We start from the raw sequence: 122,395 nt of genomic DNA, 5'->3' as shown, positions 1-122,395 counted from the left end.
GGTCCACCGTATTGTATATACGTCATCCAACCCATTGATCAGTTGTACCACGTCAGGATGAAGTGAGACACTGAAAATCAAGTCATTAGAATATTTAGGTGGGCCACAAAAGGCGAGTATAGATGTTTCAGACGTGAATGTACATTGCTCCATGTTGTATCCTGCCTGTGTCTTTTTATCCGTATAGTATTTTTGGTGCACTGTTCTATGATTAGGTGCACCAGATGCACCGTTTGGATTCTACTTACACATCAGGGGTGGGGCCCAAACAGCTCGAACGTTTGGTAGTAACCACACGATTTCGACGCTTATGATCATTCCTCACGCCCATGGGCCTCCGTGTGTGAATTAACGGGTCCTAGCAAACGTGCAATCTGATGAGGAGTGATTTTCGGGTCGCGGATTTCCTGCGAAAGGCTTTTGCAGAAAGTTCATGCGCTGGGATGCAAGGTGGGGTCCACCGTGATGTTTATGAGAAATCCGACCCGTCCATTCAGTTTTCGAGCTCATTTTAGGACATTGTACTAAAAACGAGGAGTATCTAAAACTCAAGTGGGACATTCAAGATGAAAAAGTGGGGAAAGGAATTCCTAACGTTGAAACCTTCCTGCGCTCCACCTTGATGTTTATATGCCACCAAACCGTTAATAAGTTCATTCCCACTGGGATGAAATGAAAACATGAAAAATATAGCCTGATACGGAACTTTTGTGGCCATACAAATGTTTCAATGGTGGTCACTGAATCGCCACTGTTTCCTATCGTGCGGCCCACTTGAGTTTTGAATTCACCTCATTTTCGGTGACATGTCCTAAAATGATCTCGCAAAACGTATGGACGGGGTGGATTTCTCACAAACATCGCAATGGGCCCCACTGGCGGCCTTTAGAAGGAAATCCGCTTCCCATTTCACACATGTAGAACCTATGTTTCAGTGATCCTGGCCGTTGATCCGTTGGGACCCACTGAGGACGTACGGGTGTCCAAAAAATTCCACATTGGAAAACCCCATCTATTCAAATCACAGCCGTCTATCAACCAATCCAGGAGATTTTGTGGCAACTTCCAATCCATACTAGGCCCCGGTTTGGATCATCAAACGCCAGGCCCCACACGTATAGGAAAGTGTGATCGTCACCAGTCTATCCAATTTTGCTGATGATCAAGACCCTATGATTCTGCATCTTAAAGTGGTGGCACTAATATCATCTGTTGCTACTTTACAATCCAACGGTTCATATTTTTCCTTCTCGTGGGACCCACATCATGAGAAATTTGTCTACAAGTGATCATGGATTGAGGTCAGATTCCACTTCTCGAAATCCGAATTCTCGGTGGACGACTTAATCTGATGCATGGAGGATCGTGTCTTGTCAAGGGCTGTATAGAGTCTATGATGGTATGTGTTTTATCTACGCTATCTATCCATTTTGAAAGACTATTTTAGGGCACAAGCCAAAAAGGAGGCAAATCAAAGGCTCGAGTGGACCACACCACTAGAAGCAATGGGGACAATGACCCTACCATTGAAACTTTTCTACAGCTGTGATGCTTATTTGCCATCAAACCAGTTCATAAGATCACATAAACATAGATGAAGGGAAAACAGAAATATTAGCTTAACCCAAAACTTCTGCAACCCTTAATAGTATTTTAGTGGTAGACATTCAATCCCCACCGTTTCCCTTAATTTGGTAAACTCGAGAATTAGATCTACCTTTTTTTGAGCTCATTACCTAAAATAATTTTTCAAAATGGATGGACGAAACACATACATCACACCGTGGGCCCCACAGAACACTTGACAGGACAATCCATCTCTAGCTAGGTCAGATGGGGGTAGTGCCCAATCACCGTTCATGACAATGGTGTTCTGGAAATTAGGACTTATGACAATGCATTAGAATTTGCAAGCATGGGACCGCATGAAGCGTACGAGGAATACGAATACGATTCCTTAAGCAATCTTTAAAAAATAAAAACAAATTGACATCTACAATCGATTTGTTGATGGATGCACCCTTTATTGCTACTTTTGGGTATTGAATGCAGTACAACTTTGTATTATTGTATTACCCAAAGCCATTAGGACGGCTTAAATAGGGACCATGGTGATTAAAGCTTATCTTTTTTACTTTGACTATCAGAAATTCATGTGGTCCTCTTGAAGAACAATTCCATGCATGCTAGCCCCACATGCACGTACCTTTGCATGCACCATGCACCAACTTGGCAAGTGTACGGAGCATGGAATGTTTTATATTGTGTCCCCACCTTGGAGATGATCATATGTGAAAATCAGGCTCAACCGTTCATCAGGTGGGCCACCACTTTATAAAAAAGAACGAGAGGTTCATAAATAAAAATACCATTATCCACGTTCAACGTACATGTGTGGCCTGCTCGATGAGTGGATGATCCTGATTTTCGCATATGTTCTCCCAAACTGTAGGGCCCACTCTATGGACGGCTCAGATGTCCCACCCACTTGCCAAGTTGGCGTGTTTATTGAGAGTGACAGTGCATGGTAGAGGAGTTATTTGATACTCTGGCAGCATATGATGGACGATAAGCTGGCACTAGCATTTGTACACTTAACACATACGTAACTCAAATTAAAAATGTATGCCTTTGAAATCAAGGAATCTATCGTGGATAAATACTTTATAAACCTAAAATAATATTAATCAAATGACTTCGATATCCGAATAATGAAATTGTGCCGTTGATTTCAACCCTTGGTCATTTTTTAGGTACCACACCATATTTTCTGCCTACGTGTCGTTCGCACAGGGGATCAGTACTGTGAAATTGGTGGGCCATACTATGAAGATCAGGCAGACGCAGATTGCATACTGACACTGCCAATAGCCATGTCCTGAATGGACAGTGCTATGTGGGACCCACAATGATGTATGTGTTTTATCCACGCCATTCATCCATTTTAGATCATTAATTTAGAGTATGAGCCCAAAAATTAAGTACTTAAATAAATTTCAGATGGACCACACTAGATGAAAACAATTTTGATTGAACGGTCACCATTAAAACTTCCCAGGGCTCTCAAGAAGTTTGTAATGGTGGGTATTCAATCACCACTGTTTCCTGTGGTGTGGTTCACCTGAGCTTTTGATCTTACTCATTTTTTCTCACATGATATAAAATAAGCCGTAAAAATGAATGGACGGTGTGGATGAAACATATACACTATAATAAGGCCCACGGAGTATCATCAAGTAGCCACCTCAGCAGGCAATCCCTGCCCAGATAAGGGAGAATAAAAATTAAGGTGATCCTTGCATCAGGTGGGTCAGACCATTGGAATCGACGAACAGGATTTGATTCCACGTAAGTGACCATTCTGATTTTTGAGGAGCGTCATTTTAGTGATGGGCTTATCACTTCAGGTACTAACTACTGACACAAGCGGTCCATTGGGTGAGGAATCTGGTGCGATACTGCATGTTGTAGTACAGTTGCCCATAATCAGAACAGTTCTCTTTTGGTTATAGAGAACGGGTCGCAAACCGGCACGACAAAGCTATGTGGGCCCACTGTGATATTTGTTTTATCCAAACCGTCCATTCATTTTCATACACCATTTTACGGCATGATTCTGAAAAGGAGGATCCAGGGATCGAATAGACCATACCACATGAAGCAGCAGTGACAATGACCCAACCTACAAAATTTTCTTACGGCCTCCCATGATGTTTATTGACCTGTTACAGGTGCCATATATATATATATATATAGACACACACACACTTTGGTGTGTTTCACTTGAGCATTTAATTGGTCTCTTCTTTTTTTTTTGAGACATTGCTTGAAAAGAATTTTCAAAATCAGATAATCGCATGGATAAAAAATATAAGTTAGGATTAGAGCCGTACAAGAGTTGAATTGAGTCGAGCTTGGCACGACTCGACTTGGCTCAGCTCGGTCCTCAAGCTTGATTGGACGGCTTGGCTCGGTTCGTTCAGCAGCTCAAGTGAGTTCGAGCTAGTGCAGCATTTTCTCAAACACATGGAGTGCATTTTTAATTTCTCACAGCACGCGAAACTGCAACAACAGTTTATAGGTATTTCATCAAATACTCAGTAGGTAGCATGAAAATCAAGATACAAAGATAGTTTTATCAAGTGATGTTTTTCTTTTGGTAGTGATTTGTGTCATATCCATACTTTCTTCGTCAGCATCCAATCCCACAAAGAATGTATGCACCCATAACAACACTTTCTAGAGTCATTTCATTGAACACTTGGAGAGCAACATTAATATCAAAATAACCAAGTCGCCAAACTGGTTCGATCCAAGTTCGATTCGAGTTGAGGTTCGATCCCAGCTCGGCCAAGATCAAACTTGGCTCGAAATTTTTTTGAGCTCCAAAAATCAGCGCGACTCGGCTCGAACTCAGTTTTGAACCGAGTTAAACTGAGCTTTTTCAAGTCGAGTCGAGCAAGTTACGGAGCTAACACTGTTCGTATGCACCTCTAATTAGGATGGCCCAAAATTCCACTAAAAGGACCGTCCGTCTCTAGCTGAGTCTGGTGGGGGTGGTACCCAATTTGTGTACGATTGCTAGCTGATATAGCCTAGTTATAACATACTGAGTAAACTTTGCCGGCCCAATGTAGATCTAATAGTTTATCCACTCCATCCATCTATTTTCCAACTTATTTTAGAACAATAGCCTAAAATTGAAGCATATCCAAAGCTCGAGTAGATTACACGGCAAGAAACAGCTGGGATATGGACATCCATTGTTGAAACCTTCATATAACACGCAGTGATTTTTATTTGTCATCCAAACTGTTCATAAGGTCACAGAAGAAGTTTTCAGCTATTTGTCATCCAAAATGTTGATAAGGTCATAGAAGAAGTTTTCAGCTATATATGTTGAATTCATTTTATTTCCTATGGTGGGGTCCACTTGATCTTTAGATATGTTTCAATTTTAGACTCATACTCTAAAATGATTTTTGTAAAATGGATGGACAGTGCTGATAAGAAATATACATCACGGTAGGCCCCACAGAGTTTACTCGGCACACTACCCAATCTCAATATGTGGTACCTTCCATCTTTCCCGCCAACATACAATTCTTTGTTGGTAACAGAAGGTGGCAATCCCGAGGAGTACCCTTCTCATAAATCACAACGATAATCTCATCAGGTGGGCCACACTTGAATGGCGAGTCATACCATTCACACTAAATGGGTCCATGATGATCTGGATATCTGGATTGGCATTCTCGAATGCAGATCCTAGCCATCAAAACATATGGACGGTCTTAATAAAAACGAAGAGAAACCAATAGGTAGGATCATCCGTTCACGTGGTGAGTTTTAATAAGGACCATCCATCGATAGGACTAATGAGACTAAGGGATCAGATCCGCCACCCAACATTTCATGTGCTCGATACTCAAAAATGAGGGTTCCTCCAACCATTGAGCGGAGAATCCAAACCGTCCATTCACACTACTTTAGGAGCAGTGAGTTAGGTTTTATTTGAGAAAAACAAGATCATGGAATCTCTTTACTACATTTAAAGCATAGAACTAATCTCTTTCCAAAAAGCTAATTTCTCATTTTTATTTATTTATTATTATTATTATTTTTTCTTTTTAGGAATCGATGCCAAGCATAGCTGATTCCTAAAAATTACTTCATTAAATGTGGATATCGAAAGTGGGCCATGGTTCAAAGATTTTGGATGGATAGGATGGTGTATTACCTTTTCTCGTATTATCTCATATGTGGATTTTGGATGGATGGAATCAGCTACCCATTTGTGGGTCCCACGCACTGGACATCCAGTCTCCTCATTGGATTGGCCCCACCATGTAAGATGTCCTCTGTGAGAAATAGCATGGAATGGTTTATATGGTGTCCCCATCATGGAGATGATCATATGTGAGAATCATGCTCAACCGTTCATCAGGTGGGCTGCCACTTTAAAAAAAGAACGAAAGGTTCATAAATAAAAATATCATTATCCACATTCAACGTACATGTGTGGCCTGCTCGATGAGTGGATGATCCTGACTAATTTCGCATATGTTTTCCCACAATGTAGGACCCACTTTATGGACCGCTCAGATGTCCCACCCACTTGCCAAGTTGGCATTTTATTGAGCATGAAAATGCATGGCAAAGGAGTTATTTGATACTCGCAGCATATGATGGAGGATAAGCTGGCACTTGCATGTGTACACTGGACACACGTACGTAACTCAAAAGCAAGTAAGCGTTGAAATTAATGAATCAACATAAAATAATATTAATCAAATGAGTTTGGTATCCGAATAATAAAATTTTATTCGTTGAATTCAACCTTCGGCCATTTATTATTATTATTTTTTTTTGTGTTGACGGTCCACTTGAAAACAACTTCGGATACCATACCATATATGTTATAAAAACTTTTTTTGGATACACCAAAAAATAAATAATAAAATAAATAAATTATCATTAGGCTGAATCACGTATAAAATACGCTGTCCTTAAAGCATGATCCGCCCCCTTATCAACTGCTGATGGGTTACCGGCGAATTGCTTCCAGGATAAGACAAGCCTTATCTGGATCCAGCGTGCAGCAATCACGATAGGTCCACTATAGAACAATTTTAATGCAGTAGATTTATTCTGGCAGACTTAGACTATAGAGATGATAACAATATTCTAGTATGAAGCTATGGATTGTATCTGATTTAATGGGGAGATGGTGTTTTGAGATGATGAAATCGGACTGGAATGGTCCAGTTTATATAGGCCTCAAGTTTAGACCCGTTGCTGTGTGATATTCAATGGTCCAGAACATTTGAAAAATGTTTCTGGCCGTTGTCCATTAATCTCAGACGTTTCTGGTCATTAGATTTGTAGATCTGACCGTTGGATCATCCTGGCCCGTCCGTTTTCGGACCATTGTAGTGGACGTTTCAAATTTAAGATCCGACCGTTCTCAGTCACCTATAAAACCCAGGCTCATTTCCAACATTTCAGATCCACACCGCCCTAAGGCTCTGACCAGACCCATCGCACCGAGGTCGCGCCGGTTCGCGTAAGGTCGAGAGGGAGCGACCACTCTGCGACACGATGCGCACGTGCGAAGTGCAAAGTGCGCCATCTAGCGCCACTACAGCCACACTGCCTCACTGCCCATGCCCTCGCCCACGCCCACGCCCGTGCCTGAGCACGAGCCCTCACTGCCCATGCCCTCGCCCACGCCCACGCCTGTGCCTGAGCACGAGCCCTCACTGCCCATGCCCTCGCACTGGAACACGCAACCCGTGTTTCATTTCTTCCAAAAAGCTCCAAGTAAGAATACCCTTCTCAACATCTCATATAAATCACAAAACTTTTCTTTGCATTTCCGATGTGGGACAAAGCACACACACCGCACTTTTAATTTAAAAAATTCAAAAAGGTATTTTGGCGGGAAAATCCTGAAATTTTGAAAATTTTGAATTTTTATTTTTTAATTATTTTTAAACCACTGATTTTCAACAATCCCCCATTGGTTTTTAAAATAATGAAAACTCTGCCAGAATAATAATAGTTATTATGCATAAAGAAAGATATCTTGCGATTTGAATCTTTCCTTAATGTAAGCATTTTAAAGTTATTTCAAAATTTCTGGTTGCCGCAGTATTGAGCCAGTTACTGCTTTATGATATAACCAAAAATACTACACACATAATAGCTTATGCGTTAGGTGTTCCTTTATAATCTCGCTTAGCACTTTTAATGGCCATATGCTTATCCTGTTTCATGAACGATTCCGAGATAATTCTAAGTCTCATGAGAAGCGGCACCACTTCTACGTTCACATAGGTGAAATCCTTTCAGTGTTTCCGTTTAAAACACTTGTCTTGTTTGACTGGATTTCATTAAGAGTTCAATACTCATCCTTCTTTATAACGGCCAGCACTATCATCCTGGATGAGGTTATCAATTTATTTAGTGCCGAAACTTTTCACTTATCAGTGAATTGTTGTTACCCATTAAACCCAATATTTAAAGATTTTCTAATTTAGGGTAGGGTTTCTTTCACTGGTGAAACTTTAAGTAAAGAGTTTCAACCCCATCCCTCTAGATGTTGTCCTTACTACCTCTCTCGTTAGAGGTTTAGTAAAAGGATCAGCCAAGTTATTACTTGATTTTACATATGAGATCGTAATGATTCCATCTTGAATCAATTGTCTTACATAGTCATGTCGCAAACTTATGTGACTGGAGTTCCCATTATAGGTACCACTATAGGCTCTTGCTAGAGTAGCTTCACTATCACAACGAAGTGAAACAGTCGGTATAGGCTTCGCATAAAATGAGATTTCTAAAAGAAGATCCCTTAACTACTCAGCCTCTTTGCCTGTAGCAGCTAAAGCTATGAACTCAGATTCCATAGTTGAGTGCGTTACGCAAGTTTGTTTCTTGGATCCCTAAGATACAGCTGCACCTCCTAGGGTGAATATCTACCTTGTAGTGGACTTGTTGTCCCCTGCACTCGATATCCAACTTGCATCGGTATATCCTTTCAACACTGCTGAAAATTCTGAGTAAAATAGCACTGGTTCTTTGGTTTCTTTAAAATAACCTAGAACTCTACTAATTGCTTTCCAGTGTTCAACACTTGGATTACTTGTAAACCTACTTAGTTTACTCACAACGTATGCTATATCCGGTCTTGTGCATTGCATTGCATACATAAGACTACCTATAGCACTAGCATACTCTAGTTGTGCAACTACTCTTCCATTGTTTTCTTTTAACTTGATACTTGGATCAAACGGGGTCTTTGCCTCTTTAATTTTCAAGTGATTAAACTTGTTTATTATTTTCTTAATATAATGAGACTGACATAATGCAAAACCCCCACTATGTTTTTTAACTTTGATACTTAATATGGTATCAACTTCTTCAAGATCTTTCATTTTGAAAACTGAAGAGAGAAACTTTTTGATTTCAGTTACACCTTTCATTTTATTACTGATTATTAACATATCATCTACATACAAGCATATGATTACAACATAATCATTACATACTTTTGAATATATACATTTATCAGCAATATTATGTTCAAAACCATAAGATAGAACTTTAGAATCAAATTTATCATGCCACTATTTTGGTACTTGTTTTAATCCATACAAAGACTTAACAAGTCTACATACTTTTCTTTCATTTCCTGGTAGAACAAACCCTTCTGATTGCTCCATGTAAACTTTCTCATCGAGATCACCATTCAGGAATACTGTCTTCATGTCCATTTGATGGATATGAAGATGATGTATGGAAGCAAGAGCGAATAAGATCCTAATCGATGTTATTCGAGTTACTGGTGAATAAGTGTCAAAATAATCAATTCCTTCTTTCTGTCGAAAATCCTTAGCAACTAATCTTGCTTTAAAAGTTTGAATTGTACCATGTGTGTGATATTTTTTCTTAAATACCCACTTACAACCTATTGGTTTAGAACCTGGAGGTAGATCTACCAATTCCCATGTTTGGTTAGATATTATAGAATCCATTTCATCATTAATGACTTCTTTCCAAAAAGCGGAGTCTCTTGAAGACATAGCTTCACTAAAGGTTTTAGGTTCATCTTCTATAGTAAAAACCATATGTATTTTCCTAATCACCTTCTCTCTATCACCCTCAACTAGATGAAAAGAAAGTCATTGAGAGTCTATTTGATCAGGATCAAGACTCTTTCTACTCTTGCTCTTTGACTCCTACGAGGTTCACTAGGAGTTTTCTCTTCTATTTGTGTTTCTTTTATATTTTCATTAGGAAATTGAATCTCAGCATTCTTTTCCTCCATGAATACAGAATTCTCAAAGAACTCTACATCTCTAGACTTTATGATTACATTGGAGTCTAAGTCTAGAAGTTTATAGGCCTTACTATGTTGTGCATATCCTACAAGGATGCACTTGATAGCTCTTGGTCCTAATTTAGTTCTTTTAGGTTCTGGAGTTTTGCAATATGCAAGACACCCCCACACTCTAAGATACCCTATGTTTGGTTTTCGTCCTTTCCATATTTCGTATGGAGATGCCTTGGTTTTCTTAGATGGAATTCGGTTTAAAACATGACATGCAGCTAACAGCGCTTCTCCCCATAGGTTTAATGACAACTGTACTTGTATTAGCATTGAGTTGACCATTTCTACTAACGTCCTATTTTTTCTCTCTGCTACACCATTTTGTTGTGATGTATAAGGTGCTATGCACTGATGTATTATGCCGTGTTCTTCACAATAGTTAGAAAATTCATTAGAGAAATATTATTCTCCTCGGTCACTACGAAGAATTTTAATATTTTTATCTAATTGATTTTCTACTTCAACTTTATAGATTTTGAATGCATTAAATGCTTCATCTTTCGATTTTAACAGATATATATACATATCTCGAACAATCATCTATAGATGTTATAAAGTACCTTTTACCTCCACGGGTAAGAATGTCATTTAGTTCACATATGTCAGTATGCACTAGGTTTAATATTTGAGACGATCTCTCAATGTTAGGGAATGGTTTCTTTATTATTTTAGACTGTATGCATACTTCACATTTATCTTTGTCACTATCATTGTATGATATTAGGCCGTTCTTAGCCATGAATTTTATGGTACTGTAGCCAATATGAGCTAGTCTACCATGCCATAGTGTTACAGACTCAATCATGTAAGCAGAAGAATTCTTTTTATTTAAAGAGAGTTTGATCATCCCATTACAAGCGTATCCCTTACCCACAAAGTTCTCATTCTTAGATAAGATCAGCTTGCCTGATTCAAACACAACCCTAATCCCAGGCTTGCTTAAGAGATCCCCTGAGACAATATTCCTTCTTATGTCTGGGACATGCAGTACGTTGGTCAGGATTACCTTCTTTCCAGAGGTAAAGAGTAATTCCACGATTCCTTTGCCTACAACTTTCGATCGTTCTTCATTTCCCATTTGAACCTCTTGACCATTGGTCTCATTTTCATAGGTTTTGAAAGCAGATCGATCATTGCATACATGGACTGTGGCACCTGTATCATACCACCAACAAGGAATTTTCTCTTGAACTAGGTTCACTTCTGTGACCATAGTTACGATTTCATCGTCTACTGCATTAGCCTCTTTCTTAGGCTTTTTCGGTCCCCACGGACTCGGGCGAAATGCCCGGTCTTGCCGCAGACATAGCAAGCTCCCTTAGGTTTGCCGTTTTTCTTCTTTTGGGTTTTCTTGAATTTCCCTTGATCTTTGTTAGGTTTAAGGGAATCAGATTTCTCATAGGTATTATTTTGAGATGTCTTTTTTACTGCGTTCACCTTGGATGAGGATGCACCATTAATGTCATCCTTTTTGTCTCAGTTACGAGATTCTTCTTCAATACGAAGATGCTTCTGGATTTGTTCTAGGGTGAACTCTTTGGATTTATGCAGTAGTTTCTTCCTGTAGTCTTTCCAGCTCGGAGGCAACTTTGCGATTATAGCTCCGACTTGAAAGGATTCAGGAAGATCGATTTTTATGGCTTTTATTTTATTTATAATAAGCTGCAGTTCTTGGATTTGGGCAAGCAGCGGTAGATTGTCTACCATCGTGAAGTCGAAATACCTGGCAATTAGAAATTTCTGTGTACCTTCCTCTTCAGCCTTGTATCTGTATTCCAGTGCGCTCCAAATTTCTTTTGCTGATGTGGTCCCCGTGTATAAATCGTACAATCGATCAGAGAGAGCATTGAAGATGTGCCCACGACACAGCAATTCATCTTCTTGTCGCTTGATCTTAGCAGCGATCTATTCTGGAGTGTCAGTGTTCTTTTCTTCAGGCAGAGGCTGGAGAGTCGGGTCCAAGATGTAGAAGATCTTCAGCGCAGTTAGCAGGAATTTCAGCTTGTCCTGCCATCTAGTGAAATTTGAACCATCGAATCGGTCCAATTGGATCAGATCCTGGTTCATCAGTTTGATTGATGCAACACTTTCGGTGTCCATAATCACCCTTTAAGATTGTTATAAAAACTTCTTTTGGATACACCGAAGAATAAATAATAAAATAAATAAAATTATCACTAGGCTGAATCACGTATAAAATACGCTGTCCTTAAGGGCCCGTTTGGCCGGTCGGATTGGAAGGGATTGGAAGGGATTGGAAGTCAAATCCCGGGATTGGCCTGGCGTGCCAAACAGAGTCGGTGATCTGATCCCAATCCCATGTATCTCAAGACAATCCGCTGAAAACACCATCATTACATTTAAATCCCATCAAATCCACCCTAATCCTTCAAATTTACCTGGAACGTGTTTGGTTTGAGGGATTAGAAAGGATGAGAAAGTTTAATACCGGGATTGGCCATGCGCGCCAAACAGACTAGATATAGCAATCCAGGGATATATCAATCCCATGGATCTCCAGACAATCCACCGACAACACCATTATTACCTAGAAATTCATGCCATCCACCCTAATACCATTCAATCCCTTCCAATCCACCCGGCCAAACGGGCCCTAGTCACTTATTTTATACTGAACTCTCACTGGAGTTCAGGATAAGACAAGCCTTATCTGGATCCAGTGATAACAGTATTCTAGTATGAAGCTATGGACTGTATCTGATTTGATGCGCACGTGCGAAGTGCAAAGTGCGCCATCTAGTGCCACCATAGCCACACTGCCTACGCCCTCGCCCACGCCCACACCCACGCCCGAGCCCGAGCGCGCGTGTGTTCCAGTGCGAAGCACTGGAACACGCAACCCGTATTTCATCTCTTCCAAAAAGCTCCAAGTAAGAATACCCTTCTCAACATCTCATATAAACTACAAAACTTTTCTTTGCATTTCCGATGTGGGACAAAACACACACACCGTACTTTTAATTTAAAAAATTCAAAAGGGTATTTTGGCGGGAAAATCCTGAAATTTTGAAAATTTTGAATTTTTATTTTTTAATTATTTTTTAAACCACTGATTTTCAACAATATAGAGCATATGGAGGTGCACACAGAATTGGTGGAACTGTTAAACAGGATTGGATTCGAATCAACAAGACTGCATAGTTTGGTCCAATTCTGAAGCGCACTGGTGTTAGTTCTGGTTTTGAAAATCAAAGAACCGGTTAGTTCGGTTCAATTTTTGGTTAGGAGTTCCCTGAGCTAAATTGGACCGTAGAATCGAATCTTGGATCCGAATTTGGAACCCGCCCTTACTCAATAAATTTTTAATTTTTCTTAAAATATAAAAAATAAAAAAGCCTAATATTTTTTATTACTTTTCTTCCGTGACTTCCCTTTATCTCTCAAGAACTATACAATTGAACTGGATTATAAAAAAAAAACTATGCAATTGAGCTGGATTATAAAAATAAACCATGCAATTGGACTAGTTTATAAAAAGGCTGGAATCGTAGAATTAAACCAGAACTGAACCGGTTTTTTATAATCGGTTCTGATTCGGTTCTAGGGAGCAAAAAATAAAAATGTTAGGTCGTACCATGAAAATCAGATGAGATAAAACTTAAGGTGATCTTCTCATCAGGTGGGTCACACCTTAATTTTATCGATGAACATGATTTGATTCCACTTATGGGTGTGACCCCTCTAGCACGTAGCTCGGTGCTGGTTGGTACTGAAAAGCTCTGTGGGCCTATCATATATATATATATATATATATATATATGGGAAAAGGTACCATGCGCTCGACCTCACAAGGCTGTCCCATGAGGTCGAGCTGTGTGGGCCCCACCGTGATGCGTTTCAAACATCTACCCCATCAGTCAGATGCACCATTCCATCGTGAGCCTAGGTCTCAAAAATCAAGTCAATCCGTGACTTTTGTGGGCCACACCACATACAAAAGTGGGGAGGGGCTGTGCACCATTAAAACATTCATAATCATTTTTTGGGACCACCAAGATGTGGTTTGAAAATCCAGCTCATCCATTATCTGTGTCCCACTTGGATGAGGGTTCAGACCAAGTTTCAGCAGCATTCAAAACTCAGGTGGGCCCCACCAAGTGCTTTTATATGTTTTAACGGTGTCTTCACATGATTTTAAATGGTATGGCCCACCTAAGTTCCGTATACAGTTGATTTTTGGGATATCCCATAATTTAGAGGGGACCCATCAAATGCACCGTGTTGATGGTCGAAACGCATCACGGTGGGGCCCACACAGCTCGACCTCACGGGAGCTTATCGTGAGGTCAAGCGCACAGTACCTTTTCCATATATATATATATATATATATATATATAATTTAATTGATGCTAGATCTAAAGCCCAAGTGGACCACACCATGTGAAGCGATTGGATAATGATGTCCACCGTTAAAATCTTCTAAGGCTACCGTGGTGTTTATTTGCCATCCAACCTGTCCATAAAGTCACGTAAACATAGATGACGGTACAACACAAAAATTGGCTTGATTCAAAACTTCTGTGGCCCACAAAAAGTTTTCAACGATGGGCGTTGAATCCTCAATTTCCTGTGGTGTGGTCCACTTGAGTTTTGGATCTGCCTATTTTTGGGATCATGCCCTGAATGATTTGGCAAAATGGATGGACAGGACGGACAAAACACATTCATTATGGTGGGGTCCACCGAGCTTTGACCAGTACTGACTAGCACCCAGGTTACTACGCAATCCGAATCCGGTGGGCTTATCATTTTCATGGTGCTAATTTCCGACCCAAGTGGTCCATTGGGCCAGAAATCTAGTACTACACCGCAAGTTGTAGTACACTTGTCCACAGCAGTCCTCTTTTTATTGTGGGGCCACCTTGATGATGTGTTTTTTTATCTGTGCTGTCCATCCCTTTCTATAATTAACCCATTTTAAGACGTATTTCTAAACATAAATCAGATCCAAATCTCAGGTGGACCACATCACATGAAACAGTGTTGATTGAATGCCCACCATAAAAAATTTCCCAACATCCACCATAAGAAGATCCATGGTGTTTATTTGCCATCCAACCTGTTGATAGGGTCAATGAGACTTGGACTTGGGAAAAATACAAATAACAACTTAATTCAAAACTTTCGTGGCCTACAAAAAGCTTTTAATAGTCATTCTCTACTTTTTCCAATGTTGTGGTCCATTGTAAATTTCGATCTACTTAAGCCTTGGGATAACATCCTAAATGTGCTGAAAAAATGCCACAATGATAATCTCACAAGGTGGGCCACATGGTAAGGGTAGCATCTAATCCGCTCCCCAGTTTGTGGTACCCTACCAATTTCAGGCCAACATGCAACTTAGAATGGGTCATTGGTAAAAGAAGTGGCAATCTCCAACATGAAAATCACAATGATAATCTCACAAGGTGGGCCACACTTTTATGGTGAGTCAGACCATCGAATTGTCCACCGATTCCAATTGTATGGGCCATGTGATGAGATGAATGGCCTAATTTTTGTGTCCCAAGTGATCTTCATCTTCATGGTGGGGCCTACTTCTTTTATTTACACACACACACACACACCTCCCTGTTATCAATTATCTTCATTCAAAGAACAACTCAAGGTATTGTTTTAGATAATCTTTTAAGCTTTCTTTTAAAAAGGATCAATGTACAATGGATGGTTGTACTGTATGACCCACCTAATAATTATATAGGTCTGAGTTTTGGGTGTTCCATTATCATAGTGGGCCAACTTAATCCATAGTCGGAAGACATAAACATGACGTGGAGGGCCCCACAATAAAAATAAAAAATAAAAATGGACAACCATCACCATACCTCCAAATTTATATAGTGGCGCAGATGATGGTTGAATCCACCTGATTTTTTTAAGAGACCAACTTTCACAGCCGTCGGACAGATTGGATGCATCCCATCACATTTGTGGGTTCAAATTTACACTGTGCCACACATGATGGTTGAATTGACCTAATTTTCAAAAGAGAGCAATTTTTCCTCACCGCCAGATGGCTGTACGCCATGCACATATTCCAATAAACCTCACATGCAGCTCTTTAGCAAGTTGTAGTTTCTAGAATAAGCTGATTCTACGAGGACTTGTATAGGAACCAGCCTCTTAATCCACAGTAGTATTGCATAGCCATATACGAATTGAGATCTACCAAATTCTCAGCTCAAATAATGGATCGGGCATCCAATGCATGTGGCTCATTCCTCACCATTAAAATCATAGAGACTAGATCGTCCAATCAGCATAAATCTAAGCTGATGGTCCATTGCAAAGCCTGGCCATTAAAGCAGATGGACGGTCTTGATAAAAATGACGAGAAAACAATGGGCAGGATCATCCGTTCCTCTGGTGACTTTTAATAAGGGCCATCTATCGACGGGACCAATGAGACTAAGGGATCGGATCTGCCACCCAACATTTCATGTGCTAGATACTTGGAAATGAGGGTTCCTCCAACCATTGTGTGGAGAATCCAGACCGTCCATTCACACTACTTTAAGAACAGTGAGTTAGGTTTTATTGGAGAAAAACAAGATCATGGAATCTCTTTACTATGTTTAAAGCGTAGTACTAATCTCTTTAAAAAAGCTAATTGCTCATTTGTCCATTTTATGAATCTAATCAGAGCTGATTCCCAAAATAAAAAAGTTCATTAGATGTAGATTTCGAAAGTGGGCCATGGTTCAATGATTTTGGATGGATGGGATCACTTACCCGTGTGTACGGTTGCATGCACAAGACATCCAGTCTGCTCATTGGACTGTGCCCCACTATGATGTATGTGTTTCATCCATTCCGTTCATCTATTTTTACAGATCATTTTAGGGCTGTACACCAAAAAATGAGATGGATATAATTATCAGGTGGACCACACCACAGGAAAACAATAGTGATTGGATATCCACCATTAAAATCCTCCTAAGGCCCACTGTACCGTTTATTTGACATCCAATCTGTTGATTAGGTCATACAGACCCAGATGAAGGGAAAAACAAAAATCAGCTTGAACCAAAACTTTTATGACCCCAAAAAGTTTTTAATGGTCGACATTTATTCAACACTGTTTCATGTAATGTGGTCCACTTGAGATTGGGATACATATACACCTCATTTTTGGTCTCTTACAATAAAATGATCTAAAAAAATAAATGAACCACATGGATGAAACACATACATAGTGGTGGGGCCCACAGAGCACCGACCATTAGTCATTGGCTAATGGCAGGGGGAGTAGCCAATCCGCTCCCCTGTGAGAAATAGCTTGCAATGGTCCCATTGTCTTCTTTAGGAACAATTCCATATCATGGTTGCGAGCCCCACGCATACATCTATATGCACCATCTGCCAACTTGGCAAATGAACAGAGCATGGAACGGTTTATGTAGTGTCCCCACCTTGAAGATGATCATATGTGAAAATCAGGCTCAACCGCTCATTAGGTGGGCCACCACTTTACAAAAAAGAATGAAAGGTTCATAAATAAAGATACCATTATCCACGTTCAACGTACATGTGTGGTCTGCCTGATGAGTGGATGGTCCTGATTTTCACATATTTTCCCCTACACTGTAGGGGCCACACAATAGACCGCTCAGATGTCCCACCCAATTGCCAATTTGGCATGTTTATTCATCCTGAATGTGCATGCTTATTCCACGCCGTTCGTTCGTTTTTCACCTCTTTTTCAGGCCTAAATGAAAAATGAGATGGATCCAGAGCTCAACTGAACCACGCCACAGGAAGCAATGAGGAAAATGATGCCTACCGTTGAAACCTTTTCAAGGCCCACCATGATGTTTACTTGCCATTCAACTTTCATGGATAAAAAATCAGCTTGATCCAAAACTCCTATAGCCCACAAAATTTTTCAACGGTGGGTGTTCAATCTCCACCATCTCCTGTCATGTGACACACTCGGGCTTTGGATCTACCTCATGAACAGCGGGGACAAAGCATACATCATGGTGGGGCCCACTGAGCTTTGACCATAATGACTAGTACATAGCTCAGTACTGGATGTGTTACTATCGAATCTGAGTCCCATTTCAACGGTGGGTTATCATTTTCAGGGTATTAGTTTCCAACACAAGTGGTCCATTAGCAGGGGTGCTATTGGGCCCGGTCGGGCCTGAAAATCAGAATTTTCTATAAGCTTAGCTTGAAACTGTTCAAAATTCAGGTCAACCCCAACCGGAGGCCCGGCCCGTTGACAGCCCTACCCATTTGGTGAGAAATCTAGTACCATATGGTAATCCGTCCGGGCAGGGCTCTGTGGGGCGCACCGTGATGTAAGTGTTTAATCCACACTGTTTAACGCTTTTTTCAGATAATTTTAATATGTGAACCAAAAAAATGAGGCAGTCCAAGACTTAAGTGGACCACACCAAAGGAACCAACACTGATAATGGCACCCAATGTTCAAACCTTTCTACAGGCTAACGTGATTTTTTTACCGTACAACCTATTTATAAGGTCATGTAGACGTGGATGAAGTGAAAACACAAATATCAGCTTCATCTAAAACTTTTCCCGCCCCTTAAGAAGTTTTTAATGGTGGACGTCCACCTCATTTTTTGATTCATAAATTAAAATTATCTGAAAAAAGTGTTGAACGGCGTGGATAAAACACTTACATCACGATAGGCCCCACAGAGCCCTGCCCGGGCGGATTACCGTCCGGGCGGGGGTAGGACGCAATCCGCATCCGTACCATATGGCAAGTTGTAGTACAATCGTCCACATGCTATCAGTTCTCTAAAAGCATACCGCATCTTGGGAGGTGGCCAGGTGGGCGTCACTTTTATTATGGAAACAGATGGGCTACTCCCTGCAACTAGCCCGGAGACTGGTGGTCGGTGCTCTGTGGGCCTCACCATGGTGTATGTGCTTCATCCATGCCGTTCATTCATTTTTATGCTTGACCCCGAAAATGAGAGGGATATAAAACTAAGGTGTACCGCACCACAGGAAAACAATAGTGATTGGATTTCCACCATTAAAATCCTCCCAAGGCCCACTGTACTGTTTATTTGACATCCAATCTGTTGATTAGGTCATATAGACCTAGATGAAGGGAAAAAATAAAGATCAGCTTGATCCAAAATTTTTATGGCCCTCCAAAAGTTTTTAACAGTCAACGTTCATTCAACACTGTTTCCTGTAATGTGGTCCACTTGAAATTGGGATATATCTCATTTTTTGTTTCATACCCAAAATAATCTATAAAAATAGATGGACAGCATGGATGAAACATATATATCATGGTGGGGCCCACATAGTACCAACCACCACCCATTGGCAGGGCCCTTTTCCTTATCATGGGGCCGACCTTTATGATGTGTTATATATCCATACTGTCCATCTGTTTTTAGGATGTGGTTCCAAACATTAATCAGATTTAAATATATGGTGGACCACACCACAAGAAAAAAGATTGATTGAACACTCACCATTAAAAACTTACCAGAGCCATAGTCAATTACATAATGTTTATTAGCCATCCAACATGTCTCAATAGTACTATTTCGAGTTTCAACACGAGGTCATGGGTGTGCATGTGTGGGGGTATGAATGCATGAGTAGTGATGAAGGGGTGAGCACGTGTGGAATGAATAAAACGTTAATGAAAGAAAGAAAAAATATATATATAAATCAGCTTCATTCAAAACTCTTTTAGCCTATAAATGACTACTTATTTGGATCTACTTAAATGAATCGAGCTATAAAAACGGATGGATAGCATAGATATACAACACATTCATTAAGGTGGCCCCACACGGTAAGTGTAACAACCATGTAATCCGATTCCCACCAGCATGTTGTACGTTACCATCTTTTTCGCCCGCAAGCAACTTGTGTGGGTCATTGGTAAAAGAAAGTGACAATCCCCAGCATGAAGATCCTCCTAAAAACAAATCACAATGATAATCTCATAAAGTGGGTCACACTTATATGGTGAGTCAGACCGTCGGTTGTCCACCAATTCCAATGGTGCGGCCCATATGATGAGATGAGCGGCCTGATTTTTGTCCCAGGTGATCTCCATGGTAGGGCATGATTTGTCTCTTTGTAACACCTTTGTATTGAAGATAATCTCTTTAATTTCCTTGTAACAAGGATCAATGCACATTTGGTAGTTGTTCGTCATTTTTTAATGGTCCACTTAATGATTGTATAGTATGAGTTTTGGAGTGTTTCATCATCGTGGTGGGGCCCATGTAATACATTGTTTGGTGGTATATTCATGGCATGTAAGACTCCGCTCATTAATAAAAATGGGCACAATCCCTGGATCTCTGAATTTACATAATGGCTAAATTCAACTAATTTTTAAAAGAAACTAACTATCGATGCAAATAGAAAATTCGAAAATGTGGTGCCATAAAATAATGGACAACCATCCATAAACCTTCTAATTCACTTGGTGGCCTACATGATAGTTGGATTGACATGATTTCCTTAAGAGACTAAACTGTTAAACCTATATTGTCCAATTGACAGATTGTCTATACATCAATAATGCAAATATTCTCAATATTATATGGGTGAGTGACTAAGACATGAATTTATAGAAAAGTAAGCTTATCCATCACACTTCTTCCCTACAAGGTCTCCACTCTGTAGGTTTTTCTGTTCAGCTTAGTAACCGTGTATAGAATCATGGTTTAAGTGTTTCGCTCCAAATCTATTTACAATGATCACAACTGTAGTAGGGTCCACTAAGTCGCTCATTCTGAATAATCCAACGGTCTAATGTAAATTAATGATCATGTGCAGCCCACCTGATGAAGTCTTACACAATTTTCTTTGCCGTGGCTGCTAGAGGATTGGATGCCACGCATATATTCTATTGGGCCCCACATGCAGAACTTAGCACCATGTAGTTCGTAGAATAAGCTGATTCTACGAGGACTTGTATAGATGCACAGTTATATTGCATAGGCGTATAGGAATCGAGATCTTCCAAATTCTCTGCTCAAATAATGGATGGAGCATCTCCAATGCATGTGGTCCATGCCCCACCATCGAAATCGCAGAGACTAGATCGTCCAATCAGCTTTAATCTACGGAGGGGATCACCCGTTCTCAAATGAAAAGACTACATTCTCAAATGCAGAGCCTGATCATCAAAGCAGATGGACGGCCTAGATAAAAATGAAGAGAAACCAATGGGTAGGATAATCCGTTCACGTGTTGATTTTTAATAAGGGACATCTACCGACGGGATCAACAAGACCAAGGGATCGGATCCGCCACCCAACATCTCATGTGCTAGATAATTGCCGGTGAGGATTCCTCCAACCTTTGTTTGGCGAATCTAGACCGTCCATTCACACCACTTTGGGATTTGGTTATCTTGAGATCGTGGAATCTCTTTATTATATTAAAGCATGGTACTAATCTTTTTCCAAAAAGCTAATTTCCATTGTTTTCGTTTTAACGAATCTATGCCAGATAGAGCTCGTGTCCAAATAATCGTTCATTGAATGTGGACATTGAAAGTGGGCTACTTGAGAATCACTAGCCATCATCATGGATCGATGGATTTGGATGGATGGGATGGTGGATTACCTTTTCTTGTACTATCTCATGTATGGATTTTGAACGGATGGGATGGTAGATCACCTACCCATGTGTACGGTCACACGCATAGGACATCTACACCGCTAGTTGGATTGGACCCACCATTTAGATGTCCTGGCCTAGAAATAGCTTGTGTGGACGGCTGTTTTTTTTTTTTTTTTCCTTCTTATTTTTGTGTTGTATTGTACACATGAGGCCCACTTGATAATTGGACCAGCCTGATTGTGGGCTATGCTGATTACCCGGTGAGACCCACTTGATGAGCAGCTTGGATGATGCCACGTCGGCGCGTGCAGTCGCATGCGGGTGTAGTATTGGACGCGGTTTGGCTAGTGACGCTGCCACTAGCCAGGTGGGTAGTGGTAGTGCTCTGTAGGCCCTACTGTGATGTATGTGTTTTATCCACACCGTCCATTCATTTTTAAAGATTATTTTATGGCTTGATCCAAAAAACGATGCAGATCTAAATCTCATTTGGACCACACCACGGTTAAACAGTATCGATTGAATGTCCACCGTTTAAAACCTCCCAGGGCCGATTGTAGTGTTTATTTGACATCCAACCTGTTAATTAGGTCATACAGAGCTGGATGAAGGGAAAAAAAATAAATATCAACTTGATCCAAAACTTTTGTAGCGTCTAAGTTTTTAATGGTGGGAGTTCAATCAACACTGTGTGGTCCACTTGAGATTTTGATATACTTCATTTTTAGGTTCATACCATAAAATGATCTGAAAAAACGGGTGGACAGGATGGATGAAATGCATACATCATGATGGGGTCCACATATCACCGACCATTAGCCATTGGCTAGTGGATGGGTCACTAGCCAAACCAATTCGGTATTACAGGGAGATGTGTGGGACCACAAACATGAGACTTTTGCATGGTGGCCATAAAGAGGGGTTCGACGATGGACAGCCACCTTAGATGATGACTGCCCACTTGTTAAAATTCATCTACCCGCAATAAGCTCTGTCCATAGCATTTGCTTTTTCACGGAGAGATTATGTATTGCTATTGTTTGTAAACCTTAAGGTACACCAATAAATGTCTTATGTTATGAACAATTGGTCCAAACTTTCACATACATAAACAAGTGTCATATGTATTGAACAGTTGGTCCATGTAGAAGGTGGGACACACCATAATGATCTGGTCCATGTAGAAGGTGGGCTACACCATAATGATCACGTGGTATGAAAAATTAGGTTGATTTGCCCAACATCAGAATCAATGGACAGCCTATGGTATGACTTAGTTTACTAGTATGTTAAGCTAATGATTTGAGCGGCCTGATTTTCATATCAAGTGATCGTCATGGTGGGGCTCACTTTTGCACGGGTATAACGTTCTACGAAGAATGGATAGTGTACTGAGTCAACTCTGTGGAGCCCACTGTAATGTATGTATCTTATTCATTTTGTCCTTATGATTTTATTAGCTCATTTTAGGGCTTGAGTCTAGAATTGAGCCATATCCAATGCTCAAGTGGACCACACCACAAGTAATAGTAGGAATTGAATGCTTGTCGTTGAAAATTTCTTAAGGGTACAAAAGTTTTAGATCAAGCTTATTGTCGTGGGATTTTGGCGAATAGATGCTAGGTGTATAGAATTAGCCCCTCCAATAGACATGCAAAACATAGGAAAGATGTGGATAGTTGGGGGCCTCCGATGCCTAAGTCAAGCTTGTTGATGATCTCAACGATCAAGATTAGGATTTAGATCTCACCTCTTTTTTCCCCCTTTTTAGTTTAGAGTAGTGGTATATGTAGAGTTTGGACGAAGGTTCTGAATTGTCGTCTCTTAACATGATACGCTGGAGAGTCCCAATTCTGATGGGGATTCTTATCCCGAATATGTCGGATTGATTTTCAGTTGATATCAAGCTAGATCATTCTCTTCTGAATCTGAGACGATATTTCCTCCGAATTTCTCGTACCGGCTCTCTGGTAGTGGTCATCCTAGTCACCTTGGGATGCTGGAGAGCTCGGGGCTCGAGCTCCTTCCCCACGAGTTCCTTAACCATGTTATAGACATTCCTAGAGGGGTCAGTCCTCTCCTATCGAGCTTCGTCCTCTGATGGCTCAGCTCGGTAGCTCACCTCTGAGCAAGAGGAACGACTCATCTAGTGTCGATGAACCTTCTGCTTGTCCCTCCAGCTCAGGGGCATATCACCTATAAATAATGGTCGCTCTTCCCATGTGAGGTACCAGTTCAATTTTTCCTGCAACAAAGCTGATATTTGTGTTTTCCCTTCATCCATGTCTATGTAACCCTATGAATAGGTTAGATAACAAATAAAGATCACTATGGGCCTTAGGAAGGTTTCATCATTGGACATCGTTAACTCTACTATTCCTATGGTGTAGTCCAGTTAAGCTTTGGACAAGCTTTAAGTTTGGGCTCATGCCATAAAATGATATAGAAAAAGGGATGGATGGCATGGATAAGCAGAGCTTATTGCATTTTAAGTCACTCAATACCCAATGTGCTTCCATTTTAGGCATGTAATACATTAGCAAGAAAGAATTAACTATTTGCAAAAGTTCACATCCAACCATTGTATGTGATCATTTTTTCAGTTGACAATTTTATTTAATAATGAAAATTAACAAGCCCAAAAAAGAGATCTCTCACAAATCAATTCACCCTTTCTTTTCCTACTTATATTTCAGGCAGAAACTCTATCAACATACCTATAATAGAAGAAAATAATAATAATAATAATAATAATTTATCTACAACATGATTCCTCAATATTCTTCCCCATCAGATTGAATGGATTTCTTTCACTCATTTCACATGTATTATTTGCTGATGATATCATTTTCCTTGCTAATGACTCCCATCACATCAGGCCTTTATTAAGAAATATCCTTGAATTGCATGCCCAAGAGGTGTGAAAAAATAGGTTATTTCACAAGTTCTTGACCTAATTTTCTAATAACACCTATCATTAAACACATCATATCGAATAATCATGAATACTATGAGTTCATTATTAAGCAATTTGAATTTTAACTTGCCAGTTGGAAAGCCAATTCCTTATCCTCTAGCAAGAAAACTCACTCTAATCAAAGTTGTCATATCAACCTCCCTTACCAATTCATGTCTACTTTCCAATTATCATCCTTGTTGTTGATGGTGATCTACTAACTTAGAGGTAATTTTTCTAAAAATTGAGCTCAACAACTATCGATGTGAAATGCACTATTTATTAGAACAAGATATAATTGAAATGCAACTCATTCAATCCAATGAATTATTTTATGCTTAATGAATAAAGTATGACTAGTTTGATGTGAAATACTTACATTGATCTACACAATAGAGAGATGTGTGGGTCCCACAAACATGAGATGTTTGCATGGTGGCCATAAAGAGGCGTTCGACGATAGACAGCCACCTTCGATGATGACTGCTCCCTCGTTCAAATGCATCTACACACAAGAAGCTCTTTGTCTATAGCATTTGCTTTTTCATAAAGAGATTGTGTACGACTACTCTTTGTGAACTTTAATGTACACCAATAAATGTCTTATGTACCGAACAGTTTGGTTCGAACTTTCACGTGCATAAACAAGTGTCATATGTATTGAACAGTTGATCCATGTACAAGGTGGGCCACACCATAATGATCACTTGGTATGAAAATTAGGTTCATAATTTGCCCAGCATCAAAATTAATGGACAACCTATTGTATGACTTAGTTTACTAGTGTGGTCAACTAATGACTTTAGCAACTTGATTTTCATATCAAGTGCTCATCATGGTGGGGCCAACTTTTGCACAGGTATAATGTTTCATGGAGAATGGATAGTGTACTGAGTCAACTTTGTGGAGCCCACTGTGATGTATGTGTCTTATTCATGTTGTCTGTGTGATAATTTTATTAGCTCATTTTAGAGTATAAGCCTAGAATTGAGCCATATCCAACGCTCAAGTGGACCACACTACAAGTAATAGTAGGAATTGGATGCTTGTTGTTAAAAACTTCTTAAGGGCACAAAAGTTTTAGATCAAGCTTGTTGTCATGGGGATTTTGGTGAATAGATGTTGGGTGTATAGAATTAGGCCCCCAAATGGGAATGGGCCTGCAGAAGATAGGAAAGATGTGGATAGTTGGGGGCTCCAATGCCTAAGTCAAGCTTGTTAATGATCTCAGCGATCAAGATTAGGGTTTAGATCTCACCTCTTTTTTCCCTTCTCCAGTTTCGAGTAGTAGTATATGTAGATTCTAGGCGGAGGTTCTAAATTGTCGTCTCTTAACATGATACACTGGAGAGTCCCAATTCTGATGGGGATTCTCATCCCAAATATGTCGAATTGATTTTTGGTCGAGATTAGGCCAAATCTTTCTCTTCCGAATCTGAGATGATATTTCCTTCAAATTTCTCGTATTGGCTCTCTAGCAGTGGTCATCCTGGTCACCTCGGGATGTTGGGGAGCTCGAGGCTCGAGCTCCTTCCCCACGAGTTCCTTACTTGTACTATAGGCATTCCTGGAGGGGTGAGTCCTCTCCTACTGAGCTTTGTACTCTGATGGCTTAGCTCGGTAGCTCACCTCTGAGCAAGAAGAATTACTCATCCCGTATCGATGACCCTTCTACTTGGACCTCGGTCTCCCCAGCTCAGGGGCATATCACCATAGATAATGGTTGCTCTTCCCATGTGAGGGGCCAGTTCGATTTTCCCCGTAACAAAGCTGATATTTGTGTTTTTCCTTCATCCATGTCTATGTAACCTTATGAACAAGTTAAATGATAAATAAAGATCACTATGGGCCTTAGGAAGGTTTCATTAGTGAACATAATTAACTCTATTTTTCCTATGGTGTGGTCCACTTGAGCTTTGGACAAGCTTCGAGTTTGGGCTCATGCCATAAAATGACCTAGAAAAAGGGATGGATGGCATGGATAAGCATAACTTAGTGCATATTAAGTCACTCAGTACCCAATCTGCTTCCACTTTAGGCATGTAATACATTAGCAAGAAAGAAATAACTATTGGCAAAAGTTCACATCCAACCATTGTATGCGGTCATTTTTTTAGTTAACAATTATATTCAATAATGAAAATTAACAAGCCCAAAAAAGAGATCTCTCGCAAAGCAGTTCGCCCTTTCTTTTCCTACTTATATTTCAAGCAGAAGCTTTATTGACATACCTAAATAATTACCTACAACATGATTCCTCAATATTCTTCCCCATTAGATTGAATGGATTTCTTTTACCCATTTCACATGTATTGTTTGCTGATGATATCATTTTCCTTGCTAATGACTCCCTTCACATAAGGCCTTTATTAAGAAATATCTTTGAATTGCATGCCTAGGAGGTGTGAAAAAATAGGTTATTTCACAAGTTGTTGACCTAATTTTCTAATAACATCTATCATTAAATACATCATATCAAATAATCATGAATATTATGAGCTCATTATTAAGCAATTGAATTTTAACAAGCCATTTGGAAAGTCGATTCCTTATCCTCTATCAAGAAAACTCACTCGAATCAAAGCTCTCATATCAACCTCCCTTACCAATTCATGTCTACTTTCCAATTATCATCCTTGTTATTGATACTGATCCACTAGCATAGATAAAAATTTTCAAAAAATTGAGCTCAACAACCATTGATGTAAAATGCACTATTTATTAGAACAAGATATAATTGAAATGTAACTCTTTCAATCCAATGAATTATTTTATGCTTAATGAATAAAAATGACGAGTTTAATGTAAAATACTTAAATTGATCCATAACTCAAGTGGTAGATTGAGTGAAGATAACTCGATTTCAACACTAAGGTCTTGGTATCAATTCCCAAGTGGGTGTGGCTAACAGTGAGATTTGTGTACTAACGTGTTTATCACTAATGGATGATTTAGGATAGCTTATTCCATATATCATTATACATTGACTTACTAATATGCGAGCCTTTTAGGTGGATTATAGTGTATTGGGTGGTTGATCAAGTTTCATAAAAAAGATTAGAATTTTTGACAAATGATCTACATTCTTAAGTGCATACTATTTAGTCATAAATCAAAATAATTAATCAATATAATTATATCCAAATTTACTCTTTATAAATTATTTTGAAATCATCATATGTATTATTTTATAAAATTAATATTTTTAATTTGTTAACATATCCTATGCCCAATTCTTTTCTTCATTGTTGTAACTTCCCATGGAAGACTAGATTTAGAAGCCCATGTGGGGCCACTGTGATGAATTTGCAACATCTACACCGTACATCCATTATATTGGGGTAGATCTAAAAATCAAGCGGGATAGATAAAAAAAAATTAGGCCTTTCACACAACATCAAAATTAATAGACAACCTATGGCATGACTTAGTGCACTGGTGTGGCCCAACTAGTTACTAGAGTAGCTTGATCTTCATAACAAGTGAATATCATGGTGTGGCCCACTTTTGCATAGATATGATGTTCTATGTATGTGATACATTTGGTAAGAAAGAAATGATGATTAGCAAAAGTTCAGATCCAACTATTATATGTGATATTTTTTCAGTTGACAATTTTTTTCCCAATGATAAAAAAAAAAAAAAAAAAACTAAATAAGATTGCTTTAACAAGGCAATTCACTCTCACTTTTCCTATTTATATTTCAAGCAAAAGCTCTCTCTCTCTCTCTCTCTCTCTCTCTCTCTCTCTCTCTCTCTCTCTCTATATATATATATATATATATATATATATATATATATATATATATATATATATATATAACCTACAACATAATTGACCTATTCTATCCCATCTGTTTGAATAGATTTAGTCCACCCATTTCATATATACTATTTATTGATGATATCATCATTCTATTCGCTAATGACTTCATCCACAACTGATGGTCCTAAAAAGATATTCTTGATTTGCATTGCCAGCAGGTGCCAGAAAAGATTAATATTCACAAGATCTCAATTACTTTTCTCATAACACACACTCTTAATTAAACACATCATATCATGTAAGCGTAAATAAGAAACAGTCCTAATTATTAGGATTGTGAGTCTATTATTAAGCAATTGAACTTTAATTTGCCAAATGGAAAGTCAATACCTTATACTTGGTATCATTTGAAACCATGTGAAATTGTGCCTAAAACATCTAAAACCACTTGGTGGGGCCCACTTGAGCTTTTGATATGGCTAAAACTTCATGTGACCCCTCTCATAAGTGGGATACATACAATGGACGGGTTGGATATCCCAACCACATCCTCATGGACCTATAAACGAACTTGAAGGTTTCGATGCGTGGTTGTCAACTTTCATTTTAGTGTAGCCCCCCTGGCTTGATTTTAGGCTCATGGCCTACCATGAAAGGGTAGATTTGATCATGGACTGGATATCCAACATAGATCATGGTGGGACTCACAGAGCTCAACCTCATAGGAAGCACCCATAAGATCAGCATCCATGGTCATCTCGAATTCTTTTAATCCAAAGAAGTCTTTGGGTGTGTGTTGGTTAGGATTGATGCTTTATTATTATTATTATTATTATGGACATGACTTAAGCAGATTTAGTTAGGAACTTTTTAAAAAAAAATTCTATTATTAATTAAAAAAGTTAAATAAGTTTGATGCGAAATATACTATCAAGTCTAACTTAATTATTTTTCATAAAAGTAAAATATTATTATAGCTAATGGATAAGTTGGGAAAGCTTATTCCATAGGTCATTATATATCGTGTGATCATTCTCGAGCATGTGATATTATCCCCACATGTGTGGAGTGTGTGTATGTGCATGCATACATAGGCCATATCTAGAACATCAAGCTTAGATCTTAGTGTCTGGTATTAGCTTGTACTTCCTAAACTTGCTATAGTTATACATTGACTTGAGAAGACCTGGTCTTAATAGGGATTTAACTTGTATTTTATATATATATATATATATATATATATATATATATATATATATATATATATATATATATATATATATATATATATATATATATAAAGTAGATCATGGTGTATTGGGTGGTTGATTAAATTTGCCCCAAAGATTACGATTTTTAACAATTGATTTGCAGTCCTTGCATGCTCAGAATTTTATCAGAAATCAAAATGATTGAGTTGGCCAAATTTGCTTTTATAAATTATTTTAATTGAATAATTAATTTTTGAAATGATCAGTTATAATTTATTGATGTAGCATACATCCACTTCTTCTTTTCTTTGTTATACTTCCCCATGAAAGAAGTAGACATAGGGAGCCCTTGTAACAAAGGCTCTACAGAGCCAAGTTCAAGTTGATAGGCCTACCAATGGATTTGAACTTTACCAAGTATAAAAAGGTGAGACCCAAATCCAACTTCTTAAAAGGTCCAAAGAGTTAGACCTTACTCATTTATGTTGAGCCCTAATTATCCTCTAGCAAGAAAACTCACTCTAATCAAAGCTCTCGTATCAACCTCCCTTACCAATTCATGTCTACTTTCCAATTATCATCCTTGTTATTGATGGTGATCCACTAACCTAGATAAAAATTTTCAAGAAATTGAGCTCAACAACCATTGATGTAAAATGCATTATTTATTAGAACAAGATATAATTGGAATGCAACTCTTTCAATCCAATGAATTATTTTATGCTTAATGAATAAAATATGACGAGTTTAATGTAAAATACTTAAATTGATCTATAACTCAAGTGGTAGACTGAGTGAAGATAACTTGATTTCAACACTAAGGTCTTGATATCAATTCCCAAGTGGGTGCGGCAAATAGTGAGATTTGTATACTAATGCGTTTATGACTAATGGATAATTTAGGATAGCTTATTCCATATATCATTATACATTGATTTACTAATATATGAGCCTTTTAGGTGGATTATAGTGTATTGGGTGGTTGATCAAGTTTCATGAAAAGATTAAAATTTTTGACAAATGATCTACATTCTTAAGTATATACTATTTAGTCAAAAATCAAAATAATTAATCAATATAATTATATCCAAATTTACTCTTTATAAATTATTTTGAAATCATCATATGTATTATTTTATAAAATTAATATTTTGTTGACATATCCTATGCCCAATTCTTTTCTCCATTGTTGTAACTTCCCATGGAAGACTAGATTTAGAAGCCCATGTGGGGCCACTGTGATGAATTTGCAACATCTACACTGTACATCCAGTATGTCGGGGTAGATCTAAAAATCAAGTGGGATAGATAAACAAAATTAGGCCTTTCACACAACATCAAAATTAATAGACAACCTATGGCATGACTTAGTGTACTGGTGTAGCCCAACTAGTTACTAGAGAGCTTGATCTTCATAACAAGTGAATATCATGGTGTGGCCCACTTTTACACAGATATGATGTTCTATGTATGTGATACATTGGTAAGAAAGAAATGATTATTAGCAAAAGTTCATATCCAACTAATATATGTGATATTTTTTCAGTTGACAATTTTTTTCCCAATGATGAAAAAAAAAAAAACAAAAAACTAAATAAGATTGCTCTAACAAGGCAATCCACTCTCACTTTTCCTATTTATATTTCAAGCAAAAGCTCTCTCTCTCTCTCTCTCTCTCTCTCTCTCTCTCTCTCTCTCTCTCTCTCTATATATATATATATATATATATATATATATAACCTACAACATAATTAATACTTCAATTAACCTATTCTTTCCCATCTATTTGAATGGATTTAGTCCACCCATTTCATATATACTATTTACTGATGATATCATCATTCTATTCGCTAATGACTTCATCCACATCTGATGGTCCTAAAAAGATATTCTTGATTTGCATTGCCAGCAGGTGCCAGAAAAGATTAATATTCACAAGATCTCAATTACTTTTCTCATAACACCCACTCTTCATTAATACATCATATCATGTAAGCGTAAATAAGAAACAGTCCTAATTATTAGGATTGTGAATCTATTATTAAGCAATTGAACTTTAATTTGCCAAATGGAAAGTCAACACCTTATACTTGGCCACACTACCATTTGAAACCATGTGAAATTGTGCCTAAAACATCTAAAACCACTTGGTGGGGCCCACCTGAGCTTTTGATGTGGCTGAAACTTCATGTGACCCCTCTCATAAGTGGGACACATACAATGGATGGGTTGGATATCCCAACCACATCCTCATGGACCTATAAACAAACTTGAAGGTTTCGATGTGTGGTTGTCAACTTTCATTTTAGTGTAGCCCCCTTGGCCTGATTTTAGGCTCATGGCCTACCATGGAAGGGTAGATTTGATCATGGACTGGATATCCAACATAGATAATGGTGGGACTCACAGAGCTCAACCTCATAGGAAGCACCCATAAGATCAGCATCCATGGTCATCTCGAATTCTTTTAATCTAAAGAAGTCTTTGGGTATGTGTTGGTTAGGATTGATGCCTTATTATTATTATTATGGACAAGACTTGACAAATTTAGTTAGGAGCTTTTTAAAAAGTTTTTATATTATTAATTAAAAAAGTTAAATAAGTTTGATGCGAAATATACTATCAAGTCTAACTTAGTTATTTTTCATAAAAGTAAAATATTGTTATAGCTAATGGATAAGTTGGGAAAGCTTAACTTATATATATATATAAGCCTTTTAAGTAGATCATGGTGTATTGGGTGGTTGATTAAATTTCCGTCGAAGATTATAATTTTTAACAATTGATTTGCAGTCCTTGTATGCTCAAAATTTTATCAGAAATCAAAATGATTGAGTTGACCAAATTTGCTTTTATAAATTATTTTAATTGAATAATTAATTTTTGAAATGATCATATGCCAATCTTAAGAAATCAACAGTTATGATTTATTGATGTAGCGTACATCCACTTCTTCTCTTCTTTGTTATACTTCCCCATGAAAGAAGTAGACATAGGGAGCCCTTGTAACAAAGGCTCTATAAAGCCAAGTTCAAGTCTATAAGCCTGCTAATGGATTTGAACTTTACCAAGTATAAAAAGGTGAGACCCATATCCAACTTCTTAACAGGTCCAAAGAGTTAGACCTTACTCATTTATGCCGAGCCCTAATTACAATAATAGTGCACTAATTCCATACATTTGGGAGGGAAAATGGTGGTCGTCCGCATGGTTCTATTAGCTCAAAAAGAGTGATACACGTGGGGCCATGGTTTGGTGATCCAAACCTTTAATGTGATGGGATGAGATACACATCTAATAGTCTCAATTCAAGTTAGGGCATGTTTAGATTATCAATTATCATGATCATGTATAGGAAAAGCACAGTCATTATCATTTTCGCATTGCCAAACCGAATGTGAAATTTGTTAATCAAATGCAAATGTTTTCAAAAATACGTTAAAAGAATTTATAATTATTACACTTTTTCTAATATATTTTTGAATATTTTAAATCCTAACAAGTAATATTATGTATAAATGTGATGATTTAACATTAAAATATGAAAAAAATACAATCATTATAATTTTATTGTTAATAAAGCAATTATGTAATCATACAATGTTGTTAGGATAATCGCTGCACTTTATCACCATGATGTATGTGTTTCATCCATGCCGTTCATCCATTTTTACAGATCATTTTATGACTTGATCCCAAAAACGAGAGGAATATAACTCTAAGGTGGACCACACCACAGGAAAAAACTAGTGATTGAATATCCACCATTAAATCCTCCTAAGGCCCACTGTACTGTTTATTTGACATCCAATATGTTGATTAGGTCATTCTCACCAAAAAATGAAGCTGATCCAAGCATGATAGAAACAGGTGGACGGTTAGAAAACTCAGCCGTACATTATTTTGTAAACAGTGGCCCACCTGACCAGTGGACCTACCTGTTTCCTGGGCCAGGGCAACTACACAGCAGTACACCTCGGATGGATGGATTGGATCTATGTGCCATGATGGCGCGTTTGCAACTGGCAAGATGCATCGATTCAATCGATATTTTGAATCCTAACCGTCTGCCTAGCCCCTTGAAAATGGATGGTTAGAAACACAAATGATCAACGGCCCACCAAACTTCCTCATTCGCTAGGCAGAAAATTATCTGCTGGTTGGTTAAGATCATCTAATCCGTGTGGTTGAGCATCTGATGGATGGCTGGGATCATCACCAGGTGAAATCTACGGTAGATCTTGGTGTGCAAGACCGATCACTTAAACTCTTCATACTGAAATTTGCACATATATTCGTGTCCCAGATCCAACATCTGGGCCATCCAAAGATCTGGGCCATCCATAAGGTGGGATCCTTCCATGGAAAGATTGGACCGTGAAATAGGATCGATTGATGATAATGCATCCTACGAAACATGTGATGGCCAAATCGCCCTGATTTTTTCAGGCCACAGCTACATACGGTGGGACCCACCTCTGAATGACTCGGATCTAATGAGTAGCCGCTCTTTCCCAACACACGTTGGTAGGACCACACACGATGCAGTCCTATCAAGATCTTTCACAATGCCCACCGGGCTGGCTGTTTGGATGAGCTGGATGGTGGGCCTGCCACGTGTGAACGTATTGCCTGGCCCATCATAAAAAATTCAGTTTTTAGGATACATTTGTGGCAAGGATGATTGTTATTTATTTTGAACTTTATCTTCACTTTTTCCTGTACCGTGGCCCATTATAGTTTTAGATTTGCATGGTTTTTGGGTTAATGTAATAAAATGAATAGGGGTCAACGGATATAACGTGAGTGAATTTCACATAATCACATGTTTTTAGATTTTTGGTAGTATATGCACATTCCAACACTGAAACTGAGACCATTGCAGGCCATTAGCCTTTGGGTTTATGAGTAATCTTCCAATGATTCAAATCATTTGTATGATTGGTAATACATTGTATAGGGAATACATAACTCTAATGTTGTAACGTTACAAAACCAAGATGATAAAAGGTATACAATACTCATTCTTAGTCTCTTTTATAAAAAAAAGATTTAAAATAATAATAATAATAAATCAATTAATATCACTTCTCTCCCTGTGTTATACACAAGCCACGCCCACTCATAAATTGAGAGTTTTGCCAAAAAAATATACCAATAGATATAATGACTTTATCAAATAGATTTGTCCTTACTCACCTTAAACGATTTTTCAAATATTAAAAAGAGTATAGTATATATTTTAAGAATTTGTATTTGGAACTACTCCCCATGAACAGATTGATCATTAAAAGCTAAGAACATATTCAAATCTAAAAACCCTATCAATCAAATAGAATCATCCTTCCAAGCCTATGGAGTCGTTGGAAAGAGTATTATTTGATATGCATTACCAATCACCATAAAATATATGTGAATTGGAACCACCAATTGTCTTTGACAATCACTAGTTGTCTTTGAAAGCCCACCGGATGTAATAGAAATCCACCAGCTTACTGTTTTGGAATGCATTGGTGGAGAGGAAGTAAGAGACATGACCTTTACGTGTGAATTGGTGGTGATCATAATACATGTGAATTGGATTCACATGCTTTTTATGTGATTTCAAAACACAATACATGTTAAATGGATTCACATGCTTTTTATGTGATTTCAAAACACCCCTTTTTGGGGTCTCTGATGTGAATTGAATTCCAATTCACATCAATTACACTATATCCCAAATGCACCAATTCACACCGCTTGCATGCTCTCAAACGACTGCTAAATCTACTCATGCACTGAATACTTGTTGGGCTGGAGATTATGTTATCCTTCGTGTGTTTTAAGGATGAAAAACAATCAGATACAATGGCTGTATCATATGTCAGAGAGTTTATCACCTACATGCAAGGTACCAAAACTAGTGTCACTGTACCATATTTCACCACCAACATGCCACTTCTTTGGATGTTAATACCATTAAAACGGTATAACACAGCATCAAGATCACTTGGCCAAAAAAAAAAAAAAAGGCCAATCCAATCATAAGGTGGGCCACACTGTTGGAAGCAATGGAAAACCGATGGTCTGACTCAACATACAGGAGAAATCCACCTAATAAGAGGATCATGGTGAAGCCAGTTACTTTCTTGTAACTGATTTCCGAAAAAGGGGGCATGGTACAATACCATAAGTTACGATACAGTTTCCTGTAGGTGATCAGATCTCCATATCTTATGTTAAGACAAGTTGTTTTCCACTGAGTTACATATGTAGAATCATAGTGTCTTGTAACAGCTGTAAAAGCCGTTGTGTAAAGGTAACAATAGCAACCGTTACACGTTATGGGGTCGTAATGGCAAACCAGAGAGAGAGAGAGAGAGAGAGACCGTAATGGCCGTTATGGGGGGCCATAATGGCCATTACAACCTGTATCGTAACATAACGGTGGTGGCCATTATGGCCACCGTTACCATTACAGAATACCTTGTGTAGAATATACTATCGGTACAAACAGGAGGCAACACCATGATGGCATCTTTGGCCTGATGAGATGAGTTCCACTCATGTGAACGGATTGTCCAAACGGATTGCAAGCTGTCTAGCAGAACTCTATCCTGTAGCCGACTCCTCCAAAGTGGCTCTTCCCCAAGAAGGTGGTGAGGGTGGTGGTTCCATAGATCTAAGGGGGGATTATTTGATACTCTGGCTGTGTATGACACTTGATACCCAGGTACAAAGAAATGGTAGATGTAACATATATTAACTCAAAGTAAACAGACTAGATTGTGAAACCCACTGTCATCTAGTTACAATCTAAAACCAGAATTTTAACTATCCTAACCTCTGATCTGTGGACACTTTTTTTTTTTGTGGAAATAAGACCATTGGATATTTTTTTTTGTTTTTAACTGTCCAATAAATGTCCACCAATCTAATAATTCGATGACCAGATAAGAGTAATATTTTGTTCATGATATATCTAAACTGGTACCCATAATTTCAACAAATTAGCTTGAATTGCTTGCATGCTACATATGCAATTTCTAAATAATTTATAACTGCCCGCATATCATCCATCACACCATGCCAGAGTGTCAAAGTATTTCTCTAGATCTAATGGGTCTTCCCACAGATGGTGGACACTCAAAACATCTAGTAGATTAGAGGATCATGACCCAAAATCTGAAAAATGATGATGATGATTGATGGTTATGAAGGCTCCCTGGATGTGAATGCCCAATCTTCAAGAACAGAGGATTCCCATCCCAAAATATGAAAATAATACTTTATTTTACAATGAAAATAATAAAAAATAACCCACCAATCAAAAGAAGAAGAAGAAATAGTGACATGCCTGATCAACCCAAACCGGTGACTGAACTGAGTCCCGAGCCGAGTCTTGGTTTTTGAAATTATGCTTCCGCAGGTCTCTCCCACACATTGGGTAAATAGTTTCCCCTCCGGAGTTAAGATCCAGCCATTGATCATCCCTTGGGATGATGGGAGATTCCTCCGCAATGGCTGTAAAAGGATGTTGCATCCGTTGCCAGAGTAGTCTCTTCCTGATCAAAAGAACCATCTCCGGTTCCTCTTTACACCATACGCAAGGGATGGCTGCATGAAAAAGATGCAACGGGCGTCTTCATAATAGAGTTAATTGCTGAACTCTTTATGGGTACAGTTCTGCTGAGGCGTAACTCAGATGGGTTGGGTCAGGTTGAGGCTCAACCCGAGCCCAATCCAACCTCAAGAGGACCCAACCCATAATTCAACCTGATCTGAATTCCAACTAGAGCTGCACGACCCTAACCCAACCTGAAATCCTCTACACTCAACCCTAAACTGACCGGACCCTGACCCAAATACGTGTTATTATTCCCAAACCGACCTAACCCAACCCGAATTTGCTCATCCCAATTTCAAACTGGCATGGAGTTTTCCAACCCAAGTCAGATGCACCATATCTCAGACCCATAACCTCGGTCTCCCCAGTAAAATATGGCATGTATCCATGCGGACCTTATCACACCATACCTCAACCTTGTACTCCACCCAATATAAAAAGAAAACTGTGCACCTAAAGTTAACCCAAACTTCTCCGCCTTTCCTTGAACCAACAAATCTGGTATAGAAGTAGATGCTTGTGCTCTTTAAATTTTAATTTCTATCTCCATTTCTTGCGAGACAATGTTCTCACCACTCCCTAGGGGTGTACATCAAGTCGAACTGAGTCGAGCTGGCCTCAGCTCGACTCGGCTCGGCCACTAGCTGATCTCAGCTCGAACTCGGCTCGGCTCGGCTCGGTCCTCGAGCCTGACTGGCCAGCTCAGCTCGGGCCAGTTCGAGCTGAGTTCGCCATTGCAGCATTTTCACAAACACTTTGACTGCACCTTCAAAATCTCACTGTAATTGAGACAGCAGCAATGGTTTTATAGGTATTTTATCAAACACTTTCTAAGCAACATAAAAATCAAGAAAAAAAGGGTGTTGGTTTCATACACATACCTTCCTTGCCACCAGTCACACTTCTTTGAGTCATTTCATCAAACACTTGGTGAGCAACATCAATATCAAAGCAACCGAGTCACCAAAATGGTTCGATCCGAGTTCAATTCAAGCTGGGTTCGATCCGAGTCGAGTCGTGCTAGGGCCAGCTTGAACTCATTTTCGAGCTCAAAAAATCAGCTCAACTCGGCTCAAACTCAACTTCAAACCAAGTCGAATCGAGCTTTTTGAGTCGAGTCGAGCAAGCTAACCGAGCTAGCTCGGTTCGTGTACACCCCTACTACTCCCCTGTCTATCAAAATCGTGCATATATTTCCACTAGAAGTGCAAGTGGTACGGAAGACATTGTGTCACAAAGATTGCCCTTCATTCATCACCCGAGGCGTCAAAAGCATAATCAATTGGATAACCAACGACTCGCCCCAATCACTATACACATATATTACTTCTTCTCCAATATATGCCCCATCATCATATGCACATTCTACATATTCTTTATCATCCTCGATTTTCAAAGGGTCGAGAGTGGCGTCAACATATTCTCCTTCCTTAACCAAATTCACTTTAACTATGGATTGATGTTCAAGATAGAGAAAAGAGCGATGTCCCAGCTACCCACACTTAAAAGTATCCAAAAAGAGTGTTGTTTTGCCCTGCCTTAGGTCTCTAGCGCCTTGTCCATAACCACCTTCCCCATGTTGGGGTTTGGTTTCATTGTTAAGCATTGGCCATCATCCCTTGACCTATGGAAGGCTCTATGGTTGTCTAATTTGGAAAGTTAGCATGCTGCCACATTGTTGAGGACGATCCCTTAGGACACCAAATCGCCTCCCAAGTCCCTAATTAATGATCTCCTCAACTTCTAATAAAGTGTATATGCATTGGACATCTCAAATACATCTTGGAAAGCCAATTCCATACCTCGACATCATGGACAGGGTTTCGTGAGTATGAAAACCATTGAGATATCTAGAAATATTTTGGTCTTCATAATCATGAAACCCTGCCCATGATGTCAAGGTATGGAATTCCTCAGTTCATGGATTTATTTTCTTGATGTATATTGTGACATCTTTTGATAGAAATCACGGATTCACAGGTGTAAACTTCCTCTTTAGTTTCTCTTTCATCTTTTACTAAGAATTCACTTTATTCTTACCTTGGCAAATTTGTTTGGCTTGGAGATCATCCTACCATGCTAACTCATGACCAGATAACTTCCTAGCTACTAACTTAACCTTCTGATTGTCCGCAATTTCCTCATACACGAACACCTTTTTCCACCTTCCTTAGACAATTGATGCAATCGTCAACATGCAAATGACCATGGAATTTCATAATTTCTACCTTAATTCCGAGCTCTCTGCAATTGAAGGATTCAATCATTAGTGTCTTCACAAGTTACGGCCACCCGTTATTGGTTGGGACCGTTGTGGGGACCTTCCCCTACATGTCCATGTATTCCAACTTCGGTTTTTAGATTCCCTCCACAACGGACCACACCCACTTGATTAGTGAGATTCCCTACCATATGCATGAGTTGATCTACTCATTTTATGAGTGTGTGGATCAATTGGGTTACTTGCGCAACTCTTCATTTGTCACCCCCTTCCATCAAGAGATGATGCAGAGACAAAAATATCCAAATATAACCCACTTTAATACCAAGATAGTGCAACTCAGTTATTGAGTTAACGGAATCTCGATACATGAATTGTGCAAAGAATTGGACAAGAGCACACCCGCAAGAATATGTGTGTGTGTGTGTGTGTGTGTGTGTGTGAGAGAGAGAGAGAGAGAGAGAGGTAGGTTAATTCGATATCAAACTTCTTCTCTTACAAATACCCAAGAAAACTCACAAACTGAGAAAATGTGGAGTGGCTACTTCATACACCACCATCCATTTTATAGACCCCCAAGACAATCTACCATATGCGTGAGTTGATCTACTCATTTTATGAGTGTGTGGATCAATTGGGTTACTTGCGCAACTCTTCATTTGTCACCCCCTTCCATCAGGAGATGATGGAGAGACGAAAATATCCAAATATAACCCACTTTAATACCAAGATGGTGCAACTCAGTTATTGAGTTAACAGAATCTCGATACATGAATTGTGCAAAGAATTGGACAAGAGCACACCCGCAAGAATATTTGTGTGTGTGTGTGTGTGTGTGTGTGTGTGTGTGTGTGTGTGAGAGAGAGAGAGAGAGAGAGAGAGATAGAGGTTTATTCGATATCAAACTTCTTCTCTTACAAATACTCAAGAAAAAAAAAATTTCCACAAATGCTTGATTTCACGTTTGGAGTGCAACATTGCAAGCAATTTGGAGAAATTTCAAATTTTCCCCAAATTGGACCACCTACACTCAAATTTTGAAATTAAAGTGTTTGCGATGATCATTTCATCAAATACTCCTAAATACTTCAAAATAGTCTTAATTAACAGTTGGTTGAAAGAACATTTCAAAAAAAAAACATGCAGAACCAATGGATATTGAAATAAAAGCTCCAACTCCATGATTTTCATGCAAAACATGAAAAACCAATGGATTTATAATCATTTGACATTGATTTAACAAAATTTCAACAAAAAAGAGATCGGAAATTGAAAATGCTCTCCCGACAGAACATGTGGGATATATCGGCACTACCTGTACGTTTTGTATCGCACGGGTGGGATACAAGATATATCGTGGAATATATCGGCCAATTTCGTCGATATTTAAAACATTGGTGACAACATAACCTGAAGAACCAAATTTCAAATCCTAATCCCAATTTTTAAATCAACACAATCCTAAGTCGACCACTAAGTTATATATCAAGCATTTGAAGAACTGATCATTATCAAGTTTTCAAAAATGCACTTGGATGCTCAAATGAAATCAAACTAACTCATTTCAGTTAAAACGAACAAACCAATGTGAGGCTAGCCTAACTCCACTTAAAATGAGAGACTATCACCACAGGGGGCAGACTCCTCCTTTGTTAGTTTTGTTTTGGCCGGTTTAAAAAATGGTGTTGACTCTTCAAACATACACGTGCCATAGGGAATTCAGACTGTACAAATCCTTGATATAACTATGGGCAGAGCATAACTCAAAAATTGCATTGATAAGATAGCATTATGATTAACCATCTGATTTTTCCCTTCAAATTTCGACTGCTCACCATTTTACTATTAACCATCCATTTGATAGACATTAAATTCAGCGGTTAGGATTGCTTGATCAGAGTGATTTTAGAGATACGTTCCACAATTTGGATGGTCTGGATAGCTGCGCATCAATGCCACATGTCAGAAGAATAAGTCACCAACATCTTTTAAATGGTGCAGTGCTAACATAGGAATCTAAGGCCACTTCAACTTTGCACACTAACTCTTTATTGAATTTGATTTATTGCAATTCAAATCAATTGAGCATCCAAATGCACCAAAAAGAAAAAAAAAATGCTGTAATCCAGTGAATACTAAAAGCAATCATCTACGCACCAGCCAAACAAAAGAAGATATCATGAGAAATTCATTAAAATCTAATATTGATCTCAATGGTACATTAAAAACATCGATGCCACCACAACAAAAACATGACAAATAGAATCGTCTAGAATGCTTCATGCAATAAAGAAAGACTCACCATAATTTCAATTGCGAATGGTAAAGAAATAAAGATAAATAAACCACAAGAAAAACACAGCATCGGAAACCCAGATAAGGGGAAAAAATATATCACCCGGCACTACTGTTTCAGATACTCCAAATACCACTTGTATGTGTCAACGAGCCCATCCCGCAGCGAGATCTTCGGGACCCACCCCAACCCTGCCAGCTTTGAGCTATCCATGAGCTTTCTCGGTGTCCCATCCGGCTTTGTCGAGTCCCACACAAGCTCCCCCTCGAAACCCACCACCTCCTTTGTGATCTCCGCCAGTTCCTTGATAGTCACCTCCTTCCCACTCCCAACATTCACGTGCTCCAATCCGCTATACTCCTCCATCAAGAACACCACCGCATCCGCCAAATCATCCACATGCAGGAATTCCCGGAGTGGCGATCCCGTCCCCCAGACTGTCACCTCCTTTGCCCCTGTGACCTTCGCTTCGTGGAACCGCCGGATCAGAGCAGGCAGCACATGTGAATTCTGGGGGTGAAAGTTGTCGTTCGGGCCATACAGGTTCGTGGGCATCAAGGAGATAGCATCCCATCCATACTGCAGCCGGTATGCCTGGCACATCTTGATCCCGGCGATCTTGGCGACAGCGTACCATTCATTGGTGGGCTCGAGCGGGCCGGTGAGGAGCGCCGACTCAGGGATCGGCTGCGGCGCGAATTTGGGGTAGATGCAGGACGATCCAAGGAAGAGGAGCTTCCTCGTGCCATGGTGGTGGGCCGCATCGATCACATTGGTCTGGATCTGGAGGTTGATGGAGATGAAGTCAGCGGGATAGGTGGAATTGGCATGAATGCCGCCGACCTTGGCGGCAGCAAGGATAACGTAGTGAGGCCGGTGGCGGGAGAAGAAATCTTCAACGTCGGATTGGCGGGTGAGGTCGAGCTCGGAATGTGATGGGAGGAGGAGATTGGAGAAGCCGAGGGAGCGGAGGCGGCGGACGATAGCGGACCCCACAAGGCCGCGACCACCAGCAACGAAGATCGTGGCGGTTTTGTCGGTTAGGAAAGAAGAGGGAGAGATAGTAGCTGGAATTGGAAGGTAAAATTAGTGTTAGGGTTTTTCAAGATCAGATCTTGCCCTTTACCTATCTAATTAAAGAAGAAGAGCTACTGTTTAGAGTATTTACACCCAGCTTGATTGATTTTCCATACACCCATTTTCAGTTTGGGAATTAGAATAGTACAAAGTTTAGTGTGGTGTAGTGTAGTGTTTGAATTTAAAAGATGTAGAATAGGTGTACGAAAAAATCAAATTGAATGGGTGTAAATATCATTTTCGTGAGAGAGAGAGAGAGAGAGAGAGAGATTCGTACCTTTTTCAGGGCCTTCTCCCATTCTGGCGAGAGAGAGAGAGAGAGAGAGAGAGAGAGATTCTGCTACTAGCAAAGGAGGAAAGGGCAGGGAAGTAGATCTCGGAGGTCTGTTGACTCCACACGCGTGTGGGTGCCGTACACATCCACACGTAGAGGGGTGTCCCGCAATGTGACACGTGAGTGAGATCTGAGCTTTCCATCAGTTGATCATACAGATGTTGTGGGCGGAAGCGGATTGGCTGGTGTACCACACACCAGCCACCTGGCTCGCCCAGGTACGTGTCGTGCGAAGACGAGCGCGGACGCTCCTCGATCTCCGAGTTGTACGAACGGTTCAAAGTTGATCAAAGTTACACCGGCCCACAAAGTTACATTGGCCCACTATAATGTATTTTTTATATCCACACCGTTTACCTTTTTGGATGGATCATTTTATATGATAAGCTCAAAAATAAGTCATATCCAAAGCTCAAGTGAACCACACTACAAATAGCAGTGGAGTCGATGATTCTCACCATTAAAATATTTGTCGGGCCATCATAACGTTTATTTTCCATCTAATCTGTTCGTGATGTTACAAAGACCCGATGAAGAGGAAAAAAACATTACAATGATCTGATACTTTTATAACTCCGAAGGAATTTCAATGGTAGATGTTTAATCTCCCATTGTTTTATATGGTGCGGTACACTTGCTATATGGCTTTGATATAATACATACCTCATGATGGGACCCATAGAAATTAATGACATTATGATACGTACCTCATCATGAGAACCATGGGACTTAGTGACACCATCACACCAGCCAAGTCTGCAGTGTGCGGTATACAATAGCAGTTTTTCCTTTTTTTTATTGGCTATTAGTACATCCCCACTGTCAGTTCACACTTCACTGCTCGGCTCCTCAACTAAAATAATCCTCGAAAATAGATTATCCGTATGGATATAATAAATATATAATTGTAGGGCCATGTTACTTCCATACCAAAAGTTCAGCGTTGAAACAGGGGTATCTTGGCTCATTCTGCCACTTGATCTATAGAACACGGTAGCAGGTGAATTACACTAGAAATAACAGGCAATGATCCTCACCATTAAAACATTTGTAGGGCAGCATCGTCAAATATCATGGTGAACGGGTTTCAATAATAAACATACAATCCTTCACAAATTTTTTATAATTTGGTCAGCATAATCTTTAAAAATACATTATTACTTTTTTGTTCACTTTAAGAGATAGCCAAATAAAATGACAACTAAGGATATAACATATACCCCGTGGTGGGACTCACAGAACTTAGAACTTAGGGGTCATTTGGCACTATTGGAGGGGGCTTCCAATCCCCTGCTTGTTTGGCAGCATAAAGTAAACGGGGTTGCAAATCCAGGAGGTTTTCAATCCTCTCTTCGAGGGGGTTTGTAATCCATAGTGGGAGCTTGGATTACGCTTATAAAATCATTTCAATAGTCACTATACACTATCATTCTATTGGGCACATGGCCCACTAATGATGATCAGCATTGTTCAAACATTGTCCATATAAATCAGCTCCATCCAAACATTGTTCAACACCGTCCAAACATTGTTCATGTCAATCAACGATTAAAAATTGTTGGTTAGTTACTCATACATGATCTTGTGCTTGTGGCCCATTGGAGACTTGAAATTTCATCATTTTCAGACAAAGCATATATTTCAGCGGGCTTATCACAACCATTGTATTAAAAATTACATATCCCACTAATTAGAGATATTAAAATTGAATTAGTAATTAAATTCAAATCCCTAAAAAATATCACGGATATGAACTTTTGGATTAAAGTTGATTCACACTTTAGGGTATCAAATATAAGGGAAGGATTGCTAATTTAGGGGCCTCCGAATACAAGGGGTTACAAATCCACACTTGCTGGCAGGCCGTTAGTGACGTTAACACACCATCTAAATGGATGTGCTGGTATACCACACACTACCACTGAAAGTCAAGCGGGTTGGGCCGAGTTGGTGCTCAACCCTAACCCAATGCAAGATTCCTATACCTCAACCCCCCAACCCAATCTCGGGTTGGGAATTCTTAACCCAAGCGGGCTTGGTCGAGTTGATCGAGTTGGTCGGGTATATACGTGCTAATATTTTCGTTATTACATTAGTTTATTATATTTTAATATAGGACTTATTTTTTGTATCTATAATTTTATTAATTAAATATGTGATTATTCATTATAAAAATACTTCATTTTTTTCTTTAAAAAAATAAACTAAAATATAAGACAACTACTCCTTTAAAAGTCATATAGCATAGCACAAAGTCTATTTGGGAGAGAGAAATCTGGCATATCTTGTTACCTTGAGTCCTTGGAAATGAAGTAGACAAATGAGACTTGACATCATTAGTGTGCCTTCGACACAAACGATCCACACTCAATTATAAGTTATAAGTAACTTATATATTGATCAGGTTCGGGTTGGGTTGGGCAACCTGATACCTCAACCCAATCCCAACCCAAGATTTATCGGGTTGGTGTTTGTATATTTCAACCTTAAGATCAGACTCGAAATATCTTGCTCGAGCCCAACCCAATGTCGGGTCAGTCACGGGTCGGTCGGGTTCAACCTGCCCAACTTTTAGCCCTACCACACACCAATGTGGTGGGTATGATGATGTCACCAAGCTTAATAGGCCCATCACGAGGTATGAGTTATATCCAAACCGTTCATCCACTTGGTGAGCTCGTGTAATATTAAGACAAAAAAAGGTAAATCCAAAAATCAAGTGAACCACACTCTAAAAGATAGTGAAGGATTGAATGCCTGCCATTGAAACCCTTTCGGGGTCATATAAATTTTGGATCAATATAATATTTGTTTTTCTCTCCATTCATATATATGGGACCTTATAAACAGATTTGATGGAAAGTAAACATTTCGGTGGGCCCATAAATCCTTTAAGGGTGAGAATTATTGTCACCGCTGCTATTTGCGGTGTGGTCCATTTAAGTTGGAAATTATTTATTTTTGGGATCAATATCTAAAATGACCTCACCAAATAGACAAACGGTATAGATATGATAAATACATCATTGTTGGGCCATGTAACTTTGATCTCCTTTACACCGTTGGTACAACTCGGGAGCTGGAGTAGCATCAGCGCTCCTCGTCGCACGACACGAACCCACACCAGCTACGTTGCTAGTGTGGTACACCAGCCAATCCGGGGCGCGGATTTCCTGGCAAAGGCTTTCGGGGGAAGTTCCCGCCGTGGTGGGATGCAAGATGGGGCCAGCTGTGATGTTTATTAGAAATCCAACCCGTTCATCCATTTTTCGAGCTGATTTTAAGACATGATACTAAAAATTAGGAAGATCCAAAACTCAACTGTGGCATACAAGATGAAACAGTGGGGAAAGGAATTACTACGGTTAAAACCTTCTTAGGCTTTGTCTTTATGTTTATATGCCATCCAAATCCGTTTATAAGGTTTTTTTTAGTGGTATGAAGTGAAAACACTGAAAATTTAGATCATACAAAACTTTTGTAGCCATATAAATATTTCAACGGTGGTCACTAAATTCACAATGTTTCTTCTCATGTGGGCCATTTGAGTTTTGGATCTACCTTATTTTTTGTTATGCATCTAAAATGAAATCTAAAAATGGATGGACGGGTTGGATTTCTCACAAACAGTGTAGTTGGCCCACCAGGATCCTTGCGCAGGTACTTCCTGTGAAAGGCTTCCTTAGGAAATCCGCGTACGCGAATCCGCTTCCCTTGTTCAGTAGTGGGTCAAACCTTATGGAAAGGGGGAAAGGATCGGCTACTCCCCCGCCACCAGCCCCCTAGCTAGTGGTCAGTGCTATGTGGGCCCCACCATGATGATGTATGTGTTTCATTCATTCCACTCATCCATTTTTAAAGATCATTTTAGGGCCTGCAACAAAAATTTAGGGGAAATAAATCTCAGGTGGACCACACCACAGGAAAACAATAGCGATTGGATATCCACCATTAAAATCATCCTAAGGCCCATTGTACTATTTATTTGACATCCAATCTGTTAATTAGGTCATATAGGCACAGATGAAGGGAAAAAACAAATATCAGCTTGATCCAAAACTTTTATGGCCCCCAAAAGGTTTTTAATGGTCGACACTCATTCGACACTGTTTCCTTAATGTGGTCCAATTGAGATTGATATATAACTCAGTTTTGGTCTCATACCATAAAATGGTATGGAAAAATAGATTGACGGCAAGGATGAAATACATAAGTCATATTGGGGCTCACAGAGCACCAACCACTAGCCAGTGGGGAGTAGCCAATCCGCGTCCACATGTCTGTCTGAACGGGCAGTTCTGTGGCCGGGCCCACCGTGATGTATCTGTGCATCCGAGTCGTTTATCCCTTTCTCAAATTATTTTAAGGCATCAAAACAAAAATGAAGTAGATGCAACGGTCAAATGGACCACCCCACATATGATGTGGTCCAGTTGAGAATTGGATCTAACTAATTTTTAAGCTCATGCCTTAAAATAATATAAGAAAAGGGATTGATGGCTTGGATGTATAGATACATAACGAAGGGCCTGCCCACAGAATTGCTGTTCGTACTTAGATAGGGCTATACATCAAGTCGAGTCGAGTCGAGGTGGGCTAAACTTGGCTTGACTTGTCCATGTTATACTCGAGTTCGAACTCGAGCTTGCCCTCGAGCTCAACATTGAAGCTTTGCTTGTTTGCCAAAGCTTTCAAGCCGAGCTAGTGGTTCGAGTCGAGTCGAGTTTATCTCGAGTTGAGTCAAGTTTACCGCAGAAGGGTAAGGACAAGAAAAAGAGGGAATGAAGATGGGTAGGGTTGGTAGAATTTTTTAGTAAAATTTTTTAAATTTTAACTCTTTTTTTTTTAACTTATATATATATATAATTATTAAAATATATTACTCGAGTCAAGTCGAGCTTGAGCACGAGCTTTGAGTAGAGTTGAGTCAAGTCGAGTTGAAATATACCATGGTGGGACTTGGCTTGAATTCAACTTGAACTTTAGTAAACAAGCTTAGCTTGCCCGAGTTGGCCTTTCAAGCTGAGTCAATCCAAACTGAGTTGAGCCGAGTCGAGTGAGCTTTTCCAGCTGGCTTGACTCGTGTACAGGCCTAGAGCTAGGGACGGACAGGGGCAGTACGCAATCCGCGTCCTCGCGTGTGAATGTGGATGCACTAGACGCGTGTAGAATTAGCAAAACCCGGTATATCTTCGATGGGTAGCTAAGCCACACGTGTGCTGGACACACACCTGAGAGATCACAGCTTTTCATAACGTGGGTCACACTTTTTTAGATCTTGTGGGTTCCGGCCTAAGATCAGGTTCTCTATCACTCCTTGGGTGGGCAGCAATGTGACCCACCTCGTGGAAAGCTGGGATCTCAAGCACGTGGACCTTATTGGCACGTGTGTGTGTTCACGTGTAGTGTGCCCCGCTGTCCAAAGGGCTTGGCCGACATCGTGGAATGAGTTGTGTAAGAACCCTGCCAGCGACACGCCATGATAACTGGGCCATTCATCAGGTGGGCCATCTCAAAGTCAGGCTGGTGGACTATCAGTCACTTGGATCACATTTGTTTATGACAAGGGCACGCACAATGCCTTCGGTGGGGCCCACCGTGATGTTTGTGAAAAATACACTCCGTCCATCCGTTTTGACCGCTCATATTAAGATATGAGACTCAAAATGAGGCTGATCCAAAACTCAAGTGGGGCCACACGACGAGACCGTGTAGATTGAACGTCCACCGTTGAAACATTCGTGAAGCCTATGAAGTTTTGCACGAGGCTAATATTTTTGTGTTTTCGGCTCATCCCAGTGGGAATAACCTTACGAACTGTTCAGATGGCATATAAACACCAACGTGGACATCAGAAAGGTTTCAACAGTCGGCATTTCCTTTTCCACTTTTTCATGTTGGTAAACGGCTCACATATCTTGTATAAATAGGATATCTTGTATAGTTTATTTCTATAGATAAAAATTTCTGAGTTTATTATTTTTCTTGTATTATTGGTGGTTGTAATTTCTATATATTCAACCCGTTTTGAGTTGTCTCAAATACAGAAAACCTTTAGCTTCTCTCAACTTTCATGGTATCAAAGCTTTGTGTGACCTATTTGAATTTTAGATCAACCTCATTTTTGGGCTCATCTTCTAAAATGAGCTGGCAAAACAGACGGACGCGGTGGATTTCTCACAATCATCACGGAGGGTCCCACCTAGCTTCTGACTGCAGGAAGCTCATGCAGTAGGGGGTCGCATGCGATCTGGGCAGTCAGAAAAAGAAAAAGAAAAAGATCAACGTTGCATATCCAACGCATGCACGTGACCACTTTATTAGTGGGCCACCCTGATCTTTTGGCCAAGGCATGGTTCAAAGAGGGCCCCACCTAAGGGCTGTCTCTGCATGTACTCCCCTTCTCCACGGTCACCAGAGTCGCATCCGCTTTCCTCTCGAAGAGATAGATTGTTTGGACGATCCTGACCTTTAATCAAAGGACATTTGTAAGTTGAATTTGGGCCATTGTCTACTTTTATCTAGACCGTCCTTTTGGTGGGCACCAATAAGAAAGATAAGATCCAACGGTGTCAACTTTGGGGAATGAGCACGTACAGACGTATGTTAGTTCTACGAGCCGTGTGAGGCCACTAATGTGTCCGTGCCATCCAAACCGACCATCAGATAGATGACCCCATGTTTGTCCCAGATACCAAAATTCAGCCTAACAAAAAACCCAGGTGGGCCACACAACAGAGAACAACACGGAACAGTGGGCAGGGAAAGGCTCACCACATAAATTTCCAGATTTTGTATGGGGCCATCCTGCTGTGTATATACCATCCAATCCAGTCATCACACGCGCTCTACTGGTATGACGGGACATTCCAAATATCATTTTATTCCATAACTAAGTGGGCCATACTCATAGCAATTGTACATAGATCCATGTGGTGTGGCCCACCTGCATTTTGGATTGGCCTGATTTTTGAGATTTCCAGTAAACATTAGGCATTGCACCTGATGGACAGTTTGGATCCTAGACCAACATCACAGTGGATCCCACAGAAGCCCTACGTTCAAATGTAGATCTTTTCTTTACCAGAATGCTGCTAGTTCCTCCAAAATGTTATGTGCAAGCTGTGGCCATCTTCATCAAGAGATCCTATTACTCATGTGAAGGAACAGGTGGGATCCACCTCTGGGTAATCCTATCCGTTCAGTTTCAGCTACTTTACAGGCCCAGTACATTCTCTATCAGATGATCATATCCATCTAATCTGTGGCTTGCAAATGGACAATTCAGCCAATCCTCATTCTCCAAACCTCTCCACTCAGCCATGGTCCATGGCCATCTTGCAAGCGATCAAAGCAGCTGTCCAGGGTCGACAGGCTCTCTAGACTTCTCAATCTCAATCGCAGCCGTTTGTTGTTATAGGGCCCACATTCTCACAATACAGAGCTCGATATCTCCTTCTACAGCACCAACATGATCATGATTTTAAGACTAGGCCTGGTCTTATATGATCGTCTGAGTCAACTCAGATTCCATCAGACCCGATCCAGTTCAATACCATGAGTCAGCCCCCCAATCAGACGAGTTGGGCCGACTCAGCCCCAACTCGTGTGAGTCCAGACTCGACTCAGGAATAGACAAGTCGGTCAGAGTCGGGCGTGTCTTTTAACCACCAACATGATCTAGTATCTAAAAGAGTCGCAACGACAGTGACAGCCTCTGTAACAGATATAGCTATTTTAAGTATTTTTTTTTTAAATAATCCTAATATTTTTAATTTATAACTAATAAATATTTAGTTGAGCAGGATTGAGTCTTTGAGTCGACCTAACCCTAACCCGGATGGACATCCAATATGAGTTGGGTTTGCAGTTTTTTGAATTATGACGTATATAGAGTTGTACATGAACCTAGTTAGCTCAATTAACTCACCAGACTCGACTCGGAAAAGCATGACTTGACTTGGCTCGAAATTGGGTTCGAGCGAAGTTGAGCTGATTTTTTGAGGTTGAAAAAATTTCAAGCCAAGTTCGAGCTAGACTGAACTCAACTCGGTTCGGAACTTGACTTGGTTCAAATTGATTCGATTCGGGATCGGGTTCCCTTAGTATAAATATTTTGTGTGTGTGTGTGTGAAACCTAATAAATCATTAGGGGAGTTTCTCAGTACAGTCCAAATCAAGACATGTTTGGATGCACAAATCAAGATGAATTGGGAACTAAGGGTTTAATAAAAAGAGGAGATGACAAAAGCTTTAATAATGTTTCCTAGCATTCATATAGAACTGATCATCTACAGGCAAGGTACACAGCTTGTGGTACTGTACATCTTTTCGGCCAACATGCCACTTTTGTAGTAGGACATCAGTGCCATGAAAAAGGTAGGCCCCACCGTGAAGATCACCTGGCATGAAAATTAGGAAGGTCCACTCAATAGGTGTGCCACACCGTCGGAATCAATGTAAGATCAACAGTTCGCCTCAACATAGAGATGCGACCCACTTAGTGAGTTGAACATGGTAGGACCTATTGTTTTCACGTACTGATTTTACACACGAGTGGAATATTCACAGGAATGATGAGACGGTGCCACAAGTTCCGGTACAGTTGCTTGTAGGTATCAGATCTCTAAACAATAAGTACTCAAAGCACAGCAATTTCTATTGCACTCCCAGCTTACAGAAATGTAATTGCAATTTGGAGCTCATAATCTCAACAAGAAATGCCAATGGATCACGATTTGGTTAGTTCCACTTCATTGGACTAATAATTGCAATTCGATTCAATAGTGCATCCAAACACACCCAAAGTAATTCAAAACTCAATAAGATTAGAGAATTCCATAGCACTCAGAGACAATGAGTCACAGAGAGCAACATGACTATCTTAACAAATGTATTTATATTAATGGTAATGATGCTATTAGCAATGGGCATAAACCGAGGTAGTTCGCAGCCTTTCTTTGATCAGACGGGCCCAAACTCATGATTGAGATACTCTGGATTCTATTACACTTTGTTGAATCTGATCCCTTGATTAGAAACAAAGCATAAAAGCAATTACCTGTTTCTTGTTTTAACAAATTTGGGTCTTGAAGCCTTCTTCTCCATCTTTTCCCTTTTCTTGCGTGTCTTTTCATCTTCGACTTCTCCCTACAGACAACAATCACAATGCCGAACAATTCAATGTCCAAACACAGGACAAAAAGCTGCATATACAAGAGATCTGATCGCATACAAGCAAAGGTACCACTGCTTGTCGTACCGCACAGCCTCTCCTGCCGACATGCCACTTGTGTAGGACATCAGTACCATGAAAACGGTGGGCCCTACCAGGAAGATCACACCTCAAAAATAGGCTCATCCAGTCAATAGGTGGGCCACGCCTCTATGTTGAATCAGATGGCCAGTTGTCCAATGATTCCAAAGGTGTCGCCCACCTCATGAGTGGAATGGCCTGATTTGTGTCCCTAGTAAACACTGGTGGGGCCTGCCTTTTTCATGGTACTGATCCCCCTGCGTAAGTCGCAAGCGGGAAAGATGGTTCATACCAAGTTGCAGTACCTTGCCTATCTGTGATCAGTTTTCAGTGTAAAAATAGAGAAATTACAGATATGCTGATGCATCATGATGCAAATAGTGCCCTTGATGCATCCAGTCCACATAATTGGCCCCGATGGTTCACAGATACAGAGCACTGACATCATGGCACCGCCATTCTTCCTAATTGGAAGATCCTAACCATCCAATCTTTGGCCTTTTCTCCAGGCTGTTGCATTTTTTTTTCCCTTAGCCGTCTATTTGTTGGACCTTCAGCCTGGGAAAATTTCAGGGTGGACCCCATCCAGAATGGATCTCCTCAAGACCAACAGTCTGGATCACCAAAAAGTCAGCCCCAGTTGCATGGGCTCGTGCACAAGGACATTATCGCACACTCGTGCATCAGAAATTTATAAAATCTCATAAGAATATGAAGAATAGAGTATGGTGTACCTCCGAACCCTGAGGGAGAAATCCTCGTAAAAAAGGCAAAAGTTTGTATAAACCAAATCCGGGTATCTGAGAAAAAGACAGCAGGATATTCAGATATGTTAGACGGCAGCCTCCCAATATTCACTGCTTTGGAGAATGCACTTAAATAATTTCTCGATTGTGTATGCACGGGCACAAGCATTACACTACCCTTTCTTTTCTTTCTAACTTTCTTCATCCTTTCCTTCTTCTTCTTCTTCTTCTTCTTTTTTTTTTTTTTTTTGAGAGAGAGAGAGAGGCAAAGAGAATGATGGGACCATGTGCATACACATGCATGCATGCCAAGTTTATTTTACAATTCATGAGGGAAGGGACCTAGGCTCAACAATAATCGGCCTCCTTGAACATACCTTGGACTATTTTGACAAAAACCGACCCCCTTGTGTGGGCATGGGTGTGCATGTGCAGGTGCACGTTCATGTGTGTGGGCATGTGCACGTGCATGCATGTGCACATGTATGCATGGGTCGGTGCGTGCATGCTCATAAGTGTGCATGTCTGTACGCCATGTGTGATCCCATGGCATCGACACTATGGGAAGCTTCCTGCAGTATTGGCCTCTGTGGGCCCCACCATGATGTTTGTAAAATGAATACGAAGCTATCTCTAGCATGTCATGTGCGTGGGACATCCGACATGTCTAATAGGTTGGCCCCACCATTAGGATCAACTTGGGCAAAAATCAGCCCCATCCATTCATCAGGTGGACCACACTTGTATTTTGTTATTTATCAGTAGCTATACATTATTTTCTATGGTGTGGCTCACCTGATGAGTGGATGGGGCTGAATTTTGCACAGGATCATCCTCATAGTGGGGCCAACCTATCAAACAGGGTAGATGTCACACACACATGGCAATTTATTGTCCAACGGGTTGGATGTGAGAATTTCTCAATATTAAATATACATTTCTATAGAAGTATAGATTTTCTTATAACTTTTGCAAACATGTGATTGATTTGAAAATTCTTAAAATAAAGATTATATAAATGATTATCTTTTTTGAGGTGACCAAATGATGACCCACATTTATATAGGAGATAAAAAGCAATATATCACATCCAATGAAGCTAAATATTGAAAATATGGTTCCAAAGAGTTGGAACTTGGAAGCACGAATCTTTGGAAGGACAATTGCTTTTCCTGCAAGAATTACAATCGAAAACACAAATCAGCAGACTGAAGTGGGAACATCACATGAAATGTGTGAAAGCTACAACTACGCCCTTGTTGTAATTTTCTCTACACCCTCCACTTTCAGGCCGTAAATTGAAATGTTAGGATAGTCCTACCAAGGCAAGTCTCAAGGCATGGTCCATTTGCAGTGAGCCCAAAAGAAAAATGGTCTTGATCAATGACCCATGGGCCTACAAACTGTCAACCCGTATATACCGTCCATACCGACGAATCGAGGATCATATGATTCCTCAGCCAGCAGAGGTTTGGAATGGTCTAAACTATCACTCAAACCTAAGAAAACCATATCTAGAATTTTAAACTTTGATACCGCCAACTAGAGGTTTGAAAATTAAGTAGCTACGGATTTGCTGAGTTATTAAAATTAAAACTGAGTAAACATTTCAATACGCGAAGATGCAGCAGGAAGTAAATTCTATTAACTACATAACCATGAGAAAGGATCCTGGGACTTCGGATCTTACCACCAGATACGTGTACCAAAATTTGCCAGAAATGATGGACATGAGTTGTACGAAGCTTGTTATGTAGATCACATCATGGAGGTAACTGCAACACAAATAATCATATTAAATGGAACAGTTGATTAGGAGGTAAATGCAACACATCATGGAGGAAAATGCAACACAATAGCAGTCCATGTTTTGAAAAATCTTCCAATATGATTCTGTATCGTCCGAGTTGTATCAGTTTCAGTGTGATAAGAGATGAAACAAGCCACCACACTGGTATGGGACAAAACGGGACTCAGTCAGAACGAGTTGGACTGGGTCAGGGCCAAGTTACGTCAAGCCATACCAGTTTCAGTCCCCAGGCAAGTTGCACTCCAAAACCGCTAATTAAAACCAGTGTCCATATTGGCCGAAAGTAGTAGGTAATGAACAACCTTCAATGAAAATTATGATATGCGTAGACAACTAAATGCTAATAGATGGTAAATTTGAATCAGTTGTATTTTCAAAACAAACCATAAATTCATTGGACCAAAGTGTCACTCAGTCCTTGGGTCTGCATGAGTGGCCACCATGCTTCAGTAATAGATACCATTCTGATGGGCTCCATTGTGGATGGAGGGTCCAAGCTACACATTGTTCCGAGTATCGGCGATATAATCAATAATATCAGTGACATTATCAGAAACACCAGTAGTATCAGAAATTCCAGGTATTGATGATATATTGCAAAGTATCACTAATGTATCAATATCACCAACGTATTGTGATATTTTTTACTATTTGACTTCCAGGTGTTGCTTGTATTGCCAATGTATAGGTGATATTATCGATGATATCGCCAATATATCAATATCGCCAAAAATCTATTTATTATAAAAAAAATCATTTAATTTCTTTTTTATGAGTGCATGCTTGTATGATGAAATGCCAGCATGTATGTGTGTATGTATATGTATGCATATATGGACGGATGGATGTATGCATGAACGTGTGCATGCAAAGAAGGATGGATCATGCATGTGTGTATATATGTATGTGTCGTCGTATGTGTGTATGTATGCATGCATGGATGGATGGATAGATCATGCATGTGTGTTTGTATGTATGTATGCACATGCGCGCATGGATGGATGGATGGATCCACCATATTCCCCATGTTTCTCTAATATTTTCCTTAGTCAGTAATACATGCTTTTAGGCCTCCATTAAAGGGAAACTTATTATGTATGTGCGTACGTGCATGGATGGATGGATGGATCCACCATTTTTCCCATGTTTTCCTGAGTAAGTGATACAAGCTTTTAGGCCCCCGTTATAGGGAAACTTACAATGCATGCATCTTTTTTGCTATTATTTGATTCCTAAATACACAAATATGTGTATTTTAGCATTTGCTGAAGTATCATTGAGAAATTCCACCATTTTTCTCATCTTTCCCCAATGTTTTCCTGAGCCAGCAATACATACTTTTAGACCCCCATTTAAAATAATAATAATAATTAAAATTATTATGTATGGGTCTTTTGCAATAATTTGATTCATAAATATGCAAATATGTGTATTTCAGCATCTCCTGAAGTTTTGTTGAGAAATTCCACCATTTTCCCATGTTTCCCCCACTCAGCGATACATTTCCAGGTATCAACAATAATATCAGCAATATCGATATGTGTTCCTATATCCCTAACCAGTGATACATGTAACAAAACCAATACCGCGAACACAGCTACCAGAACAAAAGATCCCATACATTCAGTTGTTGGTCCTTTTCTGTTGAATGTGGATCGTTCCTATAGGTCTCTTTCAACCATACATTTGCAGGCCACTGATTGAAAGGTTAGGATGGTCCCATCATGGATATGTTTGGGGCATGCACCATCCAAGGTCAGTCAGATCAACGGTCTGGCTTCTTAGCACATAAAGAGTTAGGACCCAAGGACAATACACATCGTAGGGATTAGGATCATATAATTCATCATATTTACAAACTTAAGCCCCCATAATTCCATCTCACCAATTTTGTTCATCACAACATTTTTTTTTTTCTTTGAGAGAGAGAGAACAGCAATTTTATTAGAAGCTCACAAAAGCGAGAAAAGAATGCAAGGCAATCAAAGAGAAAAATCAGTAGCCAAGGCTGCACTAACATAGATAGCCCATCCTGAAACTAGAGACTTAAACCTTTCTAAAAACGTCCATCACCCCAGGATTCTCATTACGGAAGCAAAGATCATTCCAGGTTTCCCAGATAGCCATTAAAATCAGCCTCCACTTAATCTTGTTCCTCACAACATTAGTACAGCATTTTTATTTTTATTTTTAAAGGAAGAATTTCAGAAGCCCAATCCAACCAACTGTTACAGAAACTGCTCCAAAAGAAAGAGAACTCAAGATTAATATATGGAACTAAAAGTGCGAAAGCAACTAAACAGTATGAACTAGCCAAAGTTCCATAGTTGCCAAAAACAAAAAATAGTGCAAAAAATAGGTCATTTAAAATCATGCCGCTTTTGTGAAGTGAACTCTTGCAAATAAATATTACAAAAAAAATAATAAATAAATAAATAATAAAAAATCCTTATAAGGCTATGTTTGGTTGCACCAAATGTCATGATATTTCATGATTAATCAGTCTAATTTGGTGCAAAATATCATGAAATTTCATGGTATTTGGTGCAACCAAAGGCAGCCAAAATGAAAAGCTTTATTCAAATATTTCTCTGAAAAAGCACTTCAAATACTCCCAAAAAAAAAAAGAAAAAGAGTCAATGGAAACCTCTTTTTTTTTTTGAAGGATGACAATTATTGATTAAGCGGCAAAGCCGAAAAGAATACAAAGAGCAAAAAGACAAAAATTACAACAGAGACCAATCCGGAGCAAACAAGCTACAGTCGCACAAATTCACTATGACCGAAGCCCATTTTGCTACCATGGATTTCGCTTCAAGGAAAACTCCCCTAGGATTCTCATATACATCCTTGAAACATCTGTTGTTTCTTTCACACCAAGGACATTCTCCACACTGCTCGACCCAAGTCTCTAAAGCCTCCTCCAGGCCACTGCCTAAAGAACCCTTCGATAGGCCTAGGTATAACCCATGTTATCCCAAAAATCCCAAAGAAACTTACCCATAATTCCGTAGAAAACGAGCAGTGCATAAAAAGGTGATCAGCTGATTCCACACTATGCAAACATAAGGGGCACATATTCACAATATATAAACCCCTGTTTCTTAGATTGTCGATCGTTAATACCCTATTCCAACCCCTCGACCATGCAAAAGCTGCCACCTTTGATGAAGCCCCATAGGACCACAAAAAGAAAGAATGTACTTTCTAGCCCCCGACTTGGCCACCTTTGATGAAGCCCCATAGGACCACAAAAAGAAAGAATGTACTTTCTAGCCCCCATAGGACCATCAGAAAGCATATGGAAAAAGGATTTCACCAAGAACTTCCCCGACTTGGCCACTTTCCACTGTACTGAATCGATCTCAACTGAGAGGGCAACCCCTACTAGTTGATTCAACAAGCCACCAATACCTCAAATTCATTGTCCTGAAGGTTCTTACGAAACAAAGGAAGCCATATCCCTTGACACCCTTGGAACGAGAAGCATCTATCAACTATGATGTCAGAATCCGCAGCTACAAGGGTCAGATTGGGATATAGATTTTGCAACTTCCAATCTCCCAACCACACATCCTTCCAAAACCGATCCCTTGAACCAACCCCCACCCACTAAACCCCTCGTTAACCACTTCCTTCATACTCATAATGGCCCTCCACACCCCTAACACTTTGTACAAGGAGAAGTTATGGGGCCACCATCCCTCCTCCACCCCATACTTCCTAACTACAACCTCATTCCATAGGCTACCCTCTTCTGAAGTAAATCTCCAATTCCATTTTCCCAAAAGCACCACATCCACAGAATCCAAGCTTCTAACTGATACCTCCTACCTCTTTTGAAAAACAGTTGAGAAACATGACAGCAAATACTGCAAAACATACGACATGCAGTCGAGAAATGAAACAGTAAATGCCCAGGAAATGAATTGGAAACACCGCAGAAAAACATGGGAAAAATTGGGCAAAAGTCGAGTTAAGAAACATTCGGGAAACGACCATTTTTTAGTCAAGAAAAAACACAAGTGCGTATATGTTCACATGCATATATGCGTTCTGATTTATAACCATTTTTACCCCATTGTTTGAAAGCATGCTGAATTAAACCCGATCTCTACATTCGTTGACTTATTATTACACCAATTTGTTTACCATTTTTCATCTCCATTTTGTTGGACCTAAACTGTATTAATCCCACCGTTTTATACTGATTTATTCAAAATAAAGCCTTTACTAACTATGGTTACAACAACAACAACATCCATTCAACAATTGCAACCATGATCAGGACTCAAAATTGGAAAATATCAGATAAAAACGATGATGGTTCTATTGAATGATGATGCAAACACAATAGTAACAAGCATATTAATGTAGAGAAAGCGAGGAAAACTCCTACAAAAAATAAATAGATAACCGTGATACTATCAATTGAGACCTTGTAAATTTTGAGAATGCTCTTCCAGAATAGGAGATTCAAATGTGTTATTGATTTATAGAAGAGGAAATCTAAGGTCTTCAAGGCAAGGGTATGCACAATTTGCTTGGGTTTTCAGTTTCCAGAAAATGGGACCCATTGTTCAGCTATCCAGAGCGCTGGTCTTGCTGGTGCTACTGTGGATGGACCATGCCCCAAAAACCTCCTGGTTGCAAGACCTGGCCACCGATCATGAGCCTTTATCAGTTGAATGTGCACTGTTGGTGAAATGGTGTATTTCATGTCTTTACCATCAATTAGCAATCCAGGAATTGAACATTCCCCTGATGAGGAGACTTGGGAGAGTTTTGGGATATGGTCTACCAATGGTGTGGGGCCCAACAGACTAATGGTCTGGATCATTGAGCCATGGCCCATGGGTTCACTTCTACAAACTGAAAAACCTGAGTACACAGCGGGTTTCCGCGGGTCAATGATCTTATAATTCCTCTTTAAAAAAATGAAGTCATTTATGAAATGACAAATGTACCTGCAAGACAAAAGGTTTAAAGGATAACAATAAATACAAATGACACAAGGAAAAAAGAAAGACAAACAATTGTTCAGCACTTGCATATTAAAGTACACAAGTTGGGCAGTGAAGCTTGGCAAACAACAACGATGTTGCTGATTTTATATATCCTAATAAATTTGTTGTTATTTCTCCAATATATATATATATATATATTGGAGAAATAACAACAAATTTATTAGGAAACCCACACAAAGTGAGAAAAGAATACAAAACGCACAACACAATCAAACGGAAACTGAAAGATTAGCAGCCAAAGCTGCATTTACATAAACGGCCCAGCCCAAAACAAGAAAATTGATTTTCCTAATGACCTCCTCCACATTGATACTCTCATTTAAAAAGCACCACCCATTCCTAGCTCCCCATATAGACCCAAAAACTGCCATGATAATCAGCATCTACTTAGCTTTTTCAACTTTTCCCACTCCTCCCTGTACCACGGCCGAAGGAGGCTTTCCACTGACTCGGCATCACCCAATCAGTCATAAGCAAACCTAGAAAATGCTCCCACACTCTATGCAAAAGTGCAATGAACAAAAAGGTGATCAATCGATTCTGCATCATCCAAACACATGAGGCATATATTAGGAAGGACTAAGAATCTCCTTTGAAGATTACTGATAGTAAGAACCCCCTTTCGGCCCAACAACCAAACAAACACCACCACACGAGGGGGAGATCCATAGAAGCAATGGTGGAACGGATGAGGTGTACCGGAGAGGTGAGGCGGGACACTAATCAAGCTAAAGAGAGAACGAACAGAGAACCTTCCCGAGTATGCGTCATCCAAACTATCAAATCCCCTTCTTGAGGAGATGGGCATGCCCTTTTAAAGAAATCCAACAAACCAGCGAACTCAACAATCTCTTCGTCCATCATATTTCTTCAGCAATGACGGCTTCAAATAACGATGCCTCCGCAGAAAGAGAAACAACCCACCACAGAAACAAACCAATCAGGAGTGAGACAAGACACTCTAGGAAAAAGATCTTGGAATGCCCTATCACCACACCAAGTGTCCACCCAAAACCGAAGGTGATTCCCTTCCCAAGCACAAAAGCAGTCTCCCTACGCACCAAATGATCTATCGCCGCAATCAGCTTCCACATGTTAGAAGCTCTATATAGGGAAGACCTCTTTAAAACCACTCACCCTCCTGCGTGCCATACTTGTCGGCTATAATCCCCTCCAAAGCCTTCCCTCTTCAGTACCGAATCTCCAAATCCACTTACCAAGAAGAGCTAAGTTCATTTCAGCCAAATCTTGAAGCCCGGCACCACCCTTCTCAATTGGCTTTCAAATCTCCTCCCATTTGTGAAGATGAAACTTTCCAACATCCTTGGAGCCTTTCCAAAAAAAAATCTCTTCTCAACTTCTCAAGCAGCGCCAACACCGATTTGGGGCATTTGAACAATGACATGGAGTAAACAGGCATATTAGAGAAAGCCGCCTTAATAAGAGTTAGATTGCCACCCAAAGATAAATACCTACATTTCCAATTTGCCAATTTTTTTGTCAATTCTTTAGATCACCTTGTCTCAAAGATGCTTGACCAACTTCCTAATACAAAGAGGCAACCCTAAATCTGTCAAGGGAAAAGACCCCGGCTTACATCCAAAGATCCCCACAAGGCTACACAAATCATTGCCACTAACATGGACTCGCAACATTAATTTTCAAACCCAACACGGCTTCAAAGCACACAATAACTTTGCGAAGATTGTCTACCTAAGCCGCATGCACATCGCAAAACAGGAGCGTAGTCTATCACAAGAAACCTACCACTAGCCAAGTCAAATGAAACAGTAAATTGAAATGATAAGGTCTTGATACATGCATCCTGGGGCTGCAACGTTTAGGTCAACATGAACCCAACTAACCCAACCAGAGTTCAAATGAGGTTGTCAACGTCCTGCATTATTAGGAAAAAGCAGTGCAATAATAACCAAAATGACTTCATTATTTCATATATCCATCAATCCATCCATCCACTCACACATACATACATGCACCATCCATCCATGAATACATACACACATATAGCATCCATACATACATCCTTCCATGCATACATATATACATACATCATCCATCCATTCATCCATGCATATATATATATATATAGATACACACACACACACACACACACACACACACACACACACACACATATATACACACACACACACATATATATACACACACATATGTCATATATGATATATTAATGAAACAACAACTAAATAATTTTTTTTCAAAACAAACAGATTTTTTCTTCCATTGTCTTCATCTAAAATAAGAAAAAATGTATATTTTTAAGGTAATCTACATTTATTTTGGAAAAATGAAAATTTGTAGCCAATCAATAGATCATACAACACTCATGAATATATAAAATCTCCAAGATAATTAATAGTGAAAAACATAAATTTTTAATTCATTATATTTTTAATGATTAAAAAAAATCTGAAAAAGAAACATTTGAGGCCAATTGATAGTTCGACCGTCACTGATGAACATATCAAATGCACACATCGATTCTCAAATTGAGGGGTTAAAATGAAGGAAATTAGAATTTCTCCCATTCACCTACTCAAATGTTGATTTATTCACCACAAATCCATGTCAATGCATAGATGCATGCATAGACATGGATTTTTTGTCACTTTTGAGTTCCAGCTCGTCTCTGCTTTGAGTTAAGATTTATCCCCAAATCCAAGCTTTGATTATAAAATTTAAAATTTAAATTTAAAAAAAAAAAAAAAGAAAAAAAAAAAGTGGTTGAAATCTCCAAGGAACAATTTATTTTTTTTTTTAATGATTATTTTTTTCAATTTTGGGGATTTTTTCTGATTTATTGTGAATTTCTGACATTTTACAGAAGCATCCCTGGCATTGGTGATATTATCGCTTGTATCACCGATGCCAGGGAACTTTTATATTGTTCAGAGACCAGAATATCGTTGAGTCACTACTTTATCAGCCATTCGGCCCATGCCTATACTGCATGTCCTTATTTCAATACCCCCTACACGTGGCAAGTTCAAGTGAGACATGGAAATACCATCTTATGGAATGGAATGGAATGAGGTTCCCCAACCCATTAAATGGAACAAGGGAGGGTAAAATCATTCAAGATTATGAATCAAGAACTTCTAGGGAAATGGGTATGGCACTTTGCGGAAGAAGAAACTCTCTTTCGAGAAAGGTGGCCATTTTGAAATATGGATTGAAAAATAATGGCTGGAAAATTTTCTCCTCCAGGTACAGGTGCTCTAGGCTTTGGAATGGAATTTTGAACATGGAATCAACGTTTTTACAAGGTATATGATTTGAAATTGGTGATGAACAGATTGTTGGATTGTGGAAAGACGAATGGAGCGTTGACAATTCATCTATGCAAGATTTGCATCGATATATAAATTGGCTACTCAACCCCAGGTAAAAGTAGTGGAATGCTATGCCATGATTGGTGGTCAAATAGCTTGATCCCCTTCCCATAGGAGAAGTCATACAGATGAAAAAACTATTGATTTGATCAATCTCCTAATGCACCTTGAAGACACCAAGATTGATCAAGAGAAGCGAGATAAAAAGAGCTGGAAATGGGCCGAGACCCAAGAACGAATGTTATAGACCTTATACTGTTAAATCATTTTACATATATTTGTGGGGCTTAGGGAGAGGAGCTACTTTGGATCCCTCAGCTTGGCTCTGGAAAGTTAAAGCTCTTCATAGAGCGGTCGCCTTTTCTTGGTTAGTGGATCAGGACAAGGTCCTAACCATCGACCATCATCAAAGTAGAAAGAATATTATTGTCAGTGGATGTTGTATGTTCTTAAAGGAAGGTGATTATTGGACCACTTCTTCATTCATTGTTCATTCGCATTGGCGGTTTGCGCTTGGTGCACTTTGAAGTTTGTTGTCACTTGGACTATGCCAGCATCCATGTCTTCTCTCTTCTTGGCCCGGACATCCTCAGAGGAAAGGCTAGGAAATTGCAGAATCTCAGCTTCTTGGCTATTTCTGGGTGATTTGAAAGGAAGGAATAGTCAATCCTTCTCTAATTGTTCAAAGTTAGTTTCTGCTGTACTGGATAACATCAATTTTCTTTTAATCCTCTGGGGCTAGGTCTCTCTTCTCTAATTGCTTAATAAAATCTATCTTACAAATCCACAGAGAGAGAGAGAGAGAGAGAGAGATCGAGATCATCCTACCCGATCCTTGCCTTACTCGATATGCATGCCAATATTCAAGTAACAGAGGACGTGACATTGCTCTCTTATAGGACATGTCCCTTTGCCCCATCCAATGAAACTTGGGAACAATTGCATTGGCTAAATCTACTTGCAAGGCTTTTTACAGAGACATTTTACTGTAGATGATAATGTTGATTGATGAAAGGGTGTAAATGAAACTCTACTTGAAACATAGAAAGAATATGCAAGCAAGTTTCAGAATTCAAGACATACCCACAGACTCCACCGGTGCTCATATCAAACCCGCCATCTAAAAGTTCTCCATCATCAGCATATGTTGGATTTGCCATTTTTGCAAGTTGTTGATAAGGAATTGCATAGGCCACTGATGTCACAATGAGGCCCACCCAATGCTTCCAAGTAAAAGTAGAATGGAAGAAAAGCATCCTCACCACAACATATATAACCTGCATAATGATAAGTTAGAGTACTATTGAACCTCAGAAATAGACTTAAGGACAAATAATAATTATACTAGTAACTCAATTTAACAAGGGCATCAAGAACTTCAAAATAATTCAAATGATAATGGCAGGTTGGTATTCCTTTAAAGAATGGCTAAACAATAGAACAACACACTCACTTAGCTGAAAAACACAACCATTGGAAACATTCAATATACCAAATACCAATACAGTTATTGCATGTGCTTTACAATGCAAAGTAGTGTTTCTTGAACAATCAAATAAATGTAACCACCCCTGAACATAGAATTCAGACAAATCTATTGTTCCACGAAGCATGAAGCAAAGCAGTAACAGATTCGGGTGCGGGAGAGAGGAAGCGTCTATTTCATAATGTAAACAAGTATAAATGAGTAGGACGCGGGAGCGGGAGCAGAATTATGAATCACGAATCGAAGCAGGAGCAAGAGCGAGAGTCTGAATCGCAATTCGAAGCAGCACCTTAGAAGAATCCTACAACTAAGGACAAACCACACCCATACTTCAAAATATCGTCTGATATGAAGGTTTCAGTCGGATCTGGTCCTAGTTGGACCACCTATACTAACACCGGGAAAATGGGTCCCGAATGGTCAAAAGTTGGGACAAACAACACTGACAACGGACGAATCGTAACCACTCAAACAGAGTTGTTACAACTCTGCAATCCCCAATTTCTCATAGGAAAACCAAATAAGTCCCCCTACACGTACCAAGGAAGGTTCCACTTTCTATTTTCCCCATTTAATTCTTCCCAGAAGTCCGCCCTCCTCCTCGAGCATTTGACCCATACACCACGATAAAGACCCACGGAAACTACTCCCAACAAATAGTATCTTCAACCACCATGTATCATTATTCCACATCAAAATGACACATCAGAAAACAGTATTTGCAGCTCCTCAATTTCCAAGATCACCTTGTCATTAATGGATTACATCTTTGATTCCACAAAATCCACCTTTCTTCTTTCTAGAAGTTGCTTCACTGCCGTCATTTATCAAGGTCCCCTAGGCCCCTAACATTCCAAGACACAATATTCATAGTTTACCTAAACTATTCCCCATGCCGCTTCCTTGCCTGATCCCTTTGTCTCGTGAAACTTCAAATTCCTTTCACAATTTACTGTCAACTCCAAATTCACCAGTTCCGTCTTTCCTTTCGGCATGCTGCCTTGGGCACTTTAATCAGTTGTCCTATCCTTGGCCTCCAGAATCTGGAACAAGACCTTTAATTTCTCTTGAATCCATTGATAAACCAGGCTTCCTCATGTCCACCAAATCCTCTGACGGGTCACCTCTCTCATGATCAATATTTTCCGATGGTTATATATCAATTTCTTCCTCTGACATTGCCTCTCTATCCACTTGGGTAACTTCTAACACTTCTCTTCTTGTTAGTAAATCTTCACTTTAAGTTTGAATCCTAAAGTCAGATTATTGTTGTTGGAATCAAGAATATTTCATTCTGTTTGTTATGATCTTGGTCAAAAACGTGATAAATTGGATGTTAAATTTATAAAATGGATGTCTATGGGCTACCCAAGCTCTCAAAAGGGGGGCAAGTGTGTTATTTCTGAGACTGTAAAACATTTTACATTCTTGGATGTCACCTCTTTAAATCTGTTCCTTTTTTTTCCGGGAAGTTCAATATCTTTTAATGATTTGCTCCATAGGGAGCATGAGATGTTGTAAGGATTTGTGATTTCCTTTGACTAATACTAAAGATGAAGTTGTCCTTGTCAATTCTCCTCATCTTGTTAGTGATAATTGATAATGTTGTCCATGTTAGCAGTTCTCTTTCTTGAGAGGATTCTCTTTGCAAATCGAACTACCATTGCCTAATTGTCAAAGGACTCGTACTGGCCAAATGACTGAATGAGGAAGATTTGGTTACTAAACCATCAAACGGACGCCAACAAATTATCCCCTCTGTACAAGGTGCTCTTCTATGTCCTATTGTTCCAGATGTTTCTGAGTAACTTGATCTAGATTTTCCTATTGCCTCACAAAAGGATGCATTTCTCTGCATCACATCCCATTGGTAATTTCATTTCTTTAAAGGTTCATTTAACTTTAGATAGAGCATTTCTTTCCACCACATCCTCGGCCATTGTTCCTTCCATAGAAGCAAGTATCATTGATGATCTAAAGTGGGAGAGGCCATGATTGAGCAAATAAAAGCATTAGAAAAGAATTTGAGATTTGGGAATTAGTTTTGTTGCTTGAACAAAAACGTGTTGTAGGGTACAAGTGAGTATATACTATGAAGTACACACTAAATGGTATTGATGAACATTAAAAGGGGATTTTTTTTTTTTTACTTGAACAAAGCAATTCGGTTTTTTTTCCCCCTGAAAATTGAACAAAAGGAATAGATTATAAGGGGATTTTTTCACTCATGTCGCCAAATTAATTTATATGGGGCCATTCTTTCCGTTGTGTTAACAAATCATGGGTGTTACAGCAGCTTGACATAAAGAATGCTTTTCTTCAGGGAAATTTATAAGGATTGAGTACATAGGGAAACACCTCCAGGCTTCTTTTTTTTTCCCAAAACTAGAAGCAGAAAAAAGTATGCATGTCAAGAAAAATGTCACTTGTGGTCTTAAGCAGTCTCCACATGCATCGTTTGATAGGTTAACAAAGTCATTTTAAAATATAGTTTAAAGAGGAGTGATGTTGATCATGTAGTGTTTATTAAAAGGGGTGGAGCAATTATCATCTCATTGTGTATTGGTGATATTCTAGTGACAAATGATAATCCAAGACCAGAAAATGAGCTTAAAAATTATCTTTAGGAAGATATTTGGTATTATAGATTTCATCCTATTATGATATTTTTTGGGAGTTATTAAATCCAGTGTTCGAAATATCGGTATCGCACAATGTATCGCACCCTTGGGATACAGATACGTATCGGTTATCGCACGGGATATATCGTTTGCATCGCATAGTTTATCGCACTTTTTGGGAAACATGGGGAAACATTGGGAAAATCGTTGACTTTTTTAATGAAACTTTGAGGATTGTTAAAAAGGCCCTTAATACACACTTTTAAATCATAATATCTCAAAAAAAAGATGCACATAATAAATTTCCTTTGTATAGGTTCCTAAGTTATGCGATGTTTAACTGAACTAATACAACTATTTTTAAATTGAATGCTATGCCATGATTGGTGGTCGAATAGCTTGATCCCCTTCCCATAGGAGAAGTTATACAGATGAAGAAACTATTGATTTGATCAATCTCCTAATGCACCTTGAAGACACCAAGATTGATCAAGAGAAGCGAGAAAAAAAGAGCTGGAAATGGGCCGAGACCTAAGAACAAATGTTATAGACCTTATACTGTTAAATCATTTTACATATATTTGTGGGGCTTAGGGAGAGGAGCTACTTTGGCTCCCTCAGCTTGGCTCTGGAAAGTTAAAGCTCTTCATAGAGCGGTTGCCTTTTCTTGGTTAGTGGATCAGGACAAGGTCCTAACCATCGACCATCATCAAAGTAGAAAGAATATTATTGTCAATGGATGTTGTATGTTCTTAAAGGAAGGTGATTATTGGACCACTTCTTCATTCATTGTTCATTCGCATTGGCGGTTTGCGCTTGGTGCACTTTGAAGTTTGTTGTCACTTGGACTATGCCAGCATCCATGTCTTCTCTCTTCTTGGCCCGGACATCCTCAGAGGAAAGGCTAGGAAGTTACAGAATCTCAGCTTCTTGGCTATTTCTGGGTGATTTGAAAGGAAGGAATAGTCAATCCTTCTCTAATTGTTCAAAGTTAGTTTCTGATGTACTGGATAACATCAATTTTCTTTTAATCCTCTGGGGCTAGGTCTCTCTTCTCTAATTGCTTAATAAAATATATCTTACAAATCCACAGAGAGAGAGAGAGAGAGAGAGATCATCCTACCCGATCCTTGCCTTACTCGATACGCATGCCAATATTCAAGTAACAGAGGATGTGACATTGCTCTCTTATAGGACATGTCCCTTTGCCCCATCCAATGAAACTTGGGAACAATTGCATTGGCTAAATCTACTTGCAAGGCTTTTTACAGAGACATTTTACTGTAGATGATAATGTTGATCGATGAAAGGGTGTAAATGAAACTCTACTTGAAACATAGAAAGAATATGCAAGCAAGTTTCAGAACTCAAGACATACCCACAGACTCCACCGGTGCTCATATCAAACCCGCCATCTAAAAGTTCTCCATCATCAGCATATGTTGGATTTGCCATTTTTGCAAGTTGTTGATAAGGAATTGCATAGGCCACTGATGTCACAATGAGGCCCACCCAATGCTTCCAAGTAAAAGTAGAATGGAAGAAAAGCATCCTCACCACAACATATATAACCTGCATAATGATAAGTTAGAGTACTATTTAACCTCAGAAATAGACTTAAGGACAAATAATAATTATACTAGTAACTCAATTTAATAAGGGCATCAAGAACTTCAAAATAATTCAAATGATAGTGGCAGGTTGGTATTCCTTTAAAGAATGGCCAAACAATAGAACAACACACTCACTTAGCTGAAAAACACAACCATTGGAAACATTCAATATACCAAATACCAATACAGTTATTGCATGTGCTTTACAATGCAAAGTAGCGTTTCTTGAACAATCAAATAAATGTAACCACCCCTGAACATGGAATTCAGACAAATCTATAGTTCCACGAAGCATGAAGCAAAGCAGTAACAGATTCGGGTGTGGGAGAGAGGAAGCGTCTATTTCATAATGTAAACAAGTATAAATGAGTAGGAAGTGGGAGCGGGAGCAGGATTATGAATCATGAATCGAAGCAGGAGCAAGAGTGAGAGTCTGAATCGCAATTCGAAGCAGCACCTTAGAAGAATCCTACAACTAAGGACAAACCACACCCATACTTCAAAATATCGTCTGATATGAAGGTTTCAGTCGGATCTGGTCCTAGTTGGACCACCTATACTAACACCGGGAAAATGGGTCCCGAATGGTCAAAAGTTGGGACAAACAACACTGACAAGGGGCGAATCGTAACCACTCAAACAGAGTTGTTACAACTCTGCATTCCCCAATTTCTCATAGGAAAACCAAATAAATCCCCCTACACCTACCAAGGAAGGTTCCACTTTCTATTTTCCCCATTTAATTCTTCCCAGAAGTCCGCCCTCCTCCTCGAGGCATTTGACCCATACACCATGATAAAGACCCACGGAAACTACTCCCAATAAATAGTATCTTCAACCACCATGTATCATTATTCCACATCAAAATGACACATCAGAAAACAGTATTTGCGGCTCAATTTCCAAGATTACCTTGTCATTAATGGATTCCATCTTTGATTCCACAAAATCCACCTTTCTTCTTTCTAGAAGTTGCTTCACTGCCTTCATTTATCAAGGTCCCCTAGGCCCCTAACATTCCAAGACACAATATTCATAGTTTAACTAAATTATTCCCCATGCCGCTTCCTTTCCTGATCCCTTTGTCTCGTGAAACTTCAAATTCCTTTCCCAATTTACGGTCAACTCCAAATTCACCAGTTCCCTCTTTCTTTTCGGCATGCTGCCTTGGGCACTTTAATCAGTTGTCCTATCCTTTGCCTCCAGAATCTAGAACAAGACCTTTAATTTCTCTTGAATCCATTGATAAACCGGGCTTCCTCATGTCCACCAAATCCTTTGACGGGTCACCTCTCTCATGATCAATATTTTCCGATGGTTATATATCAATTTCTTCCTCTGACATTGCCTCTCCATCCACTTGGGTAACTTCTAACACTTCTCTTCTTGTTAGTAAATCTTCACTTTAAGTTTGAATCCTAAAGTCAGATTATTGTTGTTGGAATCAAGAATATTTCATTCTGTTTGTTATAATTTTGGTCAAAAACGTGATAAATTGGATGTTAAATTTATAAAATGGATGTCTATGGGTTACCCAAGCTCTCAAAAGGGGTGCAAGTGTGTTATTCCTGAGACTGTAAAACATTTTATACTCTTGGATGTCACCTCTTTAAATCTGTTCCTTTTTTTTTTTCTGGGAAGTTCAATATCTTTTAATGATTTGCTCCATAGGGAGCATGAGATGTTGTAAGGATTTGTGATTCCTTTGACTAATACTAAAGATGAAGTTGTCCTTGTCAATTCTCCTCATCTTGTTAGTGATAATTGATAATGTTGTCCATGATAGCAGTTCTCTTTCTTGAGAGGATTCTCTTTGCAAATCGAACTACCATTGCCTAATTGTCAAAGGACTCATACCGGCCAAATGACTGAATGAGGAAGATTTGGTTACTAAACCATCAAACGGATGCCAACCAATTATCCCCTCTGTGCAAGGTGCTCTTCTTTGTCCTATTGTTCCAGATGTTTCTGAGTAACTTGATCTAGATTTTCCTATTGCCTCACAAAAGGATGCATTTCTCTGCATCACATCCCATTGGTAATTTCATTTCTTTAAAGGTTCATTTAACTTTAGATAGAGCATTTCTTTCCACCACATCCACGGCCATTGTTCCTTCCATAGAAGCAAGTATCATTGATGATCTAAAGTGGGAGAGGCCATAATTGAGCAAATAAAAGCATTAGAAAAGAATTTGAGATTTGGGAGTTAGTTTTGTTGCTTGAACAAAAACGTGTTGTAGGGTACAAGTGAGTATATACTCTGAAATACACACTAAATGGTATTGATGAACATTATAAGGCAAGGCTGTTGGTGAAAGGATTTACTTGAACAAAGCAATTCGTTTTTTTTTCCCCCCTGAAAATTGAACAAAAGGAATAGATTATCAGGGGATTTTTTCACTCATGTCGCCAAATTAATTTATATGGGGCCATTCTTTCCATTGTGTTAACAAATCATGGGTGTTACAGCAGCTTGACATAAAGAATGCTTTTCTTCAGGGAAATCTATAAGGATTGAGTACATAGGGAAACATCTCCAGGCTTCTTTTTTTTCCCAAAACTAGAAGCAGAAAAAAGTATGCATGTCAAGAAAAATGTCACTTGTGGTCTTAAGCAGTCTCCACATGCATCGTTTGATAGGTTAACAAAGTCATTTTAAAATATAGTTTAAAGAGGAGTGATGTTGATCATGTAGTGTTTATTAAAAGGGGTGGAGCAATTATCATCTCATTGTGTATTGGTGATATTCTAGTGACAAATGATAATCCAAGACCAGAAAATGAGCTTAAAAATTATCTTTAGGAAGGTATTTGGTATTATAGATTTCATCCTATTTTGATATTTTTTGGGAGTTGTTAAATCGAGATACCTTTCCAAAAGATGGGAAAAGGGGGACAATATGTTGCTAAATGAAGTAGGGCATTAGCTATTAGTTTGATGGTTTTTTTAAAAACAAGAGAGAGAGAGAGAGAGGAAGTTTGAGAAAATTTGCTTTGAACCTCCTTGGTTTTTGCTTGTGGAAATAATCCCAAATTGGAGAAAAATGAGAACTATTTTTCCTTTATATATAGGTGCATGGGGTAAGCTTATGTTGAGTACTTGAGTATGTTATGTCATAAACCACACGCGCGCCCGCCCACCCGCCAGGCCACGTCTTGACGTGACGTGCGGGTGGGCTAGGCCGGGCTTGGACTTGATAATATGATTCCTTTTTCTTTTCCGTTATTTTTTATTTTCCTTTGACCAAGCCCATTGCAACTATTCTTGGCTTTTTATCGCAACGTCATTGTGACCATTGTAAAATTGATATTTATGTTGGCTGACGCCTCAGTACCAGGTGTCCGCCACGTTAGCCCTTCGATTACTATAAATAATAATTTCGGGAAAAACCTAAAGTGCAAGCAGCTGCAGCGGCACAATAATTTTTTTCAAAAAGGATTTTCTTCCTTCCTTCCAAAAAAGAAAAACCCCATTGTTTTTTGTTTTTTACAAATTGTTTTTTTCATGCTTTATAGCCGGAGCGCACATGCCATCTTGAAAAGTATACAATTAATTATTCCTTTTACCAGTAGTTTTGTCAAGGAGATCAACTAGATGATTGTTGGGCTTAATTCATCCATACCATCTCACATATACTATGTTTTAGCACGATATGCATTGGTTTTCAAAGTCATAAAATTACCACTTACAAGGATCATCGTCGTCGTCATCATCACCATCACCATCATTATCATCTAAGCCCTATCCCAATTAATAGGGGTTGGCTACGTGAATCTTGTCCCACCATTCCACTCTATCAAGGGCAAGACCTTTAGCTATGGAGAACTCCCTAGAATGAGTTTGGATGTCATATTGTTCAAATTAATGATGAGAATTACATGGCATAAGTTTGATGTCCAAGAGACAACTTCCTAGTACTTGATGATCCAACAGACATTGTCAAGATGAGTAGTCTAAGGATCATGAATAAATTGTCTTACTAGACCCAAATAGTAAGTTTTATGTTGGGACATGTAATTAAGATATAAGTTTTTCAGCTAATCTCTTACACAATTTGATGTCACTAACAAGCTCGACTTTTACATTGTTTTTTTCAACTTCTACTTATAAATAAAAATTAAAAATTAAAAATAAAAATAAAAATAAAAAATGATTTCACTAACAATCTCACCACTTTGTTCTTAAAGGCAATGATTTAGTTCCTTTAGAGCGCTAACAGGTTTCACGAACAATCTGTAGCGTAGCATTCTTCTATTGTTGGATTGAAATTTTAGTTTGGTGGTTTTTTAAAAAACAAAAGATAAGGGAAGTTTGAGAAATTTTGCTTTGAACCTCTTTGGTTTTTGCTTCTTGGAATAGTCTCGCATTGGAGAGAAATGAGAACTATTTCTCCTTTATATATAGGTGCATGGGGTAAACTTATGTTGACTACTTGAGTATGCTATGCCATAAAACCTGCGCGCACCCGCCCGCCATGTTGCGACGTGACATGCGGGCTAGGCCCGACTCGGAATCAGGCTTGTCAATATGATTCCTTTTTCTTTTCCTTTGACCAAGTCCATTGCAGCTATTATTGGCTTTTCATCACAACGTCATTGTGACCATTATAAAACTGATATTTAAGTTGGCTGACAGATTAGCACCAGGTGTCCCCCAGGTCAGCCATTCAATTACTATAAGTAGTAATTTCAGGAAAAACCTAAAGTGCAAGCAGCTGCAGCTGCACAATGATTTTTTCCAAAAAGGATTTTCTTCCTTCCAAAAACAACCACATTGTTTTTATATTTTACAAATTGGTGGAGGTGTTGTGAGCATCAATCACTTGGTATTTGTGTCGGTCATTCCAGACCGTTAGTGGTTGTATCCCAAAAACTTTTCATTGCAAGAGATTTGAATCGGTCATCGAAAGGGTGCAAATAATCTTAAGAAAAGCAACATAGATCCGCGCCTCCACTGAGTTTGTTGATACTATTATCTAAGCATTTACTTCATCCATTGATCCAAGTGCTTTCCTTCAGTTACGTTCTGTGAATTTTAGATCTAATAATCTGTCATGAAATTCATGCATCTTTCATAATTGCTATTAATTTATGTGCATTGGAATAACAATTTGAAGACTATTACGTTGCAAAAATATTAATTCGTGTTCATATCTGTGATCCGAATCAGTGTAAATCTATTTCCATTTGCTCCAGATCTTTAGATATTCCTGTTTATATTACAGATCTGTTCCATTATTAATATATGCATATCCATTTCATTATTTATTTAGATATACATTATAATTCAAATCTCTAGCATAATATGGCATAGATTTAATTATTATATTTTCAGTTGCTTCGATTTTATAATTACTTTGTATCAGTTTATCAAATTCTGATGTTATATAAATATGCATCTATTACATTAGTCTGTTATTTCAGATTAATCTGTTTATCAGATTCATCTGATTTTCTGATCTAACTGGATTGTCGGAATTGTTTTTCAATATATTATCAATCTAGACTTATAAAAAAAAAAATTAAAAAAATTAGTAATTAATATCCTCCTCGAAGAGTCACTCCCTCTCCTCTATGACAATGGACTTTTTTTATGGGTCGAATTTTAAGAGGTGCGAGAAGAAAATTGAATTTCTCTTGAAAAAAAAGTAACTTTTGTACATCTTAAAGGATGAACCAGATACTAACTTGATGGAACCTTATCGGTCCTAGAGACTTAAGAAATGAGAAGAAGATGATGATCTCTGTAAAGATCATATTTTAAATTGTATGACAAATCTTATGTTTGATCTTTATTGTTATATCGTAAATCATCTAAGGATCTCTAGAATGCCCTCACAAAAAAACATTACAATGAAGAGGTTGGATTAAAAAATATGCGGTAAGTCGTTTTAACCGTTACATGATGATAGACGGTAAATTTGTTATGGCTCAAATAAAAGAAATCCAACTTCTCTTCAATGAGGTATTGCCTCTTATAATGTCATCTTCAATGGCAAATCTATTGTTCATCGACTTTAAAGTTGGATTTCTTCTGTTTGAGCCACAACAGATTTGTCGTCTATCATCATGTAATGGTTAAAACGGCTTACCGCATATTTTTAAATCCAACCTCTTCAATGCGATATTTTTTCGTAAGAGCATTACAAAGATCCTTAGATTATTTATGGTCACAATAAAAATTAAACATAGGATTTGTCATACAATTTAGAATATAATATTTACAGAGATCATCATCTTTTTCCCATTTCTTAAGTCTCCAGGACCGATAAGGTTCCATCAAGTTAGTATTTGTTTCCTCTAAGATGTACGGAAGTTTCTCTTTTCTCAAGAGAAATTCAATTTTCTTCTCCCACCTCTTAAAATTCAACCCATCAAACAATTCTATTGTCACAGATGAGAGAGAGAGAGACTCTTAGAGGAGGACATCAGTTACTTTAAAAAATAATAATTTATAAGTCCAGATTAATAATATATCGAAAAGCAATTTTGACAATCCATTTAAATCAGAAAATCAGATGAATCTGGTAAACAGATTAGTCTGAAATCTGAAATAACAGATCTAATGTAACAGGTGCAAATTTATATAACAGTAAGATTCGATAAACTGATGTAGAGTAATTATAAAATCTAAACAACTACAAATTTTAATAATTAAATTTATGACATATTATGCCAGATTTTTGAATTATAAGGTAGATCTAAATAAATAATGAAATGGATCTGCAGATATTAATAATGGAACATATTTGGAATATAAACAGAATATCTAAAGATCTGGAGCAAAGGGAAATAGATATACACCGATTCGAATCGCAGAATAATAGATCTGGAATATTAACAGAAATATATACATATCTAAACGCGAATTAATTTTTGTGCAACGTAGTAGTCTTCAGATTGTTATTCCAATGCACAAAAATTAATAGCAATTATGAAAGATGTATGAATTTCATGACAGATTATTAGATCTAAAATTCACATAACGTAACTAAAGAAAAGCATCTGAATCAATGAATGAAGGAAATGCTTAGAGAATAGTATTAACAAATTCAGTAGAGGCGCGGATCCATGTCACTTTCCTGAAGACTATTCGCAACCTTTTGATGACCGATATAGATCTCCTACAACGAAAAGTCTTTGGGATACAACCATTAATAAGTCTAGAATGATCGACACAAACAGTAAGTGATTGATGGTCACAACACCTCCACCAATTCGTAAAAAATGAAAACAATGGGTTTTTTTTTAAGGAAGAAAATCCTTTTTGAAAAAATTCACACTGCGGCTGCAGCTGCTTGCACTTGAGGTTTTTCCCGAAATTATTATGTATGGTAAAAGAAGGGCTGACGTGGGGGACACTCGACACTGAGGTGTCAGCCAATGTAAATATCAATTTTACAACGGTCACAATGACGTTGCAATGAAAAGCCAAGAATAGCTGCAATGAACTCGGTCAAAGGAAAATAAAAACAACGGAAAAGAAAAATGAATAATATTGACAAGCCCAAGCTCGGGCCTAGCCCACGCGTCACGTTGCGACGCGGCGGGCGTGCGCGTGTTTTATGGCATAGCATACTCAAGTACTCAACATACACTTACCCCATGCACCTATATATAAAGGAAAAATAGTTCTCCTTTCTCTCCAATGTGGGACTGTTCCCATAAGCAAAAACCAAGTAGTTCAAAGCAAATTTTCTCAAACTTCCTCTCTCTCTCTTTTGTTTTTTAAAAAACCACCAAACTAACATTTCCATCCCACAATAGAAGAATGCTACAAATCTTCTCAAGGAGACAATGAAGTTCGGGTTGAAACCTGTTGGCACTCAAAAGGAACCGAATCATTGCCTTTAAGAACAAAGTGGTGAGATTGTTGCTGAAATCAATTTTTATTTTTTTAAGCAGAAGTTGAAAAAAGCAATACAAAAGTTGAGCTTGTTAGTGACATCAAATTGTGCCAGAGATTAGTTGAAAAACTTATATCTTAATTACACATCCTGACATGAAACTTACATTGTGGGTCTAGTAAGCCAATTTATTCATGACCCCCAGACTACTCATCTTAACAATGTTTGTTGGATCATCAAGTACTAGGAAGTTGTCTCTTGAGCATCAAACTTATGCCATATAATTCTCATCATGAATTTGAACAATATGACATCTCAAACTCATTCTAGGGAGTTTCCCACAGCTAAAGGTCTAGCCCTTGATAGATTGGAATGGTGGAACAGGATTCACGTAGCCAACCCCCATTAATTGGGATAGTGCTTAGATGATGGTGATGGTGATCCTGAAGGTGATAATCTTATGACTTTGAAAACCAATGCATATTGTGCTACAAAACATAGTACATTTGAGATGGTATGGATGAATTAAGCCCAACAGTCATCTAGCTAATCTCCTTCACAAAACTACTGGCAAAGGGAGAATTACTTGTATAATTTTCAAGCTGGCATGATGGGTACTCGTGCTCCAGCTATAGAGTGGAGTTTGAAGGGCCATTTTGTTGTAATTTCATTATGAGGCCCCATTTGTTTTGGGGGAATCCGAGATGAGGACATGGAAAATTGCAATAATGATTTCCATACCACAATAAATGCAATGGAAATAGTGTTGAGGATTCCTCATTATCTCTTGCAATCCAAACATTGAAAAATGATGATTTTGTAGAAAAGGTAATCATGATTTTTCTTTAAAGAAAAAGCCAAATCCACACCATTTCTTGCAATCCAAACAGTGGAAAGCAATGATTTCATGGGGAAAAAAAAAAGTAATCAGAAGTTCCAAACCACAACAATTGCAACGGAAATAGCATTGGCAGTTCCTCACCGCTCCTTGCAATCAATAACAGAGTGGTTTTCTTTCACCCATTTTCCTTCTCCAACTTCTCTCCCCTTTTCTTCATTCAACCCTCCCGAAATCTCTCTACTACAACTATAAATCTCCCAGAACGAAAGATATCAGGGACATTTTCTCAGTTTCGTGTATTTCTCTTCCTAACCGTCTACTCGTGTACAGCAATTCGAAAGGCTGAGATTGTCCTACTGACAATATTTTTCCGGGGGCCTAGTCCATCCATTACAGGACGCGGTAAACCAACGTTCTGGATTATTGAATCATGGCCCCAATTGTGAGAATTGAAAACACGTGCATACCGTTCAAAAAGCGTTCGAATATCATGTAATTCAAAACCTTGATTTCTTTCTACAGATGTTGGAGAGAGAGAGAGAGAGAGAGAGAGAGTACGTTGGAAGCGATGACAAGGCGAAGAAGGTTCTTCATGTGGCGAAGGTTCTGCTCCCTTCTCTTCTTCGCGCCCTGGTTCGCCATTCCTTCTCTGATTCAGCTCATTCAGTCCTACACGCATGAGTCAAATAGCTGCACTTCAAGATGCTACAAGGAAAGTAGCCATGCCTGCTCGCCTACTCGCGCGAGTAGGTGAGAGATCTGCACTGTCCCCCACGTGGCATACGTGTTTGGGAGTTGGAACACTAACCAAGGTGAGCCCTAAGCTCTTTGGGGCCCACAATCCCGATGGATCTGTTATATCCGATCCGTCTATCCGTTTCTCCTGATAATTTTAGCACATGACCCCAGAAACACAGGAGATTTAAATCTCAAGTGGACCACACCACTAGAAACAGTTGTGATATATATATATATAAGCCGTCGTTGAAACGGGAGCGGATTAGGTGAGTCCCCGGATCCACCGAGGTGGGTCGGGCCCATGAATGTGGGCTTCCTGTGATGTACGTGACTCCATCTACACCCCCGTAAGTAGTTCTAAATAATTGACCATTAAAGCCTTCTTGTAGGCTACAAAAGCTTTGGATCAAGATTATATTTGTGTGTCTTTTTATCTTGGTTTTTGTTATCTTATCAACATGATCGATGTAAAATAAACGTTCTAATGGAATTCATGAATTTTTTTAATAGTGAGATTCAGTCGGGACTCTCCTGTGGTATAGTACACCAAGATCCGAGTCAGCTTCATTTTTGGAATCATGCCTTAAAATGAGCTTTCAAAATGATTAGACGCCGTCGATCTAAGGAACATACATCACAGTGTGCCCCACAGTTAAGGGTCCCACCCACTTAGGGGGATACCAGGTCTTACCTAATCCGCTTCCTGTTGAAACATTGTTGGTGCTCGTCGTGAATTTTTTGTGCGTGAATGTAGGGAAAACACAATTACCAGCTTGGTACAAAAACTTTTGTCCCCTCTATGAGGATCCCGTTCAATCCTCCCAGAGGAATCCGTTTTTTCCATATCATGTTACAACATGGGCTAACAAATGAGTAAGATTCAAAACTCAAGTGATCCACATACCAGAAACAATGAGAATTGAACTGTCCACCAGTGAAACATTCATAAGGCCACGGAGGTTTTGATCAGGCTAATATTTTTATTTATTTTTCAACTCATCTCACTAAGAATGACCTTATGAAGAGTATGGGTGGCATATAAACATCATGGTGGACCTCATGGAGGTCAAAAGGGTAGGCATTTCCTTGCCTAGTTTTCATATGTCCCGCTGCTCACCCGAGCTTTGGATATGCCTAGTTTTTTTCCTAGTATCCCAGCATGATCTGGAAAAATCGGAAGGACAGTGCAGATTTCTCACAAACATCACAGTGGGCCTGAGCTAGCTTCCCATCACACGACCACAGCCTAGTTCTTCCCAAAGGGGAAGCTAACTGGGGCCCACCATTATGATTGTAAGAAGTTTATCCCATCTATTCATTTTCTGAGATTATGTTGGGACAAGGGCCCATAAATGAGGTAGATCCAAACTTAAGTGGGCCACATGATAGGAAATTGTGTGGATTGAACTTCCACTGTCGAACATCAGTGGGGCTGCAAAAGTTTTGGATCAGTTAATATTTTTTTGTAAATTATCAGTTCATCCTATGGGAATGAACTTGTGAATGGTATAGATATGACGACGCATGGATGAACGTGATGAGGTCAATCACCGTCTTGGAATGATGGAAACTAGAAATAGTTCTAGAAATAAATTTGTTGATAATTGATAGACGAAATAAACGACTATAAGACCCTTTAAATTGGAATACCAAGACTTGGAAGAAGTTTAAGAATTAAACTATAACTAAAACTCCTTAAAATTCGTAATTTACTATAAGTAGTAAAATTTTCTATTTATAATAAGTGTAGTATGTGGTTTAACCACGCTCTTCTCCTAATTTTTATAAACACTTTCCATGTTGGACACGACTCCTAAAGCCCAACGGATGAAGTGTTACAATCAAACAAAAACTTATTAAAAATAGTAAAAATGGAAATAAACATGGAATTTGACCATCTATCTGATGGAATTTTACAAATTCGGCGTGGGCTGGGTTGGTTGTCTAAAGTAGCTCGTCCTACCCCAAAATCATATGGTATGTCGAGAAACTCATTCTGGTTTGCGAGATATGCCTATTTTAATGTTCTGATGGTCTTGATGACTTCCGCCTCCGATCGGGCTTTCTCTGGTCCATACTGGACATGAAAGTGTCCGTGACCCGCTCTACATCAGGATAGCATATAAATATCATGGTGGACTTGAGGAAAGTTTCAACAGCAGGAATTTCCCTAAATATTTTTTCCTTTAATGTGGCTTGCTCGAGATTTGGGTCTGCCTTATTTTTTTGCCCATGTCCTAACATGACCTAGCAAAATAGATAGGCTAGGCAAATTTCTCACAAACATCATGTGGCCCACCTAATTTCCTATTGCAAGAATGTCCTATCAAAGGCTTTGGTAGGCAATCCACATCCCCAATTTCAGCACTAAGGTGGGCCACAAAAGGTGAATACATAGGTTTCAATCTCAACTGTGCATTCCTTTTTGTGGTTTACCACATGAGTTTTAGACAAGATGATTCTTGTTGGATCTTTACTCTTGCTCCAGTGGTAGACTCTGTGGAGTTTCAACACCTGGTCAAGGGTTCAAGTATCCATAGGTAGTGAAATCCCACTACGGCGTGAGTGTGTGGAGGTGTGTTGCATGTGTAATATATATATATATATATAAAGACAGGATGATTCTCAAGCATCCTTGAATGTGAGGAGGCGCATGAGATGTACGTTTTGGATTATAAATAAACATCATGGTTGGACCACACATGGATGGAACCTTTACCATGGGTTCAAAAATCAAACATGCATTATCATTCCCCTCCTTACGTGGACCACCATAGATGGGGCAGGTACTCATATAGATGTGCATGGGATGACTCGACTCGTTTGACTCATTCAGACCCCAACTTGTGACGTCTTAGATTTTTGCTATTTTGGATTTCCAAAAATCATGAAAAATAAAAAATAAAATTGTTATATTCAGCTTACGTTGTCACTTACTAACCATTAACGTTCGAGGTGAACCTATATGCGGGTAGTACCAGTAAAGAGCCACATAAATCCGCTTAATCAACCGCGGGAAGCCAACGAAACTGCCCAATCACTTAAACCCCAAATATAGCCTAGTGATTTATTCATCTAAGTCCCAAAATCTAGTCAACCTATCACTAACTGATCAAGACAAACACAACTAAATAAAGACCTACCTAAAGTCAAGATAACTGGGGGTCGTATCTTAATTAACAAACCAAACGGACCCAGTTACTCCTTTAGTCCAATAATCAACGATTTGGGGTGATTAGGGTCAGATCCTCATTTCTGTTAATTACGAATAAGACACACTATGAACTTAGCTAATATAAACCATAATCATTTCGCAAGATAAATCTTGATATCCAATTCATTACAGAAATGCCATAATTTTTCAAACAAGCTCTATACCGCTCATTAGTGAGACACTAAACTGGATACCATAGAAAGATATTCGCATTAGCAGGCTCGACGTCCATCGCGGGATATCGAGCCAAAACCATGTCTTGAGTCGATCAACTTGGACTCACAAGGCTAGTGCATGAGATGCGTGGATATTTTTATAATTAATCAATAACTTAAGTTAGTATATGACATTTGTTGAAGTTATGGCTTTTGGACCGTTAGATCGTGACCAAATTTAGTGCACCGATCTAATTTAATACCCTACATATAATCATATAGTCACGGCCACAATTGACCATCAATGACTGTCGAACTGACTTCTAATCATACCCATCAATCGGCACATCCAAATGGCCGGCCAATGATATCCATACGTAAATCATCACTATGACCAACAATCGTGCACTATATATCAACCCCTATACCCCATAGTGGGCCCCAAAGGTTAAAAACACCCTCACATAGAGCTAGTATAATGAAAATCTAGCCCTTATGGTCATTTGCACCACTTCCGACACTATATAAGGCCCCCATTTCGGCATCCCCTCTCCCCATATGAATTTGTGCCCTAATATTGTGAAAGAATGAGAAATATAAAAGGAAAATAAGAGTGAAAAAGAAGAGAGTGAGTATGAGAGAGGGAAAGATCTTAGTGACTAGGGGTTAGTATCTCATTGATCAAACTATTTGGGTCCTTGCTCTTGCTCCGGTGGTAGACTCTCAGGAGTTTCAACACCTGGTCAATGGTTTAAGTACCCATAGGTGGTGAAATCCCACTGTAGCGTGAGTGTGTGGCGGTGTGTGTGTGTGTTTTAAAAAAAAAATCATTGGACTTACCGAATCCACCACCACTTGCGACCGGAGTTAAGACTTGCATTTAACCCTTTGATTTCACAACCTACACCTAGTTTACTTGCTATTAATAATATTTTCTTACTTTACATCAAGAATCGGTAATTTCCCCCCAAAACCCTAACCCTAAGCGCGATTAGGTGGCGTGAAACCCCCTGAGGTGCGGATTATTCTTATAGGTTTTATTTTATCAACCCTTGACCGTGCTAAATAATGATTTTGAATTGATTATAATATGTCATATCTATTTTTGTGTTTGAATTGGTTTATTATTGAAATCATAATGTTACTTGTTGATGGTAGCCAACATGTTTAATGAAATACTTTAACGAGATGAAACATTTACTGTTAGAACTCTTGTATGTAAATTGATAATTGATGTTGGTATACATTGGATTGTATTGATATATATTGAATTGTATTGATTCATATATATGTTTGGCTGATGTACCCTATTGTGGTATTAAGTTGTTTCATAATTATGTTTATATGTTTGATAATATGATTTGTAGTCATGTGGATCGAGTTATGCAAAATGTTAAGTGGATGACCCACTTTGGGTTGACTATCCCGAACTTATATAGTCGACCGAAGTTGAACACGGACGACTGACAATAATTAGAGCTACACGGGACGCTTCACACCTAATGTCGGTTTTGTCCGGGGTCCCCTGTTCTCGATCGAATCAGTCAAATGCATGGCCAATGATTCTTATGTTTGGTAGTTGTACAACATTCAAAGGAATCTAAGATACTACCATTACCATTGAATTAAGTTCATTCACAACCGTTAGTGTGTTACGATCCTACAAAGACTCATGGGCTGGGTATAGTAGTATGGGACACCATGTTCGAGCTGTTGGCCTACGCTGAAGTGAAATGCCTACCATATAGGCAAAACATTGGGTGATGAGCCAGCCATGTCATTAAAACATAGGGTGATGAGCTTCCCCACAGTGACCATCGGGCACTGATGAATGTCGCGATCCTACCATGTTATTAATGATTTGGGTGGTGTGCTTTCTTCACATTTAGGATTTGGGTGACAACTTTCACCTCAGTTGTGATTGTCTTTGGGCGACAAGCCCTAATATTAATTCAATTGAGTTGTATTGTATTATTGGGTGATGAACCGAAATTTGGATCAAGGTACACTGGTGAGGGGCCGCTGCATGCTGCCATGAGCTACGTATTGTTACGAGATACATTGATCCATTTAAACACTATTGATAGATTTGGGGTATCCTAACTTCGCGAACCTGCCGATTCAACCAGAAATAATAATTACTTGGTTAATCATGAATATCATTACATTGTTGAGTTATATCACGGGTCAGCCATTGTGCATATGTTGACATCCTCGCTAGCAATAACGTTGATGTGAAAAGCTTGCAACTGTTGTGTTTCCGGGCATTCATCATACTAAACATTGTTAGGTTGTGCTACAGGCCAACCATTGCGCGTGTCATCATGTCATCCGTGCATTTAAATACTCAACTTAAGATTTTTTTTGTTTTGTGATGCTATAATTGCCTATACTTGACTCTGTTGATAACATGTGTAACTTAGAAAATGAAACTACTGAGTTAGTTATCACTCCCACATGGGACGGTGTTTTAAAATACCAACCAGATAATACTATTGATGTAGCCAGCATCGAGACCAACACATTACATGAGACATAATTAACCCCGTTGATGGCACCCCATACTTCCAGTTGACGGATGAGCAGGCTTGAGCAGGGTGCCTCCCTTCTCTCATTTTTGTACATTTTGAGAATATGTATATTTGGAGTCCCCATTTAGGTGGACTCCGTTAGTTGTTTTGTATAATGCTTATTGTGGCTTGTATAGTCCTCATTTGGGTGGAGACCACTATTGGAATTGTACTTCGACTGTTAGACATATATTTTCGCTAAGTTGAATTATAGTACTCTGATTTTTCGTGTGTGGAATGAATGTGAATTTAAACGAGGTCACACGTGTGTTTTCATTTGGTTTATACCTAGCAACTCGAGACCGGGTTCTCTACACTTAGGTGCCAATTTCAAGGGCGTGACATGATGTAAGACCCGTGTCCTAATCCGTACCATTCCATTGGCTTCCGCGGTTCTTCCGGTCAAATTTCGGCAACCTTCGCACCATAACCGATGTTTGCGCGCAATCTTAAGCCAGGTCCCGCACACCGACGTCGGCTTGATCCGAAACTTATGTCTTGGCGATCGCGTCGTCGCCGCGGTTCCAACGCCGTGACTTGCGCACCGAACCGATACCCAGGCAAGAAGATGCCGATCAGCATTTATTCCGAAGAAACACCACGCGTTGCGGATTTCGAGGGAATCTCTACACAATTAGTCCCATCAATCAACCATAAATGCAACCATACCTCAAGTACATCAACCCATTCCCTCTTTTTTCAAAAGTCCACCCTCTTTCCACCTCACCACTCCTCTTTTTCTCATTTTCAACAACCATACCCCTTTTCAAAAATTTCAACCCAACCCATCACTCATCACTCCATCACCTTACCTCACCCATCCATATCTTCTTTCTCTCCCTCATTTCTCAAAATCTCCAAGCAACCCCAAGCCTCAAACGTCCAAGCTTCCTCTCCCTCTCAAGTGTGGCCCACCTTCCATCCTCCATCTACACCCTCTCATCTCTTATCCCCACCATCAAAAGTCCATCAACCTCCATCAAAGTTGAAGCTAAGGAGCATTGGAGTCTAAGGGACCAAGAAGAAGGAAGATAAGGTGGGTGATTTGTCATTATTTTAAATTTTAGGGCCCACTTGTTGGTGGGATCCATTTTGATGTATGTGATTTAATCAAGAGGGCCCATAGTGGCGGGGTTCCTCTATCTCACCGTATATCTCTCTTTATCTCTCTCTTTCTCTCTTTCTTTGTAGTGGTGTGGATCCCACCAATATGTGCTACATCTACCCCGTCCATCTACATCAGACGGTGTGGCCACTCTATTGCAGGTGATGATCCACACCATCCATTATTTGGATGGACCCAATGTATTTATATATATATAAATATATGTATATATGTTATATTTTATATAATATATATAATATAATATGTATTATATATATAATATAATATATATATTATATGCATATATGTTGGTGGGCCACATCTACGTGGGACCCACCACAGCAATGTGTTTATGCATGCCGTCCAGCGTCCCTGGACGCTGGACGTTGGCAAACAGTTAAGTGTAAACTGGCATGGGCTGCACTAACGAGTTAGCCTAGAGGAGGGAGTGGTGGGCCACTCATGCAGGCCCCACCTTGATGTATATATGAAATCCAAGCCGTCCATTTTGTTCCCCATCTCATTTTAGGCGTTGAGCCGAAAAATGAAGTTGATCCCCTTCCTTGGCGGGCCATACCATAGGAAACAAGTTTCCTACCTTTGATTTACTCCCTGATACTCCTGTATATTTGAAACAGCCCAATATTGGACTCTATGGGTTTGTATCGAGCCACAGGGACTCATGGCTGGTGTGGATCTTACTGAAGCGGGCCCCACCTGGGAAAAACCGCAGAAAAACAATTTTCAAAAAAAAAAAAAACAACAAACATCAGCAGCAGCAACTGCTGCCACTGACGATAGGCGCAGGCAGCGCCTGCGCTGGGCGCTGGGCGTCCTGACGGACGGGCGGGCTGGCTGGGCTCACGGCCCCAGTTGTGGGCCCACCTTGATGCATTTCTCCCATCCAAACCGTGCATTTGATGGGTCCCCACAGTTCAGCCGTCCACCCCAAAATTCAGCTGTATATGGAACTCCGGTGGGCCACATCATTTAAAATCATGTGAAGACATGCCAAAACATATAAAATCATTTGGCGGGGCCTACCTGAGTTTTGGATGTTGCTGAAACTTGAGCTGGACCGTTAGCCAGATGGGACCCACATAATGGATGGGCTGGATTCGTGAACCACACTTCGGTGGGCCCCACATCCACCGTCCACATGACCTTTTAAAAAGGTTGGACGTAAATAAACATCACCGTGGACTCCCTGGCCGTGTAAACAGCTTGGGTGGAGAGTAAACATTGCAGTGGGCCCCAGTCCAGTGGGCCCTAGCCCAAGTCCACGTGACCCTTTAAACGGTTGGGTAGCAAATAAATATTACAGTGGGCCCTACCTTGGTCCACGTGGTTTTATGAACAATTGGGTGGAAAATAAACATTATGTTGGGTGGAAAATAAACATTTGTTGGGCCCTAAGTTGGGTGGAAAATAAACATTATATTGGGCCCTAGGCTGGGTGGAGAATAAGCATTCTGGTGAGTCAAATAAACATTATATTGGGCCCTAGGCTGGGTGGAGAATAAGCATTATGGTGAGTCTTACTTAGAACCCACCTATGTATGTGTTGTAAACCACGCCCTCTATTAGTGTGGGCTCCATCATGATGTATGTGTTTCATCCAACTGTCCAACTGTTTTGGAGATAATTTAAGGCCCATTGTGGAGGCCCATCTTCATGTATTGGTGGTCTTTGTTGAGGCCCACCTTGATTTATATTAGGCCCATATTATGAGGCCTATTTGATGTATTGGAGACCCACGGGTCAAGGCCTAATAGGGCATACATAAGGCCCAATGTAGTGTAATTCCACCATGGTATATGTATTGATTTCGTAACGGGCCACGCCTTGAGAGCAATGCTGGTTTGACGTCCACATTGAATGGATAATGTTGGTTAAATGTCCGCATTATAACTCTCCTTAAGGCCCATTAATAGGCCCATACCTGTAATGTGTAGGCCGTCTAGGCCCATCTTCGTTTGATCTGAGCTCATCTCTTTATACATGTTTAGTATAGTACAGGTCCATGATTCATGATCATTCGCATCATACGCATGCCTGATGTGAGGAGTGACCGATCATAGCATACGCCTTCGGGCGGACTGTTTATGGGCTTCCTAATAGGCGGAGTTGCCTCATATAAGTGCATGGTACACGCAGGACTGCTTGCATGATTGATAGTGTGATTCATGCACTTGCATTTGTGTGATTGTAGTTACTGTATGCCCTAGCCACATCAGGGTCATAGCCTCCACAGACACATCGTGGATGGCGAGATTGGATACCGAAAATATTTGGTTCTAGCATACGGGCACCATAAATGTCCCTGGGTGAAAATTCCTAAACCCGATGGTACCAGAGGATGACTCCAACGTCGAGACCGAGTGGATATATGAGCGCACGAGGGCCGAATACCAGGAGGCTGCGTCTCCCACTGTGTCGTGGTCGGTTAGAAAGGAGTGTGGCCTTACTCGCCCGAGGGTAGGGGGCAATACTAGGCTGAGTTTGACCAGCTCGCGAATGGGTCCGCTATCGACGTGCCGGATAGGTATTGGCAGACTATTGGTCAGGCGGATAGTGAGATTTTTACGCTCACTTGGACTGTGCGGCTAGGAGAGTGGCAGTGCCATTTGGAGTGTATTGAACCCCGGTGATTATCCAGAATGAGAACTGTACTGATACATGATGAGGATTGGCATGCTTGAGTTGCATCTCGCATTGCATGGCTGTGTTATGGCCGATAGCATTCATATCTTGCACCGCATAGCCTTGGTACGGCTGATTGCATTCATGTGCTCATCACCATGATTTCGCATTACTCTGACCTTGCATTTTGAGCACGCTTATATTGCGCATATACTTACACCACCCTCTAAGCTTTCTATGTACGATAGATGTGTGTAGGTGGCGCCAGACGCAGCGCCATAGTCTCGCTGTAGTTGGAGCGTGCAACCGAGCTTCTGGAGTTTTGTTTCTTTTATTACATTGTATTTTTCCTTTTAGTTGCATTGTACTCAAAAGTTTTTGATCATAGTGGATTTTGTGGTGGTGTTCTTGTGGTTATTATTTGTGAGTTATGCTTTTGTTATGCTCATTATAAATCAGACTGATGATTTGAAATCCTCCTTATAGTATCCCAGGATCGGAATCTGGTGAATGGGTGCCGGGATCCGAAAATGAGGTTCTACGGAGGCTGTCGGCGCCGGATTCGGCGATCGAGAATTTTGTGAGCCCGGTTTCCGAGTTCGGGGCGTGACACATGACTCGATCCGAACTGAGTGGATGAGTCGATTTGAACCGAGTTGACTTTGTCCAATCTAAACTCAAACTGAGTTGAGTTCAAGCAACTCAGTAACTCGACTCGACTTGACCCGAAATCCAACTCGATGTTGACTTGACTTGATCCAAAATTCGACTCGTACATATGTATTAAAAAACTTAGATATGAGGTTTCAAATATGAGACGACGTGTAATTGATGGAGAGGCTGCAATTATGGCAAGTGCACCTAGGTTTTGAGTTGTGATTCCAGCCTGTGGATACCCGTTGCACCCGACTTAACTTGGTACTTGTGATTGGTTCGGACTTAGTTCGGATTAGTCCAGGACTCGGATTGGGTTAGGCATGTTGGACTCAGTACCAAGTCGGGTCAAGTTCAGGTCAGGCCAATTTCAAAACTAGCTCAAGTCGGGTCAGCCCTAACTTAGTCCGACTCGACTCAATGCCCAGCTCTAGGTACTCGATCAGATTCAGTAGACACATTCCTGTTCTTAGGCCTGGATCCCAAAATTCAGCTGAACCATTAACTCGAGTGGGTCACACCTAAGGGAACAACAAGGGACAATGGTAGGGGGAAGCGCACCATAGAAACTTCCAGTTCCATATGCATGTGGGGCCCACCGTATTGTGTACATGTGGTCCAATCCCTTCATCACGTGGACCCCAATATGTTTAAGGGACAGCAAAACTCAAGCCATTTGAAAACTTAGGTGGGCCACAACAAGTGAATGTGTACCGTTTTAGGGTGATTGTACATTGCTCTCTGCCATGTGTCCTACTTAAGTTTTGGAACTGAACAATTCTTGGGGTGTACGGAATATGAGTATGTGCACAAATGCACGGTTTGGATTTGACATAACATCACGAGTGAGCCCCACCCAATGAATGGGCTGACATAAACATCACGGTTTGTAAAATCAGTGTGAAGATTAGGGTGGACCACTAATCAGGAAAGTTACACCATAAAAATCAATGGGCTAACCTATGGTTTGAATATTATACGCTTGTGGCCCACCCAGTGAATGGGATGATCTGATGTTGCCTTGGTTGATCTTATAGCGACGGCCCATGGCTGTCGCAATCCAATAGCAATGGGCCAACATCCGGTGGGCTTTATCCCAACTTGGCCCATTTGAGGTTTCCAAGGCATTTTCACCATGCATGCATGGTGGGGCCCACTTAACAAACATACCAGATCTTGCCCAAAAGTGGGTGACCAAACTCATGCTTCGTCATATGTGATTATTACAGGGTTTATTAACGGTTCGTTGATGCACAAGGATACTCGGATGGGGTTTGGATGAGGAGAGGCGGCTTTGGTGGATCCCCAATTGCGGGGCCCACCGTGGTGTATGTGTCTTATATCCACGCCATTCATCTGCTTAGCCAGATCATCTTAGTGTAGCAGATTCAAATTTCATGCGGGGAAACAATAGTGATTGATCATTTAAAACTTCTCGGAGCCACAAAAGTTTTGTATGAGGCTGATATTTGTGCGATCCTTTCATCAGGTATTTGTGACTTTATCAACAGGCTGGATGGAAAATAAACATTTCAGTGGGCCCCTAGAAGTTTTTAAATGGTGGGTGTTCAGTCACCACTGCTTCCTGTGGTATGGTCCACTAAAAGATTTGAATCTGCTTCATTTTTGCGCTCATATGTTAAATTGATATGGTGAAACGGATAGACGACATTCATATAGGACACATACATCATGGTGGGCCCCACAGTCAGGGATCCACAAAACCACATCTGAAATGATGGTTAACAGTAGCTGTGAACCAGGTTCGGGTCGGGCTGGGATTGGGCTAGGTCGATCCTGGCGCTAAACAGAAAGAAAAGGCCCTGGACCTACCTAGCCAATTGATCAATGAGATCCATCGACAAATAGGGTTGTCAATGGTCTGGGTGGCCCGTTAGGCTTTTGGGTGTGGCCTGGCTCGGGCTAGGCTTAGGCTGGGTTATTAGGCTTGAGGGCTTTAAAAACTAAAGCTCGTTTCTCAATGAGATTGAGCTTAGACCGTGCACAAAGACCATCGGCCCCGGGCCTGCCTGTTAAGATTTGCAAAAGGTAAATTTGTAATATTTCGAATGGGAACGCATCTCCTTTGTTATGGGTAAAATTGGACTGACCAGACAACTGGAATGAGCGAAGACAGTGTAAGGAAGGGAGGTCAGATAACTACTCGATCTCAGACATCGACCTCGGCCTAGGCAGGTCGACCTCGGACATCGACCTCGGTCTTGGAGGTCGGTCTAAAACATCAACCTTGGCCTTGGCCATCTCCCTCGACTTTCTTGGGGTTCGACCACTTGATCTTATCTTTACCAGAGATCACGCGAAACAGTTGAAAGACATTTGCTGAATGCACTCCTTTAATTTAGGAAACGTCTCCACCCGTGTATTCAACTCCTACACTATAAACATGAGACCTATCTACGGTAAAAGGTACGCAAAATCTCTTATCCAAAACCCATCGATACCACCAGACCCAAATTTCTAGCCTGACTTTGGCATCACAGGGTCTTCTGCTATAGTCAGGGTCTCCTTTATCTTCTTCCTGTGCAGGTACTCGAATGTCGAAAAAGGGTGGACCAGATTTTTGCATCAACATCCTCCATAGCGCGCATTGCAAACTTCGCCCTCTCTCTCTCTCTCTCTCTCTCTCTCTCTCTCTCTCTCTCTCTCCATTCAGATGCCTTCAGCTCTATCTCACCTTCAACCTACTCCTTTCATCTCTCTCTATTTCTCTTAAATGGGCTCCAGTTCAAGCATGGACCTGGGCCTGAGTCAGGCTCAAACTCTATATGCCTTTTGAATAGTACTTCGTTAAGCCTATTTTGGCCTTGGACAGAGCTTAGCCCGGCCTTAACCCAGCCCGTTGACACCCCTATCAACAACAAGTGTGTGTTTAAACCATTATAATTGTGGCTAGGAATGTCGGCACTGACAGCTAAGGAGTACAATCGATAAGCCCAACTTCCAACTACCCAAATCCCCCTCCTGTTTTGAGGACAAAGCGTAGGAATAAAAACCACAAAAATTCTCCTTTCACCTCAGCCCAGGCCCAATAGGGCGGCGCCTCCCGGCCCATTTCCAGTGCCAGAGGTGACTGATTTCACAGGTCTGACACCTGCCGACGATGATGTTTTTCATCCTCTCAATGGAGAGTGCAGTCTGTCCAAATGAGTTTATATTGCTGACGTGGTGGCTTGTGATTTACAGTCTATGCGAGATTCAGACCATTCATCAGGTGGGCCCATTACGGACATGTTTGGCCCATAATATCCACTCAAAGTGGGGCCAAGGTTACGTGGATTGTGGGTCGCTTTGGCATGCAGTGCAGAAATGCATGCTACTTCCTCCAATAAGATGGGAGTAGGATCATGTTGTAATTTATAGATGAAATGATAAATGATATTTTTATGGACCCCACATGATTAGTATTATATTATAACTAAATAAATAAAGAGGCTGAAGTGGTTAACGGAGTAATGAGGTTCCTAAGTGGGTGTGGCTAATAGCGGGGTGTGCACTACCATGCTAATGCTAATAGATTTAAAAAAAAAATTAAAAATAAAAAGTAATGCTCACACGCAATTAAGTTGGCATGTGGGGCCACCATGGTGTTTGTACGACATCTCGCTGGTCTAGCATGGTTGTCTCCGCATGAAAACAAGATGCCCTAAAAATTAGGTCGATATTTTTTTCTTTTTTTCTTTTTTTATTTTTTAACATACACTCACTCCTCCCCACACACTCACGTCCCCACACACGTACAACCACCCCCCGTATTCTCAGGCACTTGCACCACAAGGGGTGCTCGAACTGTGACCTTGTGTTGAAACTTTAAAGAGTCTACTATATATATATATATGGGAAAAGGTACTATGCGCTCGACCTCACGATAAGCTCCTGTGAGGTCGAGCTGTGTGGGCCCCACCGTGATGCGTGTCGACCATCAACACCGTGCATTTGATGGGTCCCCTCTAAATTATGAGATATCCCAAAAATTAGCCATATGCGGAACTCAGGTGGGCCATACCATCTAAAATTATGTGAAGACACCGTTAAAACATATAAAAGCACTTGGTGGGGCCCACCTGAGTTTTGAATGCTGCTAAAACTTGGTCTGAACCCTCATACAAGTGGAACACACATGATGGATGGGCTGGATTTGCAAACCACGTCTCGATGGGCCCAAAAAATGATTATGAATGTTTTAATGGTGCACGGCCCCTCCCCACTTCTGTATGTGGTGGGCCCCACAAAAGTCACGGATGGACTTGATTTTTGAGACCTAGGCCCAAGATGGAATGGTGCATTTGACTGATGGGGTAGATGTTCGAGACGCATCACGGTGGGGCCCACACAGCTTGACCTCATGGGACGGACTCGTGAGGTGGAGCGTGTAGTAGCTTTTCCATATTTATATATATATATGTAAAAGGTTCTGTATGGTCAAGCTCATGGGAACTCCCCATGAGGTTGAGCTGTGTGCGCCCCACCATGATGTATGTCGACATCTACCCCATCAGTCAGATGCATCATTCCAAAGTGGGCCTACGGCTTTAAAATCAAGTCAATCTGTGGCTTGTGTGGGCCACACCACATACAAAAGTTGAGAGGGGTTACCCTCTATTAAAACATTTATAATTATTTTTTGGGCCCATCGAGATGTGGTTCACAAATCCAGCCCATCCATTATGTGTGTCCCACTTGGATGAGGGATCAGACCAAGTTTCAGACGCATCCAAATTTTAGGTGGGCCCCACCAAGTGCTTTTATATGTCTTAGGCATGTCTTCGCATGAGTTTAGATGGTATAGCCCACCTGAGTTCCGTATATGGCTGATTTTTGGGATATCCCATAATTTAAAGGGGACCCATCAAATGTACGGTGTTGATGTTCGACATACATCATGGTGGGGCCCACACAGCTTGACCTCATGGGGAGTTCCCATGAGCTCAACCGTATAGAACCTTTTCCTATATATATATATATGTATATATAAAATTGTAATTATAAATGAGAAGGCTAGAGTGGTTGTTCACTCAACTTATTGGTGTGTGGAGCACACCATGGTGTTCATATGACACCCCATCTGTCCAACATGGTTGTCCCATCATCAAAATGGACACCGCAAAAGTTATGTGGATCTAACCATTGGTTGGGACACAACAAAAAAAATAATACAAACAACCACCTAAATAACTCTCCATTAACATGGGGTGCATTTAATGGTTGGATTAACTTGATTTTTGGAGCATTTTATTTTGAAATAATTTCTTAAAATAATCTGAAAAATGGATGGACAACGTGAATATAAAATTCATACATCAAGGCGGTAAGGGCTGCACCATCTTGGGTGAGGAAGTAGATTACATACTGAGTAAACTTTGTGGGGCCAACCATCATTCATGCATTGTATCAACTCCGTCCATCCATTTTATCATATAATTTTATAGCCTTAAACCAAAACATCCGGTGGGCTTTATCCCATCTTGGCCCATTTGAGGTTTCCAAGGCATTTTCACCATGCACGCATGGTGGGGCCCACTTCACAAACGTACCAGATCTCGCACAAAAGTGGGTGACCAAACTCATGCTTCGTCATATGTGATTATTACAGGGTTTATTAACGGTTCGTTGATGCACAAGGATTCTCGATGGGGTTTGGACGAGGAGAGGCGGCTTTGGTGGATCCCCAGTTGTGGGGCCCACCGTGATGTATGTCTTATATCCACGCCGTCCATCTGCTTAGCCAAATCATCTTAGTGTAGCAGATTCAAATTTCTTGCGGGGAAACAGTAGTGATTGATCATTAAAAACTTCTCAACGCTACAAAAGTTTTGTACGAGGCTAATATTTGTGTCGTCCTTTCATCAGGTATTTGTGACTTTATCAACAGGCTGGATGGAAAATAAACATTTCAGTGGGCCCTAGAAGTTTTTAAATGGTGGGTGTTTAGTTGCCACTGCTTCATGTGGTGTGGTGCACTTAAAGATTTGAGAACGCTTCATTTTTGGGCTCATATGTTAAACTGATATGGCGAAACGGATAAACGACATTCATATAAGACACATACATCATAGTGGGCCCTACAGTCAGGGATCCACAAATCCGCATATGAAATGATGGTTAACAATGGCTGTGAACCAGGTTCGGCCCGGGCTGGGATTGGGCTAGGTCGATCCTGGCCCTAAACGGACAGAAAAGGCCCTGGAAGTACCTAGCCAACTGATCAGTGAGATCCATCGACAAATAGGGTTGCCAATGGTCTGGGTGGCCCGTTGGGCTTTTGGGTGTGGCCTGGCTCGGGCTGGGTTATTAGGCTCGAGGGCTTTAAAAATTGAAGCCCGTTTCTCAATGAGATTGAGCTTAGACCGTGCACAAAGACCATCAGCCCGGCCCGGGCCTGCCTGTTAAGGTTTGCAAAAGGTGAATTTGTAATATTTCGAATCGGAAGCACATCTCCTTTGTTATGGGTAAAATTGGACTGACCAGACAATTGAAATGAGCGATGACAATGTAAGGAAGGGAGGTCAGATAACTGCTCGATCTCGGACATCGACCTCAGCCTCGACAAGTCGGCCTCAACCATAGAGCTCGGTCTTGGAGGTTGGTCGAACATCGACCTTGGTCTTGGAGGTCGGTCTCAAACATTAACCTTGGCCTCGGCCATCTGCCTCAACTTTTTCGGGGTTCGACCACTTGAGCTTATCTTCACCAGAGATCACGCAAAATAGTTGAAAGATGTCCGCTGAACGCACGCCTTTAATTCAGAAAACGTTTTCACCCACATAATCAACTCCTGCACTATAAGCATGGGACCTATTCACGGTAAAAGGTACACAAAATCTCTTACCCAAAACCCCTCGATGTTATCATACTCATATTCCTAGCCTGACTTTGGCATCGGAGGGCCCCTTGTTATAGCTAGAGTCTCCTTTGTCTTCTTCCTATGTAGGTACTTGAATGTCTAAAAAGGGTGGACCAAATTTTTTGCATCAACATCCTCCAAAAAGCGCATTGCAAACTTCGCCCTCTCTCTCTCTCTCTCTCTCTCTCTCTCTCTCCATTTAGATGCCTTCAGCTCAGTCTCACCTTCAACCTACTCCTTTCATCTCTCTCTATTTCTCTTAAATGGGCTCCAGTTCAAGCATGGACTTGGGCCTGAGTCAGGCTCAAACTCTATATGCCTTTTGAATAGTATTTCGTTAAGCCTATTTCGGCCTTGGACAGAGCTTAGCCTGGCCTTAACCCAGGCCGTTGACACCCTTGTCAACAACAAGTGTGTGTTTAAACCATTAGGAATGTCGGCACTGACAGCTAAGGAGTACAATCGATTAGCCCAACTTCCAACTACCCAAATCCCCCACCTGTTTTGAGGAGAAAGCGTAGGAATAAAAACCACAAAAAATCTCCTTTCACCTCAGCCCAGGCCCATTAGGGCCGGGCCACCCGACCCATTTCCAGTCCCAGAGGTGACTGATTTCACATGTCTGAGTCAGCCACCTGCCGACGATGATGTTTTTCATCCTCTCAATGGAGAGTGCAGTCTGTCCAAAAGAGTTGATATTGCTGACGTGGTGGCTTGTGATTTACAGTCTATGTGAGATTCAGACCATTCATCAGGTGGGCCCATTACGGACATGTTTGGCCCATGATATCCACTCAAAGTGGGGCCAAGGTTACGTGGATTGTGGGTCGCTTTGGCATGCAGTGCAGAAATGCATGCTACTTCCTCCAATAAGATGGGAGTAGGATCATGTTGTAATTTACAGATGAAATGATAAATGATATTTTTATGGACCCCACATGATTAGTATTATATTATAACTAAATAAATAAAGAGGCTGAAGTGGTAGACGGAGTAATGAGGTTCCTAAGTGGGTGTGGCTAATAGCTGGGTGTGTGTACTACCATGCTAATGCTAATAGATTTTTTAAAAAATATTAAAAATAAAAAGTAATGCTCACACGCAATTCAGTTGGCATGTGGGGCCACCATGGTGTTTGTATGACATCTTGCTGGTCTAGCATGGTTGTCCCCGCGTGACAACAAGATGCCCTAAAAATTAGGTCGATATTTTTTCTTGTTTTATTTATTTATTTATTTCTTAACATACACTTACTCCTCCCCACACACTCACGTCCCCACACACGTACAACCACCCCCCGTATTCTCGGGCACTTGCACCACAAGGGGTGCTCAAACTGTGACCTTGTGTTGAAACTCTAAAGAGTCTTTTATATATATATATATATATATATATATATATATATATATATATATATGGAAAAGGTTCCATACGGTCGAGCTCATGGGAACTCCCCATGAGGTTGAGCTGTGTGGGCCCCACCATGATATAATTTTATAGCCTTAAACCAAAACTTAATAATATAAAAAGCTCAAGTGGACCTCACTACTTGAAACAGTGTGAATTGAAGTGTACTGTTGAAAAGTTCTTGAGGGTCACAGAAGTTTTATATCAAGATGATATTTGTGTTTTCCCTTCATCCTATTTGCGTGATCTTATGAACAGTTTGGACGATAAATAAATATCACCGGGGCCTTAGAAAGGTTTCAACGGTAGAAATCAATACTTCCACTATTTCCTTTGATATTGTCTACTTGAGATTTTGATATACTTTAAATTTGGGCTCTAACTCCTAAAATGATATGGAAAAATGGATGGACAGCATGAATAAACCACATGATTTCACAGTGGGCTCAACAGAGTTTACTCACGATGAGAGCTTACCGAACACAATCCAATTTCCTTGGGTGAGGTCGATTCAGACTAGACTCTGGCGAGTCCTGAGTTGACTCTGAACCCAACGATAACGAGTCTTGTGACCATGTTCCGCTAAAAAAAAAAACCACCCAACGAATTTTACAAAATGCACCTAAAATGAATGGTCAAGATTTTGTATAGTTTCTCATAACTACCACTTTTTCTTTTTCTTTTTTAATTTAAAAAATTGGGTAGTTGGGAAAATATCTAGACCATACATTCCTGGCGGTCCCAAAGTAGTCTAAGGTTATGGGTATAAAGTCGTCCAAATGCTTAGGCGATTTGTAGCTTTAAGGGATATTCCCATCCCAGTCATAGTTTTCAACCCTTTCATGCGTAGAGACGTGGGCCACTGGGGTAAAGATGATAAGACGAAAATGGGATTGTGAGCCGGATAAACCATTAAGCGAGAGCGTACGGAGTAAACTCTGTGGGGCCCATCATAAGTTATGGGTCTTATCCATCCCGTCCATCATTTTTAAAAGCTTATTTCAGGAAATAAGCCCAAGATCGAAACATATACAAAGCTCAAGTTGACCACACCAAAGGAGGCAGTGTGGATTGAACAGCCACCGTTGAAATATTAAAGTGGGCCATTAAGGCTTTCGATCAAGCTGAAATTTTGGGAAACGGATTGGCTACTCCCCCTGCCACCATCCAGTGGCTGGTGATATGTGGGTCCCACCATATTGTATGTGTTTCAGCCATGCCTGTGTAGGAATAGGTTTGATGACAGATAAACATTCATATGGACCCTAGAAAGGTTTTGACGGTGGACGTCGTTATTTCCACGGTGTCTATCGTCCAGACTGCCCTCTGTCAGATTGTGAACCGTACACGTGAAGCATTTCCATCAATATCTGAACCGTCCATTTTCAAGATCCTCCGATGAGTGGGCTCGAGACAAAAATATTTCGTGATTGATCATCCCTCACCGTGAAATAGTTTCTTAGTGAATCCGAGCTGTTTCTGAGTTTTGTCTTTTAGTTTTCATTCGTACGCTACTGATCACGAATTAGAAAGGTCTGGTCTCTTCAATTTTATTCATATGCTTTATTTCCTATTCTTCATGATTAATGAACGGTTCAGATTTGTTCCATGTGGACCACGTGAGAGGCAGGAAGATGGAAGCACGAGACTTCCCATGCCTCCCGTGCAACAGCTCCTACCAGATCGGATAAGAATTCGTTTCGCCGCTGTCAATTGTCATGACCCAGAATCCCTCGAATCTCCATCGCGACTAAGAATCCAGCGTGTATCTGCAGCGATCGGGGATGACATGGTGAGATAGTCGGATGATTTGAACCGTCCATTTTTGTTTAATACTAAAAATAATTACATTTTTTTGTTTATTATCACAAAATTTGAGTCTTAGTTTACATAAGTCATTAAAATTTTCTTTTTCGTCATCTACATATAGTGATGGTAATAGTCATTATTTTACTGTATTTTTCCTCTTGTGGTCCTTATTGCATGAATTTAAAAATGTGGACAGTTCAGATCATCATTCTACTCATCATGTGTACTCACTGTGTGCGACGACAGATGCTAAATTCTGAGTGGCGGCGGAGGCAAAGCGAACTCATCGGAATATCGGATGGATAGGGAGAAGGATAGAATGATAGTGACGTTTCCTTCAAAGTTGGTAATAGGAAGTGGTCGGTGCGATGGTTTGTACAATGTATTCGGGCTTTTAATTCTGTACAATTGAGACCGGTAGATAACTGATCCAAACCGTCTATTTGATAGGAACCACTCTAGATAGATTATAAAAAAAATATCCAAGACTAGAAAATCTAACAAATATAATACTTGGACTTTGTGGATTGAATAACCACTTCTTTGCTTGTTTCCTATCCAAACCTATGGGTCTTTCATCTGGTATATTTTTATCATATAGAACTCTTAAGTAGTGGAGAAAGATATCAACGGTTTAGATCATTGAAAAAGGTGCCCACTATTGCTAAATAGAAACCTAAATCGTACAATATAATCGCTGGGCCCTAGTGTATTGTGTAATCTCTCGTTTGCCAATGGAGTGTTATTTATTCTTTCTGTGGGAAGCGGATTGGCTGGTGTACCTCACACCAGCTAGCTGTATTGACGTCATAAAGTTCCGTGGGTCTGATCATTAGTATTTGTTATATCCAAACCGTTCATCCATTTGAGAGTTCGTCTTAAGGGTTAAGACAAAAAATCAGACATATATAACTATCAAGTGGACCACACTGCAAAAAGCAGCGGAGGATTGAACTTCTACCATTGAAAACCTTTTTGGGTCACAGAAGTTTTGTATCAATATGAAATTTATTTTTTCTCTTCATTCATATCTTTTTGACCTTATGAACAGATTGGATGGAAAGTAAATATTATGGTGGGCCCTATAAATTTTTTAACAGAGAAAATCATTGTCTGCTACTATTGGTGACGTGGTACAAATGATCCATTTTTTTTAGATAATGCTCTAAAATAATTTCTAAAACTATACTAACAATGTAGATATAATAAATACATCAATTTGGGGTTCGTGTAACTTTGATCTCCTTTGAATTGTTCGTACAACTTGGATCTCGAGGAGTGTTAGTGCTCGTCTTCCCACGACATGTACCTACAGAAGCTATATAATGTGTGGTACACTAGCCAATCTGCTCTCCTTTCAATGGGGGTGCGGATTAGATACTTACAAGGTCAATAGCCAAATCGCTAGTGAACTTACGTCACTAAGCTCTGTGGACCCTATCATGATGCGTGTGTTGTATCCATACCGTCCAACAATTTGTAGATATGGTTTTATGGCATGATAAAGATAATGAGATAGATCTAAAGTTCAAGTGGACCCCACCATAGAAAACAGTGGGGATAGTAACATCCACCATTTAAAACTTCTTAGGGGTTGTAGAAGTTTCCGATGAAGCTTATATATATATATATATATATATATATATATATAGGAAAAGGTACTATGCGCTCGACCTCACAATAAGCTCCCGTGAGGTCGAGCTGTGTGGGCCCCACCATGATGCGTGTCGACCATCAACACCGTGCATTTGATGGGTCCCCTCTAAATTATGAGATATCTCAAAAATCAGCCGTATACGAAACTCAGGTGGGCCATACCATCTAAAATCATGTGAAGACACCGTTAAAACATATAAAAGTACTTAGTGGGGCCCACCTGAGTTTTGAATGCTGTTGAAACTTGGTCTAAACCTTCATCCAAGTGGGACACACATAATGGATGGGCTAGATTTGCAAACCACATCTCGGTGGGCCCAAAAAATGATTATGAATGTTTTAATGGTGCACGGCCCCACCCCACTTCTGTATGTGGTGTGGCCCACACAAGTCACGGATTGACTTGATTTTTGAGACCTAGGCCCACGATGGAATGGTGCATTTGACTGATGGGGTAGATGTTCGAACACATTAAAGTGGGGCCCACACAGCTCGACCTCATGGGACAGACTCGTGAGGTCAAGCGCATACTACCTTTTCCTCTATATATATATATATATATATATATATATATATATATATATTTCACTTCATCTATCTCTGTATTAACTTATGAATAGGTTGGATCTAAAAAATACATCATGGTGGGCCCTATAAATGTTTCAACAGTGGGTGTCACTGATCCCGCGGTTTTATGTGGTGGGTCCACTTGAACTTTAGATTTATTCCATTCTTTTTCTTATGCCATACAACGATCTCTACAGATGGTTAGACAGTATGTATACAACACACACATCATGGGGGTTCCACTTGAGATTAGGATATACGTCGTTTTTTGTCTCGTGCATAAAATGCTATGGAAAAACAGATGGACGGCATGGATGAAACACATACATTATGGTGGGGCCCACAGAGTACCGCAACCATTAGCTGGTGGTAGGGGGAGTGGCCAATCCGTTTCCTCTTCTCTTTGGGTGCAGATTAGGTGCGGCCCAGGACTCATCCAAGACGGTAGGTCCTTACTGTTGGGCCCACCTTGATGCATGATTTATATGTCCACTCCGTCCATCCGGTTTTCCAGATAAATTTATTACATAAGACCTAAAAATAAAGAAGATCCAAGTCTCAAGTGGATCTTCTTTATTTTTAAAAGGAGTAGTAGACCCCACCAATCTTTCATGCTTGAACCATGACATGAGGTGAGGCCATAAAGCATAAATAAGATTCCTAGGAGACTCAAAAGGTAGGTGCTCGATATGTGGATCATCCGAAGCAAGATCTTATTATGCATAGTACCTCTTTGGACAACCACTATGTCTATGTCGCCTCCAGTATATAGTGGATATCGTATCTACGTGATAGCAGAACGACTCCCTCTTTGAACAGTACAGTAAAGAGGGAAACAAAGAAAATAGGGGTTGCTCCTCATTGGTTTATCCATCATTTTGGTAAGAATTGATTTATCGAAATGGAATATTTAGGAAGAATTCGGTTGGAAAAAAAAATTTCCTATCATGTGTATCCCTTTGAGTTTCGAAATACGAGCACGGGAATAATTGAAAGATTTGTTTGATCCAAAGGTGATTATAAAATTTTACTGGATTACTGTGGAATTTTGAAATGGAGATTTTTTGATTGATTATTGGTTCTAGAGTGAGAGACGCGTCCACGCCCTCCGAAGCGATTGTTTTGAGCAAGGAAGGCAGTGGAATGAACCTGCGTCTGTGACTGCTGGTTCGCTTGCTCGAGGCGTGATTCAAACTGAAGCAAGAGATAGTACAACTAAGAGAATGTGGCCGGTTCAAGACGTACGGTGAGGGCGGTTGTCACTTCGAAACCCGAAAAGAAAGAAAGGCTCTTTTTATTTACTTTGCTTTAATTAGATAAGTACTTCGAAGTACTAATGCTGATAGGGAGAAGGATAGAATGATAGTGACGTTTCCTTCAAAGTTGGGAATAGGAAATGGTCGGTGCGAAGGTTTGTACAATGTATTCGGGCTTTTAATTCTGTACAATTGAGACCCGTAGATAACTGATCCAAACCGTCTATTTGATAGGAACCACTCTAGATAGATTAGAAAAAAAATATCCAAACTAGAAAATCTAACAAATTTAATACTTGGACTTTGTGGGTTGAATAACCACTTCTTTGCTTGTTTCCTATCCAAAACTATGGGTCTTTCATCTGGTATATTTTTATCATATAGAACTCTTAAGTAGTGGAGAAAGATATCAACGGTTTAGATCACTGTAAAAGGAGCCCACTATTGCTAAATAGAAACCTGAATCGTGGTATTGTGTAATCTCTCGTTTTCTAATGGAGTGATTATTTATTCTTTCCGCGGGAAGCGGATTGGCTGGTGTACCTCACACCAGCTATATAGCTGCTGTATTGACGTCATAAAGTTCCGTGGTTCTAATCATTATATCGAAACCGTTCATCCATTTGGACAGCACGTCTTAAGGCTTAAGAAGAAAAATAGGATAAATATAACTATCAAGTCGATCACACTGCAAAAGGTAGCAGAGGATTAGACTTCTACCATTGAAAACCTTTTTGAGGTGACAGAAGTTTTATATGAAATTTGTTTTTTCTCTTCATTAAGATCTTTGTGGCCTTATGAATAGATTGGATGTAAAGTAAACTTTATGGTAGGCTCTATGAATTTTTTAATAATAAAAATCATTATCTCTGCTATTATTTATGATGCGGTCCAAATGATCTTTGGATATGATTCGTTTTTTGCATAATGCTCTAAAATGATCTCTAAAAATAGATGAACGGTGTAGATATAATAAATACATCACTGTGGGGTCCGTGTAACTTTGATCTCCTTTGAACCGTTCGTACAACTTGGAGCTCGAGGAGCATCAGTGCTCATCTTCTCACGACACGTACCTACAGAGGATACATAGCTAGTGTGTGGTACACCAGCCAATCTACTTCCCTTTCAATGGGGCGCGGATTAGATACTTACAAGGTAAATAGCCAAATCGCTATTTAAGTGACATCACTAAGCTCTATGGATCCCACCATGATGCGCGTGTTGTATCCATACCGTCCAACAATTTGTAGAAATTGTTTTATGGCATGATAAAAATAATGAGATAGATCTAAAGTTCAAGTGGACCCCATCATAGAAAACAGTGGGGACAATGACGTCCACCATTCAAAACTTCTTAGGGTCTACGGAAGTTTCCCATCAAGCTTATATATATATATATATATATTTCACTTCATCTATTTCTATATTAACTTATGAATATGTTGATTTTAAAAAATACATTATGGTGGGCCCTATAAATGTTTCAACAGTGTGTGTGATTGATCCCACGATTTTCTCTATGGTGGGTTCGCTTGAACTTTAGATCTATTCCATTCTTTTTCTCATGCCATAAAATGATCTCTACAAATGGTTGGACGGTATAATACAAAACACACGCATGGGTTCCACTTCAGATTAGGATATACCTTGTTTTTTATTCCGTACCATAAAATGCTCTGGAAAAACAGATGGAGAGCATGGATGAAACACATACATCATGGTGGGGCCTACAAAGCACCGCAGCCATTGGCTGGTGGCAGGGGAGTAGCCAATCCGTTTCCTCTTCCCTTCTGGTGTAGATTAGGTGCGGCCCAGGACTCATCCAAGATGGTACATTTTTACCGTTGGGCCCACCTTGATGCATGAATTATATATCCACTCCATCCATCCGATTTTCCAGATAAATTTATTACATAAGAGCTGAAAATAAAGAAGATCCAAGTCTCAGGTGGACCATAATATAGGAAACAGCTGTGATTGAATGCCCTACCATTAAAAACTTCCTAAATTCGACAGTGATGCTCTCGTAATATTTATTTGTCATTAGGTAAATCTGGATGAAGGGGAAAAACATCAGTGTGATAAAATAAAAAACCTTGTGGCCCATTAATGGCCAATAACCACTTTTCTGCATGGTATTGTCCACCTTAAATTAGATCTGCTTCATTTTTGGGCGCGACGCTTGGCTGCGAACCCGCGAGCCGGAAAGGGATGTCAGCGAGTCGGGTTGGGGTAGGTCTCCGACCGGATATTGAAGGACACGGATTTCCTGCGGAAGCCTTTGGCAGGAACTACCCGCGGGAATTTAGGTGGGACCCACCATGATATTTATGGGAAATCCACCACGCCCATCAGTTTTGCAAGATCAGTTTAGGTGATGGCCCAAAAATGATCTAAATTCAAAACTCAAGTTAGCTACACATCAGGTAACGTGTGTAGGTAAATTCGTACCGTAAAAACCTTCTCAGTGTCTGCCATGTTGTTTATATAACATCCACACCATTCATAAAGTAATTCCTACTAGGATGAACCGAAAACATAAAAATTGTTTTGATTAAAATCTTCTATAGTCCCATGCATGGTGAACATTCAATCCTCTGTTGTGTGGCCCATATGAGATTTAGATTTCCTTAATCTATGAGGTCATGTCCTAACATGATCTTGCAAAACTGATGGACGTATTGGATTTCCCATAAACATAACGGTGGGTCCCACGTAACTTCCGGTCCCAGGAAGTTCCGCCTTTCACAGGAAATCCGTGTCCCATTTTGAACTGTTTCGGGCCGGTCCGACCGGCTGGCCTATTTGAAAGTCTAAAATTTGTCGGGCCCGAGCCCGGCTCTTTGACACTGCTACCATTGGGGTAGGGGAACCGAATTTCTGTTGAGGTAGCCCGTGCGGACAGAAAAAAAAAAAACTGTGGGGCTCCCTATTTTGCTCATGTGACATCCACACCGTCTATCAGTTGCACCATCTGGTATTAGGAAGTGGCGGAAAATAAGGTCGATCTATAATACATGGAAAAGTGGATATGAGATGCCTACGGTTGAGATCTTCTTTGGGCCCACTAAAGTTTTAGATGGGCCTAAAATTTCGTTTTCCTCTTCAGCTGGGTGGGGTTACCTTATGAACGGGGTCAGATGTTGTGGCCCACTTGAGATTTGGAAAAGCTTTATTTCTGGGTCACCTCCTAACACAAGCGGGTGACGGTGAATGTTAAGCTTCCAACATGGAGGGCCCCTCTAACGTTTTGTACTTTGTCAAAAAAGGATGGATGCATCCATGATGAATCATGAATGGGTCCCATTTCTGGCAATGAAACGTCAGGGATTAGGTTATTTGGATGGTTCGTGGGATTACCTAACTGAGATGTGATGTGTCGGAACTTTATCATTTGAATCTTGATTGTCTTCCAGTAATTGAAATTATCTATGCAACCTGTCACTTCTTCCACGGCGGAAAGGCAACAAATAAAAACTCTTATTTCAACCATTTAGAATTAAACACTTTTGCTTTGAAAAGGCGATGATAGCCACGTGAAGCGTTGTGAATAAACAACTTAAATGGCTAAAGTTGGTACGTGTAATATTGCAATGGATTTAGATGCGTGAATGTAAGCAAACTATTAAAATTACATGGGATAATGATATCATGACTATTATGGGAAAATGCATTCGATCACATTCAGGGTTGGCTCGAGCGGACAAGCACACATTCCTACATCCCATTTGAAAAGATTGGGCTTCACACCTTCAATTGGGATGGATTCAAGAGGGGTGGTCAGCTTGTCAAGGTGATGGGTTCATTGAGAATAAAAAACCATCAGGGTGATAAATATACCCCTCCGCTCGGAAAGATCAACAACCCAAATGAATGAGGGTTTGGCGGCCGCCGACCAATGCAGAGATTCCGAGCTCTTCGCAACAATAATCAACCAACCAACCGACCAGTTAAGCTTAGCCTCGATGTAGATGAGTGAGGATTCAGTTCGGCTCGACACACACTGGGCTGCATGACATCCTCCATCCTCGGTTCGGTGGATGATCTTCTTCATATGAGCGTGAATTTAGAGTAACCGTCAGCGTTCATCGCTCACACGTAGCTGTCCACCGCGTGATTACAAGATAATTGTCGACATCCATCACTCGCGCCCGTATCGCCTGAATAGCTAAAATCTTGCTTGAGATGGCAGGTCACCCCGTCCCACAAACACTATAAGTAAGAGGGGTCATCGACATGGAAAGGTACGTAAATTCTCTTACCCAAAACCCATTACAACTACTCATACCCAAATTCCTAGCCTGACTTTGGCATCGAAGGGTCCCCTACTTAAGCTAGAGTCTCCTTTGTCTCCTTCCTGTGTAGGTCCAGCAGCTCGGTGAGGATATACAAGTTTTTTGCATCAACAATGACTATGTGGAAATTTGGTAGATATAAAGAATGATAAATATGTTATAGAGGGGAGTGATTGTCACACCCCGAACTCGGAAACCAGGCTCACAAAATTTTCAATCGCCGAATCCGGCGCCGACAGCCTCCGTAGTACCCCATTCTCGGCTCCCAACGCCCATACACTAGGTTCCGATCCTGGGATCCTATAAGGAGGATTTCAAACATGATTTTGATTCAGTAAAAGTATAACCATAAGCATAACCCACGAACAATAACCACAAGAACACTATCACAAAATCCACTATGATAAAAAACTTTGAGCATAATGTGTATGATGGGAAATACAAGATAATAATAATAATAATAGAAACTCCAGAAGCTCGACTGCACACTCCAACTGCAGCGAGGCTATGACTGCGTCCTGGTGTCACCTGCACGTATCAATCATGCATAAGCTTATAGAAAGCTTAGAGGATAGTGTAAGTGTGTGCCTAGTATGAACATGCTTAGAATGCAAGGTCAAAGTAATGTGGAATCATGCTGATGAGTACATAAATGCGATCTGTCATACCAAGGTTATGCGGTGCAACATATGAATGTTATCAGCCATATCAAGACCATGCGATGCGAGATGTAACTCAAGCATGTCAATCATTATCCAAATTCACATATCAATACAGCTCATCAAATATCAATATAGTTTTCATTTTGGATAATCACCAAGGTTTAATACACTCCAAATGCCACTGCCCCTTTCCTAGGCGCGCAGTTCAAGTGAACGTGAGAAACCTCACTATCCGCCTGGCCAATAGTCTGTCAATATCTATCCGGCACGTCGATAGCGGATCTATTCACGAGCTGGTCAAACTCAGCCTAGTAATGCCCCCTACCCTCAGGCGAGTAAGGCCACACCCCTTTCCAACCGACCACGACATAGTGGGAGACGCGGCCTCCTGGTATTTAGTCCTGTACACTCATGTATCCACTCGGTCTCGACGTTGAAGTCATCCTCTAGTACTATCGGGTTTAGAGATTTTCACCCAGAGACATCTATGGCTCCCCAATGCTTAGTAACAATATTTTCAGTGTCCGATCTTGCCATCCATGATGTGCCTGTGGAGGTCATAGCCCTGATGTCGCTAGGGCATGTAGTAATCATGTCATACAAATGCGAAGTGCATGAATCACACTTTTGGTCATGCAGCAAATCCTACGCATACCGCGCGCTCATGCAGGGCAACTCCACCTATCAGGGAGCCCATAAATAATTTTTCCGAAGGCATATGCTATGATTAGTCACTCCTCATATCAAGTATACATATGATGCGTATGAGCATGAATCATGGAACCATACTAAACATATTATATGGTAATGGACTCTGTTCAAAACAAAGGTGGGCCTAGACGGTCTACACAATACAAGTATGGGCCTATCAATGGGCCCTAGGGAGAGTTACAATGCGGATATTTAACCACCATTGCTCTTACAATGTGGACATCAAACCATCATTACTCCCAAGGCACAGCCTACCATGAACATCATTACATAAACCATGGTGGAATCACATATTGTAATGGGCCTTATGTACATCTTGTTGGGCCTCGACCCATGGGCCTCAGGTACATCAAATGGGCCACATCATGTGGGCCTCATATATATCAAAGTGGGCCTCAACAATAGGCCACAAACACATCAAGATAGGCCTAATCACATGGGCCTCATAATTTCTCAAAAAATGAGTCATATTGAAGGATCATTTGGACCATACCCCAAGTGACAGTGGAGATAATAATTTTCACTGTTAAAACAATTTACAAGGCCCGCTATAAAGTTTATTTTCCAACCAATCTAATCATAAGGTCCTAAAGACCTGGATTAAGAGGGGGGACAATTCCCCATTGATCCAGGACTTTTTTGACCCAAATGGGTTTAAATGATAGACGTTCAATCCTCCACTATTTATGTGGTGTGGTCCACCTGATCATAGGGCTGGTCACATTATGATGTAGCCTGTCGTGATGTATTTGAAATCTAACCTATTCATAAGTTAACATAGTGATAGATGAAGTGAAAACAAAAATATAAGCTTAATTGGAAACTGACGTGGCCCTTAGAAGTTTAAACGGTGGACATCACTATCCACATTTTTCAGTGGTGGTGGGGGGGTCCACTTGAACTATGGATTTGTCTCATCCTTTAGTTCATGCCATAAAATGAGCTTTCAAAATGATTGGACGGCTTAGATGCACGCACCATCATGGTGGGTCCCACCGTCCAGTGGTGTGGACGGTGTGGGTATTCATAGATACATTAGTGGGTCCCACGTGGGGCCCACCATAACGTTAATTTTCCATCCAATTTGTTAATAAGGTCACGCAGACCTAGATGCAGAGGACAACAAATTTCATAATGGTCCAAAACTCTTGGGACACCCAAAAGGGTTTCATTGGCAAACGTTCACTCCCATTGTTTCCTGCCGTGTGGGCCACCTGAGTTTGTATATGGCTGATTTTGGGGGGGTGGCCCACTGCCCTAAGGGGGCCCACCCAAATGCACGATATAAATGTTCTACACACATCATGGTGGGGCCCATAGTTGGGACCTGCTGCCTCTAGCGTCACGCAGCAGGACGCTGCTGGCTTCCTTTGACGAGCAGCGGCGACAGTAGCTGCTGCTGCCTGTTTATTATTATTATTATTTTTTTCCTGGGGATTTTCCTAGGTGGGGCTCACATCAGATGGATCCACCCCACTAGTTGGATTCTATGGCTCATGACGGACCAAACAAGCTCAATATTCAAGGTATTTTGGTGTGTAGAAATATCAGGTGGGTTTTTAACGGTAGGAAACACTATTTCCTATGTTATGGCCTGCCAGATAGTCGGATTGAGTTCATTTTTCAACTCAACGTCTAAAATGAACTGGGGAATGGAATGGACGGCGTGGATTAGGTTCATTCATCAAGGTGGGGTCTGCATAAGCAGCCCACCCTAAAAGTTCAAATATAAATATTATATTATTTTTTTGTTAGCTTGTTAGTACTCACCCATGTCAGTACACGCACTCCATGTTAAACACACCCTACGTCTAGTGTCTAGGGACGTTGGACAGCATGGATAAACATAGGCTCAGGGTGGGTCCCACATGGACGTGGCCCACCTGATTTGGATCGCTTGATATTTGTGTTTTCTCCTTCCATCCAGGCCCGTTAATGGGCTGGACGGTGTAGATCCACCACATCCGTTAGGTGGGTCCCATGAAGGTGAATGGCATGGATAAAATATATGCTCCATGGTGGGACACACACACTAGACGGGCCACACACCCCTTCATCGTCATCATCATATAAAGGAAGAGAGAGAGAGAGAGAGAGAGAGAGAGAGAGAGAGAGACGGTGATAGAGGGACCCCACTACTATGTGCCTCTCATGGTTACGTCACATACATTAAAATGGGTCTCACCAACAAGTGGGCCCTAAAATAAGAATCAATGGTGGATCACCCACCTATTACACTCCTCCTTGATCCCTTGGACTCCTATGCTCCTTGCCTTCACTTTTGATGGTGGTTGATGAAGTTTTGATGGTGGGGATGAGAGATGAGAGAGTGGGAAAGTGGGCCACACTTGTTGTTTTAGAAGAGTTTGGGGAGGCTTGGACGTATGGAATTTTTGTTGCTTAGGAGAGTGTTTTGAGAAAATGAGGGAGAGAGATAGAAATAATGGTTAAAGGGATGGATGGAGTAGTGGTTGTAAGGAAAAGAGATGGAAAGGTAAAGTTTGATTTGAATTGTAAAGGAGGGATGGGTAGGGGAGAAAGAGAGTTGACTTGTGGAAAAAGGAGGGATGAGTGTTGTACTTGTTGTAGGGTGAGGTGGCATGGTGGTGTACTTGACTTGATGGATGTGACATGTTGTAGAAATTCTCTCAAAATTCGCAACGCGCGGCGTTTCTTCGAAATGAACGCGGGCCCATATCTTTTAGCTTAGGTATTAGATTGGTGCGTGAGTCGCGGCGTTGGAACTGTGGCGACGGCGTGGTCGCTAAGATACATGTTTCAGGTTGAGTCGACTCAGGCATGCAGGACTCGGCTTAGGATCACGGGCAAACGTCGGATACGGGTCAAGGGTTGCTAGAATTCTACCGGGAGGACTGCGAAAGCTTATGGAACGGTACGGACTATAACACGGGTCTTACAATGATTATGACCAAATAAAATTTTAGTTAATTAAAAAATAATTTCTAAATTGAACCAATATGCAATTAAAACATAATTGCTTACTTGAACTAATATGCAATTAAACTAAGGTAATATAACACTAATGCTTCCAAGCCAATAGTTGGTACAATTATATAAACTAAAAATGATATGTTATTCAAGCAATTAGTATATAAATAATAGTGAATATGTGTATGTGAAATGTGTTGCTTATCGATTCTTAGTACTCATCTAATTATGTATACATATAATTAAACATCTAATCACACAAGCATAATTAAATAAGTGCTCAAATACAATCCCAAACACAAGCACATATAATAGTTCAGTTTTTCTAATTCACTCCTAGCAGATGCACTCAACCCATTAGTGTACCGAATTTCACTATTGGAGGCTTTAAATCAGTTCACGCTGAAATTTTACAATCCTACACAAGAACTGGCTCCCACAAGAGACTATACGTGATTTTCTATAGGTTCACCACGAACCTTGGTCCCACACAAGAACCAATTAATGTACACTCTCGTCAGAGGCTCTGCAAAGATGCTTGAATTAGTTTTCTATAAGTTAACTAACGACCTTGGTCATAATCTAAGGACCTACGTTTACTTCCTCCGGAGAGTCTTACGGAGACTAACACATACACACTTGTGTCTGGTGAATTCGACACTGCATAATAGCCTAAGTTTTACAGAAGAATCTATTCGAGTTTGGGTCACAAACTCTTACCCTCAATCCTACATAAGGAATGAGAGTATATTGACTCTTACAATTAATAACTTAATTGTCAGATTGAGCCCATCTTAGAGCATCATCTCAGGTTGCTTGATTGAATCTCTATTGTGCTTCAATCAACTTCCCTTTACTCCCCCGATCACGATGTTGATGCATCTCGATGCTTTAGCTACACGATCAACCACTTTATATGTGATGCTCCTTTTAGGTGACCAAGGTAATGAGATATTGGATAAAATATCCTACAATTAATGGAAAGTTGTAATGCCTAAAAGATTCACCTATATGAATATTATATAGGGTTTAGATTCATCAATCCATCATCTAAAGTAAGGTACATAATGTAAATGGTTTTGACAGCCGAATATGACCCTAGATCCAAACCTTGTGCAAGGATGTAATATGAACTAGTATGCACATCTCAACTTAGCAAACATGCTTAAGATCTAAGCCATCCATTAGATACTCTATAGATTTCCTGACCGAAAAGTCGAGTCAATCCACTCATTAGGTGAGCCATAGTGTTTTAAACAAATGAATGGAAAATTGAAATTCACTAGGTTTTTACTCACCAAACCAAATGGGACCCACTTGATGAGCTCTTGAGCTCTTAAACATGTGTTTAGCTCCAAACTGTATAGATCATAGATGGCTATGATTGTACAATCATTGCAATTTTTGGCCCGATGGTCCAAAATGGACCTTTTATGATGAATGAATGGTTGGGATCGATTTATTAGATGTGTAAAGAATAAACTTGAGAGGATGAAAATGTTGGCCGATTGCTACCATCTAACTGGGTGGTTGATCTCATTTATCTTGTGCACTGTAGTTAACAAGAAACATGCGAATAAATTATAGTTACTTGGGCATCTTTTGGGAGTATTATTATTGATGGTCCAAGCATCTAGTCACATGGGTGCGGCTTTAGTATATCCCTGACTGTGGGGACTGTTGATGTAAAAATATGGTCTACCCTTTTTAGACCTTCGAGTACTTGCACAGGAAGAAGACAAAGGAGACCCTAGTTAGAGCAGGGGACCCTCCGATGCCAAAGTCAGGCTAGGAATCTGGGTCTGGTAGCATCAAGGGTTTTTGGGTGAGAGATTATGCATACCTTTCACAATTAGAGATGCTTTTATTTATAGTTGAGGAGAGGTGGTGGCATAGATGAGATCTTCCCATTATGGGTGGGGGGAAATCGAGTCCCGAATATGTTGGGATGATCTCTCGAGATTCTCGGTGAAGATTCGGGGAGATCAGTAGTCCGAGCGTGTCGCAGATGTCCTCCGAGATCTTTGAAGAAGATCTCGGGTGGATCTCTCTTAGATAAGATCTGATTATTCAGAATCAATGGAGATGTACAGTAGGAGGCCGAGGTGGTCTTGGTCGACCTGACCTGGGGGTAGTATCCCGACCTAGATTCTCTGGTAGGCCCTGACCCATCTCTCAGTGCGTATAGATTGCCGACCTGCCGACCTGTCCTCATACTTCGTGTTAGGATAGTGAGGCTGAGCTCCTTTCTTTAGTAGAATTCATATGACATATGTTATGGGGGGGTCGAGCTCAAGAGTCCGAGGTGGTCTTGACTGACTTGGATACTTAGATGAGCTTTGAGTCTCCCCTTATCATTGGGTAGATGGTGGAACTGCCGACGTGCCTCAAGAGTCTAAGGTGGTCTTGGCCGACTTGGATACTCGGTTGAGCTTCAGCCTCCCTTTATCATTGGGTAGACACTCAACCTGCGGACCTGCCTCAAGAGTTCGAGGTGGTCTTGGTCGACTTGGATACCCAGATAAGCTTCGAGCCTCCCCTTATCATTAGGTAGATGGTCGACCTATTGACCTGCCTTCACATGTAGTAAGTGATCGACCTCTCTTCCTTAGTCATTGATGAGCTCATTAGTCATGACCGACGTTGGCCGACCTCGTGTCCCGTAGAGATGTTCGAGCTGACCTCTTCTCTTTAGTCAGTCCATTTCTACCAGTAACAGGGACCACCGTGATGTATGCACGTTAATCAATGTCGTTCATCTATTTTGATTGATCATTTTAGGGCATGATGCAAAAAAATGAAGAAATCCAAATCTCAGTTAGACCACACCACATGAAACCATGGTGATTGACCATTAAAAACTTCTTATGGGCCATGAAAGTTTTGAATCAAGCTGATATTTGTATGGTTCATTAATCTATATATTTCTGACTTTATCAACACGTTGATAGCAAATAAACATTCTAGTGGCTCCCAAGAAATTTTTAATGGTCTGTATTCAATCACTAATGTTTCCTATGATGTGCTCCACCTAAGATTTGGATTTACTTCATTTTGGGATCATGTCTTAGAATTAGCTGTAAAAATGGATGGAAGGCATGGATGTAAGGCACATACATCGCAGTGGGCCTCACAGTCGGAGATCCACCCACCTCGGTGCAACCCCGGTTCCACCGAAGTTGCCCCCTCATCACATGGCACTACTTTATACAACCAAATCAATGACAAATGCTAGTACCTTTTTTATTATTTGGTGGGCATCTAAACACTACCTCATACAAACTAAATTATCATTTGGATACAACTTATGCAAAAAGTCATTTTCTTGCAAAATCAATGTTGTTATGGGAAAACATGGGCTAGCCTTGGAAGAGACGGACTTGACTCGATTAACCAAGTGAAATCGCCATATTAGGTCGACCAACCAAGGCTAACAAGCGAAGCTCCTGTTCGACAGAATAGCTTGTCTAGTCTCAGCTCGACAATAACCAAGGCTTGGCCTCCAAGTTCTTTTATAGGGCTTTCATGTCAACCTGGAACCCGAAAGATGCCATTATACGTCTGACCTGACCACCTCCGACCCAACTCTTCTTTCCAAGTGGGCTCGGACTGTCGGGTAAAACCCATACTTCGAGGTCAGCTTGTATGGGTGCCCGGTTAGCAATCACGATTGAGGGATCAACTCTAGTAATGCATGACATGAGTAATGCTCAGTGCATGATCTTAAGGTAACCGAATATATTACTGGGTGAGTACATCCCGCTTAATGGCTGAGATCGTGCCGAGGATGATGGGCACGGTTACTCCCATCAAAACGTATAAATATGGGACAAATCCATTTCAACAGGTACGCAAAATCTCTCACCTGAAACCTACCCACACTACTTAGACTCAGATTCCTAGGCTGACTTTGGCATCAGAGGGTCCCCGGCTCTAGTTAGGGTCTCCTTTGTCCTCATCTTGTGCAGGCTTACAGGGCTCGGCATGAGTGATCGAATCTCGGCAAGGGTGAACCATATTTTTGCATCAACATTTTGGCACCGTCTAAGGGAATTATTTGTAACAAAAAGTCTTGGTAGCTTTACCAAAGATGGTTAGAGGAAAGAAGAAAGCACTCCCAGTAGTAGCGACGAAACCTAAGCTTATTGGACAACGACGCTCATCCTCAATACTCCATGCTGAATTGGCCTCGAAAAGGCCGTCTCAACGGACTCAGCTCTGAGGAGGCAAGTATCGGGCATTGCAGAATCAAGTGCAGGCATTGGTTGATGAGATAAACCAAATGAAGTAACAATAGAGGACAGGACATCGACTACCTCTTGATCAGGGAGAGGTTGCCCCAGTGGTAGCAGAAGGACCTGCTCTCGTGAGCTCGCGAGCAGGAGCGTCCCAGAGCATGTCAGCTCGGGCTCTGAACCCTATGTAAAATGCAGCAGCTCGAGTACACACCTACGTGTCTGAGACCTCGGCATTAGCCTCGACCGATCTCCACCATGAGCTGGAAAGGAGGAGAAGGGGCAAAACGCCCGAGGTCGAAGTTCCTCGTGAAATAGTTGCTATGAACATGGATCCATGGGAAGCCTAGCTTGATGAACTTCGAAACCAAATTAAGACACCGCAGTGGAACCATCAGGCAGCAGCTCCAACTACAGTGGAAGCAATGATAGAGGAAACCAAGCCTCCATTTACCAGTGACATTATGGGTGTGGCAATGCCTCCGAGGTTTAGGATGCCCCCCATTATTCAATACTCAAGGTTCGGGGATCCGACAGAGCATATAGAGTCTTATCTCTTGTGGATGTAAATCCAGTCGACCTCAGAGTCGATGATGTACAGAGCATTCTCTATAACCCTCATGGGAGCTGCGAGAAGTTGGTACCGTCAACTTAAGCCGAAGTCGATCAGCACGTTCGCTGAACTCGGCAGATCATTCCTAACGCAGTTTATCGTCGGAAAGAAGAGCCGTAAACCATCGACTCACCTGCTCACCCTCAAGCAAAAGAGTGGAGAGTCACTGAAAGTTTACATCTCTCACTTCAACGAGGAGGCTCTACAAGTCGACGATTACTCTGACAAAATGGTTTTGTCTGCTATGATCAGTGGGCTTAAAGAGGGAAGGTTCCTCTTTTCAATAGGGAAGAACTCGCCAACTATGCTCGGAGAGCTCATAAATCATGCACAGAAGTACACGAATGCTAAAGAGTTCTTCAACTCGTGAAAGAGTAATCAAAGCTCGGAACATTCGTCTAATGAGAAGAGGCGGTCGCGATCATGAGCACAACACTAGTGATTATGTCGACCTGAAAGAGGAAATTGAAACTCTCATTCATAGGGGACATCTATGGCAGTATGTGAAGGAAGAGAAACAACATTGAAAGGTCGAGTCATCGAGCCGAGCCGCGGATGAAGCCATCGAAATTTGAATAATATGTGGGGGGCCATCGGGAGGTGGGGACTTGAACCAGGCTCAGAAAGCCCATGCTCATAGTACCGACCTGAACCATTATGTCTATCTAGCTGGTAGGTCAAGCAAGGAGCCTCGAATGAGCCCGTGCAGCCTGACGTTCACAGAGGACGACACATGAGGGATTCAACACCTACATGACGATGTGCTAGTGGTCGCGATGACCATAGCCAATCGAAAAGTGTATCGAATCCTTGTCGATACTGGGAGCTCGGTTGAAATCTTTTACTCTGAGGAATTCGGCAAGATGGGGATCGACAGATTGCGCCTTCGACCCGTTCGGACCCCGCTGCATGGCTTCGCTGGCGACCAAGTAATCTCAGAAGGTGCGATCTCCCTTCTAATCATTACCGAAGAGGGTCAAAATCAAGTCACCTTGTTCGTCAACTTTTTGGTAGTTAACACACCATCGGCATATAATGTCATCCTTGGCCGACCTTCCCTTAATTTCATGACGGCGGTAGTCTCGACATACCACTTGATGATGAAATTTCCTGCACTAGGGGGGATCGGGTATCTCCGAGGAGACCAACGAGTCAGGAAGGGCGTGACGAAACAGGCCTTTACAGTCAACATCCTCGACCTCAGAGAAGTAGCTTCCGAGAGCTCTTCCATAAAAGATCTTATGGTTCTCCCTCTCGATGACAAGGATCTAATTAAGACTGTACAACACAGATCATCGCTATCAGATCATTAACAAACACAGATGCTCGACTTCCTAAAGTAGCACAAAGATGTCTTTGCCTAGTCTCATCATGATATGCCAGGTATCGCCCTCGATGTGATTGTTCATAAGCTCAACATGGATCCAGAGTACAAACCAGTCAGCAAAAGAACAGAGCCTTCGAGCTCGAGAGGTATGTTGCTATAGTCGATGAAGTCACCAAGCTCCTTGGCGTTGGTTTCATTGAAGAAGTTCACTACCCATAGTGGATCGCCAACATAGTGCTCATAAAAATGGCTAATGAAAAATGGTTGGTTTGCCTAGATTACTTTGACCTGAACAAAGCTTGTCCCAAAGATAGCTTCCCTCTTCCCAGGATTGACTAGTTGGTCGACAGCACGACTGGACATGAGCTTCTTATCTTCATAGACGCGTACTTCGGTTACAATCAGATAGCGATGCACTCTCCGGACAGACAAAAGACTGCATTCATTACTGACAAAGGGCTGTACTATTACCGGGTCATGTCATTCGGCCTCAAGAATGCTGGCGCTACATAACGGAGGTTGGTCAACAAAATGTTTGCTCGGTAAATCGACCAAATTATGGAAGTTTATGTCGACGACATGCTTGTGAAGAGCATCAAAGCATCTGACCATATATCAGACCTCAACGAGACCTTCTCAATCCTACGGAGGTATCATATGAGGTTAAATCCAACCAAATATGTTTTTGGGGTAGGGTCGGAGAAGTTCCTGGGTTTCCAAGTCAGTTAAAGAGGAATCGAAGTGAACCCTAATAAGATCAAGGCTCTCCTCGATATGAGCTCACCTCGAACAGTGAAAGAGATCCAGCGCCTCATTGGAAGAGTCGCTGCGCTCATCCACTTCATCTCCAGAGCCATCGATAAGTGCCTCCACTTCTTCTAGTGATGAAGGCTCACAAGATGGAGGAGTGGACCCTCGATTGCGAGCAAGTCTTCCAGTAGCTGAAACGATATCTAAGGTCGTCACCACTGCAGTCCAAACCTAAAGAAGGAGAGCCCTTGCTCCTTTACTTGGTGGTTTCTACATCAGCTGTCAGCTCGACTCTTATCAGAGAAGTCGAAGGCAAGCAACATTCTGTTTATTACACCAGCAAGGTGTTGGTTCCAACTGAGACTCGGTACCCGAGCATGAAGAAGCTTACCTTAAGTCTGGTCGTCTCAACACGCTGGTTACACGCATACTTTCAGGCGCACTCTATCATCATCATCACAGATTTGCCTCTTTGGCAAGTGCTCCAAAAACCTGAAGTATCCAGGCGTCTAACCAAGTGGGTCGTTAAGCTCGGAGAGTTTGACATACAATATCGACCGAGGACCGCTATCAAAGGCCAGGCAGTGGTCGATTTTATAGTAGAATTTACTACTCCGAACTGCGAGCTCGAAGGAACTAGCTCGGAGGATCCAACAGACTCGATGACTAGCCCTTAGCTCCTCCAACCCCCAAGGATGCTAGAGTTGAGACAAGGTCTGAAAGATGGACCCTATTTGTAGACGGGTCGTCCAATTCAAAGCAAGGAGGAGTAGGGATTGTCTTGGTTACACCTGATGCAACTGCCATTCAATATGCAATTAGGCTCAGGTTCAGAGCATAGAACAACGAGGTTGAGTATGAAGCACTATTGGCCGGACTCATATTAGTCATCAACCTAGGAGTCCAGTTCATCGATGTCTGATACGACTCCCACCTTGTGGTGAACCAAGTATCAACATAATGTGATGTAAAGGAGGCGAGGATGATAGCCTACTTAGGCGAGACATAAAAAATGATGGGGAAATTCAAGGAATGCATTGTGAATCAAATACTGAGAGCTGAAAATTCTTGGGTTGACGCTCTAGCGAAACTGGCCTTGGCAATTAAAGGGAACATCCCGAGGACTGTCCCTGTGGAGTTCCTAGACACATCGAGCATTGACCGAGCCAACCAGGAGACCATCAATCTAGTGTGAACGGTTTCAAGCTAGATGGACCTTATAGTCAGATACCTCACAAGCAGTAAGGTCCCCCAAGATAGGTTGGAGGCTCGGCATCTGAGAGTCAGGGCGGCTTGGTACACGATCATAGGTGACACTTTGTACAAAAAAGGGTACTCTCAACCGTACCTCAGATGTCTCTGACCCGATGAAGCAGAATACGTGACCCGTGAGATACATGAAGGAATTTGCAGTAACCACTCTGGTGCCCGTGCCTTGGCCCGTAAGATAATTTGCCAGGGGTACTTCTGGCCAACTATCCAAGAAGATTCCAGGAGTTTTGTCTGAAGATACGACAAGTGTCAAAGATTCATTGCTGTCCCGAGGCAGCCAGTGGAAGAGCTGACCCACATGAGTGGACCATGGCCATTTGCCCAATGGGAGATTGACATATTGGGCCTCTGTTGCAAGGCAAGGGGCAAACTAAATATGCAATCGTGGCGGTTGATTATTTCACCAAATGGGCAAAGGTCGAGCTTGTGGCAAAGATTACCGAGTAGAAGATAACGGACTTCGTGTAGAAGAACGTCATCTGTCAATTCGGCATCCCGCGCACCATCCGTGTTCGATAATGGGAAATAGTTCGACAACGACAGGTTTAGGGACAAGTGTCGAAGGCTTGACATTGTTAACGCATATTCATCGCCTTGTCATCCCCAATCCAATGAAAAAGTAGAAGCTGTGAATAAATTCATCAAGCATCATCTTAAGACAAAGCTGGAGAAGGCTAAGGGCAACTGGACCGACGAGCTTCCGTTTGTTCTTTGGGTGTACAAAACCACGACTCAGTCGACTACAGGAGAAACTCCTTTCTCTCTATCCTATGGCTCAGAGGCCGTTGTCCCATTCGAGATAGGACTTTTCAACGCACGGGTGCAAAACTATCAAGACTAGCAGAATGCCGAGCTGATCGCAACAAACCTCGATTTGCTTGAAGAATTATGAGACATCACCAAATTCTGAGTTCTAGCTCAACACCAGCCAGTTGCCCGTTTCTACAACTCCAAGGTCAAAACGAGACGATTCCGGCGAGGAGATCTGGTCCTTCGCCGCATGTTCCAGAATACTACAGAGCCCGAGGTGGGGTCCTTGGGCTCGAACTGGAAGGGACCCTATCAAGTAGTTGGCTCGGCTAAGCCAGGGTCTTATCGCTTTGAGGATTTAGAAGGACAACCATTGTCACATCCTTGGAATGCCGAGCACCTGAAGATCTACTACCCGTAAAGGGAAAGCAATGTATGGGTCGAGACCACTTGTTATGACAAATTTTTAATAAAGAATGTCATTCTCTACTCAAAGTTAATCTACACGGGACTCCTACCAAGGAATAAAATCCCGACGACGAGCCGACCATACACGAGATGCTCGTCTCGTCATCTAAGCACGCTACGAGGGACCATTTCTCATGTGCAGAAATGAAGTCCTTCGACGAGCCGACCCCTTATAGAAGTGCTCAGCTCGTCATTCGACAATTCGATAAATCTAACAAGCGCAATCCACAATTAACCAATCAAATCATCATTCAAAAAGTAAGGTTAAAATTAAAAGTTATGAGATCGTCATTGTTATACTACAAAAGTTTTACCACAAGAAAATAAATTCATTCTCTCCGAGGAGGAGGGTCGGCTGCAAAGGTGGGAGGTTGAGCATCAGGAGCCCTTTCGGCCTCAGCGGCAATTGAAGCATTATCTACCTCAACAACAGTGGGAGCTTCCTTGGCGTTATTAATGGTCAGGGCATCAAGGTCGATGTTGGGATGAAGACCTCTAACGTCACCCAAACAAGCGTTGTAGGCATAGTAGTAGACTCTGTCCAACTCATCGGACCTCTTCGACGATGATTTGAACCCCTCAACAGTCGCAACAGCCCGTGAAGCAGCCAAGGCTTCGAGTTGACACGTTGCTTGGCTAGCTCCTCAGTAGCATCATGTCTGACCTACCCAAGTTCAGCTACCAGTCGTGCATTGTCCTCCTCCACACTTTTAAGGAGAGCCCTCGAGCTCGCCAGTTTAAATTCAGCTGAGTCTAAGTGAGACTGGAGCCCGTTAACCTCCCATTGAAGCATCAGCTCCCTTAACTGGCCTTCCCCCACCAGGCCCCTTCAATTTCTCCTACTCCTTGGCCGAGGCCTTCAGGAGCCCTTCCAGCTCGGCCTTATCCTTCTCAATCTGGATCATCGCTTTCAGTCTCTCCTGAATCAAGAGAAACATCGGCAATGTCTGGAAGAAAACAAGGGGTTAGAAAATAAAAAGTAACAATCAGAGCGAGCTGGTCACGTTGAAAACTTACTGTCTAACAGACCGAAGCGTAATCATTGATGAATGACTCGGGGAGGCGGGAGAGAGTATTAGCGATCGACTTTTTGGGGCATGCTTGCCCGCCTAGTCATTAAGGAGAGATATATGACAACCGAGCAGAAACACCTCAGATTCCAAGGGAGGAACCGGGTCAACCGCTCTCCTGACGCCACTAGTAGCCGAGGCTTGAGGTTTGGCCTTGAGCATGGCTGCATTCCCGACCAAGACGTCTGTCCTGCCAGACAGAAAATCCACCTCAGTAGCAGTGATGTTGATATCGACAGGTTTGTCTAAGATGTCCCCATCCCACGAAGGACTCGCAACGGTGGTCTCTCCCTTCACGCGCGGCTCAGAAGCCATTATTACGCTGAGGGGGGATGTGGCACCGACGCCCTCTTCCTCTTGGAGCCCGAAGCCTTAGCCATACCTGACTAAAAAAGAGATCATCTTAAAAACACACCTACAAATAAGACAACTGTATAAGAGGTTATGATACTCACCCAGTGCGAGGGGGAGGGGCTTCAGTCTATAAAATCCAGAATGAAGGAGATTGTTCGGGCTGATGATATCGTGCCAGACATGCTACTCTTCCTTGAGCACTCGAGCCCTAGCAACTCGGGCTCGGAGGAAGGGAGACAGGTCGGGAGGACCTTTTGGATAAACTGCAAACAAAGGATAGATCAAAATAAAGAGTGAACCAAAAGTATAAGATACAATATAAATCTGAACGGACTCGACCTGGATTGAAAATTTTGGTGGGTACTCTGACACGCAAGTTGCTAAGTTCAAAAGCAGACGCCTCCCACTCCCCCGAGGCCCAAAACCATTTGCCCTTCCGATCCTTATTGGAAGAAGGGAGTCTGGTTATTAGGCCCTGGGTACATTGGGCCCTTGTTGAAAAGTAGTACAAGCACGACTCGAGTGAGTCATGTTAAGCTTGGTACACAGACAAAAATTTGCCCGGCGTCAAGTCCTGTTTCTTGAGCTGACGCCAAAGAATGTACAAGGAAAGCAGGATCCGCTAGGCATTAAGCACCAGCTGACCTGGCTCTAGCTTCAGACGTGCGTTCGTCAGACGCATGAACGGGTGGATAGGAAATTGAAGCT

At 40.6% G+C, this 122,395-nt stretch overlaps 2 protein-coding genes across 4 annotated transcripts; both read right to left on the bottom strand.

The window, feature by feature from the left end:
- Positions 1–5,087: 5,087 nt before the first annotated feature.
- Positions 5,088–78,304, bottom strand: LOC131256887 (uncharacterized). 3 transcript variants are annotated; one of them, XR_009177003.1, is made up of 6 exons: positions 64,269–64,479; positions 54,665–54,749; positions 52,963–53,028; positions 52,034–52,122; positions 51,314–51,374; positions 5,088–5,100 (listed from the first exon to the last, which is right to left on the bottom strand). XR_009177003.1 is itself a non-coding variant. In XM_058257972.1 (5 exons), the coding sequence occupies exons 1-5, from the start codon at positions 78,232–78,234 to the stop codon at positions 52,030–52,032; spliced, it is 522 nt and encodes a 173-aa protein (XP_058113955.1). In that variant the 5' UTR covers positions 78,235–78,304; the 3' UTR covers positions 51,853–52,029. The 3 variants fall into 3 exon arrangements, 2 of the variants coding, with proteins under 2 accessions (XP_058113955.1, XP_058113954.1); XM_058257972.1 differs by lacking the exons at positions 5,088–5,100; positions 51,314–51,374; positions 64,269–64,479 and adding exons at positions 68,671–68,864; positions 78,151–78,304 and having other exon boundaries at positions 51,853–52,122; XM_058257971.1 differs by lacking the exons at positions 5,088–5,100; positions 51,314–51,374 and having other exon boundaries at positions 51,853–52,122; positions 64,269–64,483.
- LOC131256886 (GDP-L-fucose synthase 1-like) lies at positions 41,429–43,075 on the bottom strand. Its single transcript, XM_058257970.1, has 2 exons — positions 42,916–43,075; positions 41,429–42,628 (listed from the first exon to the last, which is right to left on the bottom strand). Exons 1-2 carry the CDS (start codon positions 42,935–42,937, stop codon positions 41,670–41,672), a joined length of 981 nt encoding a protein of 326 aa, XP_058113953.1. The 5' UTR covers positions 42,938–43,075; the 3' UTR covers positions 41,429–41,669.
- Positions 78,305–122,395: the final 44,091 nt, after the last annotated feature.

The sequence above is a fragment of the Magnolia sinica genome, chromosome 9, assembly GCF_029962835.1.
Source record: "Magnolia sinica isolate HGM2019 chromosome 9, MsV1, whole genome shotgun sequence".
NCBI lineage: Eukaryota > Viridiplantae > Streptophyta > Magnoliopsida > Magnoliales > Magnoliaceae > Magnolia > Magnolia sinica.
The sequence above is the reverse complement of the archived record's forward strand: the minus strand, read 5'-3'. Positions and strand labels throughout refer to the sequence as shown.

Bases quoted from the DNA above. Each gene is read 5' to 3' on its own strand.
- LOC131256886 (XM_058257970.1), bottom strand. From the start codon at position 42,937: ATGGGAGAAGGCCCTGAAAAAG. The intron at 42,629-42,915 runs GTACGAATCTCT...TTCCAATTCCAG, and splicing joins GGGAGAAGGCCCTGAAAAAG to CTACTATCTCTCCCTCTTCT.
- LOC131256887 (XM_058257972.1), bottom strand. From the start codon at position 78,234: ATGGCGAACCAGGGCGCGAAGAAGAGAAGGGAGCAGAACCTTCGCCAC. The intron at 54,750-68,670 runs GTATGTCTTGAG...TTTGTGTTGCAG, and splicing joins AGCACCGGTGGAGTCTGTGG to TTACCTCCATGATGTGATCT. The intron at 52,123-52,962 runs GTACACCATACT...TGTTGTCTGTAG, and splicing joins TTCTCCCTCAGGGTTCGGAG to GGAGAAGTCGAAGATGAAAA.